Source organism: Rhinolophus sinicus, chromosome 8 (assembly GCF_057876585.1).
Source record: "Rhinolophus sinicus isolate RSI-liver-muscle chromosome 8, RSI-T2T, whole genome shotgun sequence".
NCBI classification, from domain to species: domain Eukaryota; kingdom Metazoa; phylum Chordata; class Mammalia; order Chiroptera; family Rhinolophidae; genus Rhinolophus; species Rhinolophus sinicus.
Window position 1 is genome coordinate 76,937,196 of NC_142508.1, and position 144,179 is coordinate 77,081,374.

Below are 144,179 nucleotides of genomic sequence, written 5' to 3' on the forward strand. Positions count from 1 at the left end.
CCAGACCGCTCAGTCTCCAGGGTCTACACATGTAACTAAACCCCTGGTTCAGATTCTTACAAGACCAAGTTAGTTTTCAGGTCAACGGCCCAGGTCCCCACACACCCCACCCCCACTCTCACCTCGAGAAAGGTAAACAGTACAGGTCCACTCGCTCCCTCTTCTCTCACTAAACATACTGGTCCTCAGAGGTTTTCAAATAAAAACCATCTCTCTGCCTTACGCAATTAAGTTTGCCGGTTCAAAAAAAGAATTATAATAACACATTTTACTTAAAACTTGAGGCTTGATACTTGCCAGAACCCCTACTATCATTTGGAAAGCGAGAGGGCTTATGAAGGCCCTACTATGTGCTCAGCCAGCCCTGGAAGGGGGTGAGGGCTGAGGGGCTGAGGGTGCACAGATAAAAGATATGCTACTTGCCCTTGATAAACTTAAGATCTCATTGCAAAGACAAAAAGAAATTAACAGGAGGTAGGCGACAGGGGACCAAGGAAAGGGCTAAGATGTTGGCATCATGATAGTGTTTCTAAATCCTGGGTCTCACTGTGTGTCTTTGGACAAGTCCCTTTGCCTCTCTGAGCCTCAAATTCTTCATCTGTAACAGCACTACTCAAAAGAACTTTCTGTGATGATGAAAATGTTCTGTATGGTCAGTGTCCAATACAGTGGGTGTCAGCCACATGTGGCTTTTGAGCTCATGAAAGGTAGTAAGTGTGACTAAAGAGCGAATTTTTAATTTTATGTAATTGTTAATTCTTTCAAATTTAAATAGCCACATGAGGCTAAAGGCTCACTTACTGGGGAGCATAGATCTAGAAAGCTGGGGCAGAGGAGGCTTCATCTATTTCAAATAAGATACTGAGAGAAAACCTCAGAAATGTTCATTTTTGTCTCCGGAACTGTCTTGAAATAAAAAGTAATGATGAAACACGTGGGCTCTGGAGATGGGCCCACACTACCTTGAACATATCTAGTGTAAAGCCCTGGACAAGTCCCTTAGCCTCTCAGTGCCTCAGTTTACTTGTTTGTAAAATGGGGATAATAATAGAATCTCGTTCACAGGGTTGATGCAGAAACTTTTTCAGAGCAGTGCCTAATACTTGGCAACAAATGTAGCTTTGTAAAAAAAAAACAAACTGTATTATTGTTATTATTATGAATGGGACTTAGCATTTCTAAACCTTCTAGAATCACGCCTTGTCACCCTAGCAACTCACTAGTATCACCGGAGCCATCAGGAAGCTCTAAAAGCCATCTTCTCTTTTTTTTTCCAACTTTAAAAACATTTCATTATGGAACATTTTAAACACATACAAAAGTTAGAGAGTAGCCTGAAGAACCCACCCCATCTCTTCTTTTCAGTTATTATCAACACGTGGCAAATCTCATTACATCTATACATCTATCCATTTATTCACCCACCCACCTCAATGGCATTTTTAAAATACAAAATATATCATTTTAACCATAAATATCTCAGTATGTATTACTCAATGTAGATCACTTTTAAAAAGGTCTTTTAAAAAACAATAATAATAATCACAATACCACGGTCACACATCCAAATTTATAAACTCCTTTGTTTTTATTTTATTTGTTCAGTGTTACTGAGATGTAATTGACATATGGCCCTGTGAAAGTTTAAAGTTAATTAAACTTATTATGGCAATCATTTCACAACATATGTAAGTGAAATCATTATGCTAAACACCTTAAAATCTCTCTTCTTGATCTCAGTTGCTGAAATGAAAGGGCAAAGCATGACGACAGTCCAAAGTCTAAGGACAGCCTCTCTATGCAAAGAATGTCCCACATTTTAACAAATATTGAGAGTCTCCTCCTTTCCATCACCTGAGGAAACATGAAAAGACTTTATTATCTTTATGGCATCGGCACCCTGGAGAACTTTACCAAAGGGATTAAGATTGTTCTTGGGTTTCTAGATTAAATGTAAGGGCAATTCAACAAGATAATGATTAAGATGAGACATTCAGATATTTTTATCGGGAATATTGTTTTAAGGTTGTTAACAAAATTCAGATGGGCCTGACAAAGAAAATCTTGTCTTAAATTGCTTTGGATTTAATTTAATGGTTATTGTGGGATTTCTGTGTAGGGGTAACTCACTGTGGACGGTCCTGATGTCACCAAATCAGCGTGTGACCATGGGCAAGTGTCCCCTTCTTTGGACTTTTGCGTCCCATGAATTCATGGGATTTGGAGCAGGGGGTGGGAGTGGTTCTTTACAGGTCTTTTCAGATCTGAGTGTCTAATGCTCATTGATACCTTTTCCTTTTCAAATAGATAATATGACAGGGTCATAAAGGATTCGCTGTTGGACAACATTTCCAGTCTCCAGGCCCAGAAACGCACAGATTGGGAGTCAAACACTGAAAAGCCTACAGAAGCCACGCAGGTCACAGAAACTGGTGAACTGGGGTGAACTGAAGAGCCCACATTCCATCCAAAGGAAGCCATTGCTGGGTCTCCGGATCAGTCACCATATGGAATGTGGGCATTTGTTGACAGAACTTCAACTTTTCCAAGAAACATCAGAAATCTGGATTTTAAGTAAGACACCTCAATTTTCAATGTTGGCTTCAGGGAAGGAGAACCCACCTTTCTGGGACAAGCTAAGAATATGCACAGGAGGGACTGTGCTTATTCTTGCCCCCAACACCAGGTATAGATGGCGGAACAAAAGTGTTGTGAGTTCAGGATCTTTTCTAGGACAGACCTTGGAAGGTGATTTTTAAAAGAAATCCAGATTATCAGGCCAGTTCTTTTAATCTGACTCTTTCTGCTAAAAATCAACACGGTGACCTTTGGCCACAAACTATAAAGTCCAATCCAAACTAAAAACCAACAACAAACGAGATTTCTGTTGATTTCAGGGAGATGGTGCTCATGTGTCAAGACTTGCAAAGCCCTGTATTGTACTCCACCAACTTCCAGGTAACTGAACCCAAAATTTCCGGGATTAGCTTGAATTCCCGGGCAGCAAATCAATGAAGAAGTTTCCATTGCTGAGTCACAGAATCACTTTCCCGGAATTGTAAGGAAACGAACGACCAAGGTGATGTTCAGTTTCCATCTAAACGACCCTGGAAATGGTGGGAATCAGGCCGCCTTCCATTCCCTTCCTGGCATGTATCACAATATATGATTTTTAAAATACGTATTTTGGTTTCCTTGTTTATGGTCTGTACCCTCTACCCCATTAAGATGGAAGCTCCATGACAGCAGGGCTCCCTCCTATCTTGTTCACAGCTGTTTCCCCAGCTCCCGTCACAGAGCCTAGAACAACAGAGTTCCAAATATAAATTTCTAAAAAATAAATTCGATCATCAAGGTTATATTTTAGTGTCATCAGGAACAGGTAGCTTATTACTTCCCAAAGCAGCCCACAATTTCTTTGGATACTCTTGCCAAATAGAAAGCTCTTGTGAAACAGATCTGAATCTACATGATCTCCATTAGCCCCCGTTTTATCTCTTGGGGTCCTACAAGCTAAGCCTACATTCTCTTCCAACTCACAGGCTCCCAAATGTTGAAAGATAGGTAGCCGATCTCTTTGAGTTTTGTTTTTTACTCAGGTAAAACATATTCATTTCTTCATTTGATCATAAAAGGGGAGAACAATGGTTGGGGGTAGAAAAGAGGTAGGAAAGAACACGGGGCACTCGATAAACCAGAAATCCTGAACACAGTGCTGAGCTGACAGGCTCACTGGCACTCTGACTTTCCATATGTATTCTAACGCCAGATGATCCGTTTTTCAAAACGTGCATTTTTCAGCCACGTTTGGTTGGATACATACTTTGAGAAATAAGCCTGTATCTTTGAATTAGGTCATATCTCCATGTGTATATAATAGAAAGGGGTCTTTTGGTTATGTTACAAGAGACTGTCTTGGGGCCTGACAGTCCTGAGATTCTAGGAGTCCATGAAGAACACGAAGCACTGGTGTGAGTGTGTGTGTGTGTGTGTGTGTGTGTGTGTGTGTGTGTGCAGATGGGCTTGTCTCCCAAACACTTGAGAATGCCTTTCAAAGGGTCCAAAGCCAGTGGCCCAGAGCAAGGGAGCAACACACCCAGGAATGGTGATGCTATCCTTGAATAACACACACCTTCTTGGTGCCCTGAAGAAAACGAATCTTTATGGAAAATAGGGCTATGTTTCTCTTGCTCCCCAAGCTTCCTGGTTAACCGAACAAGCCTGTTAGGTATCTAGCAGAGTCTGGATGGGAAGCAGAGCAGGGGTCTGGTCAAGGCCCTCTTGAGGCCAGGACGTGAAGCTGTGTACCTGGCTGGAACCCACATGCTCTTCACCAAGACTTTGCAGTAGTAAGGTCCAGTGCCTCGGGAGGGGCAACTTTCAAAGCACCAGAAAGCCAGAGGGGGAGTGAATACGGCATGATGTGTGATCAGCTGAGCCTCTTTATGAAGTAGAATACAAACAACAGTATACAGCTGGAGACTGTATATGCCCAAATATTAGACAAGCTTACTTTCCTAAGATTATTTCTTGAATAAGAGGGAGTTGGGTTATATTTAAATCTGCTTGAAGTCTCTTGTGTTGTAAAAGGCTCTCTCAAGTACTTTATTTTGAACAAACAGTACTATTTTAGGAAAACAAGTTAGCCTGAAATAACCTCAGCCAGCTGGTTTAGATACTAAGCAAGGTCACCTGACAGAATCAATAAAGAAAGAGGGCAAAGACATTTAAAACAGATTTAGTCATTCTTCCTGGGGGTATGACTTTACAACAGCAAGTTTTGAATGTTGTCGTACACAAGCCATTAAATGATTGGTTCAAAAAGCAATATAGTAAGTTATTAGTACTGAGGATCACGAGCATGACTTGTGCATAGGGATAACATTTCCAATGACAGCATCGTTCAAAAATACAAAAAGTGCGGTATCGAGACACAAAGAACATATTGTAATAGTAGAAGGGTCAATCCAACAAGGAGTCGAAACAACTATAAACATACATGCACCTAACAACAGAGCCCCAAAATTTATGAAGCAAAACCCGACAGAATTGAAGGAAAAACAGGCAACTCAACAATAATAGCTGAGGACTTCAATACTCCATTTTATATAGTGGAGAGAACAATTAGAGTATCAGCAAGGAAACAGAAGACTCAAACAGCACTATAAACTACTAGACCCCCAGACATCTACAGAATATCCCAAAAAAACAGAAAACACATTTTTTCAAGTTCACATGGGAAATTCTCCAGGACAAAACAGTATCTATGCTTTTATAGATACTGACAAGCTGATTCTAAAACATACATAAAAAGGCAAAGGAACTCAACTAGCCAAAATAATTTTGGTATAGAAGGACAATGTTGTGGGACTCACACTTCCTGTCCTTCAAGACTCAGATGTCAGATTTCCTGTGCAGCTATCTTTGATTTCCTCCAATCAGATTTCAACATGTCTGTCTCCTCCACATTCCCATAGGAAAATATGCAAACCTTCAGCAGAGACTCATTACACTATATTGTGTGAGCTGCTTCATGAGGACACACATGGCATCTTTCCTCCTTATATCTCCAGGACCCAGCAGAACGCACAAAACAGAAAAGACCATTAATAAATGTTATTTTAAGTGGATGGATGGATAGGTGGATGGATGGATGGATGGATGGATGGATGGATGGATGGATGGATGGATGATTTTAGAATGCTTTACCTGGGTACAAATGTATAAGGCAGTGTGGTTTCTTAGATCATTACCACAAAAGAAACACTAAACTGGGAAGTCAGGAGACCTCCGATTCTGCCACAAACCCCCATATGACTTTAGTCAAGTTGCTTCCTCTTTCTGATCCTCAGTCCCATCTGGAAAATGTGTGAGTTTTACTAGAAAGATCTCTAAATGTCATCCAGATTTAGGTGCTCTTGTCCTAGGATTAAGCAGAGTCTTCTACCCACATCTAGCACATTTAGCATCTGATGGAATTGGCCTTTCAAAAGCCAAATTTAGTGGGTGTCTTCATTAACTATCTCAAAGTAGTCAAAGCGGCTGACTACCTAAACACAATACTCTCTCCCTCTCAAAACCTGTCACACAACTTGAACCCAGTACTCTTTGAGCTCCTCCTGTAGAAAATGTACATGGCACTCAATCAGTATTCACAACAGGTTTTTGGCATGGGTAATTTGTCAGCCACAACAATGTCACCCTATAAACTGGCCCTAAATTCCATTTTCTGTTACTAATGGGAAAGGCCATGTGATAGGAATTTATGGGGTGCCTCGGGTTTGACAGACAGACATGTGGGTAAAAGAAAAGGGCACAAGAGGTCTCCTTTGGTATTTAAAATCATAGGTCCCCCTGTAAAACCTGGGAGTTGTTTTTGAGTGTGCCATAGCAAAGAAAAGAACTGCTTAGTTCTGTTCTTGCCTCTCAATTTCAAAGACATTTTCGTTTCAAGCTGTATTATTTCTCAGAGACTTTCTGAACACAGGAAAAAAATGCCATGGTCTAATTTCAGAATTTTAGCTCTCTTTAAAATTTTGACCAACACACCCACTCAATTTCTCATTCTGTCTCCAACCACAAGAGATTTGACGAGGACTTAATTTTTAACATCCTTGCCTGGGCCAACATGGTAGTTTATGCCTAATATTTGGACACAGACTCTTGAAATGTTTAATTATCCCATCATTGTGGCACTATCAGTCGATTTTGCATTAGAATATTTTCCAGGGATGCTGAAGACCATATAAGTTTCTCATTGTGCCATTCTAAAAAATGCATAACTCTTGTTAGCAAAAGAAAAAAGTCATCCTTTAGAATAAAGGAGATGGCCATTTTTCCACTGGTTTCCTAGAACTCATTGTTCTTATTCCAGAAATGTTATAGTTAAAACATCTATAGCTAGAATCCATTTTATAGCAATTACACAAGTGTTTTCTTTCAGTCACTATCATAAATTCTTAAACATGACTTTAAAAAACTTAACTTTTTTATGCAAAAGTATGATTTGAGTTTACAATTTCGTTAAGTTGATTCTTCACAGAGAAAAAACAAAACTGGACACCAGGTTAAAATGGAAAAGAAAAAAAGATTTCTTTATCTTCTTTTCAAAGGAGCTCAGCAAGAGGCTATTAGAAACCAACGGTAATGCATTCAGTGAAGGATACAGACTGAAGGATACAGATTGATGAAAGAATGCCAATGCCTCCGTATGAATCTGGTTGGCGACCTTGGGACATATTTCCAGAATTTTAACTACAGCATACAACCCGTGCCAGAGGCCTGAGAATTTAACTGGTGAGAACGAGGTGAGCTCCCCAGTGCATTCACACACCAGCGCTCACTCTGACCAACTGCGTGCCTTTGTACAAATTAAACGAGGGGAATTTGAATGTCTGGCTTCCTGGGAAATAAAAGGTCAGAGGGTTTATTAGCACCATCAAGCCTTGATTGCCCAGATCCATGGAAAGGAGCAGTGGCCTGGAACCGCAGGCGGCACTGCCATTGCCTTCCCCGCACCGTGGGGGAACCCCTGCCCACCTTTTATTTCATTCCCCTCCTTCCATGCCAGTGTCCTCCTCTGGGAGGAAGTAGCTTGTGGACCCTGAGAACTGGTCCAGGGAAGAACTGTATTTGTTTTGAGGAAGCATCTAGGAGAAAACTCTGGATGTTAATGTGTCGTAAGCCGGGTCAAATAGTGAGATGAATGAATTTTTAAAAATAATAAATAAAGGGGCCAGCCTGGTGGCTCAGGCGGTTGGAGCTCTGTGCTCCTAACTCCGAAGGCTGCTAGTTCGATTCCCACATGGGCCAGTGGGCTCTAAACCACAAGGTTGCCGGTTCAACTACTCAAGTCCCGCAAGGGATGGTGGGCAGTGCCCCCTGCAACTAAGATTGAACATGGCACCTTGAGCTGAGCTGCCGCTGAGCTCCCAGATGGCTCAGTTGGTCGGAGAGCATCCTCTCAACCACAAGGTTGCCGGTTAGACTCCCGCAGGGGATGGTGGGCTGCGCCCCCTACAACTAGCAACAGCAACTGGACCTGGAGCTGGGCTGCGCCCTCCACAGCTAAGACTGAAAGGACAACAACTTGACTTGGAATAAAGTCCTGGAAGTGCACACTGTTCCCCAATAAAGTCCTGTTCCCCTTACCCAATTTAAAAAAAATAATAATAATAACAATAAATAAAACAACAAGTCAGGCCTGGTCTCAGCAAAGATTTGGGGGTCGGGGTAGGGTGAAGGATAGAGGGGATGAGGCCTGGCCATAGGTCTAACACTTCAACTCCTCAACAGTCATTTCAGTTCCCCTACAGGGCATCCTGCTACACTTCCCAGGTCAGAAAAAGAAATGCTGGTGACATCCTTGCATTTACGCCACTGCTTCCCATGTGAGGTTCTGTTATTCCCCACCATCAGGACTCAAGCACTAATGTCACCCTCCACATGATAGAAAATGTAATCCCAGCAGGTGGGAAGGTTTTGTACAAAGAAAACTTATTATTAATATATGATACATAGGAAGGAAGGAAGGAAGGAAGGAAGGAAGGAAGGAAGGGAGTTGAAGACTATCCTGTGGTTTTCTGACAATGTCCATTGAGATTACAGAGCACAAACCTTCTCCTGTCCTGAAACTCTGTACCCTATCCTTGGCAAATTATAAAAATGCATAGCGCTTCAACAAACATTTAGTGGATACCACTATTTGTGGAGTGAAATACCCCGTAGGCTTAGGAAACTGTTTCCCATGTCTGGCTTAATCACCAGGAGAGCTCTCCTAAAATACTCATTCCCAGGACCCTTCCCAAAGGTCTTGACGTTATAGATCACTGATGACACTAAAGCATTGGCTGGCTCTTGCTCTCGCTCTCTTCTCTGGGTCTGATCGTCGTAGTTTGAGAACCTCTGCTATAGGGCATGCAAAATAAAGCCAAGCCAAAGGAACTTCTGTTCTAAAGAAATGTAAACATGATCAGATTCACATTCTAACCCAAGTGCTTCTGAGAAAATGCTGCAAAAGGACTGTGCTACAAGCTGGAGCTGAACCTAAGTTCAGCTGCCTCCTCACTCAGACATCTTGGCCAAGCCACTTATATTGAGTTTTCTCAAGTCTAAAATGAGGACATCAACAGCTTCTATTCTGTGGGGTGGCTGAATGGATGGAATAGAACACCACATATAAAGCACTTCGCACAAGACCTGGGACAAATAATGAGCGTTTTAAAAAGTTGGTGTAAGCTGTTGTTATTCTTTTCACAGCCAAGTTGGAGAGGTCAAGCCTATTCAAGTGTTGCAAAAGACAACACAGGGAGATAAGTTTAGAAACTGATATTAATCAAGGAAAATATAATAGTAATAATAACATCTGGGGCTACTTACTCTGCACCAGAGTTTTTAGAGAAATGTCATTATCACTTCCAAACAGTAAGGTCCTTTGTCCAATCCCCCATGGGAGCCCTTCCTCACTGAAGGCCAAACCAAGCTCTACCCAAGCTGAAGACAGAGCTCAAGCCAAGGATGGACCTTGGCAAAACCGTGACACTGGGCTTAGCTTATCCCTGCTTCCTTGTTTGGGCACCTTGGCCTCACCCCGACACTCCTCCTTCTTAGCCATCCTTAAGTGTTGCCCTCCCTCCCAGGAAAGGACTGACAAATTCAGTCCCAGGGTCCTATAAATGACACATGGCTCCTAGAAAGATCACCCCCACCGCCACCTGGAAATCTGCACATTTTCTGAGAATGAGAAGCATTAAACCAAGGAGGTTATCTCTGACTGAAGAACCGGAGATCCCCTGGGTCAGAAGGGAGGTGTTTTTAGAGAGGCTAACGTCTCTCCTGTGGACGTTAGCCCACCCACAGGAAGTAAGCACGTCTGCCCCAGGTGTACAGCACTTCACAGTTTAGAAAGTCCTCTGACCCCATCTTCTCACTGGTGCCTCTTAGCAGTTTTGTGATGTAGACAAGGAAGAGGAATCCATTGCTTAGATCCACAAGAGCTTTTAAGGATCGTTAAGTCCAAAATTCCCACAGCATAGGACGCACATGATAAGTGAGCTGACGTGAGCTGCGCATAGTGTCCTCACAAGACTCACTTTCAGCCCCCGTCCTATCCCTCTGATTAGCTGTACGGGGGGGGAAAGTCTCCATGGGTCCTAATGTGTCTCTAATTCCTCTCCAACACTGGCCCATCTCCCCTTCCAAGAACCAACCACAAGTGGACCTATGACTCAGAATCCTTAGCAAGCAACAGCATTTAGCCAGAATTTAATAACAGCCTTTTTGTTTTGTTTGCATTATACGTATTTTTTCTGTTACCTTCTATTTATGCCGACTGGTTTTCCATCTGTGAGAGTGAATAAAGATTCCTTTTCAAAAAAATGATTGAGTAAATTTAGTGAGTCCATTAAGAGGAAAATATTAAGTAAATAAGAGTACATGTTCACTGACATATGAAATGGGAAAATGATATACACACAAGTCTAGAAAACCCTCACCAACCCATCCTGTCACCCAACCAATAGAGAGCTGAGGCCACCAAGTCCAAGGTCACTTGCTTGCTGACGGCAGAATACATTCAGGGCTCATTTCGTACATACAGCCAATTCTAAGATGTGAACAGCTAAAGAAATACGGTGCCTGGTGGCCTAGTGAGCAGAATGAAACTTCAATGATGGGGCAAGGGAGGCAAAAAAAACACAAAAGGCTCTGGAGAGTCTGAAATCTGACCAACAGTGAACCTGTGGTAGGAATCTGCAGGATTAATTCTGCTTCAGGAGGCAAAGTTCAAAAGCCCTTCAAGTTCAGGGCCTTTTTATTCTACACAGAATCTGTGCCTAAAATGAAAACATCTCAGGCCCAGTCGTCCCGGCTCAGTTATTGGACTTCCGGAAATCACATATGAACATGCGAATGTGAACTGAAAGAGCCAATATGGGGCATGGATGTGCACCAGCAGAGATTCTTACCAGAAAGAAGTTACAGGACTGCACGGGACTCATCTTCAACAGCGCCCCCACGTGGCAGAGATATGCAATAGCGGTAGTCTACTCATCAACTCATCATTTCTTCCTTTGCTTGGTGTTTGAACTAGAGCTGACCCACTTGCGTTAAAGCATGACTTCTCAACTTTGGCACCACGGACATCTTGGGCCAGATAACTCATTACTGTAGTAGCCTGCCATGTGCATTTTAAGATGTTTAGCTGCATCTCTGGCTCTAGCCACCAAAGACGGTAGCACACACTCACACACACAGAGACGCCCTGTAATGACCAAAAACATCTCCAGACATTGGCACCTTGGCCTCCTTGCTCCCTCCCTCCATGTCACCTGGTCTTCCTTCTGCCTTCACGCTTTCCAGCTCCACCCACCTAGACACCTCTTCAAACCTAAGTCAGGTCATGTGGGTGCCTGCTGGACACTTTCCAAAGGTCTCCGCATGAAAAGCCAGGCCTCCCCTCCACGGCACTGGCCGTGACCCTGCCCACCGAGTCCCTCATCTCAGCCATGCCCACTCTCCAGCAAAGGCCTCTGCTCACCGTCACCCACTCCGGCCTCTCACGTCCTCAGGGCCACCCCTCCCGTGGTCTCTGCAGGCTCCATGCACCCCTCCTTCAGGACACTGAAAGCAGTGGCGACTGTCCTTTACTCGTGTGATTCACTGATATTTCTTTGTCCCCCCTGAGGCTGGAGTATGAGGGTTATGTCTACTCTCGGCTCATCATCTCATCCCAGCGCCTGGCGGAAGGAGGAGTCACTGGGAAGGCCCAAGATGGCGGCGCTGCAGGAAGACGCTGAACTCACGTCTTCCCCTCCCACAAGCAAAATAAAAATACACGTGTACAGGTAGCAACTGCCCCTGCGAGGCCACTGAGCACTGAATGAACAACTTGAGACAACAAGCAGGAGAAAGAGACCAAACAAAGATGCTCTCCAGCCTGAGGAGCCTCCCGGGACAGTGGGAGCCGGTGAGCGCCATCTGTTTACGGCCCTCCACCTCCACCTCCACCTCCAGCTCCATCTCCACAGGGCGGTGCGGGCTCGAGCGGGGCTCTGGCCTACCTGCCGTGTCCCCGCCGCAGCGTGTTCACAGCCACATCGCCTGAAGACTCGGCCTCCGAACAACGGGAGCAGAACAACAGGGCGTCACTGCACAGCCCGGCCTCAGGGCCGCTCCCGCGCCGGAAGTGCTGGCTGGGCCTCAGGTGCCGGAAGTGCTGGCTGGGCCTCAGGTGCCGGAAGTGCCTGACCCGCCCCAGGCGCCGGAAGTGCCTGCTGGGGGCCCAAGTGCTGGACATGCCTGCCGATCTCCAAGTGGGTTACCAAAACAAACTACAGGCACAGAGAGCCTGCACAGAGGTTGCTCCTACACAGGACCACTTTTGGTATAACAAATAAGAGAGACCGTACAGAACACTGGAGAGCTGTGCGAGCCTTCCGGGAGCTGCAGGAATTCTCCGGGGTGGAAGGGCCAGCTCTACTGCTTACGTTCCCCACCTCCATAGGGTGGGTGGGGGCTCTGTGTAGGTGCTGCGGCCTGCTTGCAAGGTCACTGCAGTGTGTTCCTGGACATGACACCCAAGCCCATTTTAGCCTGAAGGAGGGAGCAAGCAGGATCAAGAAGGTATTACTACACGCACCTGGCCTCCCCACCTGGAACTGCTCGGGCTCGGTAGGCCCGTGCCCCCGACGCCTTAGGCACCTGCTCAGCTTCTGGCCTGTCGGAACCACCTGGCACACAGTCTACACAGAGCCTGCTTCTACACCAGGCCACTTTTCCAAGACTGGAAGAGACAGCTATTTTGTGTAATTCATCTAAACAAATACAGAAAGTCAAACTAAATGAGCAAGCAGAAGAGAATCTCTTAAATGAAGGAACAAGAAATCCATAGCAAAATACGCTAAGCAAACAGAAATAAGTAATGTGCCTGATAAAGAATTCAAAGAACCGGTCATAAGGATGCTCGCCAAACTTGAGAGTGGAATAGAGGAACTTGGGAGAACTTCAGCAAAGAGTTAGAAAGTATAAGAAAGAACCAAGCAGACCTGAAGAATAAAATAACTGAAATGATATACACATTAGAAGGATCCACAGCTCTTAGCTAACACAGAAAAACAAATCAGGAACCTGGAAGATAGAGTAGTGGAAATCAACCAATCAGAACATCAGGGGGGAAAAAAGAATTAAAAAAACAAGGATAGTTTAAGGGACCTCTGGGATAATATCAAGTGCTCAAACATTCACATTCTAGGAATCCCAGAAGGAGAAGAAAGAGAGAGAGAGAGAGAGAGAGAGAGAGAGAGAGAGAGAGAGAAAGAAAGAAAGAGAGAGAAACTTTCTTTAGAGAAATAATGGCTTAAAACTTTTCCTAACCTAGGAAGGGAAACAGACATCCAGGTCCAGGAAGTATGGGGAGTTCCAAACAAGATGAACCAAAAGAAACCCACACCGAGACATATTGTAGATAAGACTGCAAAAGTCAAGGATAAAGAGACAATCTTGAATGAAGCAAGAGAAAAACAACTTACATACAAAGGAAACCCCAGAGGGCTATCAGCTGATTTCTCAGCAGCAATTTCACAGCCAGAAGGGAGTGGTAGGACATCTTTAAAGTACTGAAAGAAAGGACCCTACAACCTAGAATAATATACCCAGCAAGGTTATCATTCAGAATTGATGAAGAGAGAGTTTCCCAGATGAGCACAAACTAAAGGACTTCATCACCATTAAACCAGATTTACAAGAAATGTTAAAAAGATATTTAAGCAGAAAAGGAAAGTCCGTAGAAGATATAAGGGTAAAACTTCACAGGTAAATTCAAATATTCAATAAATACAGCAAATCAGACATTTGAAAAGCTTCTACAAAGGTTAAAAGGAGAAAGTATCCAGCTCAACTCAAACTGCGATAAGTAGTTAAGAGATACAAACACAAAAAGATTGAAAATATGACATCAATAACCTAAAGCATGGAGAGGGAAAAAAAATGCAGTCCTTATAATATATATTTGAACTAAATGCCTATCAGCTTAAAATAGAATGCTATAGATAAAGAATGACATACATAAAGCACATGGTAAGCACAAACCACAAACCTACAAAATATATAAAAAGAACAAAGAGAAAGGAACCTAAAGAAAACACTAAAGAAAAACAGCAAACCACAAGGGAAAAGATAACAAGAAGAAAGGAACAGAAGACAACTATAAAAACAATTAACAAAATGGCAATAAGTACATGCTTATCAATAGTTACTTTAAATATAAATGGATTAAATGCTCCAATAAAAAGTCAAACGGTGGCTGAATGAATTAAAAAACATGACCCATCTATGCTGCTTATAAGAGACTCACTTCAAATCAAAAGACATACAGACTGAAAGTGAAGGGATGGAAAACGATAGTCTGTGCAAATAGAAATGAAAAAGAATCTGGAGTAGCAATACTTATATCAGACAAAACAGACTTTAAAACAAAAACGTTTTTAAAAGGTAAAGAAGGACATTACATAATTATAAAGGAGTCAATCCAAGAAGCGGATATAACAATCATAAATACCTATGCACCCAACATAGGAGCACCTAATATATAAAGCAAGTATTAATGGACATAAAGGGAGAAATCTACAGTAATATAATAATAATAGGGAATTTTAATAACCCACTCACATCAACGGATCGATCATCTAGACAGAAAATTAATAATGAAATAATGGCCTGAAATGTTGCATTAAAGGAGATCAACTTAATAGATATTTCTAGAACATTTCATTCAAAAATTGCAGAATACACGTGTTTTCCAAGTGTACATGGAACATTTGCCAGGATAGATCACAAATAGGCCACAAATAAGCCTCAATAAATTCAAGAAGATTGAAACCATATCAAGCGTCTCTTCCGACCCCAATGGCATGAAACTAGAAATCAATTACATGAAGAAAACTGGAAAAAAACACAAAGTTGTGGATACTAACCAACATGCTATTAAACAACCAGTGTCTCAAAGAGGAAATCAAGCAAAAAATCAAAAACTACCTTGAAACAAATGAAAATGAAACAAAATTTTTCCATATGTGTGAGATGCAGCAAAAGCAGTTCTAAGAGGGAAGTTCCTAGCTATGCCAGCCTACCTCAAGAAACAAGAAAAATCCCAAATAAATAATCTGACTCTACACCTAAAGGAACCAGACAAAGAACAACAAACAAAACTCAAAGTAAACAGAGGAAGGAAATAGTTAAGATCAGAGCAGAAATAAATGAATAGAAATTTAAAAAGATGGGGGACTGTGTTTTCAATTAAGTCTTTCTTATATAAATGGTATAAAAACAAGACCGTGGTGAGCACCATGGCTTCACCTGCTTTTGTCAGCATCGTGCTCCTCCCCTCCTCCTGTTGGGTATAATATTCACGTTTTCTTTGGGGAAGTGGCAGCTTAAGACACCGCATTCAGTGTTGGACATACAGAAAGAGGAGACTCTAGCCAAGGCCAAGCAAAGGGTCTTTCCTAGGAATCTGATTTCTGAGTGCAGGTGTACAGGAACAGGTGTTTGGAGTTTGGCCATCTGAGGGCTGCCCTTGAGAATGATGGGTCATGACTGAGATCGCCAGAGATGCTCTAGGTCTGGACATTAGCTCTCCCACAATTCTTTTTTGTTATATAAGTAATGAAGCCCAGTCTCTATTATCATCTAAAACCAAAAAACCTCATAACGGAGTCTTTAAAACTCAAAGAGTGATACAGATTGGACCTGCTTCCTATAACAGGAGTTTGTGGAAATTAAATCCTATTTAGCCAATTAGAAATATGTTAAGGTCAATGACAGATACGTTGGAAGTAAATTTAGTAAATTGCAAGGGAACTTAGAGTGGGGGCGGGGGAGATGTGTAGTTTAAATGAAAAAGAAAAAAATTAAATCAAAATAGTAATCATTTGACACCTTTAATATGTATCCTATTAGCAAATGAACCACTAGCAAATGATTCTATCCGGGTTGGGCAGATGGAGTGCAGAGTAGTTTTTATGTTAGGGGGTAGAGCTTGTAAACATATACAGAAGTTCTGTAATAGAAGATTAGACTTTTCTCAAAGCCAGCTAATCAAGTTTGGTAGAGATAGAGGAGAGAGAAAAAGAGAAATCTAAATAAGACAGGCTGCCCCCAGAAGTATTGTGACGTGGGATTCATGAGTCAGCTGGCCCCTCCCTTGGCCTCAGTTTCTCCATCCCTCTAGTAGGATGAGCACCTTGCTCCACGGGGCACAGCTTCATATTTTTCACACATGGCCCCTAGAGTACTTCATCTAATGCTCAGGTGACATAGTGTGCTCTCTTCCAACAGTGGAGGAAATTCTAACAGGATTGGACTTACCAAGAAATTAACCATAGTTACCTGATATTTTGGTTTGGAATAATTTATTATTTTACATTTTATAGTCAGAATCAATGTCAGGTATTACTTATTTGTCCTGGTAGAGCAGTCAGTTGGTGGGTGCCCAAATCCTGTCACCATTCAACTCTGCAAGCTCAAGGCTGCTGGAAAGTAAGACCTGATCCTCTGCCAAGGGCTCTTTTTCTCACCTTGGGAGTAGGGAGTGGTGGACCATGAACCCCTCTGGAAGTAGCCCTCAGTTAAGAGCAGACAGGGAGTTGGTTGAATAAATATGGCTTCCTCACCCTCTAGAAGATTTAACTCTGAGTCTTGTGCTATGGGTCCCACTTATGCACAAGGACCACTTCCCCCTTTGGGGGCTGCCTTTCCTTCCCTTTCTCACTTATAAACCGCTTGCTCTCAAATTCTTATCTTCGGATCTACTTCTGGGAGAATGCCAACCAAGACCGCTGGCATTTTTAACTCTATTGTTCTCACCTCATTGATATGCTCCCCCCAAAAAAGGCATAGACGTTTTTGAGAGTCAAAATCCAGCTTTGTCTATCAAGCCATTTTCTCAAATTAGCAACCCTACATACATTTACAGCCTCTGAGTTTTTCAATGGCCTGTAAAATGTTTGAGACCCTAAACAAGAGGCATTGGCTTAAAAATATCAAAAGAAATCATCTGCAGAACCAACTGTAATATATGTTTGATTCAATGTTTCCCAAATATAGCAGGTCAACTAGTCAACCACAGCTAAAATAGGTTCATATGCAGCTGTATATGAATTATAATTAATGTGGGGGTGTGGGTATTTTTAAATGCTTGATAAGAGGTAGGGCAAAGTGTGGAAAGCATGCTGATGGGCTATGAATATTTTAGCCCAGTCCTGGTAGATGAGACCAGAATTTGTCCAATACTTGGAAACTCTTCAAAACAAAGGGAAAAAATGTCTTTCCTGCTCACCCTGCCTCCCCCAGAGTTATAGATCACTATCCGCAGACAGAAATCTTTTCTGGGGAGAAGATGTCACCAACGTTTAGAATCCAATATTTACCCGGCTTTGTTCTGCCTTCGTACAAATCCATACTCCGCAGCAGTTCTGACGAAGTCACAATCTTCCCCGCCGGATTGTGACACCGCTGGGCCCCTCCCCCACGTTAGCTTCATATCCAAATGTGACTCTGAGGCTGTCTAGGCCCAAGGTGATCAATGACAGGTCCAATCAAAGCCACCCAGATAGGCAGTGCGCTCACCGCTCCTTGATATAAAAGGTGTTTTATTTCTCATCCCTTTGTTTTTGTCACTGAAAGAATGCTTCCCATGTGTGGATTAATTAAAGTGCAAACATTAAATATTGATTGATGCATTATCAGCGTGGAGCAGTGGCCTCCCGTCTGATTGATTCCTGTGGTGATTTATTGTCATATTTGGGGAGTCATTTCGCTTGATAACCAAGAGGGATGGCCTGCCTCCCCCCGCCATGCTGGCTCCACTCCTCTTTTTTTTTTCTTCTGGTCCCTCCTCTTATTCTTCTAGGTGACATCTGAGTTCCAATAACTAACACATCTTCATCTTACTGTCGAAAGAAACGTGTGTGACCTGACATTTGTTTTGAGTATGTGTATGTCTGTGTGTGTCTCCCAGGCAATTATCAAATCAATTAACAACTTAACACAGAAAATAGCAAAGCTACTCACTTCTATGGGACATTTCTGATTAACAGAGCTTGGCCTTCCTGAGCTCTGTGAAATATGATTACGGGTGAGTTGGGGGCGGGGGGAAGAGTATAAAATGAAACACAGAGGGAAAGAAAAGCCCATAGTTCCAGTCTTGTCACTTCTCTGAGCTGTGCTTTCACTGTGGAACTAGAAAATGGAGAGAGAATAGAATCACAATTCATATTTATAATTAGTTATAAGTCTCTATGGAATTGAATTGACATACCACATTTCATCAGATTGACCTAATGAAACTGCTGTCTGTATAGGTCAAAAATAATCTACCACTGACTATTTCATATGATTCGACCTTATAATATTATAACTCGCTTCCGAAATAGAACATGATGATGGTTATTTACCCTGTTTTTCAAATAAGAAAATTGGCATAACAGGGATAAGTTACTTATAGCTACCATTTAGTTTGAGTTTTGGCATAAACCAGGGATGAATCTAAACATTTCACATAATTTCCTCATGCAAATTTGCCACAACCTGTGAGGTCGTGCTATGGTAGGAATGCTTGTGCCCCCCCCACCACCAAATTTGTATGTTGAAATCCTAGCCCCCTAAAGCGATCATATTAGCAGGTGGAGCCTTGGGAGGTGGTTAGGTCATGAGGGTGGAGCCCTCCGGAATGAGAATAGTGCCCTTAGAAAAGAGACCCCAGAGAGATCCCTTCCCTTCCATCGTCTCCCTTCCATCACATGAGGATACAATAAGAAGTCTGGTATCTAGAAGAGTTACCCGCAGCCGACCATGCTGGTGCCCTGATCTTGAATTTGACAGCCTCCAGAACTGTGAGAAATAAATATCTATTATTTATAAGTCACTGAGTCTGTGATTTTGTTACAGCAGCCTGAACAGGCTAAGACAGGTAACCACTATCATTTTATCCAGATAAGATCTTCCCCTGATTTTTAATCACCAATATCCTGTTTGGATGATGACCTCAGGGCGCTGAGATTCTGGTCTCTTATGATTCTTAAGACTAATTGTCAAATATCTTTTCATTTAACTCTGATGTTTTTGCCCCTTTTACAGATGAGTACACCAAGGCTTAGACAAATGAACTCACCTGAAGCCAGTATCTCATGAGGGTGAGGTCTTCTGACTCCAACACTAGTGTTCATTTCAGGAACCCAAGGTTTTGGTTTTTCTGTCTTTTCTCTCATCAGCGGGAGCTTTTGGGGAGAATTTGTGGAATTTCGGTTGGTCTACTGCCCTGTGTTATCCAAATGTGTGAATCTTGTTCTCTCAGTGGTGTTGCCATCATCATCATCATCGTCTTCCTCACTACCGCTGAGCATTCAGGGGCATTAACCAGGACAATGGCTAAAAGCAGGGACTCTGGAACGGAGCTCCTGGGTTCAACACTGGCTGCATCTTACCAGCTGGGTGAGGGCGGCATTGGGCTCAGCCCCTTGCCTGGTATTGCACAGGCAGTGAATGGCGGTCTGGACTAAACCCAGGTCTGCCGGACCACAAAACACATGTTATCCTGCCTCCCAGAGGCTAGTCATTGCCTTCAAACAGAGCCCTTAAGGAAAGAATCCTAACATTCTCAGGGGAACACAGAGTTCTGTAACTCTACGGACCTATGGGTGACACTGAATATACCTGAAAATTCCAAAGCAGTATCCGGTGCACATCTGGCATCTGTAGGCAAAGAAGAAGAAATTAGACATGTGGACGCTTTGGAATTGAAAGTGAACCTGGCGGAATCACCGGCCAAGTTACCGCCCCCTGCAGAGCACGCCTGCCCAGAAGTCAGATGAATTTAGGAGGGTTCCCTGGAAACACAGCCTAAGACTGGAATCTGAATGCGTGGGTTTTGTTGAGGGGATGCTTGAGGGTGTGGAAGAAGCAGAGATAGCAAAGGGCCTGAGCAAGGCTGTGGTCTGGAGCAAGGTCTCAGCGTGGCCTGTGGAGCTGTGCACTCTGGTGACCTATTAGGTCCGACTCCCAATGGGGCCGCCATCTACGGCCCTGCGCTGCTCAGGGAAGGATGCATGGAACGCTCCAGGGGAGGTGGCAGCTCTGAGCCCTTGGCAGCTATCACCCTCTGGGGAGTAGGTGCCCTGACCTGGAAATGGGGGTCAGGATGAGGCCCCAGCATAAGCCCCACATAGAGTTGACATGTGCATTCCTGACGTTGTACACTAGGGCTTTACCACTGACCTTCGAATTGCTGCCTTATGGTGATAATACAAAGGAGACCACTTTAGATGCTATTCATTTTTAAATTCTCTGCAGTCAATGCACCCCGATCGCATGCACACCACCCTTGGCACACCACTGCACACTAGGGCTTCCTGAGCATGGGGAGAACCAGGGACCCTTTGCAGAAATGGCCAGGAGGTGACCCATGGTGCTTCATGCTGTTCAGGAACTCCCCTGGCAGCCCACAGGGGGGGCTTGAGGTCTTTTCCTCGAAGACGTTTTCCCCTATCCTCACCCTCAACCTCCGCTTCAACAAGAAAACAGAATTTCTGTCCACGGGAAGAATAACACAAGTCACACCCAATCGGCCTGTGCCTCTCACTCTTCCTTCTGGAAAAAGCCATAAAATCAAATAGCCCCATTTCTGACTCTGAAGAGACAGGGCTGGAGAGAGCAGCATGCTGACCTCAGAGTTCAGCGAGTTCAAAAATAATGCCCAAATTGCTGAAGGACGAGCTCCGTCCGAAGGCACAGAAACCGGAAAGGTATGTTCTTAGGGTCATGAGTGTAGGTTGGAGGATCCCTTCACTTCAGGAAGGAAAATCCTGACGTTCCCCTGGTGTCATTTCCCCTGTGGACACATTTCAGATGAATTCACTGCAAGTCAAACTGGCTGCATTTATTAAAAAGAGGGTTCCTAGGAGGTGAGAGGGCTGAGGGCTGCCTTCCCACGCTGTGCCAACTACCTCAGAGGCAAAGGGATGCCAGAAAGTCACTCCCGCGTGGCTGAGGGAGCCCAGAATGTGGCAGAGCAGGAACCAGATAAAGAAACGTGTTTGAAAGGCAAGGGGAGCTTTATAGAAACACACTTGATGAAAAGATACAAGAACCTCCTTTTACACAAAGGCTGTGTCTGTCACAAACTGCTGGTCTCTTTCACTGTCCAGGAGAAATTATTATCCGAAAGGAAACTCATCTTATATTTTGCTTTATTCTCTGCCCCCCAACCGGACACACAAAAAAACCCTCATCACACATCTCCATATTTCTCCTTGGACTGGACCCTCTTACCGTGGAAGCTTACCTGGTGTTCCAAAAATCAGGATCTGGAAGAGAAAACTGCATTATTTCTTCTTACAAAAATGCTTTTCCCATTTTTTAATCAACAAGCACAAGTCATCTTTTAATGTTGGTGTGTTATTTTCTGAAATTGTATATAATGGGCTTAGAAAAGTTTGAAGAAAAAAAAAAGATTTTTGAAGTTTGCTAAATGCCCACCATCTCCATAACCACTCAAATCAGGTTATTTTTTGTAATTCCTTTAAATTAAATATCTTTGATAATAAATGCAAATTAGGGAACAATAAATTATAACTTCTAGGCTGACCAGTGACTAATTATATATATTATAATTAACTCCAGTTTCCAACACAAGGTATTTATCTTAATAATCAGCCCGTGTACATTAGCATATCTTAAAGGGATTTGTAAAAGAGGCTTTACCATTTCAAGAGCCATCTGAGCTTCCTCCCCTGGACTATGAAAGGGTGCAGAATCAGAAGAGATGGAATTACTTTCAAAAGAAGTTTGGGCTAAATATAAGTTGAGAAGCTCAGATTATAGGCATAAAACCTGACTTTAAAATATTTATCCTAAATACACCCTCTGACCATCACTAAAGAGCCTTCAGGTTCTAAAAATCTATAATTTCCACGAATCTTTTCAAAATATCTTGAACCCTGCTAGGCTCCTGTGAATGAATCCATCGAAATTTGGGCTTAACATGTGAACTTTACCAAAGGAGACAGTCAGAGTTTTCGGGAAGCCTCTGACCATTTTCTATGAAAATCAACCAGAAGAACCCACTTTGGGCGGTGGCAGGACTCATGCCACTGATTTCATTCCTGTCCCTGCTCTTCCTTTCATTTTAGAGGCTTAATTACTTCTCCTACACACGGTCCCCTGAGCTTTTGGGATTGTAAATAAGGCAAGCAGAATCTGCAGGGGCTTTCTGAGGCCCAGTTATCCGCCAGCTCTTTGTATGATCCAAAGTTTTACTTTCTTGGTTAGTGAGAGTTTGGGGGTGCAGAATAAGAGCACCGGAAACAGGCCCCAGGTGCTCCCCTCTCTGTCTGGTTTCTTAGAGACCCTGCACCCTCCTCCTAGAGCTTTTTCACTGACATTCAGGAATCCTCTCCGGTAAGGGTGAGCGAGCAGTTAAGCCTTTTGATACAGCTCGTAATCCCAGCTCTGACCATTGTCACTGCATTTTCCAACTGTCCCTGGGTAATTGTCCAAGGGACTGAGAAAAGTCGGACTAGCCAAAGGCACCACGAAGGTCAAACTGGTCAAACCGCAACAGAGCATGCCCTGATTTTATCCGGGAGATTGATGCACAAATCACCTTGATTTCGATTTGGCACCGGGGTTATAAAACGCACTTGCAATCACCGATAACGTGTAAGATCAGGCCCAGGCATGGGGCACTGTAGTTTATACCCTCTGTGGAGTTTTCCCTAATGCAATCATAAATCAGCCCACAAACGGGGCCTTTGGTCCATGTGAATAGACAGACAGCGAGAAACCCAGGGGCGTGGGGTGGAGACATTTTGGAACTTGGGAAGGGCTTGAAACCTTCAGCTTGTGTCAGGGCCACTGGGATGTAAACTTGCAGAGGGGACAGAGCACAGCGGGGCTTAGAGAAGCCCCAGAGGAACCCACGGGCACCCAGTGAGAGGTGCGAGCCTCATGTGTGCGTGAATTTATATTTCTGAGCACTTGAGCAGAGAGTTAAAATCTTGAGGTGGGAGAAAGAACTACAAATCCGAAAGTCTTTCAACTACATGGATTTCAATGTGTAAAGGAAAGTGTATTAAAAAGGGAGGGAACATTAAGTGGTCCAATCCAAAAAATGCACAGTTTGCAATAACGTGAGCAGGACCTATAATACTGGCCCTACAATGTCTTCCTGCCTGCCTCCATGAAAGACTTACATCCAATTGATATATTCTTAAAAGAAAGCAAGGCTTTTAAATACTTTTTAGAAACTCACAGCATCACTCACCACAGTTTCTTTAACCATTTCATAAAGTGTCTCAAACGCGACGTTTCCCTGATCTTGGGATGGTGAGCTCCATCCCAAGCAGGTGGTACCCCCAGGTCCATCTTCCTTCCCCTTGGCAAGGTGGTCTCTGGCTTAAGTTCAGCTCTCAGTTCTGCTATAGAAACTGCTCTGCTCCCCCAACCTTCCTTCCCTCCCTAACCGACCCCCCATTCACCTGTGGGAGTCTAAGCCAGAGGGTATATGGCCTTGCTCATGGGGGCACCCGAGATGGGCGGGTTGGGGGTAAGGTCCGACATGCCTGGTGGGATGCTACATAAAAAGAGAAAACTCTAGGTTGGGAAGAAATACAGAGATGTAATAACCTACATTCTTTTCCCCCAATATTTTTATTCTTCTAGAGTATCAAGCCTTTTTCCTTCATCTAATAGTAAGAAAACATCTAATGAAAATGATTTCTCTGCTTGGGATGACACAGATAGCCCTGTACCCCCAAGTAAAACAGACACCAACAGGCTGAATTTGCAGGAAAAATTTATTCCACTTAACGCCAACTAGAGTCTCCTTCGATTTAAAGAAAAACTGCTTCAAATCCTACACGTGTGTAAGCCTTTCGTGAAGTCTCACATTTGTATTTCTGAATGCCATTGAAGAGGATTTGGGTTTGAGGCTGAAGAAACTAGAAAAGCCCAGACTTGATGCTTGTAAATAACCTGTAGGGTAGGTTCTTAACAGACTATCAGTCTGCGTTTTACTTTTTCTTTTCATTAATGTGAAATACACACACACCCACATACCACTTCTTTTTTAACCACCCTTTCTCCAGTGAAATCTTATCAAGGTAGAAAACCAAGTTACTAAATGAAAAATGTGCCCTGAGTTTAGAAAGGAGAAGAAACCCACAAATTCTGAAAACAAAGAGTCAAAGGTAATTTACTGTGTTTCCTGAAAATAAGACCTAACTGGAAAATAAGCCCTAGCATGATTTTTCAGGATGACATCCCCTGAACATAAGCCCTAATGTGTCTTTTGGAGCAAAAATTAATATAAGACCCGGTCTTATTTTCAGGGAAACATGGTATGTTTCTCATATCTGGCTTCGTTGTATCCAAATTAAACTCTTCAACGGTTTTATACAATTTAAACCAACACAAAACAAAGGATAAGGATACAGGGAGCTCTCTGCTGCACTTCGCCAGAGGTTACAATGTCAACTTGAAATAGAGAGAGAGAAGAAGGCGGGAGGAAGGAGGGAGGGAGGGAGGGAAGAAAGGAGGGAGGGAAGAAGAAAAAAAAGAAGGAAGGAAGGAAAGCAGAAATTACATTCTCCTTCCAAAAGGAGGAGGTTGTGTGCAGTGATTGGAGAAACCCCAACCCCCAGCCTCCTGCTGTGCGTGGTCCCTCCTTCCTCCCAGTCTCTCTCCCCTGCAGGGCCAACAGTTTTAGGGCTTCTGCCCACCTGTGAGCAGAACAAACTACCGCAAAGCCAGGAACAGTCTTTCCACCAAGGGGTTGATGTGTCTCACGAAGAGTTCCTTATGCTTCCAGATGGATGGTGCTGCCCAGAGACAAAAGACAGAATTCAGAGAAGCAAGCACAGGTGGAGACGGCCCAGTTGGTCCCCACCAGGCCCAGTGCTCCCACCCCTGGTCTTCTGGGGAACCTGGGCAGCTACGTGATTCCCCAGTCGAGCGGCAGGAGGCTGACCTGCTTGTAAAATGTGTCACCTAGAGCTGGAGAAGGAGGGGTGTACATGCTTTGAAGTGGTGAGGGTGGGCAGGAGACGGGGGGGGGGGGTGGGGGGGGGGGTGGGGGATGTGTGAGGCAGATTCTGAGATCCCCTCCCCCATGCAGGATGGGTTTTACTGTGCAGTGTTGTCTTCTCCTCATCAACTTCTCCTAGGGGGACCTCATCTAACCTAATTTGACCACTGCTATGGTGATCCGTGAAGCCTTGGGAATTAATCCATCAGGGCCTCAGTTTCCTCACTGGGAAAGATGGTGACGCCCCTGTGCTTCACAGTGCAATTCTAGTGGCCAGCCTCCGCCACCTGCAAGCTCTGTGACAGGGAGGCGATGCCTCCCCCAAATGATGTAGGTGATGTTGGATCTGCCGGCAGTTTCTGAGTGTGGGCCGGGATCGTGTCTCGTGAAGCCAAAGAATGGAAACACGGACCAGGGAGAGGCAAAAAAGTTTTTTAAAAGAGGATAGTTTATTAGAGGCAGGAGAAGAGGTTGCAGCTCCCGAGCAGCAGGGGGTCCCGAATGGGGGGTGCCCCATGACTGAGGCAAAAGCTCTTACTTTTATACCTTCCCTTGCCTGCTTGGGGAAGGGGAGCTGTTTGAAGAAGGGAACTGTTTGAAGAAGGGAACTGGCGCCTTCTAATGAAATTCCTCTACCAGGTTTGTTCTGCTTGCCCATCCTAAAGGAATTAGCAAAGTAACCCACTGTTTATCTATCAGATCTGCTCCATTTGTCAGGCCAAAAGGAATTTTATGATTAATCTCAGGGCCTTGTTACATTATGTCCTGGAGCCAAGGAGTGATTTCAAAACCTGAAGTTTTAGAATATGGCTGTCTGTTTATTCCACCAGGGACCTCCCTGTCTGCCAGGGACATGCCAACTCTCCTGTATCACCAGCACCTCTACCCACAAATGAGGGAACAATAGCTCCTAATGGTACCACTGAGATCAGGGAGGCTGACAGAGGCACTGCTTGTAAAACCTTAGCCCAGTGCCAGGCACACAATAAAGCCCAACACAAAACAAGTTTGCAGGTGTATTTGTTTTCAAACGTGTGTTTGTTCTCAAAATTATTATCTTTTTAAAGGGGGCGGGGCTCAACTTATTTGAGCGTCACAAAACATTCCTCTTAGGAGGGTCTAATAAATTTAGGAGACACATCAACCCCAAATGAGCTCACTCAGTGCCAGCTGTGTGCTTGTGAAGGTTACCAGATCAAATGGGAGGTTGGAGGGCCAAGAACACATGTACAGATATACTCACCTTTTCTGGGGTGAGGTGAGACCTCAGATTGCAAGTGTTGGGCATGAGGGAAAAGGCAGCTTTTAAAGAGGGCTTTAAAAAGCTGTAAGAGAAGTGGCAGCACTCAGGGCTAGCAGTGAAGTCCTACTGACAGCATCAGACATAGATTCCAGAAGTGCTAAGTCAAAAACCACATGAAGTAGTGGGCCTGGGAAATCACATTAAATTCGGGGACAGTGAAGACTCTGGTGACATCAAAGGAGTAGTTCTAACCTAATACAGTGTAATCTATATTGTTTTAATAACGTAGCCCAACTAAATTAATAGATTAGTTGGTGTTAAGAGGGCATTAGAAACTTTTGTCTTTGCATTGAAGAGTTAACACAGTATCCTTTGTAGATATTATATTTAGGCTCTTATATGCTTACTAGTAATTCAAGGGCTGGTGTGAGCGAAGACTCAGGGAATTGACAAAGTTGACTCGTATGGATAGAGACCTGGCAGTCAGTGATACAGGAAACAGGTGAGCAGCTCCCACTATTGCTTCTTCTGTGCTCCCCGCCAAGCAGACCCACCTGCAAGGACCTGCAGGCTCGTGCACGTCACACTTCTAGCACTTGTTTCCTCGTGTGCACACTTTGCAGCTGTCAGAATGCGTGTGCGTGTGTGTGTGTGTGTGTGTGTGTGTGTCTTGCTCTTGCTGTCCCTTTTGTCCGGCATCCTCCCACCCCCCTCCTCTGTCTCTCTCTGTCCGCAGGACTCCCCACCTCCCACAGACACCATTCTTGATAATTATAGTTTATGGATCTCCTGGTGTTTGCTGCCCCCGGCCTGGGTTTTTCATCTTAGTGCCAGCACCTTCTCGTCCATCAGAGCCTGCATTTCTCAGGAGGCAAAGTGCTCCAGGTTCCAATCCGGAGAGAGAGCGAGCCACTACCTGGACCAAGGCCAGGGCACCACTCAGAGGTGGGCCTGACCCCTCCCCTGCCCACAGCCCTCCACCGGCGGAGGCCCTGGGGGCTTAGTCAGGAGGACAGTTGAAGTAACAATCATAGCAAGGAAACCTGTATTGACACTTACCACAGGCCAGAGGAGTTGTAAGTGCAGTTCGCACATCCTCTCAGACATCTCCTACTCATCACTACAAGTGAGGTTCAGAGAGGTACAGGGCTCACTCGCAGCCACACAGCTGCCAAATGTCGCGGCTGAGATCGGAATCCCAAGTCCACACACACAGCCCTACCTGTTCCTCGAAAGAAGCAGAACCAGTGTTGCGGATGGAGCAGATGGCGCGAGCTGAAGAAAAAGTGCCCCCAAGATGCAGTTAAAAAAAAAAAAAAATGCCCCTGAGACTAGCGTGACTGGCAGATTGCCCGCCCATTGCCACCCAGAAAGAAAGGGTCTCCAGCCAGCGTGCACCCGTCCTGCAGCTGCTGGTAGAGACGACCTGGCTCCCACGCTGTTTACTTCTCAGCCATAAACAGGAAGGCCATAAACGGGGCCCCTTTGGTCAACCACTCAGGGCCTCTCTCTCTCCTCTTCCTTTTCCTCCTCCCCCAGCACATGTCCCCAGGCAGAGGGAGTGTTTCCTTCAGAATGCTGCTACCTCCCAAGGGCTTTGTCCCTGGGCCTGAAAGTGCCTCCCCCAGGGCTGGGAATTCCAACTGTGAGAATCACTCCTGAGTGGGGGGGTGGGGGCAGTGCCCATCCCAGAGAGCCCGTGAACACGTGGTGACAGTGAAAGACATGCAGTGACCTCCCCAATCGCCACTGGACCACCTAATTTTTTTTAACTAGCAGATACGTAGACATGAACCGTTTCTTAAAAAGAGAAAACTGCAATTCTAAAAGAAAGCTGGAAAGAAAGAGACTAGGATATTGAGAGATGAGGAGAGAAGCCACAAATGAAAAATTAGACAGCATGTCTCAAAGAATTTTCTCTGTCACATTCGTTCCCAAGAGATTCTGAAAACAAAAACAAACAAACAAAAAGATTCTCCAGCCAAGCAGAGTGCCATGTTGCCCCTTTGGAGATGCACGGTTCTCGTAGTCTGTTAAAGGCTCTGAGAAGTCCTGCAGCAAAGGGCCTCATGTCAACGTGTAACTCAATTTTCCGAATACATTTGCCTACAAGATCCTATTTCTTCTCAGGACATTCATACTCCTCTCTATGCTTTGAGAACCTCTGGGTTAATGCCTGAGGTCAGATCTCATCAGACTGACTTTCTTTGTCAAAGCCCTTGTGTTAAGAGTCACGTAGACATAACCTTCTTAACTGCTCATTGTCTCATTTTCCAGGGATGAGCTGAGCCCCACAGACAAACAGCGGAAGAAGAGACAAGGCGGATGGAAATACCCCATCAGAGATTTCTCCTTAGGGTCTGAGCAGATCTCCAGTTTCCAAGAAGCCCTACTCTGTGACAGCCTGGTCTCTCTTTGGCTCAATGGCACTCAACCACATCCTGGCCCATCCCACACGCTCAGGGTAATAGTAAAGCTTTCAGATATGCATCCTATGGGAGGATGAGTGTTTCCTGGAGGAGTACAGTTAACCCTTTAACAGCGCAGGGCTGACGGGCGCCAGACGCCTGCAAAGTAAAAACTCCACCCCTAACTGTTGACACTGCAGGCCGTCCTTTCCATTGGTGGGTTCCACATCCGCAGGTGGTTGAATCGTGGATGCCAATCACGTGTATTTATTGAAAAAAATCCCCCCTGAGTGTACTCCCCACAGTTCAAACCCGTGTTGTTCAAGGTTCAACTGTATTTGTGTGTAAGGATGATGGCCTCATGCAAAAATTTCAATAATCCTAACAAAACCTTTTCTATGTATGTGATTGAGCCCTTGAAAACATATATGATTCTCTTTACTCCATCATCTCACTGCAGGAAACCTCTCGGCACTGGACATCTGACCACAATCCATCATGCCAAGTCCTACCACCCCTCGGAAACTTCCAGACTGCTGCTTCTACCCTCACCCTGCTCTTCTTACAACCCTGACCATGTCACTTAGCACATAACCATTACTGGCCTGAATTTTCAGGGTTTTGTTTGTTTGTTTGGTTGGTTGGTTGGTTGGTTGGTTTGTTTAATGAAAAGTTGGATGTTGTCAGGTCACAAAGCTGGTGAATCAAATCTAGCTCACTGATACCTTGGGCCTGAAGTGTTCAAAAAAGGGAAAAGACTTCACTCAGTTGCCTATCTATAATAATTGGGATTTTACATGAAAACTCTGGGTTTATGGCCTCCGTTTTTAAAAAATCATAAGATTTGGCAACAATTGGCCCACATTCCTCTTTTACAACCATCAGCTGGAGCTGAGTAGCTGCCTGTAGGTGGGACAATTATCTTCAGTTATCTAGAGCCCCCACCATTCCATAATGACAATGGGAAAGTAGGTAGGACACAGAGCCATTTATCCCAGGTCCACTGCTAACTAGCTGTACGATCTTGAATAAGTTTCTAACCCTCTCTGTGCCTCAATTTTTTATCTGGAAAATGGGGACAATAATAACACCCTACCTATATCAGTTAGGCTAAGCTAGGTTTGCTGTGGTTAAAAAAATCTGCAACATTTTAGTAAATTAATAGAACAAAAGCTTATTTCTCACTCATGCTGTCATTACTGTGGGTGGACACAGGGCAGCGTGAGGGGCCAGGGTGCTCTAATCATTGTCATGACTCAGAGTCTCAAGGCAAAGGACGCTCCATCTTAGCACACGTGTCCGTCGTTAGTCCAGGGACTAAACGCCAGGGTGCGGGAGGAGAACGGGGGACACACTAACTCTTAAACCTTGCGCTCAGAGATGACACACAGGAAGTTTATTCACGTCCCATTGACCAATACAAGTCACAGGGTCTTGCCTAACTTCACAAGAGGGCAGGAACATACAACCCTAACGTGCTAGGGAAATGAGGGAAACTGAGGCAGATGTACTGTAAGTCTTCAGAGCCCTTCTCTACCATGGGCACCTTCCAGGGCTCCATGCCTAATTGTGTAGTTGTAACTTCGTACTTCTTTCCTTTAAGAAGGCTCCCCAAATCATATAAGCTTCAGGCCCTACAAAACCGGGATCCGTCTCTGGCCAGAAACATTTGTTAAGAATCCTGAGGACTTCCCTGACCTCATGGGCCTGCTCTTAGGATTAAGTGAGTTGACTCCTGGCATTCTGAAGACAGTGTCCAGCAATGGCTCTGCACTCTGTCAGGGTTAGACTCTATTATTATTAGGACGATAGTAAACACACGGTCTGACTCATACTGGACATAAAACTAACATACGCACACACACTAAATTTGCCTGGTAAGGAACTCTGGTTCAACAGGAAGTGGTCATTAACCAACATGGAGATTTGCCGTGATAATATAGCTTAGTGTGTGTGTGTGTTGTTTGGGGGATCCCTGATTGGAAAGTCAAGGCACCTGTCACCTTGCAGCAGTCTCATCCCTTTTCTGGACCTCAGTCTCTATTTCTGTGCATGGTGGGGCAGGGGAAAGGTCCTAGATGACGTGTCTGCTCCATGATGCTAAGTTAGGGGCTCCTTTAGAAAGTGCAAACAGCACCAGCAAAATGCTAGTTATGGCAAAGAAAATGGATTAACTGTGCAGGCAGTCCCACCTCTGCAAACCACCCATCTGAGAGGTCAGCCTGCAGACATTGTTCCTCTTGATATTACAAGCCTGTGTGACTTTGCCCTTCGTCTTCCAAATAAAGCTTCCTAGCAGTTCACTTCCGGTGGCCGCCCGCACCCTGCCCCACACACTGTCACTGGCTCACAGCTGTGGGTCCTTTTTTTAACAAGCTTTTCTGGTCAGAGACAAGAGATGAAAGAAAGGACCTCTCTGATGAAGCAGCCAGACCCTTTGCCTGATGTGTCCTTCTCTGAATTTTTTTTCATCCTCTTTTGCAAGCTCCCAATTGCAGCGTCTCCAAATGGTCACATATTTTTTTCCTATTTGAAAGCAAGAAAGAGGAAAGGAACTACACACACACACGTCACAAAAAAGAGTTCCATTTGAGCTGCCTTGTGTCTTGGGCAAGTCCCTCCACCTCCCCGAGTCTGCTCCTCACCTGTAGAAATGGAAACACCTGCCCTATCGTATCAGCATTGCTGGTGTGCCTCGATAGATGGAAGTGTTTTGTTACCTGTAAAACACCTTATAAACGTAATAGGGGAGGGAAGAGTGTACCACAATTAACCCTGTTTCATTTCTCTGAATCAGCACATATTCGTTTTTTATGGCTGTATAACGGATTATCACAAATTTAGTGGCTTAAAACAACACCCATTTATTATCTCGCCATTCTTGGGTCAAAAATGGGCTGGCTCACCTGGTTCTCTACGCAGACTCTCACAAGGCCAAAATCAAGGTTTTGGCCACGCGCATTCTTACCTGGGGGCTCTGGGAAGAATGTGCCTCCAGGTTCATTCAGGTTGTTTGTTGGCACAAGTTCGTCCCTTGTGTCTGCAGGTCTGACACCCCCATTTCTTTGCTGGCTGTCAGCCGGGGTTGCTCTCTGCTTCTCCAGTCTGCTCACGTTCCTTCTCGTGGGGTCCCTTCCACTTTCAAACGCAGCGAGGGAACTTCACACCCTTCTCATTCTTTCAATCAAGGGCTCAACTGGTTGGGTCAGGCCCACGTGGATAATCTCAGCATTGTAAGGCCAGTTTACTTAACTTTAATTACATCTGCAAAATCCCTTACAGCAGAAGCCACACTAGGGTTAAATTGAATAATCAGAAGAAGAGAATCTTGGAAATGGGAGAGCATTTTTAGAATTCTGCTGCTACACGGTGATTCTTAAACTGCGTGTCACAGGGGTAAGATGACGATAGACTTCCTGTGAAGAAAGGAATTCATCGCCATATAGTTGGGGGAAACGCTAGGGTAAACAGGGTGAAACCAGTTTTGTTGGCTCATTTCTCCTTTCAGCACATATCAGAGCCATTAATATATCACTGTGACTCTTCAAGGTGTACATTTCTCAAACTTACAGCTAGAGCACCCTTTCCTGCCAGAATACCTGTTATTCCTTATAACCCAGTTTGAAATAAATAGTTATCAAAACTGTTAAAGGAACTTTAGCTATTTGTACAGCCAAGGACCCAGGATGACATATAGGGAATCCCCTATATCTTTATAGATCCATTTTTAGAGACTAGTGACCTGACGGTCCCCAGTGGGCTCATTACCAGGGGCCTTCCAAGGCACAGTCCTGGGTGACTGGTTACCAGAAAGAGGTGACTCTGTGGTCATCCAAGGGACCTCCACGACCCTTTCTCCGAGGGTAGGTCCACGGTATTATGCCAATGAGGACATCCCAAGACACCTGCAGTTTCCATAGCCTAATGGCCTCACTGTCTCAGAGATGTTCCCCTGCTACAGAACTCAATTTGTCGTTGGTTAAGGAAGAAAGGCTGGCGTGAGGTCTACAGCTACTACGAGGGCCAGAGAGGACATGGACGTTGACTATAGCAGCCTGCTAAAATGTGCATCTGTTCACTGGTCTTCTGGGCTGGGCTTCTCTGGCCCCACCCTGAAGCAGAGACGACTGCCCCTTCTTGGAAGGTATCTGTGGGGACAGAGCCAGGAGTGCAGTTTCCAGGCTCTCGGCCTCATGTGGAAAGGTGCTGGCTCAGGTAGTACATGGCCATCAACTGTGATTGGATGGCCATCGGCTGTGGCTAGTTGGCCATCAGCTATAACCAGTGAGCCGTTGGCCACTAATATAACTGCCGTGGCTACGCTAGCAGAAAATGGGGGCTAGCAAGAAGATGGTGGCTGAGCTAGCAAGAGCGGATTGCAGTTAGCACGGCAGATTGCAGCTAGCAAGTGGGGTTGGTTGGTTGACAGAAAAGTAGATGGCAGGTTGTAGATCGTGTGGCTCCTGCTTCCTGTGTCTCCAACCCAGCCACCAGCAGAAATATAGTGGTGTGACTCCCCTACCTATGGCTCCGTGGGTGTTCCTTTTTGGCCTCACCACGTCCTGTGTTCTTATGTGGGGAGCGGGACCAGAGACCCCACCTGACGCCCCGCATGACAGTATCCATCCCTACTAAGCATCCCTGTCCCCTGCTGCCCCTTCTCCCCTCCCTGGTGACACCCCTCTCGGACCAGGCCGGACCTGTGGTCACTCTATGATTTCAAACCGTGCATTTGGAATAGGAAATCGGTGTAGCTTTTACATGATTTCCCCGACATCAACTCCCAAGTGATTTTTGTTTTCAATCCCTTCATCCGTGACTCTGCTGGATTCCAAATTGTGGTTTGTTTCCTTCTACGGGTCTCTGGCCATCTTTTGGGTACACAGCAAGTATGTACTGGGTGCTCTAATAAATTGTAACGTCAGCTGGAAGGTTGCTCTTGCTGGAGGCAAGTGATTAAACATTTTAACAGCGTAGCCAACTTATCAGCAGACTTACCAAAAACCAAAAAAATAAAAAGGAAGCGATTTCATTCTCCCAGATTGTTTCCGAGCATTTTACGACTGGGGTCAAATGTCTGTCAAAGAGTTTTGAAGCCCAAATTTGACTTTGAACAACCTCAGAAGGTTTCAGTAATGCACACTGCGCCGTGCCCTATAAAGAGCCAAGGGTTTTGCCTGCACATGTCTAACTCTCCAGTTCAATATCACCATGGCGCCTAAAAGGTTTTTAATATAGATATTAAATATATCCATATCATCGCTTCAGTGAGAGCATGAGCTGTGCTTTTTCCTCTGGGGTCTTCTGAGCTATTTGCTGCTGACATACACTATTAAAACTAAAGCTACCCCGAGGAACTAGTCATTTTACACGGTATTAGGACTAATGTTATCATTTAAGTAGCCGTGGAGGTTTGCCAGCCATAGAGGCCCCAGATAACGATGGAAGCATGATTGTGTGAGATAAGCTTCTGCGCGGAAATGACTCATCATCTGTAACATGTCGTTTAGATACTTATTTAAGACTTACGCTATTGAACAAATATGGATGCCTTCCACAGAATAAAAAACATCAATGCCACGATTAGATAGAGGATCAGATTCACTTCTGGGGTTTGGGACAGGCCTGGGTGTGAAACAGGCCTGGAATCTGTGTAGTGAATACGGGAGAGTGGGCAGAGCGAGGCGGACAAGGAGATCCACTTCAATTCCACTGCCTTCCTTTTACAAATACGCCAGACACTGGCATGTCCGCGTTCAAGGAATCTGCACAATGACGTTATCAAGGAGGCCTTGTTTTTATCCCCATTTCACAGATGAGGCAAACTGAAGTTTAGCACATTTTCTTAAACTGAACTTCAAACAAGGTCACTGCTAGTATATAGCGGAACTGAGACTTGAATGTGGGTTTGACTCCAAAGCCCGTCTGCGAGCACTGTCCCATTTAGAGAGGGATCAGGACTCTGACAGCAGTCTCTACTCCACCTACAAGGCAGAGAAACAAGTTTATGGTGTAATTCAGCCGTCTATTCATCCACTGATTCAGGCAGCCAATAAATACATATTTCTTGAGTGTCTACAGTGCGCAAGGTAGTGTGGTAGGCATAGAGCATACAGAAATGAAAAACGCCTGGGTTGCAGCCCCAGCAACAAAGTGGGATGTCCTCCTGCAGACGCTCATGGGTTTGTAGGGTTGGACGCCCACACTGAATTGGGCACAGCTGGGTAAAAGCGTGCAGGCCGTGTATCTGCAGCTTCGTAGCCCTTCTGATAGACTGCATGGGAGCAAGGACCTCTTCTGCCCTTCTCAGACCCAGAGTCTCACAAAGGAGGCTTGTCATCACATCGGCTTGGGGCTCCCGAAAGAGGCAGATGCCGTTACTCCACATAAAAAACCTGCCTCTGTTGTTGACTGTTACACAACATGGTGACATCCATACACTGTCTGTTTGATTCTAACAGCGCAGGAAAGTAGGCATTATTAGCCCATTTTACAGATGAGGAAACTGAGGCTCAGAGAGGTGAAGTGATTTAGCCAAGGGTGCATAGATGGAATGACAGAGTGGAGTGAGGTCACTAGGCCTGATCCTTGGCTCTCTTCACCCTCCTACAAACCCATTACAAAGGACAACATTATCTGAGAGCTTAGGGCTTGCCAGGTCCTTTGAGGTAGGTGTCGTTATTATGCCCATTTTAGAGAGAGGAACCTCAGGCACAGAGAGGTAAGTCAGTTGCCCAAGCTCCCGACCCTGGGAAGAGGCAGACACACAACTTAAACCCGAGCCTTCTGACTCCTGGCGTCAAACTTCCAGGCCCTCCATGTGGGGTGGTTTTCTTCAAAAAAAGAAACTTGGTCTTAATAATTTAATGATCTGTCAGGTCTTCTGCGGTCATGGTGTTATCACTCTGGGGATAGGACCCTTACTATAGGTGAAACGCTGATGGTATTCATTCTCTCTGTGTTCCTTACTTGTCTCTCAGATGCTGGGACCCCTGTAGTCTTGTAAGACCTGGGGCTATTGGATGAACCTCTTCAGAAAATTATGGGGACTTATTTTTATATGAAAAGGAAAAATCATTTGTAGGAGGGGTCCAGCATGGGGGAGAGGAGGGCATCAGAGCTGGTTCTGGGGCAGGCGTGGTGGTCACGGTGTGGGCCTCTGGTTCAGCCACACAGCTGGTTTGATAGGATTTGGCAAAGTCAAGCGCTGTCTCATTGCTAGTCATTTTTACCTGCTGCATTTGCATATACATATGATATCTGTTATCCTAATTATATCTATTTTCCCAGGTACAGACAGACATACCCCAAGTTGGGGTGCCCATTGGCAGATCACACGGGCCTCTGCAGCTGTGTTTTGATTAGCAGAAAGTTTCCTTGGCATCAGAGAACTGAAATCACCTTGTAGAGTATGACAAGAGCAGCCAAGCGTCTCGCAAGTGAAAATCAGAGGTTTTTCTAAGCAAGGAGTGAGAACAACCACAAAGAATTAAAAGGAGAATAACCTTTAATGGTTTCAGCTGTGAAAGCTCAGTCACGCTGAAGGCCTGCCATCCATCAGAGTGCATGGCACGGGAGCTCTCAGGCCTGGATTCACCCCCATACACACTTCCAGGAGGGGACAGCATTGGGAGGCCTCTGGGGGAGCCCAACGCACCATTTTTCCAGCACAGTAGAGGTGAAGGATGGTTGGAGGAGGGAGTGTTATGGCTCATGATACATTCCCACCTGCCTCACATGACTTGCAAATGATATGCAAATCATTATGCAAATCACCAAAACCCTCTTTTAGAGCCTGAGGCTCAGGGACTCCTTTTAGAAGCCAGGAAGGTACTTTCATGTTTGTATGCTCCCACCATGGACTTTGCGCTCAAGCTCTTGCTACTTCCTTGGGAGAGTTGCGGCCCTGTGTTGCCACTGTGGCTTGTGGGTCAATGTCTTGGGTGTTACATATGTGATTCCTTTGCGGTCCATTGCGTGTTCATAAGTTGGCTCCTATTTGACCCTTGACAACTCTAGAAGGGAACTTGACCAAGTTTTCTGACCCCAGTTGTACCGAGCCTAGAGGCATTGGTGAGCTTGCCTAAGGTCAACCAGCCATGCTGCACTGCACCTGGCTTTGAACCCACGTGCCCTAACTTGAGTCTGGTGCCATTTACCTGATTAAAATATTACACACAGAATAGTGGAGGACTGGAGAGGCAAGAAACATCAGGAGAGGAGATTATTCATCTCCCCTACCCCACCATCACCTTCCAAAATAGTGGCAGGGCTTCTCACTGGAAAGGGCGATGTCGGAGCGGGAACAGGGCTTAATGAAGTAAAAAAACTCCTCAGGTGATTACGATGTGTTCCCAGGTGTGTCTTGTTGGGAGTTACTCATTTATTCGTTCTTCCTCTCACCAAATATGTATTGAGGACCTACTATATGCCAGGCCTTGTTCAACGCAGCTTACATTCAGCAGACAAGTGTCAGTTGTGCTAAAGGCCATGCCAAGCAGAAAATAGCTGGCTGAGACCAGTTTAGACAGGGCAGCCTCTCTGAGGAAGAACATCTGAGCCAGGACCCCTCAGCCCTTCAAGAGCTGGGTGGGGGGAGCCTTTTGGCCGGGATGCAACACGGCAGGCAGAGGGTTAGGAGCAGAAAGGGACCGGGGAGGAGAGGGGCTGGCTGAGGCTGGCTGGAGCTGCTGCCAAGGGCACCTAGGACAAGATGAGCTTGGAGAGGAAAGTAGGAAGGAACCCCAGGCTGGGCCTCAGAGGTTTTGTTTTTCTAGGTAGCCTTTAAGCTACACCCAAACTTGTGGTTTAAAAACAAAAGTTTTGTCTTCATTAAATAGATTAGAATAGTACCGTATGTATTATGCAATAGTTCCTAACAGATGCTGTCTCAAATGAAAGGGAGAGCCACTCAGTGGGTAGGTGTTCAGGGGTCAAGACTATGAGAATTCTGAGAGCAAATCCGGCTCCGCGACTTGATGCCTATGAGAAATTGGGAAGTCCACCCGACCTTCCGAGCATCCGTTCATCTGTACAGTGGGGACAGGAATGGCACCGTGGTGGTTATTTGCCAATCTGGCCTATCTAGAAGCCAGCATTGCCCCATTCAAACGTCTTTTGGGGATCCCCCAATGGTGTGTATGATGGATGGAAGACAGAACCTGCCAGGCATCACCGATGCCTGATACACAAGAGCTTTTGTTCCTGCCACATGGCAGGTCTTGGTGTGAGCTCAGCAAATCCAGACTAAGTGACTCTAGGGCATGGAGAGGATTGGACGCTATGTGACTGGAGCAGAGAATGACCCTCTGGGGTTCACTGGGTCCCTGTCCACAACCTTGTGTTCCAGACTTCTCACAATCACCATGAGGCCACGTATCTTCCAGTCCCAACAGTGATCAGCTGTATCGGAGCCCCCAGCATCCTTCCAATAACCCCCCTGCTTCTTGAACAGCAAGACGGTTCGGTTGCTTGCAGCCAAGAAGGCTGCCAGATAAAAGGGCCTCCTTTGTAAGGCTGCTGTGAAGCTCAACTGAAATCACACTTGTAAAGCACTGCCCTGAATGCCTGGCTCAGTACACGTCAGCTCTTGAGATTATTACGGACTCAGATGGCCCCCAATAAGGGATGATCTGAGTTAAACACAAGGTTTTAATTGACCAAAAAGGATACACAGAATCCTAGTTGCTGAATTGGCAACTTTCCCCTCCGCTCTCAGACGCTGGCTGCTCAGGGTCCCCTGCCTGCCATCGATGCCATGAATTGGCCTCATTGGATGAACACAACAGCATGATGGCACAGACCATCCAAACATCACACCAAACAAACAAGAACGTGGAGGGACAATTTCAGCAACAAATTCTCCTTCTTAACTATGGTTTGGTAGCCCTAATGTGAAAAGTCACTTTACTATCTTGGGGACACACAGCCAATAGGCAACAGAGTGACACAAGGAAGACAGAGTGGTAAAGGGACAAGGGCTCAAGGGCAGGGGTCCAAGACCAGCGCTGGAGTTCAAGCAGTCATGGCGGGGACACGTTCCGTAACCGCTCTGCGTGGCCTCTCGAACACTGAGCTCGCTTTCAAGTGCTTGAACCTGCTTCCTGTGTGAAGGCTCCGAGTCGGATAGTAAGGCATGTGGCTAGACTTTGGAATTTGGGACATTCCAGACACCAGGTGAGCCTGCCACCAACAGCATCTTTTCCTTCTTCCACCCATTTAGTGAGCTATTATTAAACCCCAGAGACAGGCTACACATTAGTCCATTTCATCCTTACAACCTTATAAGGCCACGTACTATTGCTGCCATTCATAAACTGACGCTTAGAGAACTTGAGTGACCTGCCCAAGGTCATGAAGCTAACAAGTGATGGAGGCACAGCTCACTGCCAGGTTTGGCCAGGCGCTGAACCACACAGCTATCTACCTCACCCACTGCCCCCAAAATGCCCTCTCCCCATGCGCACACTCACACCTCCTGGCTCTAGGTTCAGCCTGCCGTATTCTCAGCCAACCTTGCTCTGCAGCCTTCACAGCCACAGAACAGAATTTTTGCTGAAGTGACTTTGTGTTTTTATTTGGAAGATGGGTGTTATGCCCTGGTTGGGACAGGTGGCAGGTCCTGTCTCTTCTACATTAGAAACGCTTATGTACGTGCCATGAAAATGTCTTCTTGGTGCTTATGGCAATATATTGATCATGGCTATTTAATCTTACATACAAAATCAAAGGGTTGGGTACATACTCTTTTTCTGCAAGTTCTGCCTTCAGGCTTTGGGCTTGTAAATCTCCGCTCACACACCATATTAATTATCTTCAATCCTAGTTAAGGGAGGTCCAGTGTGTCAATGAAGGAAAAATGAATCATAACCCCACCATTTCCATGAGGAAAAAAAACATCAAAAGAGGCATGCCTCTTTCTGAAAGTCACTGTGCAAGCAGGCCTGGGTTGCCTGGGGGCACAGAATGGTGACTTGGAGGGGAGCAGCAGTGAGAACTACCATGCACAGGGTCACCCCAGGGGGTGGCCTCCGCCCCTAGTACCACCCTGGTGGGGCCTGACTTTTTTACTTTCTTTCCCCCACTCCAGGGCGGCGTGAGCACAGCCGATCAATAAGACGTGTGGATGGAGGTGCCCAAAGCACATCCTTTCCTCAATCCGGGCAATGGCAGAACCTATCCCGAGCAGTGAGAGGCGGCCAGCGACGGAACGGAGGCTCATCCTGTTGCAGGCAGGCCTGCCTGCTGTCCCCCCCCCCCCCCATCTCAGGTAAACAACCCCTGCACAAGCTAGCAGCATAGAAAGCATTTCCAGGAGGCAACGCGCCCCACGCCTGCCACCTGCCCACCATCCGCCCTCCCACTCCCCAGCCAACATTTCCTTGTGTTGTTCAACGGGTTTTCCCTGACTTGCTGGCACTGGCCAGGCCACCTCCCAGGATCCCCATGGATCCCACGTTTGATTTCCGTGTGTCCTGTTGAGAGAGCAGATCTCACCGGGAATGCTACTAGAGGGTTTGTGGTGGCTCCTGGCTCTGGGGAGGTGTCGCAGAGGCCCACGTGCTGTCCAGAGACATTCCAAATTAAATTACTCCAGGGAGGCCACACCTCATCAGCCTTCCCCAGTTTTTGGAAAGGAAAAGGCATTATTCTGCCAAACTATGGTAGTTGCCTAACATGCTTTTTTTCTTCTTCTTCTATTTCTCCTCCTTCTTCTTTTGCATTTGAAAGAAAAAATAAAAACAAAACAAAAAAATGAGTCTGGGCGTTGCAGCAAAGGCCGGGCAAAGTATTGTGCCTCCTCCATCCAGGCAGACACCCGATCGGTCAGAGCAAGATGGGCAGTGACCACAGAGCTCTAGGGTCCAGTTCTGAAACAGGCGACGCACGTACACACCCCCTGGGCCCTTTCCTCCCTTCTTCCCTACACATATTTAATGGAAAACAAAATCCAACCGCCTCCCCAACATCCTACTGTAAAAGGCAGAGGGCTGGGGTATGAAAATAGCAGGGAAGTTCTGGCTGGCTTTGGTTTGAACCCATAGCATTAAGAGGTGATAGGCCTTAAAAGTTAGGGAAATAACGTAACGAGGTTCTTCCACGCAAAAGTCAGGTTAGAAACCTGGGGATTCTAACAGGTGGGACATTCACAGGTAAAACTGGGGAAAGCATTCTCCAGAGGAGAAGCCATATAAGCCAGGGTTTCTCGGCCTCAGCTGAGATGACAGTGACATTTTGGACCCTGTAGCTACTTGTGGTGGTGGGGTTGTCCTGTGCATTGCAGGACGTTTGGCAGCATCTGTGGTCTCCACCCACCAGGTGCCAGTAGCACCCCTCCCCCATGGCAACCAAAAATGTCTCCAGATATTTTTGTCCCTGAGGGTAGAAATTGCCTCCAGGAGAAAAGCACTGCTCCAAGCAAAGGTGTGGAGGTGGGAATGAGCCTGCGGTGTTCAGGATCTACAGAAAATCCAGAGCCCGAACAATTAATACCCACATCATCCAGTTGCCAAGAGAACTAAGAGATGTAAAAGGATTTCATAAAACCACCACCACCATCATCGTCATCATCATCATCAGCTGTCTTTCTGGAGTGCCTATCACATGCCCAACTTGTGCCCAGTACTCAACACACCATGTCTAATAAGCATTAGTGGTCTTTAATGCCAGAGCTGCATGCTGGTGACTCAGAGTAATGGACAGCCAGAGCCATCAATTTCACCAAATATGGCAAACATGGCCAGGCCGCACGAGCTGCTGCTGAGAAAGAGCATGTGCTTCGTGCTCCTTCGCAGGCGTGGTGATAGGCTGGAGGCATTTCTGGACACAAGATGAGCTGGAGAACTGAGCCAGTCTCCTACTGGAAGACCACCACCTACATGACCCCCTCCCCCACTTCCACTTCCACCTGGCGTAACTTGTACATTTGCTGGCCACTTATTTACACCCTCCCTACACAGAGTGGTCCATGACCAGTGACATTCCCATCACCTGTGAGCTTGTTAGACATTCAGAATCTTGGACCCACCCCCCTGACCTTTCAATTCATAATCTACATTGTGACCAGATCCCAGGTTATTTCTGAGTGCACTAAGGTTTGAGATGCGCTACCCTATCCTAACAGCACAAGGCTGCTAGCACCCGTCAGCATTTTAGAGGGTGCACAGGCGCGCTGCAACGGCCCTTCTCACACTAGATTCATTCATTCAACAGGCATGGACTGAATGCGCATGCGGAGCTGACAGTCTGGTGGCCCCTTACCACCCCCAGACAGGTGACAACATGGATGAAGGAAAATGAGGCTGCAGCAGCTTAACAGACTTGGGAAAAACCTGCTACTAATAACCAGAGAGAGGGTTTTAGCTCAGCCTTTTCCCAATCCCTGGTTCGTTTTACTTTTCAACTTTTTGTATTTTCCACTTTTCAACTACACTCATCAGAGCAAAAGAAACAGAGACTTCTACCTGTCTCAAATACCGAATCATACTGGGGGCTGGGGAGTCACTCAGACGGGCTGCTACTGGTGTCACTCATGACCTCATTTAGAATCAGAGACAATTTCATTCACTGGGACGGGCTCACTTTGCTCAAAGCTCTCATCAGTTTCATCAGTTCCAAATTAAAGGCATTTAAAGACCACCCATAAAAAGATATAACCCAACCACGGCTCCCGAGATTTTAATAAATCTCCACCTTCAACTACATCTTCCTATCAATTTAAATCAAAATGGAGGTCTGGATCATGTCCAAATTCCGACCCCAAGTCCCTTTCTCACCTGGGCTTCCTCAAACTTGAAAGCTTTTTTGTGGTTGTTTAGTTCCATTTAGTTTAGTTGTGTTTTCTCATAAAGATGTCATGAGACCTGGTTTAAGCATCCAGCAGTTCCAACGCTCTGTGATTCCAGGGAAATTACTCAAGAGTCTCTTTTTTCTCATCTGTAAAATGGAGAAAATAGTGATTAGAATAAATAAGTTAAAAATAAAATAAAGTGGGAAAAATAGAAACCACAGAGTTCCTGGGGGAATTCATGGAGCTAATGTGCGTACTGTGCTCAACCCCAAGCCCGATTCCGGGCAGGCATGAGACCATTGGCAGCTACCTTCTCCCCCTCTTTTTGTCTGAGAACATTCCAGGAGGCTGCTGAGGGCTGATGGTGCTCGTGAGTCTTCTAAGGGGTTCTCTAACTCATTGAGCTGCTGGGAGTACAAAGGAGGAAAGTCCCACACAAATGCAGAGCACAGAACTCAACAGAAGGGCTTTTGCTGTCCTCCATGCCTGAAAGTAAGCTTGCTGCCATCTTTGACATGTCTTCTGTGATGCTCAGGAAAATAAGGAGACAGCTATGAAAGTCTCCAATGGAGGATAGAACTATGAGAGTCTGTAGGGACACCTGACATCCTTCTGATTCACCCAGCTCGGGAAATTCCCAACTATGTGAGCCTTATATCACCCTCAAGATGGAAGGTGAAAATGCCAGACATCCATTTTCCTAGCTTCCCTTGCAGCTATGAAGCAGCCTCCAAACACCCCCCAGCAGGACTTTGACTCAGGAACCAGGGCCTATAAAGAATCCACTCTGCCAAGGGTGTCACAGGAGTGAGATCTACAGTCACCACCCAGCAGCCACCATACCCAGCTTCTGTGGCGTCAGCGATGGCACTGTTTCCAGGGGCAATAATGATGTCATCTCAGGAACTATTCTGATGATCGAATCTCAACAGGTGGAGCCTGATTCTGCTGGCCTCCTAAAGAATCTGTGAGCTCCCCAAGTCCTTTAATAGGTTATTTCTCTGTTGAAATTGAACAGTCACTTGCTGAAGCAAAGAACCCCAATACCGTGTTTCCCCGAAAATAAGACCAGGTCTTATATTAATTTTTGCTCCAAAAGATGCATTAGGGCTTATGTTCAGGGAACGTCATCCTGAAAAATCATACTGGGCTTATTTTCTGGTTAGGTCTTATTTTCAGGGAAACATGGTAGAAGCGTCCTTGCTTCTGAAGTTCAAGATCTAGTCTTAAACTTAGCTTAGAGAGAGAAGTAAGCGCATAGTGATAGAGAAACTCCCACAACTGGCCCACCTCCCCTATGTCTGTGAGTGGTTCTCAAATGAGGTCCTTGGAACATACACGTCAGAGTTAACTATGGTGTCACCAGAGTATTAATGAAAATACAGACTCCTGGCCCTCACTCTGCAGATATTGGAGCTGTGGTTCAGAAATATGCATTTTTAGCAACCCCCACCCTCCACCCCACCTGTTATGCTCACTAAAGGGTAAGAACCACTAGTTTATGGTGCTGCCTAACCTTTCCATACGAATAACTGTGTAGCTCAGAGGCAACCTGCCCTGGGGGGCTCTGGCTGCCCTGGGTCAATCCAGCTGCCCTGAGAACTAAGGAGAGCCAATATTTCACACCCCACTTCCCCCCTGTGACCACACTGGCTGCAAGGTTCTGCATGACTCCAGGGCTACTCAGACTGTGGTTCATCCATGAACTGCTTTTTATCCGTCTGCACTCCCATGGCTAGAGAAATCGAGACTAAGCAGTTAGAAGCTCGTTGGGCAGTTCGTCAGAATAACTGTCAAGTTTGCTGACTGTAATACAATTTGGGGGCTTATATTTTGTGTGACTGGGTTTTCTATTCCAAATTTTTTTCTAGTAATATATATTGTTTGTATTCTACAAAAGTATTGGTCCATGGCAGACTGGGGTGGGGGTCGGGGGGCGGAATCTGGTCCTTCACCAAAGATGGTCTTTCATCACAACTGGTCTATGGCATTGAGAAATAATCATCCAGTCAGTAAACCATAAGTCAGTTTGGGGGTTCTGAAGAGTGTTGGTCCAGGCTCAGACCCTGAACTACATCTGGATGTGCCTGTCACTGGGGTCTTGACCTTCTGTCCCACAACGTACAGGGCCTTTCCTTCTGAGACAGATTAGTACCTGGCTTTCAAAGGACCTTTTGTTTCTGAGTAGAAAGTGAAGAGTCACTACTACTCAGAAACACCAGGGAAATCTCATGCTTTCTCCAGGCTCGATGTAGATGGCCCCCTACCAACCGTAGTCCCGTCTCCACCCAAGCCAATACTTGTCCCCAGATCAAACGTGACCAAACCCCAGAGAACTTTTAGGGTTCAGTTGTTTAAATATGACAGTAGCAATTTCCATTTTTCTCTTTGAATTCTGTATCTATAACATCCATTTCCAACATTTTTGAAATGAGAAACCTGATTTTTCAACTTTATTGGGATACAATTGAAGTATGCTGAATCACATACATGTAAAGTATACAGTTTGATCAGTTTTGAAGTATGTATATAATTACGTGAAACCATGATTAAAATCAAGAAAACACACATTTCTATTACGCCCAAAAGTTTCCCTGTGCCCCTTAACAATCTCTCCTTCCCTTCTCCTCCACCCCCAGGCAACTATTAAATCACTATTTGGCTTTCTGTCACTCTAGAAGAGCTTGCATTTCCTAGGATTTTATACACATGGAATGATAACTGAAAGCACTCTTGGTTCTGGCTTCTTTCAGCTGGCAGAGTACTTTTGAGATTCATCACAACATTGCAAGAATCAATACTCCATTCCTCTTTATGGCTGAGTAGTATTCCAGGACACACATAGTCCACAATTTGTTTCGCCACTCAACTGGGGAAACCAATTTTTAAAAAAGGAAAATTAATTTCCCTAATCCTCCTGAAAGCACACCAACGAGGAGGAAAAGAGGAAAAGGGGAGAGAAACGCAAAGCAAATGTCTTCAAGCCTGTTCCCTTCTCAGGATGTTTGCGTGTGCTCTTTCATGGGCCTGGAATGCTCATGTCCCCAAAACTTAGCATCGCTGACACCTCTCATCATTCACATCTCAGAGTTCACCTCCTCAGAGGCCTTCCCTGGTCCCCCTAATATTCCTCCCTGTGTTTCCATGCCAGTCACTCTCCATCACTTCACATAAAGTATATACTGTTCCCTGAGTTTACTGAATTTTTGTTTTTGTTATGTGGATCCCTTTTATGAGAAAAGCAAGAATCTTATCTGCCTTGTCACCATGATATCCTTCATGCCTAAAATATGGACTGGTATATAGTAGGTGCTCAATAAATGTCATTTAATGAATTTGCAAGTAAATGAATTAATGAGAAAGTGAAGGGTCACTGCAGAATGAATTGTATTTTTTAAAGTTATGAAAACTTTGGTTTGGAAAAAAATCTCAGAACTCCCTGATAGCGTGAAGGCATTTGGGAAGCTACTCACCAACCCTGGGGGCGTCTCATACATCCACTCAGAAGCCAGGAGGAGAATGGACTGAGCAGCCAACACATGGAAACCTATTTAATGCAACGGTGAGAAACCCAGCCTGGGCTCTCCCGCTGCCCTGCTGGCTCCAGCACTCCTACAAATCATCTGAAAGGCTAAATCATGTTTAAATCCCCCAGATTGTGATGCCCGGGAACTATGAAGGACACTCGTGCATAATTTACATACTGCCAAGCTCCTAAGAGCCTCTAAATAAAACCCCTGGAGGCCCCTGGGCACTATTTTTGAGGAGAAGGACATCAAGTGACAGATTAAATCGAGTCTACTCCCTCAACACTAGGGAAAAAAGAAACCTCACCCTCCACTCTCTGACATCTGCGAATGTCTTAAACTACGTTTGCTGTCCGATGCTTCCCAGGGAAGCTGTTATGACATCGAGAGCGGTGCACATGTGCTCTCATCTCTCCCATTTCACACAGCTTCACTGCTAACAGGTATTTTTGCTCAGACTTTCATTCTTTTTCCAGATTCTGACCATAAAAAGTGTTTTAATCTCAAACCACGGGGGTGGTGGGTGTTTGCAAGAGCCCTTTTTGTGTTCTGCCAATGAATGTTAAATTACATTTGGTCACAATATGGTTATAGTAGTAATAATGAATTGGTCCATGCAGCAGCCGTTAGAGGCTCTAAATCCAGAAGAGACACACACCTGGGAAGGCAGGACAAGATGATAGGAGGATTTTCCATCCCAAACATTAAATTTGGCTATAGAATGTTCCATTGTAATGACCATGATTAGTTTTTAGAATCTGACAAAAATGGAAATCAAAAAAGCCAGAAAAGTAAGACCTAAGTAAACACTATAAGTAGTTTATACCTTTCAAGGGGCCCCAAGAAAAACAGCACCTGTTTTATTGCTTTTTTGTTGTTTTGTTTTCTGTATAACTTAGATGCATCTACACAATCAATAAAACAGAACAAAACAAATGTGATCCAAATAAAACAACCAGGTGAATACAGGCTGTACCTAAGCAACAGGCCACTTACATGTCCACCAGGGTTCATAAACCTTCCAGAAGCCTGAAAATGGTTTGTCCAGGGCCCAGATGACCCACATGCACAATTGGACTTGGACTCATGCATAACCTAGTCTAGTTTCAATTTTCTTTATTAGTTGGAACTTCCTGTTGGAATGTTAGCAATTCCCTGAACTCAAGCACTGCTTTTACCCTCCTCCTATACTGTTCCATTCACCCTCAATACTGAGCCAGGCAATAACATGCTCCCAGGAAATAATCTGTGATTCATCGCCTGCCAACAAGGAAAGGGACGGAAGGGTTTCTTTCGCAGTTGTATCGCCTCTGCCTAGCACATTACTCTGTAGAGTGAATAAATAGATGGATGGATGGATGGATGGATGGATGGATGGATGGATGGATGGATGGATAATGACATTTTAACCATCATTTGATCTTCACAACAACTCTCTGAGGTAATAACAGTAATGGTTCACACTTATATTGTGCTAAGCATATGCCAGCCACTATTCTAACTTCTTCACACACATTAATTCTTTTAACCCTCAAGAGTTCTATGGAATAAGGACTCATTATCTCTATTTACCACATGAAGAAAGTCTTGGAGACATATGGAAGTCACGCTGGAAGAGGCAAGCAAGCACTATGCTCCCGCTCCATTAGCTATACTTTATGAAGCAGGAAACAGAGGGTGGTGATATTCATTTGACTAAAGCTACCCCCTACACGGGTGCACAGCCAGCGCTGTGTTCCCAGGACACTGTTAAATGACAGAGCCAGGATGTGAACCCCAACAGCCCGACTCCAACGCCCAAGTAGGAAATACAGAATGAAGCTGGTCTGTGGCAAATATCTGAGATCAGTAGAGAGAGAGAGAGAAAGAGAGAGAGAGAGAGAGAGATTGAGATAAGAGGCAGGTTTTCGCAATGATATTCCCCCAAACTGGAGGTTCTGTGGGGTCCAGGAAAGAAAGAGAAAATAATAACAAACCTGGAAAACGGGGGCTGTACCCCAGCTCTCCTGGAATCATTGTGTTTTGGTTGGAGGAGAGATCTGCTGGATCTGTTTTCAGTCCCTGTGCAAAGGCTACAGCAAAGCCTGAGCCACATATTAAGCAAAAGTTACATCCATTCCAGCCTGAGCAAAGTTCTGAGTGAGGCGTCTCAAGATTTTACTACAAAATATGTCAGTCTTGGGTGGGGGTGGGGGGACCCAGGACGGAAGAGTGGAGGCCAGGACAGAAGGAGAATTGGAAACGGGAAGAGGGAGAAGTTGGGGTTAGTTCCTGACACCAGTGTGTAGGTGTTGATGGTTTCAGGATTATGACTTAGATAACTGCTTCTGTTTTGAGAAGGCAGAAGGAAGCAGCGAGACACAGGTTTGGAACGGGGACATGTCAGGTTCTTACCTTTAAAAGTCCATGTTAAACTGGATATTAATTTCAAGAGAGCAGTGGTGTTAGAAATTGAGAGAAAAAAATTGTAGTGTAATAATTAAGAACACTGTTGAGCTGGAGCAGGAAACAGAAGGAGAAGAGATGGGGGCTATCCCCTGGCCCCCCACCCTTTCTTATTCATCACACATATGGAGCTGAGAAGGTTTGAAGACACAGGATTGATGAATTAAAGTTTGTTTTGGGGACAGGGTAAAGCTACAATTCTGACTCAAACTGCAGCCCCAGAAAAACACATCTTTCCCTCACCCTGAGCAGCACTTTGTCGGTAGAGAGAAACCCAAAGAAACATTCCCTTTGAAAGTCACAGCTCAGCTGAGACATGTGGGATTTGTAAATTACCAATAATGTGAATGACAGGCAGGGTTTGCTCACAGGCTGCCAGGCAGACAAGAGCCTGGACCCCCAAGATGGTTCTGAAACCAGACTTGGCCATTTGAATTCTGCAGAACAGAAACCAAAAGGTGTTTTCCTCCACGAACATCGTCCCAGGAGAAGTCATCCCCAGGCAAGGTCTCACTGCACACAAGCTTTTTATAAAACCAAGATGAACATCTGTGAGATTTTTTTGATCTGTTGTTTAAAAAGGTACCCTTTGCTAGAGAAAGTGGCAGAGTATAATTTTCTTAAAGTTTGCAAAAAATTTGCTAAATTAGTTCATCTAGACGTCCAATTGGGATGTCATTTGAGGGGATCTCCTTTATGAATGAAAATGGGTTTTCTGGCAGACCCCCAGGCACCCTCCCCCCCATGCACACAGCTTACAGATCTCACACCTCTTCCCAACAGATGCCATGTAAGAACGAATCACTATTCACTGGATCCCTGACTCCTACTTCTTGAGCTCGAAAATGGGGATCCGTGAGCCCGCTGGGGTTTCTGGCTAGCCTGCTTGGCACTAGGTTCCAGAAATTAGCTACACTCTATTGCATGGTGATGATTTCTTTCTTTCTTTCTTTCTTTTTCCACGCTCAGAAAACCTCACCGGGATTTTAACCAGAAGGAAGCAAAGGTTTTCTTTTTATAAATTCGATTCGTCCTTTCCACTTTCTCTACATTGAGACATTTCCTTTGGGAGGAATTTTATACCCAGACACCCCTTCGTGAGGCACTGTTGCATGCGGGGCGCAGTGAATTTAAGTGCAAGATACTCAAGGTGGACGGAAAGTGAAAATCGCGGGCACTACGTAGCACTTGCGGTCGCCAGCGAAGTCAGATTCTAAATGTCTGTGTGGGGACGGTCCTACGAAAGAAGACAAAGTTTGCCGCGCGCGGGCAGGCGGTGTGGGACCCTCCGCTGGGATGCGTGCGGCTGGTTACCAAGCCCTCCCTCCGCTCACCACGGCTGAATTTCCCGCCGGAGCCGGCGCCTGGACCCCTGGTCCCCGCGCGGCACCCGGCGCCGGGCTGGAGATAGCCCTCGGCTGTGGGCGGCGGAGTCCCCCGGAAAGGGCGCCTTTGCGCCACCGGGAGTTGGCGGCTGCAGAGCCAGCGCGCAGAGTGCACACAGCGTAGCCTTCGCCGTGCGGGGGGCCGGGGTACCCACCAAGCCTCCTCCCCAAGGCCTCGGGTTCGAAGCCTCTCCAGTGGCGGAGAAGTTAACATTTGAGCGACAGCAGTTCGGTTAAGGAAGGAGTTTCTGAAACTCCGGGGAAAGCAAAGTCCCGGGGTTTGGAAAGGAACCGAGCCTACGGAGGGCTTTCCAACCTTGGACAAATTTCCAAATCTGTCTTTTTCTAACCCCACCCCAACCCTAGGAGAGAACACTAACGGCTAGGGTACTAACCACCTCAATCCTTCCTCCCTCTCCCCCTCCCAAAACTTTCAGATGAAAAAAAAATACAAATAAACGCGTAGTGGTTAATGCTGGTGCATTCAGGTGTCCCCATCCTAACACACACACCACCGCCGCCACCACCACCCACTCCTTCCCTCCCACCTCCGGGGAGGGGAGGGACTGGGAACCTGATCTCCGGGCTCCCGCCCTGAACGTTTCCCCATCAATAATGTTGATACCATCGCTGTGCATCCACCCCCGCCCCTGGGGCGCCGGGGCCGCCTCTTCCCCGCTCTCTGCTTGGCTTAAGAAAACGAAACCTTTTCTACTGCCCTGCTAGCTTCGGCCAGGGGCCAGCGAGGCCTGGGGCCGGGGCCTGGGGAAGCAGGGGCGCTGGGGCATCCGCAGAGCGCGTGGGGGCGTCCTTCAGTTCGCCGGTGCCCAACTAGCATCCGCGGAAAGAGGAGGGTCCGGGGCCCAGGCCAGGCCTCATTCCAGGCTCCATCCCAGACCCCCGGGTCAGGCTGGGCCAGAATAAGATATTTTTGCGAGTGAAAGAATCAGGCCTCCGAAAGGGAAGGCTCAACACCTTCTCCCCTATCCAGGATCCGGGACCAAGCGGAGAGGCTCGGAAACCCCTTTGCTGGGAACTCAGCTGTGGCCCGCGGGCTTGGGACACAGCCCTTCGGCCTTGACAACTCACCAAAGATGCTCTAGGTCTTGGGAAACCCGAGGGGACGTGTTGGTAGAAATGAAGGCATCAAGCCCCCAAAATGTGAGTTTGCACAACTCTCCAAGCGCCTCCCCCGGCCACGGTTCTTCTCGGCCCATGAGGTCACGACCCTGGCGCCGCCGCGGCCTCACTTCGGGCCACCCCCATTGTCTAGCGTGGATCAGCCCTAAAGTGTCAGGCTGTCTGGTGGAAATGGCGAGTCCGAACCCCGTCACCCCGATTTCCCCAGCAGTTGCCCCACCCAAGGCTGGCACCGCGTGAGCCCCTGAATAGCGCTCTGGTCCCTTGGGTGAGCAAGCCGTGGGGATGGGCTCCAGCTGGGGCACATCACTCGCACTCGCTTCCTTCTTTCGACCCGCTCAAAAGTAAAAATCAACCCCTACTCTGTCTGTTTTTATTAATTTAATTATTTCTTTGCCTCGCAGCACGCGAAGCCTCACCGGCGTTCTGACTTTGCCGCGCCCGCGTCAGCGAACCAAGGAACTTGGGCCCGAGACAATGGCCCGTAATTGACGTATTGCCATCAACAATGCACACTAACTCTCCTCTCCCCGCCATTTCGACCACCCCCCTCCTCCCATCCCCCCTCCTCCCATCCCCCCTCCTCCACCTCCTTTTCCCTCTCTCCCGGCCACAGAGGGAAAGAAAACAAACAAGAAATTAGCGGGCGATGCGGCGCACAGAGCGAGACGCCCGCCTGCACGCCGTCGAGGACGCAAAAGAACGAAAAAAGTTATTAAAGTTTGGATCCCCCCCAATTAGTTCGTCTCTGCTCGCCCATTTTTAATTCAACATCGCGAAGCTGCCTTTGCGTGTGCATTCGTTTGGTTGTCTGTTTTGGTGTTTTGGGGGGGAGGGAAAGCTCCTCCCCCCCAATCTTATTCACACATAGAGCAAGTATCTTACACGTGTGAAGCTATTCCCGGGAGCTTCCCGCGGCGCACGAGGCGCGTCCGGGGCAGAAGGGTTTGCGGAATCTCCAGCTCCGCTCGGTTCCTGGCGGCACACGGTGCCCGGAGGCCCGGACTTTTAAAAGGCCAACATTGGTAGAGAGGGATGCGGGCGGCTCCAAACGCGGGCTTCTCCAGAGAAACGGGGGTGCAAGTGCACACGGATGCGTCCGTGGACGTGGGAGAGTGCGGGTTGGTGTGTTCGCCAGGACCATCGTGTGTGGAAGGGGTGGGTGCGGGAAACACACGTGCTCCTGTACACTTTCCTGGGGGGCTGGGGAAGCGAGCGGCCCGCACCCCAGGAGCACGCAGATCCATCTTTGCTGAGGGATCTCTTTAAATATTCAGTGAGAAATAATGGCATGTGAGGCACCACCTATGGAAACATTATTATCTTCATTCTTCAACATCAGCTGCACTGATGGCTTCGTTTGTCTTTTTATCAAAATCTACTGTAACCAACAGGACCTAGGGAGAAAGGGAGAGCGAGGCGGAGTGTGAGTGTGTGCGTGTGTGTGTGTGTGTGTGAGGCACCCAGCGAGGGCAGAAGAGAGGGAAAATAAGAGGGAGAAGAGAAAAAGGTGAAGAAAGGACGAACAAGGAGAAAGAAGTTATACCAAGGGGGGGAAATGGTCGGCAGGAGGAAAACAGAAACACTCACCCACACACAAAAGATTTAGATTATATAGATATAATTCAAAAAGACCAAAGATGCTAAGAGAAATCACTTGGGGGAGCGCGGTAAGGGACCGGAGTACCCGAAACTCTACTCGGCAGATCCGTGCCCACTTCGCGCGAACCGACTGTGGCGCTACCCAGATTCAAGGGCGCTCCTCGAATTGGGGCGTCCTTATGAGCCCTCTCCTTTCCCGATCGCGAGATAGGGCAGGGATTGTGTATCTGCACCCCCCCACACACACACATCACTCAGCCGAAGTTTAGTTTGTCCTTCGGGCGCAGGACTTCGGGAAACCTGGAGCGAGGAGACCCCGAGGCGCGAGGGGGAAGAGCTAGGCTGAGCCGAGGACTGAGCCTCAGGTTCGCAAGCGCCCGAGCCCAGCGGAGGGAGTGAGGGACCCGGGCTCCGGATTCGGGGCTCTGGGGCGCGGGTAGGGAGGCTGCCTCCTCTCCTGGAGAGATGGAGCTCGTGCAAAAAGTTTGGGTGCCGCGCTCGGCAAGTGCCCGAGGAGGCGGCGAGCTTCCGCGGGGCCAGGCAGCAACGGACAGGGACCCCACACACACACTCACTCCGGGCTCAGCTCGGCCACCTTGTCGCCAGGAGCCGGGGCGCGGCCCCCTCCCCCGGGACAGGGAGCCTAGGGGTCGTGGGGACTGGCCTCGCCCAGGGCCCAGCCCGGCTGGGCCGCGCCTCCCGCGGCCAGGGGCGGGTTGCAGCGTGCAGGGTAAGCGGCGGCCCCTCCCCTCCCCCCGGCTGGAGCTGAACTCGGATCCCAGGCCGGTCCCCGCTCTCCGCCCGCCCCGGGCTCGGCGGCGCCACCGCGGCCGCCGCCTCCCCGCGGAGTGACGCGCCCTGTAACCAACCCGGGCAGCCGGGGGGGAGGTCCAGGAGGGGACCTGGGCGGAGCCGGGCCGCCCCTTATCCCACGGCTCGGGGCTGCTTCTCCCGAAAACTTCAGCCCTAATTGTCCTGGGAATGTCCGAGGTAGAGAAAGGGAGCGAGGGAGCAAGCTAAGGCTGGCGGATCCGGGCCCTTTGAGGAGGATCGGGGTGGCGGGAGAGCTGCCCCTCCCTCCCCCCCAGCCCCAAACCCATCACGTTCCCAAACCTTTCCTCGGTCCTCTTCTCCGCGCCCCCGCGAGCCCGGGATCCAGGGGCAGGAGAACTCGGGGCGATGGAGAGCCGAGCCAGGCGGCGAGCGGGCGGGAGGCCTGGCCGCGGGCGGGAGGCGGACCGGCGTGGGGCTGGCTCTTCCCCACTCGCTTATTTTTTTTTTATGGGGGTGGGGGTGGGCTGCTTTCTGGTAGCTCTTAAAGAAACGAAGAAACACTCACGAAACGGGACTTCCTCCCCCCCAATCCCGCCACGGGACTTCCTCCCCCCAGCGGGCCGGCGCGCCTAGCGCCGGAGTTGGGAAGTTCGCAGCGCGCCCGCTGCCCGGGTCTCCAGCCCCTGCCGTCCGGCCCCACCCCCCCACCCCCGCCCGGGAGGCTTCATTCCGGGGAGGGCATGCTAATTTGGGTCGGCCCAGCTTGGGATGGGGGGGGCGCTGAAAGGAGGGGGGCGCGGGCCGGGGTGCCCTGGGCGCGGAGGCGAGGCGAGGAGGCCGGCCCCCCGCGGCCGGGCCGCGGAGTCCCCGGCGGCCGAGAAGAGGGTTAACCGAGTGTCGGGCGGCGCGGCGCGCAGAGCCAGCCCCGCGGCCGGCTTATTGGGCCAGCGCGCGGAGAGACAGGGGTCTGCAGCAAATCACGAACTAATTGATTAAGGCGAGCGGGTTTGAATAGCGCTGGCCCGGTGCCAATCGCCTTTCAAAGAGCCCCTCTATGATTAATCGCAATGCATTATTGATAATCATAATTATAGCAGGACACATGCGCGCTGCGCCCGAGGCCGGGGAGCCGGGGAGGGGGCGGGCGGGCCGGCGGGCGGGGGGAGCCGCTGCCGCCGCCGCCGCTCGATTTCCGTAATTTTGAGAAGATTTTTTTTTAGTAATTTTTTATTCTGCCCCAGCTGATGTTTGAGCCAGCATGTCGCGGAGGAAGCAAGCGAAGCCTCAACATTTCCAATCCGACCCCGAAGTGGCCTCGCTCCCCCGGCGAGATGGTGAGTGCTCCGGCCCGCGCCGCGGACACACACGCACACACACGCACTCAATCACACTCACGCACACCCGGACCCACGGACACGCGACGGGCTTCCGCGCCCACCACCCCGCCGCCGCGGCCCCCTTTTCCTTGGAGACTCGGCGCATTTTTTTTTCCTTTTTAATTTTCAGTTTGCTTTCGCTGGGCTTCCCTCTGCCCCAGGGAAAGCAAACACTTATCCCGGCAGGATCTTTCCGGAGTTGTTGGGTCCTCCCCGGAGAGGAGAGAGGGCACGCCGGCCTCGCTCCTCTGTCCCGGCTCTTCCGGGGAGTGGAGCCCAGGACCGGCTGAGCCGCGGTCCGGGGGTCCGGGGGTCCCGCGGGGAGCGGGGGCGGGCAGAAGCGGTCCGCACCGACCCGCGCCGGGTCCTGCGCTCCCCGCGCCGCGCTCCGGGCCCCCGGCCTGGCCTCCGGCGCCCGGCCCTGCTGCCGGCGGGAAGGAAGTTGACTCGGCGCTCGGTGCTGAACTCAGAGCCTGGGAGCTCTCTGCGTTCCCCCCCACCCCTGCACACACACACACACACACTGCACCTGGGTCCGCGCCGCCGAATGGGGTGCCTTTCGGGGTTCAGAGCTGCAAGAAGATGGGAACCGGTGTCGGAGCGCCCGCGCCACACGCTGGAGTCGCGGCGGGGTTGGGAGGGTTCTTTGCTGCTGGTCGCTCCGGAGACAGTGCAGGCGGACGGGAGAAAGGGTCGGGTTCCGGCTGCCCAAGTTTATCCCCGCATCTTTCTCCCAACACATGCATCCCCCCACCCCAAGAAATCTACCCGCCAAGGGCCGTGGTACCCCGTCTTTCCAAGAGTCACATTGGTCGTTTTCCAGGGCCCGAGGGCTCTCTAGCCAGAGGAGAAGCCCCCTGCAGCTGAGGCACTCGCTTTCTCCTTTGGAAGCGACAACTGCGGGGTCCCGGAGGGAACGAACAAGTCCAGAACAAAGTTTGTGTGAGGGAGCTAAGGCCGAGAGTGGGAGAGGCCGGGCAGGAAATCTGGGGTACGGGCGGAGGACACCTCGGATGCCTCCTTTTCCCTGAATGTGTCTCAGTTTAGGGGCCTCTGAGCTCCCAGGCCCCGCGCCGGAGGCGATGGAGCGGCTCCCGGACTCGGCTCCCGGGCCCCAGGAGGACCAGGGGCAGCCTTGGCGTCGTCTCCCAGGCTGCTGGTGTCTCTCGGGATGCTTAAGTCCCCGGCGACATTTTGGGGTGTGGAGGAGGGAGCTGGACCCTGACAGGGCTCAGGAACGGCCCTTAGATCGGCACCTCTGTCCACTAAACTCTGCGGCCGCCCGGGCCCCACGCTCGCGCGTCCTTCCCTAGAGGCCTGCTTCTCAGTAGAGCTGGGGCGCAGGGAGCCGCGCAGAGAAGCCAGGGGACTCCGGCTCCCTTCACCCGACTGGCAGTCGGGAAGGGAACCCCTGGCGTGGGGGTCCCTGTAAGAAACTGGGGAGCACTGAGACAGATAGAGAAAATTGTTTACAGCATTTGTCCCCCCCACCCCTATACTTTCTCAAGCTTCAAGCCTTACCCACTGTCTCTGAGATTTCTCAATCCGCTGAAAAGAGCCCCGGAACCCCGCTTTCCACCCCAGGCGAAGCTGGGTACACGAGGTAAATCGAGGTTAAATGACCCCGGGCCTCTGCAGCAGCTGCGAATATTTTTCCGGGTTTTCTCAGCTGGTTTCTTATGTCCTCGCCCCCTCACTCATCTTTCCTAAAGTTTTTAGTGAGACCTTCCGCAGAGTAAAACTATTAAAGTTAACAATGAATATAGGAAATACCAAAGAAAGAGTTTTTTAGTTTGTTTTTTTAATAAATTTGCACTGGTTCCATACATTTTCAAAAAAAAAAAAAAAAAAGTCGGGCTTCGCGGAGAAATGATGCTTGCCTGATCTTTTCCTTTCTCCTATGGCCTTCTGAATCCTGAATTTTTAATAGTTAAGGCTTCTCATAAAGCGATAGCATAAAAGGAGTTCACTGCCTCTTACCATTATTATTTATTAGGACTTTTTTTTTAGTTTATTTGAGCTTTGAGGTAAGTTAATTAAGTAACTGAATCAAGTTTCCTTTCTTTTTTTCTCTTTATTTTACTTTCTTCCTTCTTCCTTTCTTTTTTATCCCCCAAAGCTGGTTCATTGTCCTAAGAAGCAGTAAACTGTGCAGGGCACGGTAGGAAACACTCCCCTCCCAGCCCCTCTCTCACCTCTGCCCACCCTCCCACCCCCACCCCTTTTCTTTGGTAGTAATGATTTTAGGTTATGACTGTTTTTACATGGTCGAACAATAAGTTTGGGAGAAGCTGCCTAGAGGGTAGATTTTGTAATAGGGTTACAGGATTTAGTATGTTGTAATAATATTAGTACACAACTAATCCTCCTCAAGGTCTGACTTACAGCAGGGCCGTACACACTCCAGTTCTTTTTATTTGGGAATAGTTGTGAGATAAATGGAAGTGGGAGTTCGTGACAAATCTCAAAGTTACCTTTAAAAAGTCACCACCTTTTCTGCAGTGGATTTAGCCATCCAGGTTCTCCCCACACATAACACTTACTTCAAGGAGTTGTTGGGTTTGGGAATTTTTGTTTTGGGGGTTTAATTTTTTTTCCATTTAAATAAAAGGTTTTAATTTCTTAGAAGACAAACCTTTACTCAATGTGGTTACTTTTTCTTATGCCTTGAAATGGTCTTAAAATGTGGCAAATTAAGTATGGGGCATACCAAATTAAATGTAGTTGATGCTCTTGTCATAGGCTAGCACTTCACGTTTTCTACCGTGTGCCTAGAGTGGAACCTAGAAGTCTGTGGAGCCCAGTTACAGTAGCCCTGAAAAGGCGACTCCTCAGGCTGTGAGCAGCCAGGGCCACTGTGCTGTGTGCCCTGCATGTGTGTGTTTGAGTGTGTGCGTACAAAGAAAACCCGAGCTGTGCTCAACAGCCACACTGAGAACTTCATCGGAACAAGTTCAAGAAAACAGGATTATTTTGTCGATCTTACAATGTTCATGTTGTAATTCCACTCTAGTGACTGTATAATACCAGAAACACTCTAAACAATAAATCTGGGGATTTTTCTGTTTCCTATGAGACCAAGATGATGGCAAATATGACTTGTCTCTTAAAAGATATTCAACAAGTCTTGAATTACTTGTAGAAAGATGACTGCTGTTGAAAAAAGTATTTACTGAGAAAAATAATTCTGAGGAAACAGAATGTTAGAGTCTCATGATTTTGTATGTGGGTTCTTTACTAGAAATTTGGATTTCAGTTGTGTGTATGTGTGTGTGTGTGTGTGTGTGTGTGTGTGTGTGTGGTTTTTCTTCCTTGGGTTGTGTTTTTAAGATTCCTGTAACTACATGGATGGCCCATTCAGACTCCATTCATTTATTAAGAAAGTATTTTGGTGCTCAGTTGTTTTCCGAGGAAATGATAATATTGGAATTAAGATAAAAACATCATGAACTGCAGATGAAACACTGACTGTCATAAAAATTCTTATTTATATTAATAATGAAATTCTATTATTTACCAAAGTAATTTACTCATTGCGAGCAGCTTAATGGCAACGCATTGATTTCTGGGCCTAAAAGGTTAGAGAGAACTATAATGAATTGCTTTTTTTGAAAAACCGACACCTGCAAGATAAGACAGTTGGAAAGAATTTATGTTTAATCAGGACTACTTTAAGTTTGTAGCATAATGGGAGATTCTGAATCAAAAGATGCAAACTGTTTTGGGGGGATTTGCTTCTGGTTGCACATATTTCCTAAAATGTTAAAAACAAACACACAAACAAGCAAAGTGTAGTTAGGCTGGGAAGAGTATGTATGAAAGTAAATTTGTGATACTGAATGCTTTGTGGTTTATTTTACATCAAGTTTGTCCTACAGCTTATAGGCACAAGTGACAATTTATAGGTTTTTCTTGGGGGACTTCATTTCTTTCTATGTTTGCAGGTAGCAAGCAATTTTTTTTTTTTTTAACCAACAGTCCTTTTGAAGGCAAAAACCAACATTTTTTAATGTGGAAATCTTACTGGGAAATTGGGGAAGAAATTGGTAGACTAGTAAGTTCCCCAAGTTTTTTTGAAATTGCTAAAAGCCAAGCTCTATGTCATAACCAGAATCAAATTCCTCCTGCAGTCTTAAATTCGGTTTTTCTAAGACATATCCTGGTGCAGCTAGCCATGTCTTCCAAAATATTCTTAGATTACCCAAACTGAAGTAATTTAGCAGTATTGCGAAGGAGGTGGTAAATTATCCTAAGAACCACCACCCCTCCCCCGCAAAAGAAAAAAGTTTGTGTGCCAGGCTTTAGAAAACCTAGATGTGTCGGGCTGTTTTAACCTTTGCTAGCCCCCTCCCATGCAAAGGTGACAAGGTCCAGATCGTAATATGTCCTTCAGTATCTTCCCAATGACCCCCAAATTGAGTCCTGCTAGTCACTTAGCAGGAAGTTAGTAGTTTATTTTAGTTTCACCTTATCAGCTTGGCTTCTTTTCCTAACCTTATTCCCCTGTCACCCTCAGATGCCAGACCCCCAAAGGGGAAGATTGACAGGTAGTTCCCATAGCTCAGTTTTACCCTCAAACAACAGGGATTTAGTTTCTTGTGCCTTTGCCAATGTTTATGTAGTCAAAGTTTAGATCTCGTCTTAAGGAGTCTCTCTTTTACGCGTCACTGGAATAGGAAAGCCACAAAGAAGTTTTTGAACAAACCCTTGCAACTGGAACCCCATCTAGTGTTCAGTTTGATTCATCCAAGGGGAAGACATTTTCCCCCTTTCAGTTCTTGTGTACATTAGGTGGGCTTGTATCACTATTTTAAAAGGAGTGTCTTGTCCGTGTTGTTATTTTTTCAAAGATTTCACTTGGATTCTTCCACTCGAGAATACACTGATCCGGGTCAGAACACTGAGAAACTTGAAAGGTGCCAGTAAATTTGTCATTTGGTTGCATATCACACAGAGGAAACTTAAGACATTACAGAAAATATGCACAGCATATGTTGTAGTGTTTAAAATTTCTTTGGACTTTTAAGCTGGCATTCAAGTTCAGGCTTTTCTCAGGTCTGTGCAAAAAAAAAAAAAAAAGATAAAGATAAAAGGTAAAAGACCCAATCAATCAAAAATGTTTGTGATAGCCTTTCTAAATTGGCTTGCGAAAAGGAACAGCCTGTTAAAATTGTAGTCTCCAAAATCACAATCACAAGAGGTTCTGTTAAAATTGTGAATGTGATCTTAAGGTAAGGGGAAGTAAAGTGAAGACTCTTTCTCTGAGAAGCTCCAAAAACGAAAACTAAATGTGGTAGAAGAGTGTTGTTGTTTTGTTTTGCTTTTTTTTTTTTTTCCTGGCTGGTTAAACCTTTCTGTGTGGGGGCATAGTTTTATTTTTGTTTTCTCAGTAGACATATCCTGAAACACTTCAATTTTCTGCCTCCTATTCTTCAGTGTTTGGTTCAGATGATGAAAAATTGACAAATTTGAATTGGGCATCAAATACCTAAATAGTAAAACAAGAACTAAGACATTTGGGACTTTAGTATAAATTGGATGGAATTATAAGATCACTCCTCCCTCTCCCCCCAAAAAACCCCAGAACATTCCAAGTATTTTTTTGTGTGTACATACTTAGAAAAACCACTGCTTCTTAAATCTTCCTGTCTGACCAGGATTACAAAATTCATTTGTATGCAAAAATCCATAGTAAAGGAACTGGAATGTTATTTTTACCATAGTACAGGGAACAAGGCAACTGTATTTACTATAATGGGGTCACCAGTTGCAATCCTGTGTAACAGATTATTCAGAACGATACAAAGTAGCAGTCGGGAAAATGAATTAGAACATGTTAGTTTGTGTGTGTATGTGTGTCTTATTACAACTTAAAATATTCCCTTTAGTAGTTAAAGATTCAAACTAGTGCTCATATTTTACTTTTTTTTTTTAAAGCTATTTCATTGGAATTCTGTTCAGAATGCAGATAGATTTAAAGTTAAGAGCTATTACAGTGAAGCGACACCTGCTTTTGAAATAAATCAAAATAGATACCAGGGTTTATTTATTTATTTACTTTTTGGTGTTCATAAACATCAGGAAATTAAATTAGTTGACTCTACAGTGAGATCAAATGTCAGCTTATTAAAATGTTGTGAAAATCTAAGCTAAAATATGGGCAGCTTTTTAACACAGTACAGTCTCTTTCTTAGAAGCAAGCAGGCATTTATTCTTAAGCATCTATATTTTCCGTCCAGTTAGCACAATCCTAAATATAAAAATGTTCAGGTTGAAAAACTTAAAAATTCTCAAGTGAGTCTTGAAGCAGCACAAATGCAGAATTCAAGCACAGGAAAGTAATAATTGGCTAAATCCTGTAAAGTAACCTTCTTTTTATTTTCTCTCATATTATGAGAATATCAGATGTTTGCAAGTTACAAAGAATTAAAATGCTCTTTAATCGTGAGCACAGATGTGCTAAATATTTGAAGCAACTACATTGTAATGTGTACAATTGATGAAGTCAGTTTTCTGAGTTCCCTTGCTAGTTATTTAGTTCTGAATCTGTCATTATTTGTCTAAGCCCAGCTGACCAAGCAAAACTGTGTTTTAAAGTGGCTTTATGTTTTGATAAATGTGAGCTGGTTGAAAAGTATTTTCCACTGAATGCAGAGCTTAATAGAACATGCTGACATAATAGTTTTAATGCATTTTGTTGAAAATGTGTGAACAAACAGAATAGCTTTTGTTCCTTCATAATTGGCTGTAAAAGTAGATGGAAACATAACCATTACATATGGAAATGTGCAAAGAGAAAGAAATAACATTTCTGTTGAATATATTAGGAATTGCATTTCCTAGTTTAAAATAAGCATCTGAAATGGATGCATCATTTAAAATTGGTTGTCAAAATAAGAAGCTTTAAACGGAATTTTTGTCACATTATTTTTGTCCCAAGTTAAGCAACATAACTTTAGCGAATTTCGTCTAATATTTTGTTTATATTATTTTAAGGCATGGAAAAAGACAGAAAGTGCTTAAAACAGCACCTCGAATGTACATAGGAATCCCGTACCAATTAGGGTGATTAAACATTAAATTAAAACAGAATCATTATTCCTATTTTCTGCTACCACTAAGATTTGTGTGGTATTGTTAATTTTGCACCATACCCTCACGGAGATTAAAAGATGGGTATTAGGAAAGCTAGCTTGTTAAGTATAACTTAACTACTCAAATAACACTCCCAGAGAATAAAGTGTGCATACGTTTGGCATACATGACCAGGGCTTCTAATCAACTTCAGCATCACTCAAAGCAAATAGAGTTGAGGAATTTTTAGAAGTTAGTATTTAGGTATTAATTATATTTTCTGGAAAGCAAAACAACTCAAAGGGGAGTTTTTTTTTTGGAGGGTGGGTTTTTTTCTTTCTTTTTTTGATGTTCACTACAAAAAGGCAAACGACTAACTCTTTTTAGTTGACTTTAAATTTACCCAAAAAAACAGCATTTTGATTTTGCATTTATTCATACTTACAACTAGTGGATTTTTTTATTTTTATTTTTTTTTTGGTTTTTTTTTTTTTCCCTCCCTGCAAGTTTTCTGGGAGATTCAATTTGGAAGTCATGGAAACTAACTATTATCTGACTCAGTTCTGCAGAAAAGCATGCAGGGAGGTAATCCTTGAATTAAACAGTTTTTTTTTTTTTTTTTTTTTTTTTTCACAGCCTTCAGAGATGACCACACACCATTTGTACAACAGAAGTTGGTGTTCCCCATGCTGGGCAAACAATGGGACGCCATCCTGTCTTTGAATAGGATGTTAGCTTGGAGTTGGAGATTTTTATGTTTAATTTACAAATGGATCTTAGTGAGAAGAAATCTGAGCAACCAGTGGAAACAAACATGAAATAAAGGGATTTTTATAATGAACGGTTCAGGACAATCTGTGAAACAATTGATAACAGTTAAGAGCAAACTGCTTTTAAAGGCCTTCAGACAAGGAGAATAGCAAAGCATTTCCAAACTCTAAACTAAGATTTGTTTCTTCACTTCCCTTTGACTGCAAGTCCTTCTTTAAGTTGAAGTTTAATCAGAAATGTAAATCTTGTGCCAGTTTTATAGATATAAAGAGCACTTTTGATGAAATATTTAGAGGCGTAATGTTGCCATGTAGAGCCTAGTGGCATATATTCCTTGATTAGTGAGTGGTAGCCAGGGTTGCATTCTTTAATTTTAAAAATAAACATGCCACGGGGTGATATATAGGTGCCAGGCAGGCCTTGTAACGGATTATGATCACTGCGTTTCTCTTCGTGTGTGTGTGTGTGTGTGTGTGTGTGTGTGTGTGTGTGAGCGTGTGAGTGCGCGTGTTGCTTTCTCTTTTGTATTCAACTGAGTCTTGAGAAATAAAACAGTCTAGAGGGTTTGTTTCTGAGATGTGACTAAAGTGTGTTTGTCACAGATCAGACTTAGCTCCGTCTTAGCTCGGGTTCTAGGTAGGGGCTGGAGGTGATTTTCAAGTCGTCAGTCTTCAGCTTGGTGATATGCCTTTTTTTCCCCCTTGTCAACAATTGATTGGAACCTGAATGACTACAAATTAGTTTAGTGACAGAACAAACTGTCACAGATATCTTTGAATCGGTTGAAAATGAATAAGGTTGACAGAAGCTCAGGAGCCTAATAAGTCCTCAGAATGGCTGCTGGACCTTCTCTGGATGAGTAGACAATAAGGTGTATAAAATATTGGAAATCAATACTTAGCTATGGAATTTCATTATGCACCAATGTCTTCAGTTCATAGTATTTTGTATTTTGATGGATTATCTGAAGGCCATGGCTCTCTTAGATACCAGACGGATAGGAATTCCTTCAACATCCTTAAAATGTAATTATGAATGTTCTCAGGTAATATTGACTGGTTTTCAAGGTCAGTAGTTTTGAGTTTTGCAGGTGGAAAACAACTGACCAACCACTTTTTTTTTTTTTGAAGTCATAGGTGACTGTGTGTGTGTGTGTGTGTGTGTGTGTGTGTGTGTGTGTGTCCTGGCCTCCTGCCTAACCCTGCACCTTTTGATGTTTGCAGGAGACACAGAGAAGGGACAACCAAATCGCATCACTAAGAACAAGGACGCCCATGTCTGTGGCCGGTGCTGTGCCGAGTTCTTTGAATTATCAGATCTTCTGCTCCACAAGAAGAACTGTACTAAAAATCAATTAGTTTTAATCGTCAATGAAAGTCCGGTCTCCCCACCCAAAACCTCCCCCAGCTCCCCTCCCGGTAACCCCGATGAACAAATGAATGACACGGTTAACAAAGCAGATCAAGTAGACTGCAGCGACCTTTCAGAACACCACGGACTTGACAGGGACGAGTCCATGGAGGTGGAGGCCCCGGCAGCTAACAAAGGCGGCAGTGGCCCTCTGAGTGGCAGCAGCGGCAGTGCCACCCCCAGCTGTACCAGCAGCTCGTCCACAGGTACCTCAGCGATCACAACGTCTCTACCTCAACTCGGGGACCTGACAACACTGGGCAACTTCTCCGTGATCAACAGCAACGTCATCATCGAGAACCTCCAGAGCACCAAGGTGGCCGTGGCCCAGTTCTCCCAGGAGGCGAGGTGCACTGGGGCCTCCGGAGGCAAGCTGGCCGTGCCGGCCCTCATGGAGCAGCTCCTAGCTCTGCAGCAGCAGCAGATTCACCAGCTGCAACTGATCGAACAGATTCGTCACCAAATATTGCTGTTGGCTTCTCAGAATGCAGACTTGCCAACATCTTCTAGTCCTTCTCAAGGTACTTTACGAACATCTGCCAACCCCTTGTCCACACTGAGTTCCCATTTATCTCAGCAGCTGGCGGCAGCAGCTGGATTAGCACAGAGCCTCGCCAGCCAATCTGCCAGCATCAGCGGCGTGAAGCAGTTACCCCCAGTCCAGCTACCTCAGAGCAGTTCTGGCAACACCATCATTCCATCTAACAGCGGCTCTTCTCCCAACGTGAACATTTTGGCGGCGGCAGTTACCACCCCGTCCTCGGAAAAAGTGGCTTCAAGCGCTGGTGCCTCCCATGCCAGCAACCCAGCGGTCTCGGCAGCGTCCTCACCAGCTTTCGCAATAAGCAGCTTACTAAGTCCTGCGTCTAATCCACTTCTACCTCAGCCGGCCCCTGCTAGCTCGGTGTTCCCCAGCCCTTTGCCCAACATCGGAACGACTGCAGAGGATCTGAACTCCCTGTCTGCCTTGGCCCAGCAAAGAAAAAGCAAGCCACCAAATGTCACTGCCTTCGAAGCGAAGAGTACTTCGGACGAGGCGTTCTTCAAACACAAGTGCAGGTTCTGCGCGAAGGTCTTTGGGAGCGACAGTGCCTTGCAGATCCACCTGCGTTCCCACACCGGGGAGCGGCCTTTCAAGTGCAACATCTGTGGGAACCGCTTCTCCACCAAGGGGAACCTCAAAGTCCACTTCCAGCGCCACAAAGAGAAATACCCTCACATCCAGATGAACCCCTACCCCGTGCCTGAGCATCTAGACAATATCCCCACCAGTACTGGCATCCCTTACGGCATGTCCATTCCTCCAGAAAAGCCAGTCACCAGCTGGCTGGACACCAAACCGGTCCTGCCCACTCTCACCACTTCAGTCGGCCTGCCCTTGCCCCCTACCCTCCCGAGCCTCACACCCTTCATCAAGACCGAAGAGCCAGCCCCCATCCCCATCAGCCATTCTGCTGCCAGCCCCCCGGGCTCTGTCAAAAGTGACTCTGGGGTCCCCGAGCCCGCCACAAGAAACCTCGGTGGGCTTCCGGAAGAAGTTGAAGGGTCCACTGTGCCACCCTCTGGTGGCAAAAGCGAAGAGAGCAGCATGGCCGCCAGCTCGGTCCAGGCAGCGAGCAACAGTGCTCTGAGCTCCCCGGCACTGGACTGTGCCCCAGGCGGTGCCACCACTTTCACCAACCCTTTGTTGCCGCTTATGTCCGAGCAGTTCAAGGCGAAGTTTCCTTTTGGGGGACTCTTGGACTCAGCCCAGGCGTCAGAGACGTCCAAGCTTCAGCAACTGGTAGAAAACATTGACAAGAAGGCCACTGACCCCAATGAGTGTATCATCTGCCACCGGGTCCTCAGTTGTCAGAGCGCCTTGAAGATGCACTACCGGACACATACCGGGGAGAGGCCCTTTAAGTGTAAAATCTGTGGCCGGGCTTTCACCACGAAAGGGAATCTAAAAACCCACTACAGTGTCCACCGTGCTATGCCCCCGCTGAGGGTCCAGCACTCCTGCCCCATCTGCCAGAAGAAGTTCACAAACGCCGTCGTCCTGCAACAGCACATTCGGATGCATATGGGAGGCCAGATCCCCAACACCCCTGTCCCTGACAGCTACCCCGAGTCCATGGAGTCTGACACAGGCTCCTTTGATGAGAAAAATTTTGATGACCTAGACAATTTCTCCGATGAAAACATGGAGGACTGTCCCGAGGGCAGCATCCCCGACACGCCCAAGTCCGCAGACGCATCCCAGGACAGCTTATCTTCTTCACCTTTGCCCCTGGAGATGTCAAGCATCGCTGCTTTGGAAAATCAGATGAAGATGATCAACGCCGGCCTGGCCGAGCAGCTGCAGGCCAGCCTGAAGTCGGTGGAGAACGGGTCCGTCGAGGGGGACGTCCTGACCAACGACTCATCCTCGGTGGGTGGTGACATGGAGAGCCAAAGTGCTGGCAGCCCGGCCATCTCAGAGTCTACCTCTTCCATGCAGGCTCTGTCCCCATCCAACAGTACCCAGGAATTCCACAAGTCACCCGGCGTGGAAGAGAAGCCACAGAGAGCAGCAGTACCAGGTGAATTCACCAACGGTTTGTCTCCCACCCCTGTGAATGGCGGGGCTTTGGATCTGACATCCAGTCACACAGAGAAAATCATCAAAGAAGATTCTCTGGGGATCCTCTTCCCTTTCAGAGACCGGGGTAAATTTAAAAACACTGCTTGCGACATTTGTGGCAAAACCTTTGCTTGTCAGAGTGCCTTGGACATTCACTATAGAAGTCATACCAAAGAGAGACCATTTATTTGCACAGTTTGCAATCGTGGCTTTTCCACAAAGGGTAATTTGAAGCAGCACATGTTGACACATCAGATGCGCGATCTACCATCACAGCTCTTTGAGCCCAGTTCCAACCTTGGCCCCAATCAGAACTCGGCGGTGATTCCCGCCAACTCCTTGTCATCTCTCATCAAAACCGAGGTCAATGGCTTTGTGCATGTCCCTCCTCAGGACAGTAAGGACCCCCCCGCCAGTCACGTCCCTTCTGGGCCTCTGTCGTCCTCTGCCACATCCCCAGTTCTGCTGCCAGCTCTGCCCAGGAGAACTCCCAAACAGCACTACTGCAACACGTGTGGCAAAACCTTCTCCTCGTCGAGTGCCCTGCAGATCCACGAGAGAACTCACACTGGAGAGAAACCCTTTGCTTGCACTATTTGTGGAAGAGCTTTCACAACAAAAGGCAATCTTAAGGTACCTCACTCCAGCTACCTGTGCCTCACCCAGCTAGCTACCCATCAGCCCTCTCTCTCGCGCGCGTTGCCCTTCGGGGTGTGTAATGCATGCTCCCAGGGTCAGCCACCTAGATATCCAGAGAGAGAGTTCTCACCAGGGAACCTGCTGTACATGGCAGACTGCAGAATGTGGGCCGGGACCAGGGCAGCCTACAGCTGGCTGAATGTCAGAGTGCATTGAGTAATTTGGTACCTGAGCGAAACAGCGGCCTATCTCTGTTGTCTCGCTAAGTGCGCCAAATGAATTGCCTCATCCACCAGGGGAGATAGCCCGGCGTTGCCATGGGGTATTGATTGAAGCCTCACGTGGCCTGATGCTGCCCATATCACTTAATAATTACAGTTCTCCTCAGCGTATGCATCTCTTTTTCATAACTGTGCAGTCCAGTATGGGCTGTTTTTCGAAAAAACACAACGTCACTCATCTGCTAATGGGTATTAATGATAATTGATTATACAACACTTCCTACTGATATGTGTTGGAAATAAAGCAAATATGCTTAAGTTCTAGAGCAACAGTTGAGCTCTCTTACTGTGTACATTTTTCTGTTGACAGAGTATTTCTCTAGAGATTGCTGCCAGTAATGTGAGATGAATAATTACTTTCTGGCATTTCCCTCCATGCACGGGCCCTCCAATGGGCAATCAGCGAGGGGTACTTTCTTCCCATCTGAAAAGGACATTTATAGGGTAAAGGGTGTCAGATACAATATTTACCATTGCAATGAGAGTGGACATAACAATTCTGACCCTGAAAGGAGCTATCTGTGACTGACTGGCTCACTTGAGGCCATTATAAGCTAAATACAGGTAATAAAAAAGAGTAAGTAAGGCATCTTGGCCCAGGAAGAGGAGAGGTGGCCCAGGGCTGCAGAACGCGAACACATTATTACAAGTCGACGGGAGTGGACGTTCCCATTACCCTTTCCACTGTCTGGCACATAATAAGAACAGACATTTAGGCCACTTGCTTTGCCGAGTGTTGTTGGGATGTGAGTTGAGAGTTGAGACAGATTCAACTATTAAGCTTCTCCCTTCCTCTCTCTCTTTCCCTTTTATTTTTTTCTCTCTCCCTCTCTCTCCTCTCAGGTACACATGGGCACTCACATGTGGAACAGCACGCCCGCACGGCGGGGCCGGCGGCTCTCAGTGGACGGCCCCATGACATTCCTAGGAGGCAATCCCATCAAGTTCCCAGAAATGTTCCAGAAGGATTTGGCGGCAAGGTCAGGAAGCGGGGATCCTTCCAGTTTCTGGAATCAGTATGCAGCGGCGCTCTCCAACGGGCTGGCGATGAAGGCCAATGAGATCTCCGTCATTCAGAATGGTGGCATCCCTCCAATTCCTGGAAGCCTGGGCAGTGGCAGCAGCTCACCTATTAGTGGGCTGACGGGAAATCTGGAGAAGCTCCAGAACTCGGAGCCCAGCGCTCCTCTGGCCGGCCTGGAGAAAATGGCAAGCAGTGAGAACGGAACCAACTTCCGTTTCACCCGCTTCGTGGAGGACAGCAAAGAGATTGTCACAAGTTAAAGAGACTCTGGCTGGAGAAAGAACATTGCTGTTTAGAACGAGACCCACAGTTGCCTCCTACTCCTTGCCTGGTCCCCTCTACCTTCTGGTTCCCCCAGATCTCTGAACTACAACATTATGAAGACATTCTTTTGTACCTTGTTCACTTCTAGAGTTCTAAGAAAGCTTATTTATTAGTGATATAACCTTGCTTTGCAAAACAGAATGCAAGCGTTAACTTTGGTCTTCTGTATTTTGGACTAAATACTAATTGACTAGAGTGCTGTAAACTTGCTGTAACATTTATGGCAATTGCAAGTTGCCCTGCTAGGCGGTCTTAATCTGGCATTAACTTATTTTCTATATCCAGTTTAATATGAATCTGGTGTTGATGCAATGCCTCCGTGATGCATTAGATCTCTAATAAAGTCTGTATATAAATGTACACTTTGATCCTGCTGGAAAATTTTATCAGCAAACACATTGTCTAATCTTTTGAAGCAGAATTAAGGAAAGGACTAAAAGTACAGACTGAACAGTGTGGTTTCTTGAAAGGTTTTTTTGTTTGTTTGTTTGTTTGTTTGTTTTGGATTTTTTTCCTAAAATTCAACCCGCTTTTTTTTTTTTTTTTGTAGATTTAACCATTTCCGTTTTGAACTGCTCTTTGTATTGTGCTTTTTACTTGAGTCGTCCTCAATGTTAATAGGTTTCTGTACAGTAATAAGCACGCAGACTTCTTTAGAGGAAATACAAGTGTTGTTTTGGTAGTTGAAACTGAGACGTAACATTTTGCCTTGTAGGTATATTCACAATAGAAAAATGTGTGCTGGAATTTCACAATGCTGCTAAGTATAGCATCTTGAACAACCTTCAGTGGAGAAAATGCAGATGCTCTTGTATATACAGTAAGAAATATCACTTTCATTAAAATGTACATATGTTCCTTACAAGAGCAAATGCTTCTTCTTGATCAAGAGAGCAGGTATAGTGTTTGTTTATTTTGTATTAGGTATGGAAGAAAAAATTGGACTGTTACATGCACTTTCTTGGAAAGTTGAAAAGAAGGGGGGTCCAATTTGTTTAACATTTAATACTTACTAACAACAGAGATACTGTAATTTTACTCAAGTAATCAAATACATTTTTTTTTGCAACAGATAAAACAAAATACTGTGTCTGTGTTTTTAGAGTGCATTTCTATTTAGCCAGGCCCTGAAATGTATTTTAACATTTCCCCAGACACCAGTAAATTGTGTATGTGGTGTGTATCCTTCGCTCTAAATAAGGAATTGTAAAAGGCGAAACAGAAACAGGTTTGCATGGGCCTATAGTTTTTCTTCATATATTTTATTTGGAGGATCTAGATATTTTCCCAATAACTATTACTCTTTTGGCCACTCTTCCCACAACTCCGCCCCCCAAGAAAAAGGGAGGGGGAAATGAAATGAAAGAGTTGTTCCCGGAGGTTTCACCCAGACAGGTAAGTTTCCTTAAACAGGGCATTTATACCTGTTGAGACTTCGGCTTTATTTCAACTGTTCTGGTCTCACTTCCCCGGATACAGTAGCTTTTTTTCAGGCGTTGGAGAGAAGCATTACTGCAGAATCCCCGCGCAGGGGTGTTATATACTCTGACTCTGAAACCGGGCCTCCCAGAGAGGTCAATGTGTGTTTTCTTTAATTAGTCTTTTAGGCATTGAAACACGTGCATTTTTTGAAAGGAAAAGTCCATTACAGAAGGATCTGTAGACTTGACTTGAATATTTCTTCATCAATATTCAATTCTCCCTCTCTCCCTTCCGTTCTAGGGGAAACATGTTTTCCTCCTGAGCACTGTTTAGGGTGAGCAAACGGACGGGGTGGAAGTTGGTGTGTGTGGGGGTCAGCGAACTTTCTTTCAGGGAGGCAGTGAACCACCCGCAGCCTGCCCCGCGCCCAGGTAAGGGAGCAGCGTCCGGCCGCCTTCCAGTAGACGGTTCCACCAGGCGCAGGCCCCTCGGCCCGCCTCCCCACGCTGGGTGCTCTGCGCATCGAAGGGGGCGCCCGTAGCGCCGGCTCAGCCTGGGGGCCCAGGCCCGGCCTTCCGGAAAGTAAGCGCTGACCCCAGGCCCTGGCATTGGGGGCGGGGGGTGCCCTCTAAACCTGGAGAGGGCGGTGATGGGGGTGCGCGCGGTGCTCAGGAGGTGCAGCCACGTTGCCGCACACGAACATTTAGAAAGTGATGTTTCTCGATTGCGCCTCTCCAGCCCCGGCCACGCCGCCCCTTTGCTCAAGAGTGGGGGAGCCGGAGAGAAGGCAGGAATTCTGGCCAGAAGCTCCGGTTCTACACCGCCCACAGGAGGGGCGATTTCATTGCGAAGGAGGCGTCCATCTCCTTCCCAGGGATGGGGCGCGACGTGGACCTGGTGGTATCAGGATCTGGGCGCTTCTCCCGGAAGCAGCCTCGGCACCCCGGACGGAGCCTGGGGATCTGCTGGGGTGGGGGGGTTCAGAGGGCTGCAGAGACGGGCAGGCGGACACCAAGCAACCTGCGCCTCGCCCGCCTCTCCAAGGGCCCAGTGGACCCCGAGCGCAAGGCCAGCGCCGGCCTCCTGAGTCCCGCCCCTCCCCTCCAGTCATCAGTCCCGCGGTTCCCACCCCTGGGCTCCCACAGGCCCGCGGGCGCGGGGTCGCAGCCCTGCGCTACCCGGGACTGCGCGTCCATTTCCGCGAGGCGGGCGGTCCAGGGTGGGCGGGCAAGTTTTTTTATTTTCCCTCTAACCACCAACCTCCTCCCTTCTAGCGTTTTCTGAAACTGAGCTAAGGGCAGCAAAAGCGGCTTTGCATTTAGACAGACTTTCCGAGGCATCCGAAGCCCTTAGGAAAAGATCGGAGCATCCGGGTCTCTGTCTGTCCTTTCCCTCCCTCTCAGCTGTTGTCCCTGCTTAGGCATCTGCCCGTCGACTCCCTAATCCATTGATGGGCACCTGCCCATTCCCCTAACCAGGCATTTCCAAAGCAAGAAATGGCCCTCGGCCCTGCTTCCTCCCACCATGTGACAAATACACTCAGCCTTTCGGCTCAGCCCTGCAGAAGAGGAGTGGGTTCATATTAAAAAGCAACAGGGTTTATTTTAAGGCAGATGATGGTAATGAACCGCACCACCCTCCTCCTCACCCCCTCCCCCAAGCCTCGCCTCACTTGTCTGTCTTTCTTTTCCTCTTCTGAAACTTAAGGTGCATCAAAGAAGTTTGGGAACCATCGAGAACCAAAGTTCCTGGGTTGTGGCTGCCTGGAATGACAGCTAAGTTCACAAAGTTTTGAACTAAAAACATTCATTTTGGTGACATTTTCCCCAGTTCTTTTTTTTTTCTTTCTAATATGAATTGTAAAAATACAGAAAAGTGCAGCGAATCATGGAACAAACCCCCCTGTGCCCAGCTCGCAAAATTTACAAATGTTACATCTTGGGGTTTTAAGTAACTGCTTTTCTTGTTCTCCCTTTCTGTCTGTAGCTACCATTCTCTCACCCTCTCCTCGTCCTTTCTCTTCCTATGTCTTTCCTATGTTCTTTGTGGTTTTTCTTTTCTCCCCCTCCATCTCTACTGCTTCCCTCCCACTGCCCACTTCCACATACACACAGGGGCTTCCTTCCTTCTGAAAAATATACCTGGAAAAGCAGTTTGGTGATTGACAGGGACGTAGGGAAGAAAAAGGGAGAGAGACCCATGACAGACCCAAGCTGCCCAAGACCCCTCACTCCAGTGGTTATGTGGTTGGGGAGGTGGAGTACAGGAGGGGACAGGTCCCTGAACGATTGGAGATACCTGACGCTAGCTTGGAGCTTTGAGTTTTCATGCCTCAATCCTCATGAGCCACGTTTAGTCAACTGACGTTTATGCGGGTGTAGGGACAATTTTTTTTCAATTGGAAAAAAAAATGTTCATACAGAAAATCCTAAATGATTTGCAGTTGACATAAATTTCTAGCAGTAGATTATTTGCTTATTGTTTTTGGCGTGTTGTGAATGTCAAGAATGAGAGAACTTAAAAAAAAAAAAAAAAAAAGCTCCCACTCTGTTAAAACTTCGCAGTCCTGTTAGAAAAATAAAGCATTGGAGTCTTTACTAGCAGTTACACACTCTACCCCAAATGAAACAAATGTCAGAGGGGGTAACAAAGTGGGAAAAAAATGTAAAGTGAATTTCAAAGGGCTCCACAGTTAAGCGCAATCTGAGATTCACAGAAAGTGGAGATGGATAAGACAGGAATTAGGTCATCTCCTCCAGACCCCAGGAAATCTGTTTAGATCAAAGCCTGCTCCATTAGGATAAACAAAACGGGGCCCATTGGGCTCTACCAATATTTTCATCTCTGTGCTAAGAGCTACTAATCTAACCGGCTCTATTTGATGAAAGAGGGTAAAAATTACAACTGTAAAAATGACTTAAGTAAAAAAAATGTCCTCGCAACTATACTAGGGAGATAAAGATTTAGATTTGAGCTAAAAAGTAACAAGATCCAGGCCCAGACCAACACAAACTTCCTGGAATTTTAGCACTAAGTAAATTATCTAATCCCGGCCCATTGTTCCCTCTTTATGCAGCGCCCCCCCCCCCCATGCAATTGAGTGTACCAGATGATTTACATAAAAAAAATTGTTAAAATTTAACTGCAGTCTAAGAACGTTGCAGGAGGCCAGCTTTTGGGTTCACTCACTTTGCATTTCTTAAGGACCTACCCCCCACGAATTCTATTGTCCCTGCCCCCCAGGAAGCTGTTGGGGTAGTGTGCTGGCCTCTACTGGTGTGGATATTCTCTAAACTCAGTCTTCAAGTTTGGGCTCTCTTTCCACTAAGGGCAGATAGACAGAGGCCGGAGCTTGTGTCCTATAAGCCTAGCTTTGGGTCCGCACCATTCGGCAGCCGTTGGTATTTTAGCAGCTAAGCCGAAGGACTGTGTATGTAAGACTTTCTTTCACCGCAGTGTTGATGGCCTTAAACCAACTGCCAGGGAACGTTTGATAGATAGAAACATCCAGAAAAGGGACAGGAAATCCCAGAGAAGGAAAATTCACCCAAGTTAAATCCAGGGTTGTCGTTCCTTGCTGAGCCTGGTTTCCTCTTTACTGTTAAAACATATGATTTGGCTCCTCTTGTGTTTCTACGTCTATCTGAGCTCAAGTTTAACAAAGACTCAGGGACCGCCTGTCAGCTTGGCTCTAGCCCTCTCTAAAGCCAGAACGACGGGGGTGGGGAATGTGACGAGCCTTTATAAACACCGCGGGGAACAGGCCATCTTCTGTGTGGGGCCCTTGGCTGCTTACCTCGCAGAGGGCAGTCCCAGGACCAGCTTTTTGCTTACATTCTGCGAAGGGCTTTGAAGACAGTGGTACTGTGTGGGAGGCCGCACAATTCGGTCCCTCCTTGTAAGATGCGGGGTGGGACCCCTTCCTGCTTGCAGAGCGCTGCTGAATTCTGACACACTGTGGTCTGTTAGGACACGGATGCTGAGGGGCCAGGGGTTCCATCTTATTGTAATTCCAGCCACAGTCAAGATGAGGCCCAGACAGTCACCTGTGAACCTGGATAAGATATAAACCTGACAGACCCCTCTCCTGATGTAAGGGCTGGGAAGGAGGATACTAGTCAGCCTGCAGAGCTGCTTCTATATTCAGAATTTGGGATGCTTCCACGTGGCTCATCTCATAACAGTCTTGTGAGGCAGGCAGGGCCACTGTTATTTACCAGAGGACGAACTGAGACCCAGAGAGTCGAGGAGGAACAGCTGGACACCAGAAAAGCTGGAGCTGTCACTTGCTCAATAGCCAACTCTGAGGTATAGTCCTAAGCCTGGTCCATGGACCGGTTTCCCCATCTGTACCATGAGAAGTTCCATTTCCATCCATATTTCTCTGTAACATCCATCAGAGTCTTACCACGTCCCCAAATTCCCATTATTGGAGTACCACCTATACTATTACAGGTATTCCTTGCTTTTTGGAAAGTTCGCTTTACACCACTTCACTTTATGAAAGACCTATATTAGTACTTGTTTTCACTAATCAAAAGAAATCCAAAGAGGTTTTTCGCTCTATGAAAAAGGCGAAAATCCAAAATATCACTTAGCGTTTGTGTCACAGCGAGCCAGTATAGAGGCCGAGGCACCCGAACAGCGAGGGTGGCCCCGCCGAGCTCCTTCCCTGGGAATCACACTCAGCATCTCATCAAGCCCCATAGCTCTGAATTGTGTCTGAGCATTCTTGCTTTATCTTGACTTATTTTGTGCATCTGTTAGCAAGATGCATCCTAAGGTAATTGCTTCTTTGCTTTACACCATTTCGGTTTACAGCAGATTTCATAGGAACACCAATTTCAGATAGTGAGAAAACCTGTACATATTTGATCATCTCACTTAAGTTACTCCCTTTTTAAAACTTAAGGATATATATTTATTTTAGAAAGAATAGGAAACATTGGAGTCAATTCTCTCCAATAGTCTTTCTAGTCCTGTGCAGGAGAAACCCTTATAATTCACATCCATTTGGTGACGTGCGCTGGATCAAAATGATATGAGCACATCCTGAGGCTTCATGGAGCTATATCCTTTCTTAGTTTTCTTCTAACCAACTGCCTTTTGCTTTAGACAAGTGTGAGGTCTGTAGGTCTTAAACAGTTTTGTTTCCCGGTCCCCTTCCCCACTGCGCTACTTATCAACACACACCTTGAAAATGGCACAGAGTTTTTGAAACTGGGGTGGGACGCATTATGAAATCAGTCTAGTAGGTCATCAGCAGCATTATTTTTAGAATGTAATGGAATAGAAAATATCAGCGTACATCACAGTCTGTAGTAAGGGTTGGTGGTGACTTATGAAGCTCTTGTTAACAGTTGCATATGTGTGTATACAGGCAGTGTGCCCTAGGCCACAATGATAAATGTACTTCTTAGCACAAGTTGCCATCAAAAAGTTTGAAAGCCACTGACAGAGGCCCTGAAAAATACGGTTCTTCTCTCTATTTCTCATCTGGAATCACAGAACCAGGGACTTTGGAGAGGGGGCTGGCTGTCAGGTCTGGGAGTGGGAAGACTGGTGAAGGTGCAGGTAGATAACACAGCTTTTCAGTTCTCTCTGCAATCACTCATCCATTATGCAGAATTTTCCGGCTGCTGCTTCTGCATGTAAAGAGAGGCTAGCCGCTGGGTTCCTGGTACTGGCTTACCTGTGTTCTCTCCTGGGCTGCTTCCACATGGGCAATGTAAATAGCAGTTTGCCATGGAGGGGATTTCTCCTTAAACACACACATGAGTACAAAAGAGAAAACGCAACACTGACTAGGAAAGCTTAATTACTGCAATAAGCTGCACTGTCCCTTTAAGGTCCCTCCCGCCTTGGTAATTGGGCCCCAGCTCTTGAGTAACTAAGATAACATCCCTCCCAAATCCTGCCATTTCTAAGCATCCTTAGTTACCGTGCTAACTATGGGGCTTACCATAGCCTAACAGCATGTAGTCCTGAATAATCATTCCTAGAAGGATCCTGTTAGAAACACTGGTCAAATCGGGAAGTTGCCTCCAGACTTTCACAAAGATCAGATTCTGACTAACACACACACTTACCTACATCTCCAGAGCTAGGCTGGCCAGGAAGGAATGTCTCTGGATGCATAGAAGTTAGTGTGGGCATTGGGGCCTGAGTTATTTAGATGTATCCCTCTCAGTCTGGGTACAGAAGTGACTGCCCCAACGTCAGCTTGTCAGCTGAAGGTTGGGATGTAGTATCTCAACCTGGGTTGAGCTCAGTCCAATACTTGTTACGTAAATTGTAATAAAAAGAGCGGCTGTGGTAGTTCACATTATTGGCATCAGGTCTTCATCCCTTTCTTAGCCTTAGTCTTGGCCTTGTAACTTGCAGTGACGCCCCCAGGCAAGGTGTACTTCCTGCCTCTTTGGGTTTGAACATATGACTTGCTTTGGCCAACAGGAGGCAGATTTGAGGACATTTCAGTTCCAAGCCTGGGCCTCAAGAGACCTCCGTGTTTCTGCTTGTGCCCTTGTGCGTCAGCGATCACCGTGAGAAGAACATGCCCACTGGTGTCGGGAAAAGAAGAGCCCCGTGGAGCAAAGCCACTCCCAGGTAAGCTCAACCGAGATCAGCCAGGTGCCAACCAGCGGCAGGGGCTTGAGTGAGCCAGACTGAGCAGCGCCTACCCACAGATCTAGGGGAATAAATGGGTGTTGTTTTAAGCCATTGAGTTTGCAGGCAGTTCCTTCCTTAGCATCACTGGGGCCACAGCGAACCATTTCAAAAAGATGTATTTAGCAATTACAAGTGTCAGACATTGTTCCAGGTGCTTTACTTGAACTCACTCAATCCCTATAATGACCCCATGAGGTGAATTCTGTCATTGCACCCATTTTATGGATAAGGAAACCACAGAAAGATTAAGTGAAATGTCTAAGGGCGCATACCTGGTAAGCAGCAAGAATTTAAACCCAGGCAACCAGGCTCCAGACCACACGTGCTCAGCTGTTAACCACCAGGCTATCCTTTTCTGCTGTCACCCATCTTCCCAAAAAGATTGAGTATGCCAGGCTCTCCCTAACTACACCAATAACTCTTCCCCTTTCCTTACTCTATAGGTCTCCCGAGAAGTAGAATCTGCCGGGATTCACAAGCAAGTGATCTGCTCTCTAAACACCTCCTTCCGACAGGAGACCCCTCCTGACCAGAGTCCTTCGTGCTCAGCATGCAGTGTAGACAGAAATAGCAGGGATCCACACTAATTGGAAACTCACACACTATTCCAGTACCTTCCTCCAACTAGCACTGGATATTTTATGCATGTGATAATCACTGTCTACCCTGTAAAGACCTTGTTAAATGCTCAGAGATCAAATTATTTTTGTATCTCTTCCTTGGAGGAAATGATCCGTCCACCTAGCTGTGTGAGGGGCTTTCTCCCCACCCTCTTTCCCTCTCTCATGGGAGAAACAAATCATCTGTTTTTCCTTTGCCTTTTCACAGACCGCAAGTCATGCAGTCTTTCACGGGGAGGGGAAATGTTGCGTCTGAGTTATCACAGTGAAGAAATAGTTTGCAGACATGAGCAGCTGGTATTTTTTTGGTCTCCCTGTGAGGAGGATCAATGAGATTCATGTTTTCTTATGCACACAAAGCTAGATTTAAAAATTCCTGGAAAATCAAGGAAATGTGTAGAGAAGTAATTAAAATTTTAGGAAATTAAGAAATCTGAGAAGAGGGTCAGGTTTTCATGGTCTGGGTGTGCTACAAAGGAGGAGAGAAGGGTAAGAAGGTTGGGGTTGCTGATCTGGTCAGTGTATTCGATTCCCAGGGCTGCTGTAACAAATCAAACCACAGAAACTTATGTTCTCGTACTTTTGGAGGCTAGGAGTCCGTGAAGGTGTGGCCGAGCCACTGTCCTGGCTGAAGGCTCTTGGGGGAGAATCTGCTTCATGCCTTTTCCTTGGCTTCTGATGGCTACAGCAATTCTTGGCTTGTAGACCCATCACTCCAGCCTCTTCCTCCATTGTCACATGGTGTTCTCCTTGTGTGTCTTCACATCATCTTTCCTCTGAGTGTGTCTGTCTCTGTCTGTGTCTTTTCTCCTCTCCTTATAGGGACACTAGTCATATTAAATTGGAGTGTACCCTAATGACCTCGTCTTAATTATATTTGCAAAGACCCTATTTCCAAATAAGGTCACACGTGCAGATGTCCAGGGTTGGAAGGAGACTGTCACAGGAGCTCAGGTGAGACACAACAAGGACCTGAGAGGAAAAGGAAGGGTGAAAGGCGCTTCCGATATTTTTGAGCAGGTTTCACAGCCCAGAAAAGCCACAGATCTCAGAGCTAAAAAGATGCCCAGCGGCCTCAGGTCACAAAGGGGAGACTCCTAGACTGAGTTCGGCTGGCATATGTGTTTTACTTGGCTCACAAGACATATTTAACAAATTTGAAAGCATTGCCAACATTTGGAAGTCAGGAGATCTCATATAAAAGTTCACATTTCCAGATTTCTTTTTTGAATATCAGGTGATCTAGTGTTCTCGCCTCACCACATTTCAGCAATTGGCTGGCACAAAAGTATGACTGTCCGCTTTGGATGGAGCAAACCATTCGTTGTGTACTTTTCTTGAGTTCCCACCCAAACCACCTCACTCAACTCCCAGCCTGCTGGCTGCTTGTAGGCAGTTGACTTTTCTCCCAGGAGGTAGTCCAGTCAGCTCATTTTGCAAGTGAGGACAGGAAGACCCAGAGGCAGAACCACCTGGCATTAATGATGGATGAACTACAGATTGATTCAGGAAGGAATGACAAAACGCAGATGCCTTCAAGCAAAAGAGGTGAAGATACGAAAGAAGGTGCTCCGCCATATTAGGCCGTTTCAGAAGGGCTCCATCAGGAAGCAGATTTCTGCGTTCAGACAGGACCCTGGATTTCTCGCAGATGTCCTTGCTGGACAGAGAAGGGGGAGGGGGAGAATGAGATGTCTTCAGCTGGGCCTGAGGTGGGGAAAGGAAGCTTCCCTTATCATTCTGTGCCTGCAGGAGGCTTTACACTTTCTAAAGCAATTTCACATGCCCGGTTCTCTTTAACCCTACAGGGCAGAGCAGATGGTAACACCATTCCTTTAAACAGATAAGGAAACTGAGGTCTCAGGAATTCAATGAGATCTTTCTGGGGTTGTTTAAAAAGTGGCAGAGAACTCCTTAAATCCAGTGTTTCTCTCTGCTAGCCCAGTGCTCTAAGGAAACACTGTTTTAGAACTTGTAATTGCCCTCTGGCAAAAAACGCTCTCCCACCTTTGAGTCTGGAAGGCTCAGTTAGGACCCAGCCACACCAAACACTAAGAAAGGTTAGTTTCCCCAGATCTAGAAGGAACTATCTAGAGAACAATCTCTAATTAACCATTTACCCAGAGCCTCCCTTCCTTTTCTCCCACCTTCTCTCTGTCCTCTCCTCTTTTCTTCCTTCATCAAATGGTTATTAAAAGCGTATTAAACTATGAAGCACCTCCTAAGTGCCAGGCAGTTTGGTAAGCCCCAGGATGGCCTTCTGGCGTTCGCAGAGCAGGGCGGGGGAGAGCACCACCATGGAAGCCCACAGCGCACAGTGAGGTGCCCTAGACATTGCACACAGCACAGCAAAGTGTAGCCTTTGCAGGCCCAGGCATGTGCCAGCTTGCTGGGTAGAGTTCATTCATTCATTCATTCAGCAAATATTTAGTGAGCACCTATTCTCTGCCAGGCACTGCTCTTGGTTCTGGGACACATCAATGGCCAAAGCAGAGTAAATATCTGCCTTTGGTTGCTTACACTCTTATGAAATGGCTGGAGGAATAGCCTGTGTGGTTTTAGGCGGCTACTTTTCTAAAAGCTGTTGTAGTACCCAAGTGGAATATTAATAGGTACTGCCAACCACGCTAACTGATGTAGGATATTTATATTCTGCATGATTAGGGCCCAGAGCAACGCCACAGCCAATGAGATGAAAAGTTGAGCAAACTGCCATAGGCCATGCATTAAGCTAAGGACTGCATTGCAGGGGCTTCAGCTTCTGGAAGTCTGGAGGTGAGGACAGCCTTCCTGCATGGGGAACAATACCTCACAAAAGCTTAACCAAGACTGCCACAGACTATACCCAGAAGCCTGTGTAAAACAGCCCCCATCGCTGTTCCAAGTGGGGGCGCTCTCCCCACAGTGTCCTGTCTCCTTCCAATCGAAATTACCTCCAACCAGGTCGGGGCGATGATCAGATTTTCCTCAACGGATGTCTTTACAGACTGATGCATGCCGAAAAAGAATAACAGCCGACATTGCTCCACAAATAAATACAGGGGGAAAAAAGAGCGTTCCTTACCTATGAATTCTCATTCATAGTTTGGAGTAAATCTGCTCACCTGTGTGCAGGTGGGCTTAACCAGGTGGGCTTAACCATCATCCCTGTGGGAGAAGGGCCAGTCGTTGCACATGGAGAAGCCTTGCTTTGCTTCTGTTCTCAGCCTCTGTTGCATCTTACTTTAATATCCTTTTATAAAATAGAGTGCTGATAGAAATTGGGCCTTTACTAATTCTAGTTCCACTTAACAGAATGTAGAACTTTTGGAGAAAACAGAGTTTCTTCTTGCATTAGTGATGGCTCCTCGAAATAATAGCTTTCGGCTTTAAAGGACAAAGAGGTAAGAGCGTTGGTCAGTTGAAAGGAACACTTCTTGATTAGAGAAAGCCAAAGAGTAAACACAGGACTCATAGAAACTTGGTCTTTTCCTGACCACTGAAGGAAAAGAAACGAGACCTGTCTTAGAATTAGCAAAAGCTGTGAGAAAAACAAAAACACAACAATCACACCCCCCATTCCATGTTAATTAGAAAAGAGAGAGACAGACAGATTTTACAGAGTGAAGGAAGAATGCCTAGACGCTAATACAAAGTGCAGTGAGATATGTTGTCATGCGGGAGACCCTGCTCGCTGCGCCATTTGTCATGCAGGGAGGCCTGTGGGGTCTCTGCTCCCGCTCCCCATACAAGAACGCAGGATATGGTGAGGTCAAAAAGGAACACCCACGGAGCCATAGGTAGGGGAGTCATACCACTACGGTCTCACTGGAGGCTGGGTTCACTGGACGTGCGACCTGCTGTCCGTTTTGTCTGCAACCCACCGACGACTCTCTTTCACTCTCCTCCACTCTCCTCCTTGGGGGTCCAACTCTTGAGAACAGTGGCCACCGAATACCATATACTGTGTGGGGGCCACACGTCCTCCTGCCCAGAGTCAGACGCCATTTTCTTGCTAGCCCCCGTTCTTCCTCTCTTCTCTGCTAGCGTAGCCACAGCAGTTATATTAGTGGCCAATGGCTCACTGGTTACAGCTGACGGCCAACTAGCCACAGCTGATGGCCATCCCATCACAGTTGATGGCCATTTACTACCTGAGCCAGCACCTGTCTATGTGAGGCCGAGAGCCTGGAAACTACTTTCTGGGGCTCTGCCCCCACATATGTAAAGTATTACAAAGCATCCTGGGTGAGAGGAAGAAGAAACAAGAATATGCTTCATGATCGTTAAGGGTGAATGCAAGAAGTCTCAATTGATACAATAGTGTTTGTATTAAAGTCTTACATATTGTTCAAATATAAAATGCTAGTATGATATAGTAAATACGTATGCTTAGTTTAATAAAGGACTTGCCCTCCCTTAAAAAAAAAAATCTAAATGGTGAAATAATTGTCAGTCTCTATTGCTCAGTTAAGTCGACCTTTGAAAAGCCGGCAGGTTTGGGTACAGACACTACAGTTCACTCCAAGAAGAGTGACCACGGGTATAACCTAAAACGGAGTTTCCTCAGCTTTTTAATTGAGGCTCCCTAATACCAGAGCAAAATGATAATGTAATCAGGTATTTTGTTGCTCTCTAATCTTTTATCACTCAAAATCGTACAGTTGCCATTTGCTTCTCTGCAGCAGCTTTGTTGTGATATGTAATGTACTGGCTTACATCAGCGTTCCTCAAACGTTCCCATGGATTCAGATCATGTGGAATGTCGTTGAAATGCAGACTCTGATTCAGTAGATTTGGGGAGGGGCCTAGGAGTGAGCATTTCCAAGAAGTGCTCAGATGATGGTAGTGCTGGTTCATGGACCACACTCTGAGGCGCAGGATTCTGATTGGCTCACTTACCACCTCTGTCATCATCCTTCCCACAACTTTGGAGTAAAGTGAGTACTCTAGAACCATGGTTCTCAAAATTTCCAATGCACCAAAATAACCTTGAAAGCTTGTTTAAAAATGGACATTCCAGAGCTCCAGTCCCAAAGATTCTGCTTCACCACTGCCACCTCTCAGTGTGTCTACACCTGAGCCTGGCCAAGCCTGTATATCAGTTGTCCACTTGCGAACTCGGGCTCCAGCTACTCCCCCTTGTTTACGAAGCTCCAGCCTCAATGGCCTTTCTTCTCTGCTTTGACTGTTCCGTGCTTTGTTCTATATGTTTGGACTTAGAAATTCATGCTGGGGAAAACTGCCCCTATATCCTCTCAATTTCCCCGACTCTCTCCTCTTATCCTTTAGTTCTCAGCTCAAATGTCACCTCCTCTGAGAGGCCTCCCCTGACCACCCTGTCTAAAGTAGTACTTTCTCCTATATTCTCTCTCTTTAACACATCACCATGTTTTATTGCTATCACAGCTCCTCTTACTATCTGGAATTATCTTGTTCATGTACATGTTTATTGCTTTACTGTCCATCTTCCATGAAAGTAGGACTCTACCTGCCTTGTTTCCAAATGAATTCCCAGTACCTAGCACAGTGCCAGGCTATTGGATGGATGGGTGGATGGGGGGATGGGGGGATGGATGGATGGATGAATGAACAAGCATAGCCAGATTGAGAAGCAAAATGTAAAACAAAATAAACAATGTCATGAATTCTGACCTTAGAAACTTAAGACTGCACGGTGAAGCACGTGTGAGGGTTTAATGAGCAAAAGGATCAGATGAGTAGGAAAGGACTCACCATGCTTCCTTCAGGGTGTGGAAGAAAATTACGTTAGGAATAGAGGATAGCAGTGTTTGCAGCTTTTTGTTCATGTGCCCTGTAATACAAGATTCTTTGTCCTTTTTCTGTGTCTACTTTAAAATTATAAAAATGCATGTTCATGGTAGACAATTTGGGGAAATAGAAGAATTTAAATAAAAAAATACATACTGCATTATTCTACCACTCACAGATAACAATGGTTTTCATTTTCGTTTTTTCCCTTCAGAATATTTTCAGTATTTTCAAATATATGTGTCTTACAGAATACATATATATGACAATATACTTTCATGTTCTGCTCCTTTATTATTTAACATTATACGATGAGCTAATTCTCATGCCTATAAAGTGTCTTTAAAAACATATTTTTAATGGTTTACTGTTCCATTAAATGGATGGAAATACATATTTTCTTTATTTCTTTTACTCTACAGTCCAGAAAAACACTTTAACTTTCTGCTGTCTCTCTTTTAAATGGAATAGAAATGTCTAATACATGAATTTTCCCCTTGATAAGAGTAGTAGTTCTCAACTGGGGACAGTCTTGCTCCCAGGAGACATTCAGCTGTGTTGGGAGACAATTTTGTTTGGGTAGAGGCCACAGTTACTGCTAAACATCTTACGGCACACACGGCAGCCCCCTACCACAAAGAATTATCTGGCAGAATGTCAGTAACACTGAGGTTGAGAAACTTGCTGTCCAGGGCAGCGTCAGGGTTAATATTCAACATCCACTTAAAATTCAAATGAGCCTTCTGCCATTAAAGTACAGGACTTTGCCCTGGAATTCTGCTTTGGAATAATTAGAACTCCCATTACTAGAATCTGGAATAACTGGTATTCTACTTTCATTTTTTTTATTGTATTAGAAATTTTAAAATAACAAGGAAAAAACATGAAACTAGAGATGATCTTTTTAAAATTAAGTTCCAAGGATGGACTTAGTGGTTCTGGAACTCGTCCTCATTTGGGTTCGTACTCCTGTGCGGACACAGTCCCAGATCGGACGCAGGAGAGAACACTTTCCAAGGCAGAGAAGTGAGTGAGCTGATGCAGAAACAGACTTTCCGAATTCCAAAGGGGGATTGATAAGTACTTAGTTTGATGAGTACTTAGTTAAATTCAGCTAAATTTGGAACCCTCTTCTCTATGCCTTTCCTTGAACAGAGGTTTTATTCCTTTGCAGCTTTTACAAGGTGTGAACTTGTTGAAGAATTCCACGTTTAGTAAGCAAAGTCATTGAAACCGCTCCCTTCCCTTCTGTTGAGAAATGTGCTCACCCCTTTTATCCCAGCTTTCCATCTTTGGGACTTGACCCGACCTTCCTTGGGGGAGACAATTGGTGTGGATGCCATTTGTTATAACGCTTCCCTGTGGATGGTCCAGATCCCATGGATTCCATGCAGACAAAGGAAATGTTTGCTACTCGCCTCCTTCTGCCTACATTCTTTCTGGGGTTTCTTGTGGATGGAAGGGGAGTTTGACTTGGACATATTTAGGACTGTGTTTTGGGTATTTAAAAAAATTACATAAAAAGCCTTCCCACATAGGCGCTGGGTGAGAGATAGGAAACAACAGAACCAGGGGTCGTGTTCTGGGGTGCGACAATGGAAATGCAGTCTTTAGTTAACACAGACGCAGAATGTCGAGCGGGCGAGCCTGGGCTGAGGTCAGAGATTCACGCCTTGACATCGATTTGAGCCTCTGACCTGGATCACGGCTGTGTGCTGCCCTTGTTGGCATCTTTGCTCCTGCAGTATTTTATGTGGATCATCTGCAGAGCCTCAGACCTGCGGGGAGGGGTCAGTGGAGCTTCGTTTGCCGTCAGATCATTTTCCAGGAGGAAGACATGTTGCCTCCTCCTCCTCGCCTTTCCCCAGGGTTGGCTGAAGGCAAGAAGCATCTCTGGGCTCTTATCAGCGGCATCAGCTAATGGCACAGATTCTACCATTTGGGAGGCCCTACCATTGGGAGAAAAGGGGGTGAGGGGGGCAAGAAAGACACAGCCTCGGGACAAGAAGACAAGGTAAACTCAGCAATCACAAGCTGAGGAAGAATACGTTGGCTGTAACATGAGTAGAGAAGTAGGAGCGATGGATGGGAAGTCAGTTCTCCGGCCTCGCTCTTCTCTTCCAGGTGGTGTGTAGGCTTTTATTTTTCTGCTCTTGGTCAGCAACCTTTGGTTTCCAAATACTGTACTTATTTTCTTTGTGATTTTCCGTTAAAATATTGATTCAACTGCTGCAAGTGATACAGCCAATGCTTTTAAGATTTGCAAGGCTGTAGAAAGGCAGGCCCACTCCTCATTGGCAAAAGTGACACATCTGCAGACACAGATGCACCCAAACATGCAGGTGGCAGCACAGAACACCACACACACACACACACACACACACACACACACGCGCGCGACTGCTATAAACTAGGCAGTGTGGCAAATGGGATTTGTCTGTATTTAAATGAATCTGAAATTCAAATCGTTTGGACTGGAATGCATATGTGTGGTGAGTGAGGGGCTGAGAATGGGAGGTTGAAAGGAATCAACTTCAAAATGTGGACAAACATGTTTCCTGCTGCAGAATTCCTCAAAACAGTGACTCCAGCTCATAAAAGCCCCAAGGGGTCAGATCTTGATTTATTATTGCAATCAATGTCCTTTTTGGGGGAGCTTCCATGTTACGATCTTTAGATTTTAACATCTAATATACAATCTAGTATCCAGGTTGTGATCTTTTAAATTTATTTTCCAATTACAATTGAAATACAATATTAGTTTCATGTGTACAACGTAGTGATTAGACATTTATATAACTTGGGAAGTGATCACCCCAATAGTCTAGTACCCATCTGACACCACACACATAGTTATTACAATATTATTGAATATATTCCTTATGCCGTACTTTACATCCCTGTTAATATTTTTATAATCTTCAATTTGTATATCTTAATCCCTTTTAGCTTTTTCACCCCCCCCCCCCAGTTCCAACCCCCTCCCATTTGGTGACTATGTCTGTTCTTCATATCTGTGAGTTTGTTTCTGGTTTGTTTATGTGCTTATTTTGTTTTTTTAGATTCCATGTATAGGTGAGATAATACAATATTTGTCTTTCTCTGTTTGATTTATTTCATTTAGCATAATACCCTCTAGGTCCATCGGTGTTGTCTCAAATGGTCAGATTTCATTCTTTTTTATGGCTGAGTAATATTCCATTATATGTATGTACCACATCTTCTTTATCCATTCATCACTCGATGGATAATCAATTTTGGTGGACTGAGGGACCTATCATCAATTAATGGATGGATCAGTTTTGTCTTTGACTGAACAAGTATTTAGGCACACCAACTGCCTGTGAGGTACCAAGGTGATACGCTGTGAATATGACAGTGTAGCCCTCAAGAATTAGAATGTAAGTGGGGTATGAGACAGTTTTACACATCGTTGTAGCATAAGCTCTCATGTCCTGGTTCAAGCTGACTTCTCACTTCTAAGTAAGAGAATTGGAATTGGCACCTAAGATTTCTTTCCAGTCGACGCACCTTGGCCTCTCAGTGGACCAGACAGTTCAGGATGAGGTTGACACTTTTTTATTCACCGATCGTTCAGTGAGTCAGATTCTTTGTTAAGACAAAATGGCACTTCCTCATCAATGGAGTTGATAGAACTACAACTCTAGCATTTTTAGCCCTGGAATAATTTGGCTGACACTAAAAGAAACAGGCCTATAGAAGGTAAGCAATGTACCCAAGGTCACAGAGCTCAATATTTGAAGGAGTTGGGAGTAGAACATAGGGTTGAACATTTCCCCCATTTTCTATGTTCTTTCTGCTACATCTTGCTTCATTCGTGCCTGGGAATCAAGTAAAACAAGGGTCTTCCCTGTATTAGGTTTACGTGCCCAAAGGTGTGTCCTGATCCAGGCAGGAAACATGGAAGATGATCGCACTGAGCTAAACCATACACAGTACATAGCAAAATGCCTGCTGTGCAACAGCTCAGGGAACAGGAATGACAAGCTTTGTTTTTATCGTCCCCAGTGTTCCTCTCATCATTTTGTGTCTTGCTTTTTAAGTAAATCCAATCTATGCAGACCTCAACTTCAAAAACGTGTAAATTCATGTCTCAAAAAGATCCTTCACTTTACAAAGGCATCTTCAATAATATACATTTAAATTTTGATCTGCCCTCCAAAAAATGTACACAAATGGTGTATGTTCCTATGTAGAGGAAGATGTATTTACTCTCAACTTGAGTACATATTGGCCTCACATAAGAAATGTTAAGTTGATTTTCATTTGTACTGTCTACATGACAGTGATAATAAAACTTGTCCATAAAGTCTGGAAACATAGATATTATTAGTTGTTTTTAAGATGAAAGATGTTCTCGACCACTTGTTTATATTTGCCTATGTTTCCAGACTTTATGTACATCCTGCAGATCATAAACATAGTAAACAAGAATAAATCGCTTGCCATTTTGGAAGCATTCCTAATGTTTTGCGTGCTTGGTTTTAAAAAAAGCAGCATATATTTTATGATGGAATCTCTGTGTTTATAAACAAAACCTCGAAATTTACAGAGAAAGAAATCATTTTGACTTTTCTTACTCAATATTGGTTCCATAAACCATGACCAAGTTATGGCAAATCCTAACTCGAAGATGACTGAGTTATTTTGTTTGAGTTAGTTTAATATGTTCAGGACTGGGTGATTGTTTTAGTTTCCCCTAAATATTGTCCTTCTCTGAAGTTTTAAAATTCAATCATCAGGGTTAATTTTCTTAGGCATTTATGAGCTCCATAGTATGGAAAATTTTCGTTCTGTGGGATTTTTCTTTTAGTCTCATTGAGATCCATACTGGAAATGAGAACAATTTAATTTAAAAAAAAACAAAACACATTTTTTTAAAAACCTAGAAACTACAGAACAGATTACTTTTTAGTTGAGTTCTTAAAATGGTCATCTGAAGGTATTAGACCAAATGGAAATATGAGACTGTTTGTTTCTCTGCCCAAATTAAAGTGGTTTCCAGGTTTTGCAATGACAAAATCATAGCCCGGGTGACCATCTGCTTGGTCAATAAGTGGCCAGGTTGGCCTGAGTCAGCTAATTGTGTGTAATTGGGATTATGTAGAAGAGATGACATTCCCCTCTCCAAACAAAGAAAATCACATTTGTGCTAGTGCATGTGACCACTGGTCTTTCCTGGCCAGTGAAAGCAGACACTTGGATTGTCGCAAAGTCTGTGTCTGCAAGTGACCAAGATGGTAGGAATGATCAATTCTGGGATAAGCGTGAGACAATAGGCAGTGGGGAGGGGAGAACAGGGAGAGAGGAGGAGGGGAATAAGAAGTAGATCAGGAGGAAAAAGTCTAATGCTAGAGAAATTCTTGTCACCCAGCTCTCAGATTCTGAACTATGGGCCCATTCAGTGTCTAATACCTGTACGTCTACTGCACAGTCAGAAATGGTTATCCAAGAAGCTCCAGCAGGCAAACGTGTTGTGCGGTGGCTGGTGGGGGCAGGGGTGTCAGGGGTGTAGTGAGGAGGGTGTTGGGTATGCATGGCGGGGGAGGTTGTGGAGAGCAGAGGTGATGCCACTGATTTCAAAATTGATGCTTTATTTGTTCAAGCCCTTTTGATGAGTCAGGTACCTCAAAGGCCAGGCCGGGGATGGGACAGCCAACCTTTAACAAATGGGTGACTAGTTGGTATGTTGGAAGGGGTCAGAAAAAGGGCTTGTCCTCAAGTGGTCCTGGAGCAAAGGCCCAGAGGTATAGTGGCAGCAACACACTGAGGACATGACTGTCAGTGGTCATCAAGTGGAGAGCTGGAATGAGACCTTGTTACCCAGCCATAGTATTAAGAGAGGCTCATGGGGTCTCACCCTCCCCCCCCTCCTCTAGAGAGGGAGTCAAAGGCACTACGGCTGAAAGTGCCAGCAGCACTGTTAATTCTGACAAGAAAGAAGCCTTGGTGCAGTCTTAGCCCAAGCTTTCTCAATCTCAGCACCATTGTCATTTGGAGTGGGACAATTCTTCATTGTGGGGGCAGTCCTGTATATTGTAGGATGTTTAGTAGCATCCCTGGCCTCTACCCACTAAATGCTAGTAGTAGCACCACTTTTTTCCCCTCTCAACCCTTTGGCTCCCCAGGTTGTGACAACCAAAAATGTCTTCAGACCTTGTCAGATGTCCCCAGGGTGGGGGTGGGGTGGATCCAAATCACCCCACTTTGAGAACCACTATTCTGGGCCCTCATACCCTGTTTTGCTGGAATCTACTGAGACAGAAAGAATCTTTCCCCAAACTTAGATCATCTGGGGAGTCGCACCTTCCTGGACCCAGCTTTGTGGATGCGTGTGTTCAGGTGTAAAGGTTTCCTCACATGTGTCCATATACATTTACACGTGCCTGTCTGTGTTTTGCTGAGCACCTGAGAATGCTCCAGGAGTCGCCCAGCCCCTGTTTTACAGACAGTCCAAATTGCAAATGCACAGTGCAAAGGCCACAGGTTGAGTTAGATACAGACGCTGCTCAACTCAATGCCTCCAAGAAATCTCTGTGGCTGAGACCTGAGCCCCTGGTTCCCTGGCAGACCCTACAGCGCGGACCAATCCCAGATCCCCCTGTTCACCTGTTCACCGTACACCTACTATGTGACAGGCTCTGTGCTTTGGCAACAGGGAGGGAAGAAAGCCAGATAAGGCCGCAGCCCTCAGGGGCTAACATTCTTGAAGGTGGAGGCAGCACGGGAATTTAGGTCATTTCAGGGAGCGTGGACTTTCGCTGGGTCAGATTCTCCCAGAGGCTGTGAGAGTCCGGCTTTGGGTCCCCACTTGTCAGACCACCTCTAAGGCTGGGAGGGACTTTGTCAATGTGCTCATATGTTTTTATGAAATTTCCAAAAGTAAGAAAGTTTTTGACGAGGGCCCCCCAAATTGCGTAAACGTGAAGCCCCACAAACCTGGTTTTCACCTTCCTGTACTTTACAGAATGAGGTCCTCTTTCAAAGTAATACCAGGAAGGAGAAGGAGAAAAATGCACCCAGTTTTAATTCACTGGCAGAATGAAAGAAAACGACATCCACTCCAAAAGCAGTGAAGAATGAGAAAACAAACTGGAGGTCACCCACAGGGTGGTTATTTGGGTGCTGGGTCAGAGGCTGGGGTCTTCAGATTCGCACACACCACCCATGGAGGAAGAGATAGAAGCTTCTGGTGAGGGAAGCTGCAGTCGCTGGTTAGGAGGGGCTGAGCAGCTGGCCAAAACCCTTGGGTGGAAGCTGGCCACGTTGCTCTGGCCAGGACCGAGGCTGGGAGCTGCGGGCCTGCCGCCTGCCCCCGGCGCTCTCCGGGCCATTGTGAGCCCGTATTGATCAGGCCGCGAAGCAATAGGGCCGCGGAGCATTGATCTGGCCCCTCTCCCCAGGTTATTTATAGGATGCGCCGGCCTGGCGAGTAACTGGGGCGAACCTGTTTAACGAGGGTTCAGGGCGCTCTTCCCTAGCTGGTTAACTTTAAGTATTGGAAATGGAATTGATGCGCACATAATAATATTATGATTCATACAAACCACTTCTCAGGCAACTCAATATATTTCATTACCTCCTTTCTGGCGAATGTATTGATTTCTGTTTTGCGGTTTTATAACACAATTTCAAGGCTGTTGTGGGCTTAATGAGCCGTGTTCTTATGATGTTTAAAAAGATTTGAAGCTATTGTTGAAATAAATATTATGGATCACCCCCTCCCGAGGCCCCCTCCCTCTCTCCCTGCTCCTGCCTCCCTCCATGCCGCTCCCCACCCCCAGCCTGCCACCTCCCGGGCCGGCCGGGCGGAGCCGCCAGCAGAAAGCAGGGGGCTGCAGCTCTGCGGCCCTTTGTGACCCAGATCAAAGGACCCGAGCGCCACAAAGGCAGCCCCACTCGGGCCGCGCGGCCACACACAGCCGCACCTGCAGCGCGGCCAAATGTCATTGTCGCTTCTGCGGGGCGAGCGTGGGGGACGCACCTCCGAGGCGGCAGATGACTCTAATAACGCTTGATGGGAATTGATGGGGAAGGAGGCGCGCGGTGCCCAGGGCTTTTTATTAGCTGCCCGGACTTCTGGAGCCCGAGCCCCAGCGCCTGCACCTGTGGACCCCCTTCCTCCCAGCCTTTATGGAAGTTGACAGATTTTATTAACTTTAAGGAAGAACTTTCCAGCGTGCAGAGGGCCGCAGTTTATTTTGTATTCATGCGAAACGGAAACCGAAAAAGCCATGTTTACATATTTACCGGCCCCAGTGACCTCCCTCTGGGGCTCCATAAGTCACGCTCCAGATTAATTTTGTCGTAAAATTGACTAGTGTGCTAAGGGATCTTGGGAGTTTGGGGGCTGTCGTTGGATGCATGCATTTTTTTTTTTCAATGGGAGAAAGCTATATTCAATTATCTAATATTTCAGAGGAACCCCCAAAGACGTTCCAAATTGTGCAGAAATTGGAATTCTTTTAGAAGCCGCTGCTCCTGGGGAGAGAGCATTTGCAAGCAACCCAAAGTAGCCTTTGCTCACAGCGAGGTTTCTCAAATCTTTTCGATGAACCAGAAACAAAGGCAAAGACCAGAAGCATCTTCAAACTTCTGTGAGAGTGACTCCTTGGAGGTTTGGGGGTGGGGGGTTCATGCATGCCTTGTGCTCAGACCCTGCAGGTTAAGCCCCAAAACACTGGAAAGAACAAATTTTGGTTTTAGTAAAATGATATGCTTGGTAGGGAAAATATGGTTCCATAACCCAACATGGTTTTATATAACTTCTACCCTCTCCTACCAGAAAGAGCCTAAGTGAGGATAAAGTATTAGAATTTTGCTGATAGTTCTGGTTGCTCATTGCTCTCAGGATCTTTTTAGGTTTTATGTCTCATGACAAATGGAAGTCCACGACTATGAAAATTCATGTTATATTAATGGCCAAGTGTTGAAAATTCAGCCCCAGAGTCAGCTGGGTATATTGCTTATTAGCTTAAAAGCATAAAGCTTTCTGGAGCTTCCTTTTGTGTGCCAAATAAACTTCAAATGAACCGAGGATCATTTTGCAGGAAACTCTTAAGTTGAGCGATAATAGAAAGTAGTTAGTAGAATATTACACTTTTCATTTGGGCAAACAGATGGGATGCCTGCTTTTAGATTTAATCAGGGGCTGACAGACAGGTAGGACGCCGGGCATATTTTAGTTGGAGTCTCTTTCTTTTCAGGAAAGAATGAAACTACTTAATATTCAGTATATCTGCTCCCCCCACAGCCCATCTATTCCACCTAATGCCTAAGTTTTTCTCATTTCTGATGACATTACAAAGTACAAAGGTCATCTCACTGCAAGTGAATCCATTTATTAACACATCTTTTCCCCTATTCTTCCCTTGCAAAAAAATAAATTATGAGTGTGTGTGTGGTTAAAAAATAAAACAAAGGCTGCTTAAATCACCAAGAGCACACCCAAATCTCCATTTACAGAGACACAGACGTAAATAAATGATTTAACAATTTGGGAGTCATGAGTCTCTGACCTCATGCTTTCTCAACTAACCTTTCTAAAAGATTTTGATATCAATTGTTTCTCTTTTTTCCCCCAGAAGCATAATACGTGGTAACCTTAGCATGCACAATCTGTTTCAACAGAGGCATACAGACAAGTGCAGCCAGTGGTGGATTTTAATATCATGGCAAAGCTTATATTACCTTGCTCGAAACAAAACCCCCCCCTTCAAATGCAACTCCCTTGACACCCCCATCGGAGAGCATTTGTTATACAGAGTTTTGTGAGGCAATCAAAATTAATTCACAGTGATCTTTTCACCCAGAACCTCCAGCTTCTAATAATGGCCCTTCTCAACAGGTGCTCATTGTGGCAGTTTGACTTCAAATTGCCAGACTAAAGGTTTTATTCTTTCGTCATTTCTTTTTTAATCTTGAACTTGTAATTTACTAATCTACAGCAGCTGCCAAGAAGGGCCCAGCTGCTTACCGAGAGGGGACATACACCTCTGAGGGGCCCAGGGCTGGAGAACTTCACCTCTGGATAACCAGGAGGAAGAAAATGAAATTGACAGCCTGGAAGGACTGGGCAGCAGCATGGAGCCCTGATGTTGTCTGGGAAATACCTTCCTCTGAGGCTGCCTAAAATGGATGATTTGTGATTGGTGATGTCATACCCCTTTGGGGAGGTTTCAGAAATACCCTGGCTTTTGCACCAGCGGAGAAGGGATTTTTAGCAATAGCAGCAACAGCCACCAGAACAATATGATGCAGAAGGAAAGGGTTTTTAAAAAACTTCTGTTTTTCAATTGGGCCAGTTTAAGGAGGCCAGGCTAACATGCGATTTTTGTCAGCTTTCAAATCTGCCTCCTTTTAAGGTGACTCTAGAGAGAGATGGGAGGAATTTTACTGCAAGGAGTTTTGGACTCCATGGCTCATGAAAAGCAGATTGGGTGAGTGTGGTGAGAAAGCATGAGACGAGACTCCCAGTTTCTAGATAGCTAGAACTGTAGGTTCCGGCCCTGGAGATTCTGACGTAGTGGGTTGGCATGGGGCCTGGGAGTAGGCATTCTAGCAAGCATGACAAGGTTCTAATGCTGGGGGCCTTGAATCTCATCTCTATTAGCTGCTCCACTTGCCTCAGTTATCCTACCTCTACAATGCGGAAGTTCCGCCTCTTCAGTCTCCTCAGTCACGTGGTTCCCAGCATAGAATCATGTACGTCCACCTCTGAGCAGGTTCACCTGGGGAGACCACTGTTTCGGCTGAGGGATGGCTTTCTTCCAAAGGAGGTGACATCTACGTGGTAGAGGGTAGACAAGGTCATGTAGAAGTGACCACTTGCCATGCAGTCCTTCTTGGCCTCCTGGTTTCTTTTCCAAACGATGCCTGTAGCTTGTTTATTACCTCTGGGATGATACAGGGAGGAAGTGGCCTAAGCAGAGGTGGGTGCTTTTACACAAAGACTGGAACTCAAGAAAATCCTCCGTGACATGGAGGACAGGGCCCCACCAAGGGTTAGGAGAATATTAGAAGCATCGGTTGCAACCCTGGGCCTCGTTATAGCCTGGAAGCCAGCTTTCTGCAAGGGGTCCGAAAGGAGGGAGGGTGACACTCAGTTTCTTGCCTGCTCTCAAACTCGCAGTAAGATTTGGATTCCTTTGGTATGTGCTGAATGGAGGAGACGTAGACCCAGGCAGCTTCAGAAGTCCCCTAAGGGTCTAAAATGAAGATGGGGAGTCACTAGAATATCACGGGATTTATTGGAGGTCTCAGTGTCTTGTTGGCCACCTCTTCCCGAGGCCCAGCCTCCAAGGAAAAATCTCTGTTTGGGAGGCAGGCTGTGCCTTCGAACAGCTGTTCAGGATACCATCTCTCCTTAGCCTTTTAGTTTGGTTGTTCCCTTGTGAAGGTCCCCTCGGATCCCTTCACAACTTAATGATGGCTGTAAAACTGCAAGAAGCAAAGCCGTGTTGACGTATATGTTGCACAGTGTCCCCTCTGGTACATTTGTCCACACGTGGCCCAGTGTAACTGCTCTGAGCGCTGATGAGCATTGATTTTGTAATACATGAGCGACTTCATTTGTTCTGCTCTTTGAGCCTCTTTTGTTTTGTGGGGGGAGTAGGAAGGTTTCTTTGGCCCCAAACACGAGAGAATCCCCTCTCTCACCAACAGCCTGTGGGTGAAAAATCATATCTACCAGCCTTATTTCTGGATTTCACAAAGAAGCCCCCCATATATTTCAAGTGGGGAAAGATGCTCACCAATGTGCTTTCGTTCTTGGCCTCAGTGGGGAACTTTCTATGGTGGGCATTGCTGAAGGGCACCCAAAGAGGTTTCTAAGTGGGAAATGCCATAGTGGGTACATTAGGCTGCTTGCAGAGTTCACTGACTAACACATCTGGAGACGTTGGCTGCTGTCAGTCTGGTGAAGTGAAACTGGGATGGTATTATTCTCTAATTGCCTGCTCAGCATAATTTTTAAATGTATTTAATAAATACCTTAATGCATATTTCATTGTATCACAACCACACAAAAGGAAGGTCCCAGAAAAGATTGCCTTCATTTGACAGATGAGGACGTTGAAGCCCAGAGAGGGGAAGAGTCTTGTTCAAGACCACACAGCAAATTTAAGATAGGGCATATTGCTCAGAGGGTATTGATGTGCCATTCAGATTTTAGTCCATTGAACTATTAAACTCTTGTTAGGGAGATAATCAGATGACCATATATTTTTTTGCTTTGATATTTCCCAAGTGCTTGCATTTACCTTACCATTTATTCATTTGAAGCATTCATTCTTTTATTCAATCATTCAACAAATATTCCTGAGCCTCTCACATGAAGCAGGCATATAGAAGCTAGAGACATGACAGTGAGCAAAGCAGACATGGCCTGTGCCCTTGTGGAACTTCTGGTCTCGTGGGGGAAACAGACTCTTAACAAATAATTATGCATAACTAAATAATTACAGTCATGATCAGTGGTCCGAAGGGAGAGTTCATGGTGTTATATAGAGATCTGACCGAGTGTGGGAGGTGAGGCTGGGTATATCAGCCAGGTTAGGTTATGTTTTGCTGTGTAACAAATAGCTCCCAAACCTCAGGGGTTAATGGCACATATTTCTTTCTCTCTAATGCTGGTCTGTTCCTTGTGTTCACTCAGGAACCCACTGACAGAGCCTCTATCTCAACCCAGCTTCCACAATCACAAGAGAAAGAAATGCATTTCAGTGTTTCTTCCTAGAGGCGACACGTGTTACTTCTACTCACATTTTATAGGCCAATTCACGTCTCGAAGGAGGGTGAGAGGGGCATTCTCCATGTGCCCAGAAAAGGAGATCCAGAATGCCAACCAGGTAGGTTCAGCACAGCTTCTCTGCTTTTAGTAGAGTTCTGAATTGTGCATGAGAGTTAACTAGGGAAGGTTAACATAATAGAAGGGTGAGGGAGCAGCTCTGAAGTGGCAGCAGCAGGTGTGCAGGCCTGAGGCAGGAAGAATCACAGCCTGTTTGAGCAACAAAAAAGGCCAGAAGGCTGGGACCCAGCGAGTCAGAAGGATGTAGCTCCCGTGCCACCAAGACACGTGGGGACTTAGACACCAGTGGAAGACTGTACCCCAGAGGGAGGAGAGTAGCCAGATGGTGCTCACATTGGCTTTAATATCAGGGACGAGGAGGTGAGGAGGGGGCTTCAGGGAGTGAATGCTTGTGCGTTGTAACACACCTGTGAGGTGGAGGAAAATGCCCATTGGGATGGACGGCACCTGTGGACCAAGGAGGTGAGTTCCTTGGCCCAAGGGTTGCAGCTAGTAGGCGGTAGAACCAGGAAGCCTCTCTCTCAGCCCGTGCCTGGTCCCCACTGCCAGCGGGGGCCTCCCCCTGATGCTGGAAGAGTCTTCAACATCTCACATCCTCACTCAGCACCTCATTGGGCCATATTCATGTTTGCAAGGCTCACGTAGATTTCATTGAATGGCTAAAGCATGCTCTTATGTTTGTATTCCCGATTGCTAAGTTGCTCCTCTGTGTCACTCTTCTGAGAAAACTTCCAAAAGATGATATTTCTGTATCAACAAGGATGGCATGTTGCAGACATCGAAGAGAAGTTTTAGAAATGGCTGCTGGAAAATGACGGGAAGCCTTTTCCATGCTGAGCCCCCATCTCCCAATTAGCATACAACAACATTTTTAAAGGAATAACCTTTACTAATAAAATGCTATAATCTCAATAAGACATTTCAGCAGGGGGATTATTAGATATTAATTCATGCCTAGTTGCACTGACAGCTCTTGGTCATCAACGCTAGCCTAATAGCACACTAGGTGAGAATTAATATGCCATAATTCACACTCTGTCATGCATTATTGCTTCAATAAGATGCATGAAGAATAACCTATTCTGGCGAAATAACTGGGAGTTTCAGAGTTCTCCTGGCCAAGTTATAAATAGTTATGTTAGGATCCAGAATTTTTTTTTTGTATTACTAAATTTGAAATAAATTGCATATATGTATCCTCATCTGTAATTACTGTGAACATTTTTCGTAAGTCCTAACATTAAGTTCAGTCATATTCCATGTTTTAAAATTGAACTTAAGGAAAATCACATAATTTTCTTGAGACCAAAATAGAAATTTCTTTCCTTCATATATAATTGTATGTGGTGCCATGGCACGATGGCTTAGGAGAGGCGAAATAGGCCTGACTTTCAGGGGTGAAAGCTGGAAACTGTGAGGTGTAAGGGGGCCTAGAGGATATTCCATTTGTGTTTATGAAGAGTTTGCATCTCTCTGGACCATTACAGTGTCTCACAAATGCTTGTTTTCCTAGTAAGAGAGTGAAGTAGGAGGCAACCCCTGTCTTCCAGAAGCATAAAGGGACAGTATTGATGTAGGTGATAAATTAACCTTCTCCTCACAAAGTCATACCTGCGAAAATGCCACAGTCTGAGGAGAAAGACCACGGAGCCCATTGAAGGAGCTCTGTAGGCAGATGGGTAGACACACAGAGTTATGAGATCAATCATTGATCAATTATGCATGTGTGTATCATGTATTTATTGAGCACCTTGCTTTAAGCCAGTCTCTGTGATGCACACTGAGCATTCAAGGAGGCTGGCAGTCTGCTGAGGGAGATGGGCACTCAGGGATGTAGATAACTATGATACCACATGGCCAAAGCCAAAGCCATGGTAACACAAGAGCTCAGAAGGGAGCAATGCCTATCTCAGACTGGAGGTGATAAGTTGATCAAGGCAAGCTGCATGGAAGAGGTGACACCTGAGTCTTAAAAGATGGGGAAGAATTAGCCAGATAGAATACTGGGAGTGAGGGGCCAGGGCGAGAGCAAAGGACATGGCAATAGGTATAACGAGCAGATGCAAGTAGAAGCCAGCGGGTGACGATCTTGCAGACCATGGTAAGGGGCTTGTATGTTGCCCTGACAGGACAAGAGTTTTCTTTGAGATCTAGCCCTCAGAGTGATGTGTGAGGTCCATATCTGGGAAGACAAGTGGGGAAGCAGGGAGAGCAAGCAGGAAGCTATTGTTTCAGTCCGGGAGAGGGGATGAAGCAGAGGACGAGAACAGAGGAGGTAACAGTGCGGTTCAGGCACAGGAGGCGGGGGTGGGGAAGAGGTTGACAGTAGTTTGGACATGATGTGTCTGAGGCCTTGAGCTTATCGGAGGAGAAGTCTGGGCTAAAGGTTGGGACTTGGGTGTCACCGACGTTTGTAAACCTAGAACATCAGAGCTGAAAGGGTTATTAGATATTGTCTTACCCATCCTACCCCCCATTTTAAAGATGGGGAGCTGAGTGCCAGAAAGAGGAAGAGCTGGCAAGATTACTACAGATCTCCGGAATCCTTTTCCAGATTGACGATTTCCTTTCATTATAGAAAGTTTTCTATTTTAATCACCAAATAAGAGAACTGGCTGTGAAAGCAGGGTAGAGATATCATACGTGGGGTACTGACTTACAGCACTGTTTCCCAAACTTCAGTCACTCTCAAACGCCATTCATAAATTTCACCATGGTCAGTTACTTAATATTTTCATTAACTCCATTTTTCTTTTTGGCTTTAACAAACTTATTTAAAAGAGAAAGCTCAGGTCACTTCCATACATGGAAGTTGCCCTTCCTCTTCCTGTAAAAAGAAGCAAACCTAACAATTAAGCCCATGAAAATCAAGCCATCATATAATTCTAGCCAGATACTGTGGCCTGCCTGAGGACCACTCCTTCTTTGTTAAAGAGAGAAATTGTCAAATTTTGGAAAAGTGTTAAAGACGTAACATTAGCACCAAATTGAGCCTTTCTGCTTGTCCTTATAGGATTGGAAAAGAATTACAAAGGGAAACATTTTCTCACTATGTGATTCAAGGTCATTAAGTAGCATGGCCAGTGTCTCTTAAAACAGGCCATGCATTGGGAATTACTGGGCTGGAAAAAGATGAAATAAAACGTACCACTTCCACATGCCCCAAAGATGGGTTGTTTTATTGATTTATCAAAGTGGAAAAGAATGAGGAAATACCAAGCTGGCATGCGTTGGCTGAATAACTTTATTAAAAATGCAATCAAACCCATTTCAAAGAACTCTTTGAGAGAATGCTTTCAGTTTGCCATCTGGTCACCCAAGGAGGCTTCCTGTCTTGCCCTCGCCTCCTGGGATGGTTGTGGCTCAAATGAGGATGTCACACACCCAAGAGCTGTGCTTGTGCCAGGGAGCTGTCCCCAGAGATGGCTGGCTCATTCCTCCAGGCCACCATACTGCAGGAAGGAAACGAGGGCACAGCCTTGGAATAACTCCTGCTTGGGGCGTGGCGAGGGCACAGCACTCACCCTCGCTTGGTTGGGCGCACACCAGGCATCTGTTGGCTCTCAAATGTACTTCTTTGGAAAGACTCCTGATTTTTTGTTCCCCATGCATCTTAAGTTTAGGTTCCCCTCAAAGCAAAGCCTAAGAAAAGGACTTGGGTGCAAGTAGTTTATCTGAAATATGGTCCCAGGAGACAAGAGTTGAAGGAACAGAGAGAGTAAGAGGGAAGAAAGGAAAGCCGAAGAAAGTGGTTGAGCTGGTTACTGTGATGGGCAAAGGGCTCCATTGTACCGGGGACTGTCCCGGAACCACACAGAACTCATCGCAGTGTTATCTTTCCAATGGAATGAGGCCAGGGCTCTCCAGACTTCCACCCCACAGAGGGCGGGTTGCCCAGGGTGTGTGAGGACAACTCCCTGGACTCCAGGGCTGGGTCCGCAGTAGGTGCTCACGCTTCTGAGCACCAAGGTAGAAAGGTGGAGCGATGGCCCAAGCTCTCAGGCACTGGATGTAGAACTAGCTGCCATGCCTGTACTGCAATTAGCTGGGGCACGGGGAGGCCCCCAGGTCCTCTCCAACACTGAGAAACGTGGGCAGTGTGGAAGCCAGAGGTGGTTGCACCCTAAGGAGGGAAGTGCTGTACCTTCCCCCCAGGTGGTGTGGTGGAGGGTAGTGGGTAAGGAGGGCAGAGCCTTGCCATGAGTTCCTCTCCCCTCACTCCACCCACCCAGCAAACCATTCTCACCCTTGTCTACAGGTGGGGAGCCCCCCAGAGCTCCACTGTCTGTTTCAAGTGAACCTTGATTTCTTGTTTCATTGGCTGGTCATCTGGCTGGAAGGGCTTTTCAGGGCCACTGGCTTTCAGGGCTCAGTGGCCTCTTCACAGGTGGAATTTGTGATTTGAGCAAGTTGTTCATTGTGGGAGGAGGAGGAAGGGGGGGTGTTGCTTTAGGACCATTCTCAGGACTCAAGGAGATAGTGCTGGTACATCAGCCTCCCTGCTGGTGCCTCTGAGCCTTTCCCAGACCATGGCCCATGGAGCTCCCCAGTTTGCTGAAATCAAGGCCCAGGTAGAATGCCACAAGATGAGGAAGGGGGGGGGGGTTCTCTCTGCAAGTCTCCCTGGCCCCTCCCCTCCCCAGCTTGTCTGAAAGGCATGCAGAAATGTCAATTGTCTCCTAGCTCGGTGACTTTGCTAACCCAATCAATCCATATGAAAGAACAGATGAAATTGACTGAGCCTCATATATTTAATGATTGCCGCTATTTGACCAGGATGAGTTTCTCAGGAAGCGTGTGTCACAAGTTATCGATAGTCTTCTAATCCTGCGTTACTGAATGTCTGGCTTTCTTGCTCCCCGAGATGGCTGGTCTCGGGTGATTCCTGAGCTTGTGCAGCAAGAAAATGAGATGCCAAATGGCTCTTCTTCATGAGTGGATGATTGGGTTTAGCTCCTGGTTTATGGATTTTTCAGCAAATGCAGCTTCTTGCACAAGCAATCCCATGACTTCCTATTCTACCTTTGTAATTTCTAAGAAATCTCTGCTAATAAGAGACAAAATTTGTAGACAAAAAAAGATTCTCACTATTTGCAACGATATTTTGTATGTAATGTAGTATTAGCTGCCATTTTTGGATTTTATAGTCACAGAAACCAAAAAAGGTTGATGTTTTTATGTTTGTACTTTGTGATGAGGACACAGAGGTTACAGAGAGGTTCAGGAACTTGTCTGAGGTCACACAGCAAGCCCATGGCCAAGCTAGGATGCCAACCCATGCCATCAGACTGCACATACCAAATGAGTCTCCACTGCATGACGATAATAAAAATCATGTGTGCTACTGACTTGGTGTGTGCATGCCCTGTGATCATATTTGGTGAAGATGCCAGGCTTACACATATGGCAGCTATGGTCTCCTTGATCGTTAAGATTTCACTGTCTCTTTGCAGCCCTCAGGATGTCATTTCCAAGACAGCCTGATACCAGGTGAACGTCTCAACTAGCAATCTTGTAGGAACACTTACTCCACCATGCATGTTTCCCCCTTCTCTCTCTCCATCTGTCTCTCTCTCTCTATCTGTGCATCTGACAGTCTGGAACTTTCAATGTAACACACAGTGTATCAATATTTCATATTGACCTGTTTCATATATTCACCCAACAATTATTTACCAAGTACCTACCCTAGGCTGATCATGGTGCTAGGAAAAAGGAAAGAAAGACACAGATCCTGCTCTCAGGAAACTCAGTCTGCTTTCTGCAACTGCATAAGGACAATTGCAATATAGTGTAAGTCCTGTGACAGATACTTAGGGCAGCACCTTAACCCGACCATGGGGAAGGCTTCACGGACGACATGGGGTCTGCCTGAAGCCTTGAGGAGCGTGTGGCAATAGCCAGTAGGAGCAGCACTTGCATTTGAGGATGGCCTGCTTCTTTGAAAGCATGGTTGTTACTTTCGGTAGTTTAGATTGGGTGACACATGGTGGTGACACATAGTGGGAAAGGGGGTGAAGATGGAGGGGGTGGGAGTGCTAGCAAATGGAAGGTTAAGCAACTTCCATCGGGAAGGTGCTGGGTCTCCCTGGAGGAGTTTTAAACATGGTAGAGATAGGAAGCTGTATGGCTTACAGCTGAGCGTGTGACCTCGCACATAGGAATCTGGTTCAAGACTCAGTGTCTCACATTCAGCCTGACCTTTCTCAACCCACAGGGAAGGAGATATCTGACTAGGGACATGAGCCACCAAGGGGACTCGGAGACGACTGCTCTGAGCTCACAGGGCCCATCTTGACAACTGGAGGCTGGCGTTTGGAGGACACCTCCCCCCCACCCCCCACCCCCGCCCAAGAAGCTCTTGGAAGCAGAAGCATTTTTATCTCAACCCGGACTCCTAGTTTATAAACACACAGCATCAGAGTCCCAGGCTCTGAGAAGGTAGAGCCACAAAGGAGCTGAATCTTTCTTTGGCTTTACAAGCCACCCTTTACCACCCTTCTATACATCATTGTCTCCCGCTCACCACATTCCTGCCAGTGAGCATTTGATCTATGGTCTGTAAGTAGATGTGATGAAATACCAAGTTTCTTTAAAAAGAACTCCCCCCACCCCCAGATTTAACCTGGGGGTCCTCCAAGAACAGGTGACAGTGCCCCGCCCTTGGGTTGGGCTGGGGCAGGTGGACAGCCTGAAGTCCCCTAGTCCCAGAGTCCCTGCCTGCTACTTACTCTCGCCAATCATTTATCTCTTAACCTGAATTTATTTTCATTTTGTTTATAGGAAGCCACAAATAACTTGTTAGAGAATCACATGAAAAGTATGAGCTAACAGGCCCTTTTCTCTTCCCCAGCTTCTGCTTCAGCAAAGAGGCAGGTCTGGAGTAGGGGGGAGTAGGACTTGGTCCTCTCTGGCTTGTGAGTGTGACCCATTCAGGTAGCATGGGACAGCTCTGTCCCTTTACTTTGGGGGAAGGCGAGAGGGGAGATGTGCCAGACTCCCTATCAGCCTAGACTATCTTCCCCCCTCTAACCAGGGACTTTAATCTCTTTCATTAACCAAAGGGTTTCTAGGTAATCGTATAGCCTGTTTCCTTATCACAGCCTCAACCTTTTCTCCTATAAAATGATGGAGTAGATTAGGAGATTCCTATCAGAGAGAGTTTGCATATCCAAACTGACAAATGAGAGAGGGTCAGCAAGCTTCCAGAGCGAGCCCTTGTTATTCTGGCTTGATTTAAAGGTGACTCCAGGAGTTAAGGGCATGACACGGCTAGCCTGCTTCTTCTGCAAGCCCTGCCCAGACCGCTAGCTGGGGGCGCCCCTACACCCCACCTTTGCCTCCAAAATCAATTCTATGTACAACTTTTTGTCAGTAACAGAGTTTCTCAACCTTGGTATTATTGTCCTGTTGAGATAATTCTTAATTCTGTGTCTTAATTTCTTGTGCATTGAAGGATGCTTAGCGCCTCGACCTCTACCCACTAGATGGCCAGTAGCCCTCCCCCTTGTTGGACAACCAAACAGATCTTCAGACATTACCCAATGTCCCCTAGAGGGGTAGGGATGCGAACTGGCCCCTCCACTGAGAACTTTAGTCTACAATATGATCCCACTGGGCTGTATTTATTATTTGTCTTTTGCACGAACTCTGAGCTCCCTTGGGTCCAGGCTGTGTTTATGCATTTCCATGGCACACAGTAGGAGTGTGGAACCAATGACACTGGTAGGAGACACAGTAGGTCTCTGGGTCAGACGTGCTTTTGTACTTGTCATACCACAGTCACCCTCTTATTAATAAGTATTCATTCATCACTGGTAGGTGCCCGGCGCCTCAGTTCTGAGGATACACCAAGAACATGGCCGTCAAAGGCAGGGCCTTATGGAACTTACTGCAGTGGGAGCAAGCTGGGAAGCAGAGAGGTGCAATAAATAATGGACAAGTGAGCAAGTAATTTCCAGCAATGATCAGCCCTATGAAGAAAATATTTAAACAGCCAAGGACAGGCAGTGACAAGAGTGGCGGTGTCGTAGGCTGGGTGGTAGGGACTTCCTCTTTTAGAAGGTAACCCTTGAGCTGTCACAAATACTTAGGTAGGAAGGCAGAAGAACTTATATAAAACATTCGCCTTTGCTTTTTCGTCCATCTAGTGCCTGGCACTTAGTAGGTACTCAGTAAATATTTGTCGGTAGAGTGAAGCCTCTGTCTGTCCTTTACGCGAGGAGAGCTGGTGCTGCAAATACCCATTGCCCTTTGAATTCTAGTGTAAATTCTGGGAACATCAGCCAATGGGCCATGAGTGTACAATGTTTGTGGACAAAGTCTGAATCAATGCCTGAATCCTCCTGTCTCCACTGGGTTCTGTTTTTACACAGAGAGTTTCTTTAAAATAGACGGGACGATAATCCCCTCTGCAAATCAATCATTTAATCATGCATCAATCATCGTCGTCATTTAAAACCTGAAACCACATCTATACACTCTGGCCACTTCCCGGCCCAGGTGTGAACCCCAGGACTGGCAGGGGCGGGGGAATATTCGAGCTTCCCACCCAGCATCTACCTTGCCGATCAAATGTGCTCCGAACACCGGGTAAGGTTACCATTGTGCCTGGATAAGAAGGTCCCCATTCCGGCCCCCACCCTGCAGCAGGGGGCCAGGAAAAAGAGCTTAATCATTAATAACACTAACTTGCATTTCTAGAGCCCTGAAAATGAGAATTTTGCCCTTTTTTCCCTGGGAGTAAATTGGGTCAGAGTGTTCCCAGAATTTACATTTCAATTAAAAATACAATAATAACACATTGTGCTAATAGTGAATGATTCCGACTCAGGGGAAGATGACACCACCCGCTACTTTGTTAATGAAAAGCCCCCTTCATTCGGACGGGCCACACATCAGCGGTCACAAATCTCTTGTCTTGTTCTGGGTCTGGCGGTGGAATGGGCAGGGAGGGGTGCGGCGGGGCGGGGGGGGGGGGGGGGGGGAGGAGGTGAGGGAGGCACCACCGCCTTGCTGGGGCTTCCAGGGGAGGCAGTGGGCAGCGCTGCCCGCCCGGAGCTGGGCATCCTTCTTCCCCCAGGCCACCTTTCAAAACGAACCTGACTTTTAAATTCAGCCTTTGAAAAATAAATAAGGTAGATTCTTTTTTGTTTTCTTTTTGGGGTCTGTTTGTTCTATTTATTTTTTTGCTTTGCTAGGCAATAGCCGATGGCCTCCGGAGAGCTTGCCACAGACACCCTCCCTTTGAGGCCTTTGTGAGTGGACTCACTTTAACGATGTCCCCCCCATCAGCCCCTCAAACTGGCATCTGATAGAAACTTTAGCCAAATGCCTGGTGTTGTTGCTTCTTAGAGGAAAAGTGATTTGCAGGCCAAGGGGATGGTAGTTGTGAAATGACCTGTGGGGCGCTCTTTGAGAAGGCTCCCTGCCTCGCTGACTTTTAGAGTTGGCCTACATGGCGCCCCCCCACGCCCACCCCCACCATATCCCTTTATCTAGATGCAGGAAGTACGGGAAAGGAAAGTGAGAGGTTGCCCCGCCAGGTGGGGGCCTGGAAGGCCTGTGCCCAGGACACTGCAAGGACGAGGGCTTTGCTTCACAGGCCCAAGATGTTTGCTCACACACTTTTTTTGAAAATGAATAACCGAAGCTTCGGTCTTGTTTTCATTAGGAAACAAACTTCAGATGTAGGGAAAGAATATCACTCAGCACCCTTCCCCGGCAAGGCGGAAAGTGCAAAAGTGGACACGTGAGCAGCCTGCAGGCTGGGATCTGGCCGCAGACCCCCTCATCTGGGTGTTTCAATGGACCCCGGCTGGGTCTGGGCTGGGCCAAGTGAAATGAGAGGGAAACAGCCCAGGACGTATTCAGGGCAGACAGTAAATGCGGACTGTGGCCTTCCATTGTGTATTCCTCAAAAAACTTTTCATGGATTAAAATACATATACACACATACATATGAAGTGCTTTAAACACTGAAATACCTGGGACAATGGAAACTTGAAACGGGCAAAAGAAAAAGTGCCCTGGACACCTCGTTCTGCAGCCAGGCCGCGATGGAATGGGAACTGGCCTCAAGCTGGCTCCCCCCACATCTGTGAGTTGACTGCCCTGTGCTGATGGCCCTGACGCTGGGCTTCTCTCTTTCTCTCACTGTTTCTGAAACATTGAAAGAAGACAAAGATCATCGAGGTTCAGGACCTCAAGGTTTCAGGTCCAATAATTATCAGAGTATAATTATTAGTCCCTGATGGTAACACTTTATTTACTCTAATCCTCGTTCTAACCCAAATGTGGGCCAAGCTATCTTGGGTATAGATAACAGACAAAGGTGGCATTCTTTAATAGTGGTCAGTTATTCCTTTTTCATTGTCTTTCAGAACCCAGCCTGTCTCCCAAAGCCCCGCCTGGACCCTGAGAACAAGCCTGCAGTAACAGGACTTGGCTCCTTCACATCGTCAGTAGCCTGACTTTCCTTTTCCAGAACTGTCCTGCTCAAGCAAATGGTTCGAGTGTTCGTTACAGCAATGTGTCAAAAGAGCCACCAGCTCCTCAATGAAAGCATCAACAGACACTTTGTGCCCTAAGATATCTTTGATTCTGTCCTCTCAAAAATCCTTGCGGGCTGTTTCCGCAGCTCCTGACCTAGCTATTGTGGCATGGCTCTTAGCCAATGCTACTGTGTCCCTGTATCTCGAGACCCTCCCCAAACTAAACTTGTCAGTACATTCTGACCCAACGTTCCCCACTCTGAGACACTGCCAGAACTCTGCCAAGGCGAAGCTCTCTCTCCCCCCGGTAACAATAAACTCAGCTTTATCTAAGCCGCAGGTCGTATTGGTAACATTTGGGGAGCCGCATTTGGCATCTTTCTATCTTTCTGATTTCCTGCCTAGGAGAGAAGTCTCTGTTGGGTGCTAGCTTGTCTTTGCCACTTCTCTAATTTTTCCTAATCACCCTTTTTTTTTTTTAATTTCTAAATTGTTTTTATTAAAAATATAGCTAACACGATATTATATGAGTTTCAGGGGGACACCATAGTTATTCAACATTTATATACTTAAAGAAGTGATCACCATGATAAGTCCAGCAACCACCTAACAACGTACTGTGCTGTCAAAATCTTATTGACTGTATTCCTCATGCTGCACATTACATCCCCATGACTAATTTGTTTTACACCTGGAAATTTGGACCTCTTATTTCCCTTCACCTCCCCCACCCCTTTTTAATTTTTCGATTACAGTTAACATTCACTATTATTTTATATTAATTTCAGGTGTACAGCATAGTGGTCAGACATTTATATAATTTAAGAAGTGATCCCCCTGACTAGTCTAGTACCCACCTGGCATTATACATAGCTATTACCATATAGTTGACTATATTCCCTATGCTGTACTTTACATCCCCGTGATCATTTTTATTACTACAAATTGGAACTTCTTAATCCATTTACCGTTTTCGCCCTGCCCCAACCCCCTCCCATCTGTCATCCCCCCAAAATCTAGTACCCATCTGACACCATACATAGTTATTACAATATTACTGACAATATTCCTTATGCTATACCCTACATCCCCATGACTACTGTGTAACAACCAATTTGTACTTCTTAATCCCTTTCCCTTTTTCACCCACACCCTCAACCCTCTCTCCCATCTGGCAACCATTAAAATGTTTTCCATATCTATGAGTTTGTTTCTGTTTTGTTTGTTTATTTTGTTCTTTAGATTCCACATGTAAGCAAAATCACATTGCATCTGTCTTTCTCTGTCTGACATACTTCACTCAGCAAAATACCCTCCAGGTCCCATCCATTCCATCGCAGACAAGAACCATTCCTTTCCATGGCCAAGCAATATTCCACTATATATATATATATATATATATATATATATATATATATATATCACCTCTTCTTTATCTATTCATACATCAATGGACACCCGAACTGCCTCCACATCTTGGCCAGTGTAACTAATGCTGCAATGAACATTTGGATGTACATGTCCCCTCAAAGTAGCATTTTGGTTTTCTTTGGATAAATACCCTGAAGTGAGATTGCTGGGTCCTTCATTGTCTGTTTTGTAGCCTTTGTTTTAAAGTCTATTTTGTCTGGTATAAGCATTGCTACTCCAGATTTTTTTGTTTTTTGTTTTTGCTTCCATTTTTATGAAATATCTTTTTCTATCCCTTTACTTTCTGTCTCTGTGTGTGTCTTTCAATCTGAATCGAGACTCTTGTAGGCAGCATATGTAAGGATTTTGTTTTCTTATCCATTCAGCCCTTCTATGTCTTTTGAGTGGAGCATTTAATCCATTTACATGGAAAGTAATTGTTGGTAGATATGTAGTTATTGCCATTTTATTATTCATAATTTAAACTTTTGTTTTCCATCTTAAAGTCCCTCTAAGATTCCTTGTAATACTGGTTTGGTGGTGATGAACTCCTTTAGCTTTTTGTTGTCTGGGAAGCTCTTTATCTGTCCTTAGATTTTATATGCTAACCTTGCTGGGTAGAATACCCTTGGTTGTAGGTTCTCACTTTTCATCACGTTGAATATTTTGTGCCAATCCCTTCTGGCATGAAGTTTCTGTTGAGAAATCAGCTGACAGTGTTATGGGGGTTCCCTTATAAGTTACTAGTTGTCTTTTTCTTGCTGCTCTTAGGATTTCTTGCTGCTCAAAGGTCTTTAACCTTTGCCATTTTAATAATGTGTCTTGGCGTGGGCCTGTTTGGGTGCATCCTGTTTCAGTCTCTCTGCGCTTCCTGGACTTGTATATCTATTTCCTTCACCAGGTTAGGAACGTTTCCAGTCATTATTTCTTCACATAGGTTCTCAACCCCTTGCTTTCTCTCTTCTCCTTCTTGTATCCCTATGATACGTACGTTGTTACACTTGGTGTTGTCCGAGAGGTCTCTTAAACTTACTCTTTTTTTTTTTTTTGCGGGGGGGGTTTATTTTTCTTTTTGCTGTTCTGATTGGATATTTTCTGCTACTTTGCTTTCCAAATTGCTGATTTGATCGTCTGCTTCATCTAGTCTGCTGGTGATTCCTTCTAGTGCATTCATTTCAATTATCGTATTCTTCACTTCTGACTGTTTCGTTTTTATGGTTTCTATGTCATTTTTTATGCTTATTATCTCTTTGTTGAAGTTCTCACTAATTTCCTTGAACATCCTTATAACCATTGTTTTGAATTCTATCTGGTAGGTTGGTTGCCTCCATTTCATTTAGTTTTTTTCTGGATTTCATTTGGGATACATTTCTTTGTATAGTAGGTGCCCTGTAGGGTCCTGGCACAGTCCTCCTGGTCACCTGCTCTGTGTGTTCCAGGAGTGTCTTTGTGTGGGTTGTGTGTGCCCTCCTGTTATAGTTGAGCCTTGATTGTTGTTGGTACATTGCTATTGGGATTGACTCTCAGGCTGACTGGCTGTGGGGTTTGGCCACGTCCACAGCTTACAGGCGATTGTTTAGGGGGGCTCACTCCACTGAGTAGGATTTGCTCCAGTGGGCTCTGGTGCCTGTTGAGACGACCCTTTTCATGTGCCACTTGTGGGGCTAATTGGGTGATGCTTTGCTGTGGTCTGAAGCCAACCTCCAAGTATGCTGGTTCTGGGGCCTCTTGGGAGGGGCTCTGGTGCAGACCCAGGTCACCTACTGACTATGACAGGCAAAGTGGTATCTGGCAGGAGCTAAAAAGTGACTCGTAGTTGTTTGCTGCCTGTGCTAAGCCTGGAGAGGTATGGGAGAGGCCACGGTGCGAAGTGAGGATGGCTGCAACCAGTACCGGGCCTGGGGTAGCTCTGCAAAAAGCCAGGACACCCCAAGGCCTGCTGCCATCTGTCAGCTCCCCTAAGATTCAGCTGCTCATAGAGCCTAGTGCGGTAGGCAAATTGGGTGAGGGAGGGCCTCAGGGAGTCACTAGAATGGGGAGAGTTATGGTCACCAGATTAATGTAGACTCTGGCTTGGTGCCAGTGCTGAGCCTGAAGCAACTCAGTGAAAGTCTCAGAACACAATGAAGCCAGTCGCCACTTGCCTCGGGCCCCTGGACTCTGACAGTTTTCCAAGAAAGAGTGCAATGCGGGAGGGGCTGCTTTAGGTGGAAGTGCCTCTGGTGTTGGGGGAGTTAGGTGGGGTGAGGTCCCAGCTGAGTCAGCAGGGTGGAACTCTGGCACTCAGCAGGCCAATCAGATGCAGATTTGGCCTGTGGGGGCGGGCTCAACATAGGAAAGATCTACCGGCTGCACAGGAGCTTGAAGCCTCACTGGGAAAATGCTGACTGTCCTCCAATCCAACCCCTGAGGCCATACGCCTCAGTCTGCCCCACGTTTGTCTCTGAGGCCCCCCAAGTCACCGTTCCTCTGCTGGAGCCCAAGGTGAGTGCCTGCAAGCGAGTGAGTCTGTGTGCGGGCAGTTTAGGAGGACGTCTGGGTTTTGTGCAGCCTTCCCTCCCACCTGGATGGTCGGAATCCTCACTGCTTTTAATAACCAGATGTTATGTGTGGGGGGTCCTCTTCCCAGCACCAGTATTCCAGGCTGGGGAGCCTAGTGTGGGGCTGGGTCCCTCACTCCTCTAGGGGGAACCTTCACGACCTAGATATCCCTCCTGATTCTCAACCACTACACGGAGGTTTGGGGCCTGTTCTGCGTCTCCATCCCTCTGTCGTGCGGGGGACTCTGCTCGCTGCGCCATTTGTCGTGCAGGGAGGCCAGCGGGGTCTCTGCTCCTGCTCCCCATACAAAAATGCAGGATATGGTGAGGCCAAAAAGGAACACCCACGGAGCCATAGGGAGGGGAGTCATACCACTATATTCTCTCTGGCGGCACTATACGCTCACTGGAGGCTGGATCCACACAGTCACAAACCGCCATCCACGCTTGCCAGCCCAGCCGCCATCTTCTTGCTAGCCCCCATTCTTTCTCTCTTCTCTCTCCTAGCATAGCCACAGCAGTTATATTAGTGGCCAATGGCTCACTGGTTACAGCTGATGGCCAACCAGCCACAGCTGATGGCCATCCAATCACAGTTGATGGCCATTTACTACCTGAGCCAGAACCTATCTATGTGAGGCTGAGAGCCTGGAAACTACTTTCTGGGGCTCTGCCCCCACATTCCACCCCTACAGGCTCTCGCCTCACAATCTACGCGACAAGCGTCTTCCGCGAGGGGCCCTGTGCGAGGAGCCTGGGGGTGAATGCAATATCCTGGACATAGCCAGGCTCTCTGGGCACAGTCAGGGTTTCTCAGGGCACCACCAGTACTTCTGGGCACAGCCAGACTTCCTGGACTTCTTAGGGTACCACTAGTTTTCCCGGACATAGCCAGGGTTTCTCAGGGCACCACCAGTGCTTCTGGGCACAGCCAGACTTCCTGGACTTCTTAGGGTACCACCTGTCTTCCCGGACATAGCCAGGGTTTCTCAGGGTACCACCAGTGCTTCTGGACACAGCCAGACTTCCTGGACTTCTTAGGGTACCACTAATTTCCCCGGGCACAGCCAGGGTTTCTCAGGGCACCACCAGTGCTTCTGGGCACAGCCAGACTTCCTGGACTTCTTAGGGTACCACTAATTACCCCGGGCACAGCCAGGGTTTCTCAGGGCACCACCAGTGCTTCTGGGCACAGCCAGACTTCCTGGACTTCTTAGGGTACCACTAATTTCCCCGGGCACATCCAGGGTTTCTCAGGGCACCACCAGTGCTTCTGGGCACAGCCAGACTTCCTGGACTTCTTAGGGTACCACTAGTTTTCCCGGACACAGCCAGGGTTTCTCAGGGCACCACCAGTACTTCTGGGCACGGCCAGACTTCCTGGACTTCTTAGGGTACCACCTGTCTTCCCGGACACAGCCAGGGTTTCTCAGGGCACCACCAGTGCTTCTGGGCACGGCCAGACTTCCTGGACTTCTTAGGGTACCACTAGTTTCCCCGGACACAGCTAGGATTTCTCAGGGCACTGCCACTCTCTCTGGGAACAGCCGCACTTCCTGGACACAGCCAGGGCTCTCAGGGCACTGCCACTCTCTGTGGGCACAGCCACACTTCCTGGACACAGCCAGGGCTCTCAGGGCACTGCCACTCTCTGTGGGCACAGCCACACTTCCTGGACACAGCCAGGGCTCTCAGGGCACTGCCACTCTCTGTGGGCACAGCCACACTTCCTGGACACAGCCAGGGCTCTCAGGGCACTGCCACTCTCTCTGGGAACAGCCCGACTTCCTGGGCACAGCCAGGGTATCTTCAGGGCTCAGCCAGACTTCCTGGACTTCTTAGGGTACCACCTGTCTTCCTGGACACAGCCAGGGTTTCTCAGGGCACCACCAGTACTTCTGGGCACAGCCAGGGCTCTCAGGGCACTGCCACTCTCTCTGTGCCTCTCAGGGTACCCTGCTGGAACAACAGCGACTCACAATCAAGGTGCTTACATATTCTCAATGGCGGCCAGTCAAGAGACAAAACCAAATATCCCCCAGTTCCACTAACAACAGTTCCCAAACAAACAGTCAAGCGGTCCATTAAATTAGGGATGGAAAGCAATTCCCCATAGTCCATAGTCATTCACCAGGGCTGTCCTGGGGGTGAGGGACGTCCTGGACCTCACCCTCATCTCCCACGGAGGACTCAGCAAGCGTTACCTCCTGGGACTATAAGTCCTGCATCCGGGCTGCCTGAGCAGGAACTTCCCCGGCCCACAGGGCTGCAACGTCCTTTGCTTTCTCCGGCCTGTGCTGGTTGGGGAACCGTCCACATCTTTCCACCTCTCCACGGGGCTCCATCTCTCCAGCAGCTGCATGGCTTTTCCTGTGCTGGTGGGAGAACCGTCCGCGTCCTCCCACCCCTCCACGGGGGTCCAGCTCTCCGGCAGCTGCTCCTCCTGGTCTTCCAGAGACTCAGTGTTCATACACACAAACTGCTTCACCACTCTTGGGAGAGCCTTGGCCGGCACCATACCCAGCTCGCTGCACCATTTGTCGTGCGGGGCGGCCTGCGGGGTCTCTGGTCCCGCTCCCCATACAAGAACGCAGGATATGGTGAGGCCAAAAAGGAACACCCACGGAGCCATAGGTAGGGGAGTCATACCACTATATTCTCGCTGGCGGCACTATACTCTCACTGGAGGCTGGATGCACACAGTCCGCAAACCACCATCCACACTTGCCAGCCCAGCCGCCATCTTCTTGCTAGCCCCCATTCTTTCTCTCTTCTCTGCTAGCGTAGCCACAGCAGTTATATTAGTGGCCAATGGCTCACTGGTTACAGCTGACGGCCAACTAGTCACAGCTGATGGCCATCCAATCACAGTTGATGGCCATTTACTACCTGAGCCAGCACCTATCTATGTGAGGCTGAGAGCCTGGAAACTACTTTCTGGGGCTCTGCCCCCACATTCCACCCCTACAGGCTCTCGCCTCACAATCTACGCGACAAGCGTCTTCTGCGAGGGGCCCTGTGCGAGGAGCCTGGGGGTGAATGCAATATCCTGGACACAGCCAGGCTCTCTGGGCACAGTCAGGGTTTCTCAGGGCACCACCAGTACTTCTGGGCACAGCCAGACTTCCTGGACTTCTTAGGGTACCACTAGTTTTCCCGGACATAGCCAGGGTTTCTCAGGGCACCACCAGTACTTCTGGGCACAGCCAGACTTCCTGGACTTCTTAGGGTACCACTAGTTTTCCCGGGCACAGCTAGGATTTCTCAGGGCACTGCCACTCTCTGTGGGCACAGCCACACTTCCTGGACACAGCCAGGGCTCTCAGGGCACTGCCACTCTCTGTGGGCACAGCCACACTTCCTGGACACAGCCAGGGCTCTCAGGGCACTGCCACTCTCTCTGGGATACAGCCCGACTTCCTGGGCACAGCCAGGGTATCTTCAGGGCTCAGCCAGACTTCCTGGACTCAGCCAGGGCTCTCAGGGCACTGCCACTCTCTCTGTGCCTCTCGGGGTACCCTGCTGGAACAACAGCGACTCACAATCAAGGTACTTACATATTCTCAATGGCGGCCAGTCAAGAGACAAAAGCAAATATCCCCCAGTTCCACTAACAACAGTTCCCAAACAAACAGTCAAGCGGTCCATTAAATTAGGGATGGAAGGCAATTCCCCATAGTCCATAGTCATTCACCAGGGCTGTCCTGGGGGTGAGGGATGACCTTGACCTCACCCTCATCTCCCATGGAGGACTCAGCAAGCGTTACCTCCTGGGACTATAAGTCCTGCATCCGGGCTGCCTGAGCAGGAACTTCCCCGGCCCACAAGGCTGCAACGACCTTCGCTTTCTCCGGCCTGTGCTGGTTGGGGAACCGTCCACATCTTTCCACCTCTCCACAGGGCTCCATCTCTCCAGCAGCTGCATGGCTTTTCCTGTGCTGGTGGGAGAACCGTCCACGTCCTCCCACGTGGGAGAGCTCCACAGGGGTCCAGCTCTCCGGCAGCTGCTCCTCCTGGTCTTCCTGAGATTCAGTGTTCATACACACAAACTGCTCCACCTCTCTTGGGAGAGCCTTGGCCGACACCATACCCTGCTTGCTGCGCCATTTGTTGTGCGGGGCGGCCTGTGGGGTCTCTGCTCCCACTCCCCACACAAGAACGCAGGATATGGTGAGGCCAAAAAGGAACACCCACGGAGCCATAGATGGGGGAGTCATACCGCTATATTCTCTCTGGCGGCACTATACTCTCACTGGAGGCTGGATGCACACAGTCCGCAAACCACCATCCACACTTGCCAGCCCAGCCGCCATCTTCTTGCTAGCCCCCATTCTTTCTCTCTTCTCTCTCTGCTAGCGTAGCCACAGCAGTTATATTAGTGGCCAATGGCTCACTGGTTACAGCTGACAGCCAACTAGCCACAGCTGATGGCCGTCCAATCACAGTTGATGGCCATTTACTACCTGAGCCAGCACCTGTCTATGTGAGGCCGAGAGCCTGGAAACTACTTTCTGGGGCTCTGCCCCCACACCTCCTACCAGTCTCGCCATGGGTGCTTCTTTATGTTTTTAGTTATAAGACTTCTGTTTGGCTAGATTTCAGATGGTTTCCAGGTTGGTTGTTCCAGAATTTAGTTGTAATTTTAATGTGTTCATGGAAGGACGCAGGCGTAGTGTTTTTCTACTCTGCCATCTTTACCTAATCTCCTTTTATTAAATAGACAGCAGGCCTTGGGTATAGAGCTCTTTGAACTGGCAATGATATCTAGCAAAAATCCAATCATATATATATATTTTTAATTGTATTTGTTTTTGATTCATTTAAAAAGTGTGTCAAAATAATATATAAACATTGTTTAACACATAGCTGAACAGTATAAGGCTTATATCATGAACATTAGTCCCAGTGGTTCACCCCTCCCTCCTAACCCAAAAATGCCAATTTCTTAAAGAGAATGGTGTCCATTCCTAATCTGCTGTCTCTTCTGGTTTTTTCCCTGCTGTACTTTTAAATGATATGCTTATGCTACTGTCTCCTAATTTTCTCACATATCAGGTAGATGTTATTAATTTTCAAATGGGAATAATGCATGTTCTCTTAGACCAGTTCTTACATATGTCTCCCCCTCTTTCCAACTTCTCATCATAGGTTTGTTGTATTATTATTACTACAATTATTAAATCCAGATTTAGTGTTTTCATTATGACAAATAAGTAAATGTTATTTACAACTTAGTCTGGTAGTGTCTTAGGATGTCATTCTTTCCTGGCCTTTGCCTGTTTTGGCTTGGCTTTCTTTGAATGTCTGAATGACTCTTCCCATACCCTCCATTAGCTCTGTACAAAGGCCCTCAATCCAATTTTACACCTGGCCACACCTGTCAGTTACTCTGTCAGTTCCATTTTTTCCTGGAGAAGTCCCTCCTGGAACCACCCATCCTCCTGCCCCATCTAATGCCATGGCCCCCGAGGCCTACAACACAGCTGTCACCAGGGACTTCTCTTGCTATTGTTCTATGCCCTGCATCTTATGTCTTCATCTTTCTTGGTTTACTTCCTTGCTTTGGTGGAGCACATCCTGTGATATGTTCCTGAGAAAGTGTGTAAACTTTTGATGCCTTACATAACGTAAAAAAGGTGTTTGTTATTCCCTTTCATTGGATTGATAGTTTGGCTATGTATAAAATTCAAGCATGGAAGTAATTTTTCTTTCAAAAATTTAAAGGTACTTTTCCATTGGCTTCCAGTGTTGCTAAGGAAAAGTCCATTGCCTCACTCATTCCCAATTTTTTATATATGTTACCTAGTTTTGTTGTTTTTTTCCTTGTTTCTCTCTGGAATGTTTTAGTCTCTTTATTCATGTTGCTCTGAAATTTCATGGTATCTCTTGGTGTGGTTGTTTATTTATTCATTCTTTTAGGCACTTAGTGGGCCCCTTCAATCAGAAAACCAGAGTCTTTAGTTTCTGAGGAAGTTTCTTGTATTATTTCTTTGGTAATTTCCTCCCCTTTGTAGCCTCTCTCTATATTTTAATCTCTGGAATGTCTATTATTGATCTGCAACAATTCACTCATTTCTTATGATTTACACGCTTACCTCCAATTTTTTGACTTTCTTGTTCTGCGTGTTCCTTTTTATAGTTTTATGTTTCTATTTCATGGATATAATCTCTTTTTTATCTGAGTATAATGGAAGGTGCAGTGCCCCCCATGTCCCCATGAGCCTTACCTTCTTAGTGTGTGCAGGCCCATAGCTTAAGATAGTAAGGCATAAGGATTTGTTTTTTGTTGTTTTTAATTGCATTTTCAACTTGTAGAATATGTGTCATAAAGTTCTTTGGCTGACAAAAGGACTGTTTTCATTATCAATCTCCCCAAATAATAAATGCCCTATCTTCTTCTGGGGTGGGGGAGGAGTGGTTCCTGGCAAGGGAGCTGGTGGGAGAGGAGTCTACAGTCTGACAGATTCTAATTCAGGCTTTCCATCATTTCTACTGGCTTTAGCCCTACCTGAACTCCTATCTTGCCAGGAGACTTTCCACAGCATTATTGCTCAGAATAGCTTATCTGCTTCCTTTCTCTCAGACCTAGATGTCAGTTAATCTTGATCCATTTACTCACGAGTCTCCAAAATTTTGTTGATCTCTGTCATTTTCTATCTGCTCCTTTTCTGTTCTTTTTTTGGCCCTGTGGGTTTATGGCTTTTTGTTTTTGATCCCTCAACTGTCATCTTGTTAGGGTTTCAGCAATGAACAGAGTAAAACATTTGTGTTTAATCCACCATGAACTCCCACTGTGCTTATTTTTATAGTCATAGTCTATTTATGGTGTGTGATATTGGTTTCCCAGTTTGGGCAGTGATAAAAAGTTTTCCTTAAAAATAAATATGTTATTTTTTTTTCCTTACAAAAGTGACTTGATTAAAGAAATCTTAAATGAATAAAATGTGGGGCATGGCCACAATCACGACGGTAACATGAAAATGACAGAAATTTGAGATTTACTGCACATCACATTCTCTTGCTGTGGCAGGTGAGACAGAATGATCTGTGGGCTTTCTTCTTGGACATCCCAGGGATGGACGCTGATGCTGAGGTGCTCACTAAATTCGCAAGCAGATATGGCACCATTTTCCCACACATAAGTAATAGTAGAATGTGTGATCCCCTAAAATTTTCCCCAAGACAAACTTCATCATGGGCCCATGGGGAAGGGAGTTGGAGGTGAGAGCACAGCCAAAGTGAGAGAAAGTGGTTTCTGGCCACTCATAATGGTCACTCCCTGGTCATCTGGCCCAAGGGTCAGCATGGTTCCTGTCCCACTGGGGTCCATTCACTGGGAAAATTAGAGCTGTGTCCAGAGCACTGCCAGCAATAGTCCCTGGACACATTCAAGGATCACAGAAGGGACTCTAGAGGTTGGTGTAGGGCTGTTTGTGGGGGGACCTGGTACTTCTTTATATACCACCCTGCTGGCTCCAGGCAACTGACCAGTGGTGATGGAAGATGCTCACTGCGTGTTATTACGGATTACCCAACTCCCAAGAGCCCTTTCACAATTCATTGTCCCCCACGCCATCTCAGGCACGTTGCACTGCATCTGCTACCTTTACTAGCAGAGAACCCCAGCCATGTGGCATGGGGCTGGTCTCCTCTCTTAGTTATTGCCTCCCAGTACTTCAGGAGGGTGGAGATGGGGAGTCGATGCCCAGAAGTGGAGAGCTGGCTGGGATGTATGCCTGCTGCTTGGGCATGTGGTCGTGCGATTAAGGGGCATCGATTAGTCTTTGGATCCAGTGAAAGGAAATCATTCCTGTAGCTGCTGGGATTCTGGCTGCCGATTGCCTGGGGGTTATTTGTTTATTTAAGTGCACAAAATAATGGGCAGTGGAGATGTCTGGAAATTGCCTGAGTTTGTTCCCTTTTTGCTTACCTGTCCCTCCTGGGTACCATCACTCTCAAGCACCTATTGCGAAGGTCATTTTGCCAATCTATCTCAGTTGGGTTAAATCAATTGCTCACAGGCTGGGGTAATGCTGGTGGTGGCAGAAGGAGGGTTCCCTGATCTTTAGGCATAAGTTGGGGAGCCACGGAGGACGCTCCATCCTTCCCAGGACCTGGGTTCTACCTGGAGTGTATACAATGTCAAAGCAGAGACGGTTCCAGCTGGAAGGGAGCTTAGAGCCCTAGTGTGCAAAGAGAAAGCTCTTTCCTGAGGCTTTGTACCAGCTTTATTCCAAGGCAACAGCTTCATTGCTACCTGCTCTATATCTTGAGTTTCAGAAAAAAGATTTATGGGATAAAAGTTTCTATAAATCAATTTTAAAATTACTGGCCTGACCCAACCTGCTTTTTGTACAGACAGGGTGACTGAGGTTTTCAGAGGTAAACGTTGTAACTTCAGACTGGTTTTCAGTTTAGGCAGATACAATCTATGACCCACTGTTTTTTCCAAAAATGGCCATTGTAATATTTCAGGTTCCACATGCTCTTTCCAAATTTGCTGCTCACCATCAGGGCGTGGGGTCTTCCCCCCACCCCCACCCCCGAACCTGGGTAGGCCTTCGACTGCTTCCACGGAAAGAATGTGGTACACACAAGTGATGCAGCATGACTTCTGAGATGACATCATACAAGGTGAAATGGCTTCTTTCTGTCTCATTTGCCCTTGTTCTCTGTCTCTTCGGACATGTGCCCTCGGAGTCTGAGTGTCCATGTAAGAAGTCTGTCTACCTTTAAGCCACCATGCTGGAGAGACCTCAAGGAGAGATCACCATGAGAGATACTCCAGGGGCCTGACTTTTCCAGCTCCCAGCTGGTCAAGCCCATCACAAAGCGAGGGAAGGAGCCTTCTGGTGATTCCAGCTGCTGTCACAGTCTGATGGCAACATGTGCCCACCCACTCCTCAAGCAAAAACTGCCAGCTGAACCCAGTCAACCCCCAGCACTATGACAGAGAACACTAGACAGTGTCACTGCTTTACACCGTTTTGTGGTGGTTTCTTATACAGTCGATCACCAGCATATAGAAGGTGCACCCCTGTGGAACAGGGTGATCAGACATCTTCACCTCTGAGAGGAAAGATCTAGTATCTTCCACATTCCTCTGTTTCTCCTCTCACATCTCTCTGTCTGATAGCGACCAGTTCAATCTGGAGCCTGGGATTTGCTGAATGAATTCCTTCTATGCCTACACTCACTCCAAAAGGAAAGATTCCAGCTGCACTTGACATTGGAGCTCTCTTTGGTTGGCAGTATATTTCAATAGGGCATACAAGTGCTGGCTGGAGACTACCTTAGTTTTCAGGCTCTAAACTTTTATAAAGACCCATTGCACTTGTCTGGTAGGCGCTTACTGATTGCTTGTCGCCTGCCCTATCACTGCGCTGCTCACCCAGGAGTGGAAAAGTAGGCAGAGTTCAAGCCTTACCTTCAAGGGGCTTTTAACCCCTTGGGGGAGACGGAGATCACAGCGGCTAATTTCAGGAGATGATGAGATGCGTGGGCACTAAATGGAAATGCCAGCAGGAGATGCACAGACTTGGAGTAAAAGACAAGAACCTGGCTTCAGTGCTGGGTAGCAATGTGCCTGGCAAGTGCTCTGTCAGTAAGGGGTGTGGCAGGCAGAGAATCTGAACAAGACACAAGTGGGCAATGATTTGGGGGGATTAGGGAAAGAAATACGGAAAGCGGTTAAAAGAGACAGGTGTGATTAGTGGGAAAGAGAAAAGAACTACGAAAACCTGGAAGCAGTATCTTTACCACATCAGAATTAAGCATTTCTGTTTGCTGAAGGGCAGTGAAGACAGTCAACAGGGGGTGACAGATGGGGTGTAAAAATGACCAAGCATTCCAGAATCGCTGTGGAACATGCCTGTGGAGAGGGGCTCGACCTCCTAATAATTGGCAAAATAAAAAGTAATACAAATAGATAACACTGTATACCCATCAGATTGGTAAAAAAAAGATACATGGGGGAAAAAAGTTGAGTAATGTTAAGTATTGGTGATGGTGTGGGCATGTCGGACCCCTTATGAAGTGTGGGCTGGTGGCATATAAACTAACAGTGACACTGGAGAGGAACCTGGTAGCACTTAAGAAAATCAGTACCTGTAAACCTCGAGCTCTGGTAAGCCCCGCCCTGGTCTCACCCTCAGAGAAGTTACTCCCCGGGGGTAGGTGTGCAAAGGGTGTTCGTGCAGCGTGGTTTCTGAGGTAGGAAGTTGGAGGTCAGCTGGCTGTTCGTCCTGACAGCAATCCGAAGATGAAATATGGAGACAGGCAGCATTTAGAAGCAGGACAGGTCCATCTTAGAGACATGGAGTTTTGTGGGAAACAGAAAAAGTTCTACAGCACGATACCATGCAGGGTGGGGAAAAAAAAAGACACACAAACCAGCACCAAGCATTTTACTAGGACACACACATGAAAGAATATGTAGCAAACGTATGCGTAGGTAGGGATGCCTAAGGGAAGGTGAGGGATGGGCAAGGACATCAGAGATTTAAAACAAAACAGACTCGTGAAATAGTGGGCCACTTACCTAGGAGCCAGCGATCTCAACTCTTTGCACCTGCAGTTAAAAAAGCAACAGTGAGAGGATGATAGAAACAGCACCTGGTAGAATGTAGGTCAATACATGTGTTTGGTATGAATGAAGGCAGCCACGTGGGGGATGGCTAACGACAGGGCTATCGTCATGTTAGGGACCTTCACAATAACAGCTGTAATGATAACTTAGGCTCTTCACAGAAAGGTGAAGCTCTGTGCTGGGCTTTCGTCTGGAGGGAGGCTCTTAGTACATTGGGGAAAGGTTTCTGTCTGGTCTGGTTAAAATGGCTCAGAGCCTCAAGGGGGGAAGCAATCATTATCTGAAAAATTCACTTATATGAAACTGCTCCTCCTCTGACAAGGGTGGATAAATGAAGCATTCCTGTAATTGTATGTAAATCACGCTTCTAAAGTGCTTGAAAACTTTGGTGTCTTGAGTAGGCTAAATGTCACCCCCTGCAAGTTTCTTCACCCTCTTAATTTGCTTAGTAAATCCCTTTTTTTCAGAGGGTGAATTACAGTAAAAGCGGTTTATCTCTTTGGCATTCTGTCAACCAGCCCTGGGGTGCAGGACCAGCGAAATGATAATGGATGCTAGAGCTGGCGACCCCCTCCCCCCATGCTGCAGGCTTCTGAGTCATCTAAGAAAGTTGAAATGAATTTCTGCAGTTTTAGCATTAAATAGATGTGATATAAACCAAGCCTTTGAACACTGGCCATTTGTGTGTGGGGCTGTGCTTTGAAACTCTATTCAACTGAAGATTTGATTTGCCAGAATAGCCATTTCTACTCCTATGGGACCACAAGGGGGTCTAATGTGTGGAGCCTGACATTCTGGTCAATGTGGCTTTCTTAAGTTATGTTTTCTTCTAATTGATGACTAGGCAAGAAAATCGAGGAAGAATGCTCTTGCTTTATGTGCTTTCTGTCACGGCTCATCACCTTGTGGTTGATTAAAGATGGCCACAGACTCTTGTCACTCTCCACTTTGAGAAGTGGAATCTTTTTTCCTGCCCCTTTGAAGAGGACCGTCTCTGACTGTTTTAACTCTAAACGGTGACAGAAGTGACAAGGGGCAGTTCCAGGCTTAGATTGAAGAGTGCTGGCGGGTTCCATATTGGTTCTCTTGTAGTACTCACTCTTGGGATTCAACCAGTATGGAGAGAAGCCCAAGGAGAGACCACATGGAGAGAGAGGAGTCCCAGCCTGCCAGCCATCTTTGCCCAGACACCAGGTGTGGGAGAGAAGCTGGCTTAGATCTTGCAGTCTCAGCCACCACCTGACTTCATCTGTGTGGGAGATCCCAAGCCAGCACCCCATAATGATGATACGATGGTTGTTGTTGTTTTAAGCCACCAAGGTTTAGTGTGATTTGTTGGGCAGCAATACAAAACTGAAACCATTTTTGTTTATTTTTCTTTTAACTGAGAAAGTATCAAAATATTTTTCAATTCATTTAAAAACAATAATGCCTCCATTACCCAAGTAAGATATTTTGTCGATTTTTAAAAAAAGGTTTTTATTGTGGTGAAATATACACAACATAAAATTTATGATTTTAACCATTTTTAAGTGTGCAGTTCAGGGGCATCAAGTATATTCACATTGTTGTGGAACCATCCCCACCATCCATCTCCAGAACTTTTCCATCTTCCCAAACAGAAACTCTGTCCCCATTAAACAATAACTTCCTTTTGCTCCCCCGCCCCCCAGCCCCTGGTACCTAACATTCTACTTTCTGTCTCTATGCATTTGATACAATAGGGACCTCATGTAAGTGGAATAATCCTTGGGCTTTTAACCTTTATTTTTCATAAAACTTCTTACTTGCCATGAGGGTGAATTTTCTGTGTCAGCTTGGCTGGCCAACAGGTGACCAGATATTGGGTCAAACGGTCTTGTGGGTGTTTCTGTGAGGGTGTTTTTGGATGAGAGTAACACTAAATGAATAGACTGAGTGAAGCAGACTACCCTCCCTAATGTAGGTGGGCTTCATCCAATCAGTAGGAGGTCTGACTACAACAAAAGGCTGACCCTTCTCCCCATAATTACCTTTGAACTGGAACATTGGTTTTATACACCTGATGGTTTTTGAATTGGGACATCAGCTCTTCCTGGTTCGATAGCAGCTTGCAGCCTTTGGACTTAAACTGAGACATTGGCTCTGTAGATTTTGGATTTGCCAGTCTCCATAGTTGTGTGAGCCAGTTCTTTACAATAAATCTCTGTGTGTGTGCGCGTGCATCCGTGTGCGTGCCTGCGTGTGTGTGTATCTTATTAATTCTGTTTCTCTAGAGGACCCTCATTAATATAACCACTATGGCCTGGGTTGAAATTTTTGCTGCAATATGGATAATTTGGAAACCAAGTTGGGTCTAATGTCTCTAGTTAATACTTGCTACTGTAACTCACTTATGCCCTATTCAGACATAGACGTCTGCAAGAAACTTTCTTGGTGAGAAAAGAAGCTGTGTTTTCTCGGAGGTGCTAGGGAGACTATGGATATCGTCCTGTGTCTTTGCAGTAGTTCCAGATGAAGTGTGCACCTCCCAGTAATGCCTTGCAAATCCTCCCAGTTCAGGACCAGACACACGGAGAAAGGTAAAGCAAGGGTGGGTGTCCCACTGTCCGAGATGGACTCATGAAATTCAGTCATAGAGTCACTACATTTGTATGACAGTGGTCAACAGATTTGTGCCAAGTTCACTACCATTTGTAGGCAAGTAAAGAAGCCATGTGTAGTGAACAAAGCCCATGAGGGCTCTATCCACCAGTTTTACTCTTCAAAGAACTGGAAAATGCTACTTGCTGAAATACACTGAAATATTTTATCTTCATATCTGTTTACATAGGTAATGTTTTCTCCCCGCCTGCATTCATGCTTGGTAAAGTCCTACTTTGCAATATGAGAAATGTGGTTGACAAACGTAATTGGTTCCATACCATTTTTATTGTGACTGCGCTTGTGTTTTTCTCAAGTGGTCTTGTCTCTGTCTCAAGTGTGTTCATCTCTGTATCAGTCAGGTTCAGGCCAGAGAGGCAGATTCAGGTCTGACTGTCATAAAAGGAAGGAATTGAGCATAGGGGATTGGTTATACAGGTGACAGAAGTGCTGAGAAGCCAAAAGGGACAGAGGGCCAATCCGGGATTCGAAATTGCAGGAATTCACTACCATGTGTAGGTGGGAGAGTCAAAAGGAGGAGATGGACTGGAGTCCCAGGTAGAAGCCATCAGGTGGAATCAGGAACCAAGGAGGTGAGTCAGCCCCCACACAGGGCACCTCTGTTGGCTGAATCCAGCTGAGAGCCAAGAGCTGTGGGAGTCTGGCTGCATCCCGAAGGGACCAGTGCTCCTGCCATCTGGAGCAGAGCAGAGGATGGGTCAGGAAGGATGGAGCTGAGCACAATCAGTATCTTAATCTGAGTGTGAGCCCAAAATAGGAACGCACATCATATTTGACCAAAAACAAAACAAAATAACAAGAACAAGAATGACAAAACAATTTTTTTTAAATCAACCTTTCATAGAGAATCCAAAAAGGGATCAGACTTGGATGTAAACACTGGTTTCTCTATTTGCTATCTATGTGTCATTGGGTGACTGTTTTAATCTCTCCAAATCCCAGTTGCAAACAAGGATAATTACAGCACATTTCTCAAAAAATGTCATGAGATATTGTGGGAAAAATACCAGACTTGAAGTACGGCTTTTCACATTTACTCAAAATCTCCTGCTAAGAAGGAAGAATGGCCCCAACTTTCCCACCTCAGTTCTTACCATATTAATCTTACCGATTCTTTTTTCTATATAAACGCAAGCACTTATACATAATACCTAGTACATGATACTTAATCCATAATACAGGTACTTATGTACTTATACATAAATGAAAGTAATTTTAGACATAAATGCAATACATAAATAAGATATCCTCTACCGCCACCCCACCCAGCACTTCCAAAAAATGCTTTGGAAGTCAGAGGAAAAGAAGATCCTTGTACTCACAAGTAAACAAACTTCAAAAGGCTATTACATTTGAAACGACATTCATATACACAGTTAGAAAATAAGGGGAGTGGCAGAAATAAGGTCAAATATACATTTGCAAGGAAACTCAAATGTCCCTTCAGAAAGAAGGAGTCATAGGCTTAGCAGAGAACAAATTGAATCAAGACCTAGAGGGTCTGTAAGGGGCCTTGCAGGCTGTTCTAAGGTGTAAAACTCTAAGCATATTTTTTGCTGGTTAATGTGTGACTGTGAAGGGATTAATTTTAATATCAGAGGATTAAATAGGGTGATGTAACAAAAACACAGTGGAATGGCAAAAAGTACTTGAAAAATGCTAAGCGTATCATCATCATCATCGTGTGTGTGTGTGTGTGTGTGTGTGTGTGTGTGTGTGTGTGTGTAAGGAGCGTAAGTTGGTGGCTTTTCTCCTCTGGGGCCTCTCTTTCCTGGACCTGTCTAAAGTGATAGGAGAATTGGGGCAATAAGGGAAGGCAGGAGGAAATGGGTGGATAAAAACATTTTGGCAGCCGAGTACCATGACATATTTTATGAGGCAATCAGTTGGAGGCGTGAGACAAGTGAGTTTTGTTTGTTTTTAAACTTGGATAGTTAAAATGCCAACGTCTGCTAATAATGCTCACACATTCGATCCATTCAAGTTGGTGCGTACACAGATGCCACTCATTTGTATGCCAAACACAACATGGAGTGGTGCAGAGAGGAGAGGTGCCACCCCTCACTGGGGATGTCACATAACCTGGCTCAACTAAGGTCGGATGCTGTTCATAGAAAATCATCCATGTGTTCATGGATGTTGTTTGCCAGGGATGTTTCCGGCCAGACTGGGAACCCTACGTGTCAGTGCTACCAAAATAGCTTTGGGGCACGTCTCTGGTGCCTCTTCCTCATTGCATTCCTCTTCCAAGATGACCCAGCTCAGAGTGGTCCGGACTAGTTTCCTTGGCAAAAGTCTGACAAGATGTCACTCCCTTTGCTGAGAGCTCACGACATAGGACGGGACGTGAGATATTTCAATCCTCTTGTGATCAGCGGGTAAATCCTTCCTTGTGAGTTTTCTCCCCTTTTGGTAGCCCAGTAACCCAAGCCCATCCCCAAACTCCCGTCAGGCCCACCAACGTCTAAAGGCTCAAGCCAACCCGAGGTCTAGTGCTTGGTCATGGGTGAGAACTGGAACACACAGACTTGGAGCTCACAGGTGTCTTTGACGCCCATCCATTCTTGACAGGCCCAGCAGTGGGAACCCAAACCAACAGCTACCACAGGAGTCCCGGTACAGCTTTTTAAAGCAGCAAAATATTTCCTTTGAGAATATTACTCCTTGGTGTACGTCATCCAGCTTGGCTTGAGACTCCAAAGGGCTCAGTGCTCAAGGTTGAAAGGTGAAAACACTGGTTGAGAGAAGAAAGGAGAAGTTGGAAGTCCCAAGATTTGGACCAAAGAAAGGTGATCTCATGTGATACGATGAAAGAATCTTAGAGGAACAAGCTTTAAGTCCCAGCTTGGATCAACCATTCACAATCCTGGGTGGCTTGTGCTATCTCAGACAAGTCATTTGATCTTCTCCGCCTCAGTTTCCTTATCTGCCACCTGTGGATAATCATAGCCCTGGTCCTGCCAACCTCACTGCGGTAGTGAGGATTTTAGCCATGCTTTGTAAACCTGAAAGTATGGGTGCATAAAAGAGATTGCTATCTGGTAATTAGTATTATTTACTAATTGTTTGCATTGTAGTTGGGGAGATAAGACAAGCTGTGAAACAATTACAGAACTGCATGAGATGGTATCTGATTAATTGCAGGATTGTTTGGTGCCCACCGTATGAAGGAATAAGCAGTAGAAGAATATTCAGAAAAAGCTCCAAGAAAGTGGTGGCCCTTCAGGTTGCCTGGGAAGTGGGAACTGGTTGGAATGGGAAGTTTGAAATGATGGAAAGTTATTGTTTCTGAATGATCTTCTCCAAGGGTAATGGTGGAGAGGATCTTGTGCCTCTATCTTGATGGTCAGCCTTATGAATACACCCTCTTCCACCTGACCTTGCATGTCCCAGGGGATTCTGAGGGAGTTCCCAAGAGGACCTATTTCCTCTGATTTATACTGTGGTCTCACTAGGGACTGCCAATACTGGAGAAACTATGTTGTGGCCATCAAAGACCTGGATTCAAATTTGAGTTTTGTCTCTTCCTCAATATGTGACTTTCAGCAAGTCATTTCTTTATGTGAAGTTTGTTTAATTCTTCTGAATATTGTGTTTTGACTTTGGAAGGCTTCTGTGGCATACCGTGTTTCCCTGAAAATAAGACTGGGTCTTATATTAATTGTTGCTCCAAAAGACACATTAGGGCGTATTTTCAGGGGATGTCTTATTTTTTCATGTACAACAATCTACATGTATTCAAATATAGTCATGTCATCTTCTTCAGGAACATTGTCATAACGTACTAAATGCATCTGTCTGGCTGATGATCTTAACTGGGGCTTACTTTCAGGGTAGGTCTTATTTTCGGGGAAACACGGCAGTAAAAGAGATCATGGATGTAAATGAGCTTTAACACCTAAAACGGGTGCATTGCTCTGTGACAGATTCGTTTCCTCACAAAGGATGTAATTCTCTCCAGAGTTCAGATAACGTTTGAAGTTTTTCAGTTCTGCATTCACCCAGCCCTGACCTTTGTATCCAGCAGCCACCCAAATAGTTTATGGATGGATATTCAGTGCATGTAACTTATTTTTAGAAGAAGCTCTTTCCCTTTGGCCTGCAGGTGGAGAAGGAATTAAGAGGCATCGGGGTGGCGATTCCCTCTTGGGTTCATTCGTGATGCGTTCAGCCTCCTTGCTCCAGAGGCAAGCCCCTAGGACCCCTCCTGCCAGGTTCAGTCTCAGCAAAATCCCAACATTTCTGCTCATCCCTTTGGGTCATCCTTGATATAAACGGCATGGATTCTGGGGGATCCCAGATGATGACCCAATTCTATGATTCAATTTGAAGATAAGACAACACTCTTTCTCTTCCATGGTTTTTTCCAGGCAATTCCTTGAGCCCCAGCTTTAAGAACCTCCAAGTCATTCATACATTCTTTCCTTTTTCTTTTATTCAACAAGTATCACCGAGTGCCTGCTAGATCCCAAACTCTGGCCAGGTGCAGTTGATTTCATGATAATTAAAATTGACTAGGTCCTTGCCTTCCTGTAATTTGTATTCTAGGGAGGGACAGAGATAGCACCTAACCAAATAAATAGTTATTACTTCAGGTGGCTAAAGGGGTTTTGAAAGAAATAAACTGGGAATATCTTGGACTTCGAGGTGACGTTAGAAGGTATAGTTAAGGGGACTTCCATGAGGCAGGAACATTTAAGCTGACAGCCAAAGGATAAATAAGGAGGAGAACGTTAGTTGAAGAGGTGGGGAGAGGCATAGAGAATAGCACGTGCAAAGGCACTGAGGCAGCACAGTGTTCAGAATGTTTAAAGAGCTCAGAGACTCCAGTGTGGCTGAAGAGGGAGACGAGTGTGAAGATGTGATGGGGGGCGCGGAGGGGACACATCATCAGGGAACCTTAGAGGCTTTTTTGGAGGTGTGGGTTCTGTTCCATACCTAATGGGAAGCCATTTGAGGGTTTTAGGTAAAGAAGTGATACGAAGTTCAGGGGGGAGTGTCTGCCCCGGGCTTCCACCGTTTCCTTAAGTCCCGTATCATACCATTCATGGACAGTCGGTTTACTTAACTGCCGGGTTAGCGTACTTGTCTGCCTACAGAGCAGAACGTGAATTTTTTGAGGGCGAGATCTATGACCCTTTCATCACTGAATCTGTAGCACCTGGTCTATTGCCTATATTTGCTAGTTACTCAAAAATTATTTATTGAATTGAGTCAAATTTGAAAAGATAACTAAAATGTGGAGGAAGCAGCTGGCAAGTACCAGAGGAGTCAGATGCTCAGGGTTAAAGGGGTTCAAAGCAGAAGCCGATCACTTCCAGTTGGGGTAGTCATGGAAGGCTGCCTGGGAGAGGGGACCTTGACTTAGAGACCTGAAGACTGAGTAAGATGTAGATAGGGGCGGAGGAGGGGGATCTAGGCAGATGAAGCAATGTGTTAAAACATTGCCAGCCTCTTAAAGAATTAAAACTGCTAAGTGTGCATTTCAGTACTTCCAAAGCTAAGTGGATTGGAAATACACACAACAGATAATTCTGGAAGAACTGGACAAGCACGAGCTCTCTCCAGCGTGTAGCTCCACCCTTTGGGTTTATGAAGCTGACTGGGTATGCCCTGGGCGGGGGAGGGGTTCAGAAAAGAGTTTCCCATTCTATCAGTGGGTAAATCTCATCCTCGGCCATGACAGCAAAACCACTGGCCAGTCCCATCCCTCATAATGTCCCTATATTTCTTGATAGACACTTCTGTTGTCTTATGTGCAGTAGAATTGTAATCACCTGTATTTAAAACTAATGGATTTGAAATAACCTGCAGGCTTCCACTTTAATGAGAGTTAGATTAATGAAAAAGGACCTTTTGCCTCAGATTGCATGACAACATTTTCAAATTACATTCCTGGAACAGAGAATTCACTTATTCAGAGTAATTGGATGCTGACTTGGGTTAATACGTACAATGTCCTTAAATGAAAATGTTCTATTGTAAGTGGAACTGTATGATACCTGAGGCTTTCTCAATAGATTTGCTTGGACTCTGAGTTAATTATACTGCATGCTATTTTTTGAATGAATTCAAGCATGAATTCTACACGGTAGAGATTGGGATAATTATATTCAATTCTGCTTGGTGCCCTGCTGAAAGAATTGACCTTTTAGATAAAACGAGTCTCCCGAGCAAGAAACCTGAAGAAAGTCGACACAAAGCTGGCAGATGCAAGAGTAGAGAAAATCTTAAGTAAGAGGGGGACGTGGGGGTAGGGCGGGGGAAGGCAAGCTGAAGGGGCAGTAGCATCAGCGAGATTGATTTTTTGTCACGGGAAAGTATTTCTGTTTTGTAGCTTGTTTTGTATCCTTGGTACATAAAGGTATAATTTAAAACCATTGATTTTACTAAGCTGTTTTCTCATCAGTAACACGGCTAAAAAGTAGCAGGCTGAAGAATGAGAAGCCGGCAAAAAGCAATCCCTGGGTGTGAGGCCCCCGGGGGGTGAGCAGAGGTGGGGGAGTCCTGACCACCAGGCGCCCCCCCCCCCCCGCCTGGTGCTAATGGTGTGTGGGGGCTTCGAGGTCACACCACCTGCGTTTGAAGCCTGATTCTACTACATCCCAGCTGTGTGGCTTTAGATTAGGTGCTTGCCCTCTCTGTGCCTCAGTGTCTTCATCTGCCACATGGGGTTAACCTCATAGGGTTGCTGTGAGGATGAAACAGCCGTGAAGCACTTTGTTTGGTGTGAGTGTCCAGTAGCCGTGAGCCGCCTTTTTTAATACAACTCGTCTGGGTCGTGAAATCTCTCTCCCCAGGACGATGAAAGAAAGGTAACTCATTAAGAGGATTGAAGCCACAGGAGGATTAAAAACACTTCTCCCCGTGGGGGAGGAGGCAAGCGTAAGGAGCAGGGCCTTCTGCACACGGTGTGTCAGAGAGGGGCCCTTTGAAGGCTGCGACAGGACAGGGTGAGATAACCAAGCCCTTGTTTCCTGCCCAGCCCGGGGCCAGCCAGGCATGCCAGCCAGAGGGCAACCCAGCGCGCCCAACTAAAGGGACATTCCCCACTCCAGCAGCTTTCCTGAAAGCTGAGGACGGCATGTTGTCCCCTAGGCCTAAGAAGCTCCCTCTCTCACTTAATAAGAAGCCTCTTTATTCCAAGTGTACGAACCGCAACGTAACACATTCAGAATCCGTCTTTCAGCAAGGCCCGGGCTTGGACCACCCCCAGGGGCAGATGACTTAATCCTCGGATGGCACTGGAAGCACTGGGGACACTCATCCCTGACGTGCTCGTGCTCACAGCCCTGCTGTGTTTACAGTCCCGTCACCCAGCGACGTTCTAGTTGTCCCTTCAGTGCTGACCTGAACCGTCCTGCTGTGGGGTCCCCTCCTCTCCTACCATCTGTATTAGTTTCCTGTGGTTGCTCTCCCCAATCCCCACCAACTCAGCAGCTTAAAACAAAGCAAATGTCTGGAGACCAGAAGTCTGAAGTCCGAGTCAGCGGTCAAATCGAGGTGCTGGCCACACTCCCTCCAGAAACGCTGAGAGAAACTGGTCCTCGCCTCTTCCGGCGTCAGGCGGCTGCTGGCATTCCTTGGCTTTTGGCTGCCTCACTCACTCCGACGTCTGCCTCCCACTTGAGAGGTGCTCTGCCTCCTCGTCTTCTGTCTGTGTCAGATCTCCCTCGGCCCCTCTCTGATAAGGATGCTGGGGTGTCATTCAGGGCCAATTGGATAACCGAGGATGTCGTCCTCATCTCAAGATCGAGTCTCATCGGAGGAGCATGTTGCCATGTAAGATGGCATTCACAGGTTCCGGGATTTAGGACCTGGGCGCTTCCATGGCCCCTGTTTGGCCCAGCACCTCGGCTCACAGTTGTACTCCTGTCGCTCTCCCCTCCGCTTCTCAGGAGAGTTTCACCTGCTCAGCTCCTGGCTTTCTCTTCACTCTGCGGGGAGGCATTCACTGACCACTGACTTGGGGGTGGGGGTCATCCCAGGCCCCTGCCCACTCCTTCTTCCCACGGGTCAATCTTCTAACCAACTCTGAGGAAGGTCCTGCATTGTCCCTTACCTCCACCGATGACACGTGTGCGTTGGAGTAGCAGAAGCCTGAATGTCTTTGGGGAAGCCACCTCCCCATGGAGAGAACTATACCTCTGTGCATGTACCATGAGTGGGGCTGAACTTCCCCACTTCCCAAAGTTGTACCTGGAACAATAGACCTTAATTAAAACTTGCTGGTGACTAAGTCTTGGTAAGAATATATGGTGACTGATGTGGGGTCCAGCGTGGCTAGTCAGAGGGCTTCATCCCCCCACCCCACCACACCCCCACCCCCGTCTGGGGCCAGTGCTTCTGGGATGGGCATGTGACCCAAGTCACAGTGAAACTCAGGCCTGGACATGTGCTAGAACTGTGAAGAGAGGGACCTCTCTTTCCTTCTGATGGACTCGGAAGTTGGGAGGGTACAAGCCCACAGCTGCTAGGTGCTACCATGTCAGGGAGCTGCCTGGAAATGGAGCCAACAAGAGGAAAGAAGAACTAAAATGCGGAGGAGAAATCTAAGATCCAATGACTGACTTTTGAACTCCTGGATCCAACCATATCTGTGCTTGACGTAGTATGAACCATGCATCGCCCCTTTGTGCTTAAGTTCATCTGAGTTGGGTTTCTGTCACTTACAGTGAGGGGCGTTTTCCCTAACATGTTTGCCACGCAGCTGCCTGCTGGGAGTTGACCACTTGAGTCTACGCAGGAGACTCAGTCCGTGCCACACAGCACCCAAAGCCCCGCTGCTCGACACACAGAAAGAGGAAGGCTCTGCTCCTCCCTCGCAGGTTCTTCCCTTGAATTGGGCAGCCAAGAACTGAGAGTACACGTGAAGATCTGCTTCTAGCTTATCTAATTCATGATGGTTTTCCTCAGAGCTTTCTTAGCTTGTTTGCTCTGACTTGCAGACCTTTTCCTACTGTCCACGAGACAGCCAGCCCTCCCTTAGCTCTCCTAACACAACTGGAGTTTTCCTCAGTATGCTGGGTGTTCAACACTGAAACAATCTCTCTGGGTGACTGAAGGTAACGGAGCTTCACTTCTGACCTAGAGAGGGCTGGCTTTGGCCTGGAGAAGCTTGGGGCCCATGAAGATATGCTCCTTCTCTGCGTGTGTCATATAGATCGGAACGTTGTCATTCTCTTTGTCTTTTAGGGAGGTCAGAGTGGCCTTAGGGCATACCGGCGAACCCTGAGAGGTGCTTTGTGGTAACAGTTTGCATTTCGATAGTGTGTGCCCAGGCCTGGCCTCTTCTGACTTTGGGGAACCACTTCACCTTTTGGGGGTTTGACTTCTCATTTCTCATAAGGATTTAAACTCGGTCAGGTTTAGCATCTATGTCAGGCTGTTCCCATGTCCATGCCACACATTGGTAGTTGATCACTATACTCTCTTCTTGAGTCTAAACACAGCCTCAGAATCCTTCTCAACACCAGGCTAGATGACGTTAAGTTTCTCCTAAACTTTAACATTACATAATTATAAGCATTCTGGGCCAAGACGTTGTAGTTTCTGAATCTTAATTTGGAAACTTCCTCCCTTTTCATCAGTAGCTGTGGATCCTTTGTCCAGAGATGTGGGGCAGGAACAGAAACCTGTATCCTCTCTCCGGACACAGGGGTGTGGGCAGCATACCCAGTATTGTGAGATAGTGATTCTCTTAACAGCACAAAGAACCTACTCCCATAGCTCTGTGGAGGTTTGGAGACAAAAGACTCCAACAATTAATTCTATTATGCAGTTTAATATAATTAGTTGGATTTCTGTATAAGGAATAACATTCGCGACTCAAATTTTTTTCATTGTTTTTCTCTCCTTCCAAAGGTTCCAGTCTCTTAAATTTGTACATTATCTGTGACTGATATATCATTTGTCTAGAGAATACAGTTGTCATTCACTTCATTTAATTAGCTTATGGATTCTAAATTATCTGCTACCATAAAATGTGATTTTATACTGCAGATTACAAAGGTTTTCAGAAATTTAATATGCCACTTTTAATTGGCGAAAAGTACCCTAAAGGATTCATAATAGTTTTTACTGCACTTGCATTTAGGCTCAAGAGAGAGAGATTGAAGACGTTTAGTAAGAAATGGGATTTGGGTCAGTGAGACTGGTGATGATTTATTTGGAATAAGGAAAATCTAAGGGATGGCGTCGTAAATATGGCCATCAGAGAATTGCGTTTGAGCAGCGAGACCCGTGAGTTGAAAACTGAGTATCTTCTGATTTTCATAGCTCAGTTAGTCATTTTGATGGGCTAACAATGTATTTATGGCACAGGGCTCCAAGTATGCTGCAATGACTAAGAATGCTCTGTTTTCTGCTCCGTTTTTCCAACCATAAAATCCATAATCTTCCGTGTATGTGGCATGACCACACCTTCCCTCATGCATTCTTGGCCTCGCTGGTGCCCTGGCTCAGGCCTACAGCTGGGCGGCCGTTGGTTCAGCAAAAGCAAACGGCTCCTTTTGATCCTCAGACTATGGAAATGCCATGCATGGTGAGGTTACGGTCATCATAAAGGGGCTGGTTTCTCAGGAGCAACTTCAAGGGTTTCGGCGCTCATCAGTCTTAATGTGCTTCAAGTAAAAGTTTACAAACATGACAATGGGCAGAAAGGTCTTAGAGCCATCAAGAAAGGGGTAGGAAAGAGTCAAATGTCAGGAAGTGTAAGTGATGCTGTGAGGTCTCCACTCCCTTCTGGAGCCTTCCTTCCTCCCTCAGGAACTATGTCCTTATCATCCTGTAACATCAGCCAGGTAAGGAGCTGCTACTCACACCATCGCCCATTCGCCCATTCGTTGGGGTTAAGGCATTGAGGGTCTCTGTGGCAGCAAACGTGTAGCTATGATGAACTCTTAGTACTTTCAGAGGAATGACTTTTACTTGTTGAGTTTGGCTGTGGGAAACTGATTCCAGTTTGGAAGGTTTTCCTGGGGGAAAAGACAGAAGACTTTGGTGTTGGGGTGGGGAGAGGACCAGGGCTTGAGAAGGCCAAGCTAGAGTGGGGGCCTGGAAGAAGGGAGGTGCAGAAAATGATCATCAAAATATTATCAGCAGGGTAGCTCACGAGGTCACACTCATGGTGATAATCAATCACGATGACACAAAATGCCTACATTTCATTCAGGACCTACTCTGTGCCAGACACTGGGCTGGGTGCTTGGTCTTATCCACCCTCTAATCCTCTGAGATAAGTAATAACACAGCACGCATTTTACAGAAAGGCAAACGGGGGCTTACAGACCTCAGTGACTTACCTGCAATGTCACCATTGACAGGATTAGGATTTGTATGTAAGTCTGTTCTTCCAAGGCCAGCTGGGCTGCACGAGGCACCCATGGCGAGGCTTCTTGCTCAGGCCAGCCACTCCCCGGGGCTCCAGGGCTCTCCCAGGGCAGTGCTGCCGCTGGGGCACCTTCTCTTAGGAACAGCACCCTGCTGGGAGAGGCAGGAAGAGGGCATAAGAAAGACACAGACTCTGCCTCAGGAACTGACAGGAAATCTCTTTCAGGACTTAATGTTCCAGCTCCTTTTGATTCTCCCCCTCTAGAATATACCCACCCTTTGTTTTTAATAAGTACATGTACTATGTGGATTGTCTGTTGCAAACTTTCTTTTCCAATCTTAAAATACTTTTGCCTTTTCTAGTGAAGTAAAAAGTCAGTGTATGGCCTCATTTTAGAAAAACGAGAAATACACAGAAGCAAAAGACAGTAAAGAAGATTCTTAATCCCACCACACAGATGGAAAACAACAGTATGCGTATTTGTGTGTGTGTGTGTGTGTGTGCGCGCATGTATACATGCAAATGAGTTATACATACTGCCTTCTGCGTTTTACAACAGGGGAAATATGGCATGCTGTGGTTTCAATCTCAAGCTCTCTAAACCTCAGATTTCTCACTGATAATTGAAGGAAGGAAGCTGGTAAAGAATTTAGCAGTGTTTACATGGAATGGCACTCAATAACTATTACCTGGAATTGTTAATATTATTATTAAAACTATAACATAAACACCCTTCAGCCTAGCAAGAATACATGTAGCACTGCATTAAAAATCCAATGTTATTGTTTTTTATTATGCAAGTAAATATGCTTATTTACAAAGCTTGGAGATAGACAAAATGATATACAATAAAGCCATCCATAATCTTACTGATGAAGGGATAATTACTGTTAAATTTTAGTATACATATTTCCAACCTCACTTATTTTATTCTCTCTCTCTCTCTCTCTCTCTCTCTATATATATATATATATATATATATATATATATATATATATATATATTTATATATTTGAGCTTATACAGCACTTGTTATTATACAACCTGCTTTTTTCTACCCAAAAGCTACATTGTGAACATTATCTCATATGATTACAGGATTTGCTACACACACAAGAATTCCCATAGCTCAATAGTCTAGAGACTAGATTTAGCATATTCTACTGAGCCATCTCCAATGCAGACATTCAGTTTGTTCCTCCATGTTTGCTTTTGTAAACAGTGTTGCAAGGAGCAGCCCTATAAACAAGTCTTTGAGTCTCACTAGAATAAAATCTGGGGATTGGGATTTCTGGGTCAAAGAATTGCAGGTTTTTAAGGCTCTTGGTGAATGGTGCCCACATGTCTTGGGACCCGTCACAAAGCACGGTGAGGTTCCCCTCGCAGTGCATGAGAGCAGGGATCCCCCTACGGTTTGAAGCCCGGCCTGGGGACTGTACTCTGCCTCGTGCTTGTGGGCCAGCAGTCCTCACGCTCAGTTGAAGAAGAATTGGCAAATACTTAACTCTCTTTTATGTGTGTTAGTCTAAGGATAGCAGGGGGCACACTTAAAAGGAATAAATGATGAGGATAGACAAGAGAAAAAATTTGCCAAAGGACTCATTTTGCTTCCAACCTTGTTATTTCTTGGAACTCTCCTCATAGGCTTTGAATAAAGTATACTATGTGTATAAACATCAATTCTTTTTATTTGCAAGAATGACGCACTTTCAGTAGCGTACAGGAGCACAAACACACAACTGCCAGCAGACTGACCAAGTAGACTAAGACCTATCTCCTACCCACCCTGGTCCCTAACCTTGAGCTCCACGTGGCGTGTGTTGCTCTTGCTTTCCGCTTGACGTCAGTGGATCCCTTCAGATGCGTTAACATCTGCCTAGGGTTCACAGTGTGCAGCCCTGATTAAGCGTTTACGTGGGTCATCATCTCATTTAATTCTATTAGGTTGGTGCAAAAGTAATTGCGAGTTTTGCAATTATTTTTAACCTTTTAAGCCGCAATTACTTTTAGGGTAAATACTTTTAGGTATTTTAAAAGGTTAAAAATAATTGCAAGAACCACAATTACTTTTGCACCCACCTCATATAAGCACCTTATGATATAGATACTACTTTTATCCCCATATTCACATCAGCAAATAGACACAAAAGGTTTAGTTACAAAGCTTTCCCAATGTCCTGGGTGAGGAAATGGTGGGGGCAAAGATCCATGTATATGATGTGTATAAGCATTAAAATTTTTTGTTTGTTTTGTAAGAATGATACACCATAACTAAGCTTCAATTCTCGTTGGAGAATTATAATGCTTTTCATCATTTTCCCAATTTCTTGACTGATTTGTTTTTCCTTCCCAGAGTTGGGAAAACATAAATTTCCTGAAAAACACCCCAAAACAAAACACAAACATGGGAGACAGGAAAGAATGTAAAACAAGTTGAGATTCCAGGGCGTGTGGTGCTGACCACAGATGCTATTGGTGTTCAGAGAGGGAGGAGGTTGCTGAGAGCCAGCGTGGCTTCTTGGAGGGAGTGGATGTGGAGTTTGGGCCTGTGGGAAATGCTGGACGTGCAAAGGCAGAGGGCAGGGAGGGGTGACTAAGGAAAGGAGCAGCCAGGCAGAGAAGGGGAGGAGGGCCACCGCCAGGAAGGGTGCCCTTGAGGGAAAACGGGGAGCGGGTCAGGGAGGACCCTGGAAGCCAGGTGTTAATATCCTGAGGAGAGTAATGGATTGGTTTGTTTGTTGGTTTATTGATTTTTTGTTAGGATTTTTTAAAGTATGAAAGTAACACATGGGAAAAAAACCATAATTAAAAGGGTCTCAGGTAAGAAATAGGAGACCCCTCTCTTCTCTCTCAGACCCTCAATCCCGATCAGTAGTCTCTTTGCATCTTATCCATGCAATGTAAGCAATGAATATCCTGTTAAAAAATAAACAAACGGAGTCGCACCGTTGTTGCGACATGTTCTTTTTAAAAATATAACACTTCAAGTTTTTTAATGTAGATCTTTTTCTCCTTCAATAAAGCGCATGCAGCTCCTTGCCTTATGTTTACCTGTTCCATGGTATTTCATTGTATGGACATACCATAATGTTTCATCACACTTTATCAGCATCCAGTTACACTGTTTCCAGATTTATTATCCTCATTACTCAAAACGCTGCAGTTGCTTTCTTGTCCCTCACAGCTACTCCCTCGTGCTCTATGTCAGTGGGGTAAGTCCCTAGAAGTGGAGTGGTCAAGTCACGTGATACGTGCATTTAAAATTTGGACACTTACTGCCAAATGGCCCTCCACAAAAATTGTACTAGACTTACATTTCCATCCATGGTGTGTGAGACTGTTTCTTTCCATCCTTGGGAACTACACAGGTTAAGAGACAGGCTCTGGAGTTGGTCAGCCTGAAATGAATCATTGCGCCGCCATCCCCTCACTGCGGGACCTTGGGAAAACTATGTAACCAAGCCCTTTGTGGGAATTTGCTCATTGGAGTACGAGGCTGACAATAGTATCTATATCAGAAGCTGGTCAGAGTGTTAAATGAAATGATGATCCACGTAAATGTTTCATCAGTGCTTTGCACACTAAGAACTGAACACATGCAGCCTCCGGTAGCAGATCCTGAGGGTGCCCTGAGCTTGCAGCCCTTTGCTTCACCATTTCTGGGGTGCATGCTGCCCAAATCCTCACTGTCAGTGCCTGTATTTCTTTGCCCCCGGCTTTGCTGGCTGCCATGGGCTACTTTGCTCTCACAGGTTCCTTCAGCCCTGCACCCAGGAACCTTTGACCAGTATCTGTTGGGAATGGGTGTGTGAGTACCCCAGGGCTCAGCTCTCCCTCTCACAACACACGCCCCACCCACTTCCTTAGTGGTGTTAAGCTCCAGGCACCGGTTTAGGTCACTTAATTTCCTCCCATCCCTTTCCCCTATGCTGCTGCCCCCACTGCTCCCAAGGAGCCCTCCCAAATCAATGACTTGTACTCACTTGTCTCAGGGTTGGCTTCCGGGGGGTGGGTGGGGGGAGGAGTCCAAATTAGGACAAATTTTACACCTTGACAATCTATTTTTTTAAAAATAATGTTTTATTTATTTTACATTTTCATTTCTTTAATTATGAGTGGATTGGCCTTCTTTTCATGTCACTGGCCAAACAAATTGCTTTTCTCTGCCATCTGCCTGTTCTTGTGCTTTGCTCGTGTATCTCTTGGGCTGTTTGTCTTTTCCTTATTGATTTGTAAGAGCTCTTTGTAAACAATAAAAATTAGCTCTTTGTCTATTATCTGATGCTGCTTCCCACATTACTGCTAGGCTTCTGACTTTGCTTAGGACTCTTGTTTTTTCTTTTTCTTTTTGGCCATACAAAAGTTTAAAATTCTAATGCGCTCAACAAGAAGATCAGATTTAAAATCATTGTTTCCTTCCGTTCATTTATTGCTTTGGTTTTCCCTATAAAAGCGGCAAGTATGATGGATGGCATACTCAGGCAAGAAGGAGCCTTGTCAAAGCACTCTTCTATATACAGATAACTTTATATATTTATATAGTTATAAAGTATAACGGAATTATGAGCATATATACATGCATACACAGAGAATCAAGTTCTAACATTCATTTCTAATCTCTCCTCTCTGAAAATTATGCATGTGTGACTGCAGAAATTCTCTGTTCCGTGTGGATTTCGTTGTTTTATAAACCAAGGTTTGTAGCATCAACATGTTTCTCCGGGTGCAGGCTGGCGTGGGTAGTACTTAACACTTACTTAACACTTAACTTACTTAACTATACTTAACACCCGTGACAGAGAATTCTCGATTCCTCTGTGTGCCACTTCTCAGAGTTAAGCATTGAGAGGTATCAACTGCGTGCCCCAAGTTCCATCAGTCTCTTCTTGATATCTTAACGTTTAAGGTGTGTTTGGTTGTTTGCCCTCTGCCTCCATTGCTTGCTGCAGAACACCTGCAGCCCAGGGTTGGGCTGTTTGCTTGGTGCTGCAGCCTCTAGGCCTGCTTCTCTCGGACTTAGCTGTGTCCAGGGGTTTGGCTAGACCACATGGGTGGGGAGAGGGCTTTACCACACTCAGGTGATATGATCTGAGTGCTGTGCATGGATGCAACGTGCAGCCTCAGGTGGAAAGCTCTGTGGGTTCAGCCATGGGTGCTCAGAGGCTCCCTCTCTTCCATGATTAAGTGCCCCCTTGCTGCAGACACCTGGTGGCGGCAGGGGGAGTTGCCCCTGACCTATCTCACGCCCACTGTAGTGTAACACAAGCACACTGCTGGTGCAAGTGGAGACTCCAAACATGTTTTTTTTCTCTTATCTAGGTCACCAAATGATACCAAGAAACATGAAAGCATTTCTTTCTGTTCCTTAAGGATGGCCAGCTCATTCCCACCTCAGGGCACATCTGCTTGCTCGTCCCCTTTCACGTTATTTAACTCTCTGCTAAAATGTGCCTCCCATATGGCCACCCTGGCCACCCCATCCAAAGACCCCCCCTCTCCCAGCATCCATGCACTGTCACCTTCCTATGTTACTAGTTTTGAAAGCACTGATCTCTACTTGGACTTATGTTCGTTATCGCAAAAAGTTTGCTTGCTTGTTGGCGTCTCCCCCACTAGAATGAAGGCGGAGACTTGGTCCTGGATCCCGCCCACTGGACAACACACAGTAGGTGCTCCCAGTGACTGCTAACATGATTCATTCTGGGAATGGAGGGATCCAGGAAGCACAGGGGTGGGAATCAGGACTGGCCTCTCAGCTGGGGGCGTGCTGAGACCTTCGCACTGACTGCATGGTCATGGCACCCCTGGAACAGACACCTCCTCGTCTTCACGGAGGGCTGAGGAGTCAGCCTAGAGTCCGTCTAGGGCATCGCCTGGGTTTAAAATTCCCCAAAGGATGTAACTAACCCTATGATGTCGAGCAAAACGTGGGGCCTGCTCTAGGAAGTGACGCTGGAAGAACAACACAGAAGAGAAGGGAAAGAGAGCCATCTGGAGGGGAGGCCAGAGCCTAAGAAGGCCCTGTTAGAAGGAGGGGGAGGGGTCTCCTGCTGGATAAGGGCCCCTGGAATGCCCGGAGGAAGGGATGAAGGGCCTTGTCATACCAGCCAAACTTTCCAATGCATGGGCCAGGCGACACGGGCCAGGAGACCACGTGCACAGCTTGAAAACCAGTTCATGGTGAATACATTATTTTGAAGGCAGCATGGAGAAGTAAAGCGTATTGTGTCATTCTCCGTCTCTTCCTCAGTGCCTTTCTCTCTTTCTCTGTCTCCATTCCTGTCTGTCTGTCTTACACTTGCTCTCAATCTCTCTTTTATCCTCTCTGTGGGTTTTAAAATGTCTGTATCTCTCTCCTTCTGAGATCCTTTTATGGTGGATGTGTAAACGGATGGTTTTGCATGCCAGCTCATCAGCAGTCATTTGAGCGGATTCCATAAAAACTTTCTGAAACCAAATCAAATGAAAACCAACCCATAAACGGGGTAGAACAAAAGGGCTCTTTGGACTTGAAAAGGTTAGAGAAGACTGCAGGGGCTGACATACTGTTCGATCGCGTTCGAAGCTGGGGTTTTAATTTAGTTTTCTATTTACCCCATAGAAGTTCCTCACTGCTCAGCTGCTAATGCATTTCCAACTGAAATTTTGTAAATTATATTGGGAAACATTCTCAGCTAGAATAGATTGTGTAAGCTCTCGTAATGGCTTCCCGCTGCTGCTTCTGGCAATGTGAGGCTCTTCAGCAGCAGTGTGTGTGTGTGGACACACGTCTTTAAGAACTCTTTCCACTTTATCCTCTTGGCCGGTGGCTCTGAGCTCTTAGTGCCCGGCTGTGACCAGACCCAGACTTTCCATCAGCCCTAAAAGCTGGGCCTCAGCATGTCCCCTGACATCTTGTCAGGGCATCCCCTAAACCCTTCTTGTCCATCTTTAATAAAATCACTTCCTCCACAAGTCTATAAGGGAACATGACTCTTCGGAAGTGTAGCTCTGCCCATGCCATCCCTCTGCTCTAAAATCACTTACAAAATAAAATCATTCTTTTTATTTTTCCCCCAGCAAGGCCTGTAAGGGCAGCTAACTTTGTGACCCCAATCTATGTTCCTAACAGTATACGTTGTTAACCCTCTTCGTGGATACGACATATCTCATCACTTCTCACCCCTCTCTGCTTTCAGAAACGAAGGCCCATCTCTCACCTGGACAAATGTGCAGCTTCCTACCTGGCTCTGAATCTGGTCCCACTCCCCTACATATACACACGTACACGCTTCGCCCTCAGGATAAAGCCCACCCCCTTTCTGTGATCTGCCAGACCCTTTGTAGTCATTCTCTGGCTGCTTTTCTCAAACACGTCAAACTGATTTCCATACCTACACCAACCCACCTGGGCCCTTTATTTGCTGCTCCCTCTGCCTGGAACCCCCTTCTCTCAGTGCATGGCTGGCTACCTTCATTCATTCAGCCTTCTGTTCAAAAGTCATCTCAAGAGCCCTTCTCTGTCCACATGACTTATGGTATAAAAGTATTTATCATGGTCTTTGCCCATATGGCAGAGAAAGCCCCCAAATCCATCTTTTTCCTCTCCCTTTTAATAAAAAAAGTCCCAAGTTTTAACTGGGCAGATGTCCATCCAACTGGAGACTGTATTTCCCAGCTTCCCTTGCAGCTAGATGTGACCATATAACTGAGATTAGCCCGATGGGATGTGAGCAAAAGTGACAGGTACAAACCTCAGGTCAGGCCCTTCAAGTACACTGCCTACCCTCCACTTCCCTCTTTTCAGCTCTGACCATGTGAATGACAACATTGTGGGGCTGACAGAGCACGTGGGAGGAACCTGGGCCCCTGGATGACTTGTGGAGCAAAGCCACTCACCCTCCCCACCCCAGGCTGCCCATGTACTTGGACTTTCAGTGAGAGAGCAGTACACCTATTTTGTTAAAGCCATTGTTACTTCATTTTTGTTAACGCAGCTGAGCCAATATATGAATTAAAATACACCAATGAGCTGTCATCTCTGACAGGGCAGGGACAGGCCTGTACCCCAGCACATGGGGCAGTGACTAGTGTGAAATAAGCACCGAATAAGTATGTGGTGGCCTAAGTTATGAAATGAAGGTGGGAACAGGAGGAAGTGTCTGTGCGCTCAGGAAGGGCAGAGAATAAGGCCAGAAGACTGACCTGGGAACCACTCCCTCCCAGCCTGGGCAGCCTCTGAGCCTGTTTCTCTTACTGTGAAGTGGAAGCTGTGGGAGTCATTCAATGTCTATCAGGAAGATGCAGATGCAGCGAGGTGTGGGCACGACTCGGGGAGGCCTTCCCTTGCAGGGAGGGCTATCACGGCATCACTGGGATTCAGACACCTAACCCAGACACCCTGCAGGGAGCTTCCTTCCAGCTGCTGCCCACCCCCAGGCTTGGCTTCTAACTCACAGGCCAGTGGCGGCCTGGCTGCAAGAACAGTCAGATTTAATTCACCAGGACAGGAAGGGGGATCTGGTGGAACACAGGGCAGGTCCCTCTTTGCTTTGCTCTGGAGGCAGGTGAAGAAAGAAGACCGCGTGCTGACACAGGGGGTGGGCAATTTCCCCACGCCTCACTGCCTAAAGCAATAGCGCCAGTAAGCTGGGGGAGAGGACACATATTCTTAGGGCAAAGCCCAGGCTTCAAGGGCAGTGAACTCCAGAACATTGGGAGCCACGTTCTGACCTCTGAGCAGGCAGGTCATCCCCATCTGGGGAACAAGCAAGCACGTTTCATGTATTTACGCATTTGTTGATTTTGGAGGCACATCCACTCAGAAAACAGCCAAGTGACTTTCAAGAAGGTTTACTCAGTCATTCAGCAAGCCTTTATTACCTGCCCATGGAGTACCCTTCACTGTGCCAGGTACTTCAAAAGATGAGGGAAAGAGAACAAGGTCTTATTGCATGCCCAGCGGCTTCCAGATATTGTGCCAGACTTTGCATGCATTTTCGCATTTTGTG

General features: G+C 46.3%; 1 protein-coding gene and 1 long non-coding RNA gene across 3 annotated transcripts; one reads left to right on the forward strand and one right to left on the reverse strand.

The window, feature by feature from the left end:
• Window positions 1–15,265: 15,265 nt before the first annotated feature.
• Window positions 15,266–54,336, reverse strand: LOC109447715 (uncharacterized). Of its 2 annotated transcripts, XR_012490197.2 has the most exons (7): window positions 53,728–54,336; window positions 42,502–42,661; window positions 21,335–21,356; window positions 19,708–19,746; window positions 19,166–19,271; window positions 18,835–18,885; window positions 15,266–18,234 (listed from the first exon to the last, which is right to left on the reverse strand). It is a non-coding gene; the product is annotated as an uncharacterized LOC109447715 (long non-coding RNA). The 2 variants fall into 2 exon arrangements; XR_016022108.1 differs by lacking the exon at window positions 18,835–18,885.
• Window positions 53,551–69,252, forward strand: SALL1 (spalt like transcription factor 1). Its single transcript, XM_019732353.3, has 4 exons — window positions 53,551–53,604; window positions 54,630–54,722; window positions 63,833–67,257; window positions 68,388–69,252. The coding sequence occupies exons 2-4, from the start codon at window positions 54,647–54,649 to the stop codon at window positions 68,826–68,828; spliced, it is 3,942 nt and encodes a 1,313-aa protein (XP_019587912.2). The 5' UTR covers window positions 53,551–53,604; window positions 54,630–54,646; the 3' UTR covers window positions 68,829–69,252.
• The last annotated feature ends 74,927 nt before the right edge of the window (window positions 69,253–144,179 follow it).

Excerpts from the sequence above, each read along its gene's own strand:
- SALL1 (XM_019732353.3), top strand. The coding sequence starts at position 54,647 with ATGTCGCGGAGGAAGCAAGCGAAGCCTCAACATTTCCAATCCGACCCC. Across the intron at positions 54,723-63,832 it reads CTCGCTCCCCCGGCGAGATG|GAGACACAGAGAAGGGACAA; the intron begins GTGAGTGCTCCG and ends TGATGTTTGCAG. Across the intron at positions 67,258-68,387 it reads CAACAAAAGGCAATCTTAAG|GTACACATGGGCACTCACAT; the intron begins GTACCTCACTCC and ends CTCTCCTCTCAG.